We start from the raw sequence: 144179 nt of genomic DNA, 5'->3' as shown, positions 1-144179 counted from the left end.
AGATTTGATCAAACTGGATTTTTAGGAATACACTGGAATTAAATTAAAAAGGTGAAATTGATCATACCCGCGTGTTTATTTAAATTTACTACGTATTTATATTTATAAGAATTTTCTAGGAAATTTATGAAATTATAATTATTAACATTCAAATTGTGTGGCATGAGAATAATTTGCTTTTACTTTATAATTAAACATGTCGGAATTTATATGGTATTATATGATGAAAGTTTTGATATTATACTGATTTCTTGAATGGTTGAGAATAACGTACATATTGTGAATTTGACAGTTTTATACCGATCCCGGGAATTTTAGGAAAATTGTGGAAAAGCTATTGCGAATCATATGTTGAAAAAAAATGAGATCATTTTATCTTTTTTATTATGTAAATTGTAATATATGATTTAAGAACCCTGATGGACCAAGTGTGATGAAAGCTCGATACCATACCTAGTGAGATTACTAGTGCAGTCACACTATTGTGGAAGTATAGGTGGTGAAAAGTTGATTTGGCTTGAGAAGGGTTGTGTACCGTCCTGGGTCCGGACTAGGATGTGGTAGGCAAATTGTACTTGCAGACGTGTTACTTGACTTAGCTTGGTAGTAGGTCAGCCAAGACTAAGCCCAATCTTTGGACCACACAACCTATCATGGGGGTTAAACATGTCCTTAGTCCAAAAAGAGAAGTTCTTCTACGCATATTTGTGAATTTATGTAAATGGGGCTATTATTGTGTCGGAATTATTATTTGAAGGAAAATGAGTATTTTTAATTATATAGGTGTGAGTTACAGCTTTATATATGCAGTTTTATTTAAAGTTAAATTAATGGAGGTTTTCTGCTCACACTAAAACTTATGTTAGCCACACATTGATAATAATCTATTCTGTCTCACCCCAATAATCATTTCACATTTCAGGAAATACAGGAAATCAAGCTTAGTGAGCTTCAGGGCTAGGTTTAGATAGTATAGTTAGAGTAAGTGTTTGTAAAATACTCAATTAAGTATGTTTCTATATCTTTTGGGTTGTAATATTATTATTTGGAGATACCTATATGTTTGTGATGGTTTAGTACTCTAGTATAGTATTTGAGGTTTATTTTGTTTTCTTTGCTTGTTTTAAATTGAGTTTTGGAAATGCGTACCTTGGACCCCATTGAGATCCGGGTCATTACAATTGTGGTATTAGAGATTATATTATCAAAATATATTATTTATTTTTCGGGTCGCTACGGTTGTGGTATCAGAGGCTAGGTTAATAGGTTCTATAGACTTTAGGGATGATCATTACCAGAGTATAGGTATGAATTATGATGAGAGTAGAAATGGGTAGACTAAGTATTATAAGGTTGATCAGGTATAGGAAATTGGAATTTTAGACTTTTGTCTTACAGTCTAGAAGCAGAAATCCATTGACGGCTTTCTGTGATTTTTCTGAAGCAGTCGACGGTTTCAGAAAAGCCACAGCAAACCACTGACAGTTTTTTTTTGGGGCAGTGAGACTGAAATGTACAATTTGAACTTGAACGTTAAGTTGATTTATTTGTGGGAAGAAGTCCCTAAAGGAAAGTCTATGTAATCTTATATAGAGTGTTGAGTACTTTATAAATTCCTAGTGAAATATTTGTGCCGATCATGTTACGGCATTAGGATTTTAAATTAGTTGTTTGTCTTATCATCAGGATGGATCCCAGAGATAAGAACGTGGATGCTAGAGGAAGTAATATTTTGGGGGGCTTTCAATGAAGAAGGTAGTGATTTTACTTCATTGCTACCTGGGCTAAACCAGCGGATTATGGCAGAGATTAGGCGTAATTCTTGGGGATAGAACTGCCCGCCCCCTGACCAGGGTTGCACTATCGAGCAATTCACCCGCATGAACCCCCCAACTTTTACGAGAGGAGCTGATCCAATTATTACGAAGGACTAGATCTAGGATATGGAGGAGTTATTGGCAAGTCTTTGCTACGTAGATGAGCAAAAGGTTATGTATGTTGTTTTTAAAATGACTAGAGAGGCCAAACATTGGTGGATTTCCGCGAAGTTACTCAAAGAACAAAAGCTAAAACTAGCAACCCTGACATAGAACCGTTTTAAGGAAATCTTCTATGATCGATACTTTCCCTCTTCCACTGGAGATGTCAAGGTGGAGTTTACCAATTTAACCTTGGGGAACTTGACCATTCGGCAATATGCGGCCAAGTTTATTGAGTTGTCTCAATTTTCCCCGAATATGGTTCCGGATGAATCTAAGAAGGCTCAGAGATTTGAGAAAGGTTTGAGTCTAAAGATCTACGAGCAGGTGGTGGCATTTCTGTTGACCCTATGGGTTATACCCTATTTTTATTTTGAAAAATACTCTAGTATTTGATGTCTGTCAAGTTTGTGTGCAGGTTCATTATAACAAGATCATTTGATGGCACGTGAAAACTTGAAGACCGAAGACCCTGAAGAACTTTCTCTTATTTTAATTTATATTATTTAGGTATGTAATAGTAATTTAGGGAACATTGTATGTAATAATTAATGTCTTACCTGCATGGTAGGATGGATAAGCTCAAGACCATAGATGGTCCTTAAGGAACACCCTTCGGTTGACCGACACCGGATTTTTTCGGTGTTCTCAAACTAAAAAGGACCTATGAACTCAGGACACTCACTTATGCATATATATATATATATATATATATATATATATATATATATATATATGAATGGTCATTTGAATAGGGTGTTTGCATGCTTAAAGAGAACTTAAATGCTTTAAATAGGTACTTTCAGTCAACTGTACTTCCATGTATAAATACGCTTGGTCGACCGAACCAGGACCAGGTCAATAGTTTGAACATAGTCCGGTCAACCGAACTGATATAGTTCATTTATGCCCGGTCGACTGAACTCCCTTTGAGTCAACTTGTTGACCACTTGGTCGACCGAGCCTAAAATGAACTCCAACCGTCTGGTCGATCGACGGTCATCGGGAGATGTCCCAACGGTTTGGTCGACCGAACCATCTAGTTCAAATCTTCCTGATCGACCGAACTGCTTTGTTTGGAAAAATTGCCTTTTACGGTCGACCGAGACCATAGTTCATTTTTCTTTTGGTCGACTAAACCTTGAAAAATTGCCCTCGACACATGTGTCCGGTCGACCGAGTCCCCAATTCATTTTTGTCTTGGTCAACCGAACCATATGAACTTGGGTCGACCGAAAATTTTTTAGTCGACCGAAGCTCTCAGGTTGGACTTAATTTTTACTGTGGTTAATATTTTTAAACAGGATTAATTTGGTTAAAATATATTAAAACTTTCCTAATAATTCCATATGTGTCCTTAACGGTTATATTTTAGGGGTTGTCTATATATACCCCCTCATTTGGAATAATTAGCATGAGATTAGCAAATATAATTAGTCAACATCCTCTCAATCTCAAAAAGCCTATATTTCATATTCAAGCTTTAAACTCCCACTCTTACTCATTCATATTGCAAATAACTCTTTGTAAGAGTATTCTTGTGCTTATCTCACCAAGCTTAAACTCTCTCATAGTTGTTCTATTTGAGATTTATATTTCATAGAGAGTAAACTGCAAGTTCTCCTAGGGGGCTTCGTAAATAAGCCTTCCGTAGGAAAACTTCTTTGAGCTTCTGAGTTTTACATTCTCATTGCAATACTCAAGAGTTCATATTGTGTTTTGGTTGCAAAAATATTATACATCATTTTCAAAAATATCTCTTGTACGTATCTTTGAGAAATCTATTTTGAGATATTTTCTTAAGTGCTAAAAGATCTTTGTTGCTACACCTTTTGATTGAGATTATCTTTTTATTACAAAGATCAGATAAATATTTTGCAAACCATTTTTAAATATCTTTTGTGGTTTATATTGAGAAATATTATTTGTTGAGATATTTGAAGTGTGCTTGTAATCTTTGTTAGTGCATTGTGATTGAAATATTATTTTGACACAAAGATCCTATCATTTATACTCTCACGCACTGATTGCTATATTTGCATAAATATTTGAGAGTAAACACTTAGACTACACCGAGCTTATCATATCCTATCTTTTGGTAGTGCATTAGTTATATTGTGCGTATTGGATACATATTTGCTTTACATGAAAAACAATCACTGTACCATTTGATTGTATTTCAAATCTATTGTATTTCTAGGCACAAGCCTGAAGAGGGAGACTAGCCCTTTCAAATAGTCTCGGACTGGCTTAGACCCAGTAAGGAAAGCTAGGTGCCCCATCCTAGTAAGGCGTGTTGGTTGAGGTCAGCCCCTTAATTGACCTGGTTGTAAATGTTGAGGTCAAACTTGTGCCAATTGACCTAATTGTTTAGGTGCCGCTCCACCCATTAAGTAAGCCTATAGTGGTAATCCTTGTGCTTGTTAGCCAAGGCGGGGACGTAGACAATTTGGCTAAACCTCGATAACATTTCTGGGTGTCGTCTCCTTTATTGCTTTATTGTGCATGCTTGGTAACATTTATTATAGTTTAAATTCCATTGTATATTTACATTGATTTATTTTACATGCACTAGATTGACCTTAGGCTTGTGTACTATTGTTGTTAGTGGATTGACCTAAGGCAATAAATTTTAAATACCAATTCACCCCCCCCCCCATCTTGGGATTGCACCAAAGCCAACAATTTCAAATTCAGAACATCTTAGAGTTTGTGGATAGAGCAACAGTATTGTAGAAAGGCCTACAAAAAAGTACAAAGGTACTGAACCAGGAAAAAGAGGCCCATGCCTCCAGGTTTTCAGGGTGGTACAAATCAAGGTGCATGGAAGGGAAATAGAGATAACGTGGGCCAGAGGCGAGTATTGGGGAATCAAGCCTATCAAGGTAAGTGATCATACCCTCCTCATTCCAGATGTTATAAGAGGCATTGGGGGGGATTTTAGGTAGGGGCGGTTATTTGTTATCGATGTGGTAGACTCGGCCATATTTTACGAGACTATCGTGTGCTGCTGAATCATGTACCCACTCCTAGTCAATTTTGAGAAAACAATCAGGCACCTCGAGGCAACCAACAGAGGAACACCGCCCAGGCGCCTGTTTATTCCCTTACTCTGGGAGAGGTAGAAAATGCTGGCAACGTGGTGACAAGTAACATTTGTATATTTTTGAAGCAAGCAATAGTCTTATTTAATTCTGGAACAATTTATTCATTTATATCTCTGGAGTATATTAAAATGTGTGGGGTAGGAACTCAACCATTAGATGCTGACTTATCTATAGTCACACCGACGGGAACCTTAGTGGTATGTAGAAAAGTACTTAAGGACTACCCAATTTGTATTCAAGGAAAAATGCTACCAGCTAGTTTAGTAGTGTTTGACATGCATGGACTTGATCTGATTCTAGGGATGGACTAGTTAGCCTCCAGTTATGCTAGTATAGACTGTTACAAGAAAAAGGTAGTGTTCATACCTCCTAGAGAGTAGGAGTACAAATTTGTTGGGTCATGCGTGTGCTCCTCACCACAAATACTGTAAGTTATTCAAGTAAAAAAGGCTACTCTTGGATGGATGCCAGGGGTACCTAGCATATGTGATAGAAGCACCAAAGGAGGAACTACAGCTTGAGGATGTCCCAATAGTGTGGGAATTCTCGGATGTGTTTCGAAGGATCTACCTGAGTTGCCTTTCTGATCATGAAGTAGAATTCGCTATTGATCTACTTCCAAGAACGGCGTCAATCTCTAAGGCTCGATACAGAATGACTCTAGCAGAATTGAAATAAAGGAACAGTTACAAGAGTTATTGGATAAAGGATTCATCAAGCCTAGTGTGTCACCCTGGGTTGCACCAGTTTTATTTGTTAAAAATAAAGACGGATCAATGAGGATGTGTATCAATTATCGAGAAATAAACAAGGTGACAATTAAGAATAAGTATCCACTTCCTTGTATAGATGATTTTTTTAACCAACTCTAGAGAACACAGGTCTACTCTAAGATCAATCTCCGATCAGGGTATCATCAGGTGAAAATCAAATCAGAGGATGTACCAAAGATTGCATTCAGAACTAGGTATGGCCATTATAAATTCCTAGTTATGCCATTCAAACTGAGTAATGCTCCGTCTGCATTTATGGACCTTATGAATAGGGTTTTTCATAAATATCTGGATCAGTTTTTGGTGGTTTTTATTGATGAAATTCTAGTATATTCGAAGAGTCTTGAAGAGCATGAGAATCATTTGAGGTTGGTACTCTAAGTGCTAAAGGAAAGGAAGTTTTATGCCAAATTCAAGAAATGTGAGTTTTGGCTGGAAAAAGTTACATTCCTAGGACATGTGGTATCCAAGGGTGGTATTTCTATGGACCCAAGTAAGATAGAGGCAGTAGTGGACTGGGCGAGACCGAAGAATGTTCATGAGATCAGGAATTTCTTAGGTCTGGCAAGGTATTATCATCGATTCGTGAAAGGGTTTTCTAAATTATCAGGTCATTTGACGAGATTGACAAGAAATAATGTGAAGTATGAGTGGACTGATGAATGTAAGCAAAAATTCCAGGAATTAAAACAGCGACTCATCACTATGCCAGTACTAACAATTCCTTCAGGAGTAGGCAATTTTGTGATTTACAGTGATGCATCTCGGAAAGGGCTTAAGTGCGTATTGATGCAACGGGGGAAGGTTATTGCATATACTTCTTGGAAACTCAAGGAGTATGAGAAAAATCATCCCATGCATGATTTGGAATTGGTGGCAGTGGTATTTGCGTTGAAAATCTGGAGACACTTATGTATGGTTAAAGGTGCAAGCTTTTTACAGATCATAAAAGCCTCAAGTACTTCTTCATGCAAAAGGAACTAAACATGATATAAAGAAGATGGCTAGAACTAATAAATGATTATGATTGTACCATCAACTACCACCTGGGGAAAACCAATGTGGTAGCAGATGCATTAAGTCGAAAGTCATTCAATGCATCAGTTTTAGCAGTGGTAACTCAACGTCAAATCAGGATGGATCTGAAAAGATTTGGTGTGGAAATAGTGGAAGGGAACCATTAGGCTTTCATTGCTAACCTTGTAATCCAACCAACCTTGCTGGAAAAGATTAAGGCCACACAAATGAAAGATGCAGAGTTGGTAAAGATTGTGAGTAAGGTACATAGTGGGTTGAGGGCAAATTTTAACATCTCAGATGATGGGGTTTTAAGGTTTCACACTCGATTATGTGTACCCAATGATGCTGAGATTAAAAGAACCATTCTGGAAGAGGCTCATCACTCTCTTTATATAGTCCATTCAGGGAGCACCAAAATATATCAAGGATTGCAGGATCCTCCTGGCGGAACAACATGAAGAGAGAAATTGCCCGATTCGTGGAGTAGTGCCTTACATGTCAGCAAGTGAAGTCTGAATATCAGAGACTAGCAGGGTCATTGCAACTGCTCCACGTTCCTGAGTGTGAGTGGGAGCACATTTCCATAGATTTTGTAGCAAGGTTACCATCAGCACAACATAGGAAAAATGCCATTTGAGTAATTGTCAATCGTCTAAAATAAACTTCCCATTTTGTTCCAATCAAGGTTAGCTACTCCATGAATAGACTAGTAGAGTTGTAAGTTTAGGAAATAGTTAGACTACACGGTGTACCAGTGTCCATCATATCATATCGGGACCCACAGTTCACCTCCTAGTTTTGGAAAAGCTTGAAGAAAGCCTTGGGATCACACCTTACGTTTTTCACAAAATTTCATCCCCATATTAATGGACAATCCAGGAGGACGATTTAGTTATTGGAGGATATGTTGCGGGCATGTGTGCTTGATTTCAGAGGAAGTTGGATTCAGTATCTTCCATAAATTAGGGTCATTAATAAACTTGGGACAGGTCCGCTATGTTGGTGGTTACCGGTTCTTTCTTAAGATGGGTGATCATTTCAGAAATTCTAGAGGTTTTGATAAGTGTTGGTTAGCAAATTTTGAGGACCAATTTTTTATAAGGAGAGGACGATGTAGCGATATATATTAAGATACTCCCTGAGGAAGTATCCTTTTTCAATTGAAAACAAACCCTCTCCCCATCCGTCTCCTATTCTCTCTCTCTCTCTCTCTCTCTCTCTCTCTCTCTCTCTCTCTCTCTCTCTCTCTCTCTCTCTCTCCCCCCCCCCCTCTCTCTTAATTTCTCCTCAATCTCTCTACCAAATTAAAAAACGAACATCATTTATGGGTCCTAGGTCCACTCCTCAACATTTTAACCGAAGAGCTTTCATTGTTTGGACATCGTAGGCACCACTCCAAGGTTAAGGTAAGGGTAATATATTATGTCAAGCTCAATTTTAAAATATGTCCGATTTAAATTGATTGTTTTTATTTTAATTATTTCAAAATTCCTGGGTTAAATTAAACAACAGGGATTTGATCAAATCGAGTTTTTGGGAATATATTTGAATTAAATTAAACTGTGGGTATTTGATCAAATCATATTTTTGGGAATATACTGGAATTAAATTAAATAGGTGAAATTGATCATACTCGCATTTTTATTTAAATTTACTACGTATTTATATTTATTAGAATTTCCTAGGAAATTTATGAAATTATAATTATTAACATTCAATGTGTGTGGCATGCGAATGATTTATTTTTATTTGATAATTAAACTTGTTGGAATTTGTATGGTATTATACGATAAAGTTGTGATATTATATTGATTTCCTGAATGGTTGATGAAATTAGGAATAGCTTCCCAAGAGAGGGGGTGAATTGGTTTTTAAAAAATTCTTTTTAGTTCTTTCTAAAGTCCTTAACTTCTTTTAATATTTAACCAATTCTTTTACTTGTTTATCTATTTTGTCAATCAAACAAGAACTAAGTAAACATTCAATCGTCAACCACAACACTTATTACTTAACCAAACAAGTAATCAACTTTTCAACCAAACCAATCAATTTACCATGATGATCAAACCAAACAATCATAAGAATTCTCAGCTTGTGTGTAGCCCTGTTGTTAATATGAATTTGAACCAAACCCTGTATATATGAATTTGTTCCTTCAATATAATATTCAATGCATCATCCTATCACTTTTTTCGAATATTCAGAATCCAAATAAACTCTCAGTTAATTTATCTTTGGGTGTTTAACCAAGTAACGTGCTCCCGTATGGTTTCCGCAAAGAATGGTTCAACTGACGTACTCCCTTTTGGTTTCCGCAATCCAGATCAAAATTAAACCTTAAGTTTGTTTGATTTCCAAATATACACAGTTTATATGATTTTCAAATTTAAACCATCCACGCAATTTAAATACGCACTAAAAATAAAGAATAGGGAAAGAGAGAGTGAGATGGAGATTTTTACGAGGTTCAGCTTCAACACAGCCTACGTCCTTGCCTTTGGCAACACCACCAAAGGATTCACTAAACATGCTCCGTTGACAGGTGGAACAAACCTTTACAACACTCCTTTGTTAAGGATACAGCTCGCCTTCTCCAAACGATATCCCCTCGTCCGGTCACTCCTTAACTAAGTTAGAGCCCACCTCTCTAAGCAATATCCCCTTGCTTAGCCAACGATCCAAACAATCCTTGGAACGTCAAAGAACTACAAGAAACAAGATATAATATGAGTACAAATATACTCTCACAAAGAGCAAGTTAGTACAAGTTTAGCACTATAAACTTCAATGTAAAATATCAATAGGAAATAGAATGAAGCTCAAGTGTAGAATTCACCAATATCCTTTTTAGATGAGGATTAGCAGTAGGAATTCAGAAGAGGAAGGATTAGTACTTCAAAATATCTCAAAAAAAGAGTTTTTCAATGAGTCAACAAGAGAACTTGTAAGAATAAGAGTGCTTTCAGCTTTTTCAAACAGATTTTTCAATTATTGGTGTGTTTTTTATTTGCAAAACCATGTATTTATAGGCTTTCAAAAGTTTCCTTATTGCTAAAGTTTCTTTAGATAATTTTCTAAGTTTTTAGAAAGTTTCAAGCACAAGAAACTAATGTTTAAAAAATAGATTTTGAAAATTTTCTGCCCGTTAACAGTGTTCAGATGACTGAACTTTCGGGTTCAGTCGTCTGAGGTGGTTTTGCCTAAAAAAAAAAATTCAACAAAAAATCTTCAGATGACTGAACTTAATCTTCGGTCGTCTAAAGTTATTCTTCAGACGTCTAAAGTTACACTTCAGTCATATGAAGTGGTTCTGTGTGCTGTTCAGTCAGCTGAAGTGCCTCCCGTGAACAGTGTTCGGTTGGTTGACAGTTGTGACCCCGCTTCGGTATTTTGGCCATAACTTTTTTTGTATAGCTCCAAATCATGTTGAACACTTTTTAAAATAAAGAGTTTTTGATAGTAAAAATACACCTCAATGCAGATGTATAAAAACTGACAGCATTTGGAAAAAACTCTTTTTTTGTTTTTTTTCATTCCAAAGATGATTCTAACCTTTTTAAAATAATTTTTAACCTTATAAAAATATTTTCCAAGTATGTTAAAAGGTATCTAGGTCCAAGAAGTTAACCTAAGAGTTTCAAAATATTTCAAATGATATTTTAAACATTAAAGCACTTACATGAGACTTCTAAGACATTAACATTCTAAACGCTCAAGTCTTCATGCTTGCTTTGGCCTTTTCTTGGTCTTCAAGCTTTAATATTCTTTGAGCTCTCTAACTTTTTTTTTCTTTGGCTCTTTTGACTTTAAACATTCCTTGGCTTTCAAAAAATCATGCATGACCTCATATTCTTCAAGGTTTAATATATCATCTTTAAATCCATGCTTTGACTCATTTAAGCTTCATTTGATCCTTGTGAGCATTTTGACCTTACTTTCTCATATATGAGCCCTGAAATAACATTAATCACACAAATATGTTAAATTCCACTTGTTAGTTAGCATCAAAACAAGATAATAAGATTTTAAGTCATGTAAGGCCAACAATCTACCCTTTTTTGATGATGACAAACAAAGAGCAAAAATTTGAGTAAGCCTTAAAAAGGCTCCCCCTTTCAATAAGCTTCATCTTAATAAAATCAATATTAATTTCATCAATCATGCTCATCACTTTCTTTTGGTTTTACAAGCTTTTTCAATCAATATTAAATACTTAAATACTTCTTTTGAATAGATATAATGTTCATGCTCAATTATGCCCAATTTTTGCTTCACAACTTCTCCCCCTTTTGAAATCAATCAAAAAGAAAAGAAATGATTTAAATTCAAATACAAATCATTTTAAGCATATCAATAACCATGTATTCCAAACATATGTACACACTTAAGTTATTGTTTTTCAATATAGCATGGGTAGTGTGTAGCTCATAGCATTTATTCAAGATACCAAATGAAATTAATTTGATGGTTTTTTTATTTTACCAATTTAAAATTTAAAATTTAATTCGTAATATCAATTGATTAATGATTCATGACACTCCCCCTGAATTCAATACATTTAGTTTTGTTATTAATTTTGCTTTTATCATCCCATGTAAAATATTGAATCATATCATGTATCAAATATCAATATCATGCTAAGATCATCAATGTCACATCATGCTCATAGACATAATATTGCTCATAAATAATTTGACTTTGTGATACCAAGTGAGCTTTTAGATTTGATATCTATTGAAATTTTTAACATGTAAAATCAAAAATACTTTATAGATACCAAAGCTTAATATCACATAATGTATAGTTCATGGATACCAATATAACTACTATATCTTTCATAGCTCATAGATAAAGAGCAGTATGTTTATCCATGTGATTCATTTAAAATCATGCACGTTCAAGAATTATCCTTATATCAAAAATTTATGCTTAAGCTCAATAATCTCATTCTCAATTTTCAACATAGTGAGTCATACTTTTCAATATAAATCAAGTCAAGTTAATTAATACACATGTAGCATATAGCATATCAATACATCACATGTAGGCAAGTAAACATGTAGCATGTAACATCAAGGCTCTTATATAATAAGCTCGGATTTGATATTTTCTTTATATTTTCTTAAGTTAAGCCTAGTAAAAAGTCATCCTATGATTTTGGCCAACAATGTCATTTTCTATTTTATATATGTGTGAAGTCATTATTTCATTTCTGGTACCCATATTTTCTTGGGTTCGGAGGATTTTTCAAGGGAGGTTTCTTTTTTTTTCCATACTTGTTTGGTTTTAACACCTTTCCTCTTAAACGGACATTCAAACTTTATATGCCTCTTTTTCTTGCATTGATAGCATATGGTGTTTGTGTAGGCATTAGAAGATGTGCAAGTATAGTCTTTGGATTCTTTCGAGAAATATCTTATGTAAAAATTCTTTTTCTTTTTATTTTCAATTCCATTGAAACCAATGCCTTCTTTATTTAGAGACATTCTTTGTAAGCCAATCATCTTATCAAGGTTTTCCTTTCCTTTTGTGAAGTTGTAAATAATTTTATCCTTATCTTTGATTTGATTCTTGAGATCATTTAACTCTATGTCTTTCTTGTTATCAACCTTCTTTAATGATTTCTCTAATTCTAGAGATAATTTTCTGATTCTATCCTCTAATTCAGAAATATACATATCTTTCTCATATACGGTACATGATAAGGAACGAAGGTCTTCTATCATTTGGTCATTCTTGCTTTCTAGTTTCTCAATTTTCAAGTTGTTTTCTTTTTCAACAAGATTTTTGGATTCTATTTCTTTCATTGTTAATTCATACTTATGTTCTAATTGCTTGAGTTTTGAGTCTTTATCTATTCCAGCAATATTCTTTAGGAATTCTAACTCTTTCGTTAAACTTTCATTCTTATTCTTCAATGAGGTTTTTTGTTTATTTGCTTTCATCAGCATATTATGTACTTTGAATAGATCATTTTGAAGTTCATCATAAGATGGCAAACCCTCATCACTTGATTCATCACTATGAGAATTATTTAAAGATTTAGTTAAGGAGCTTTCTTCGTTATCCCATGCCATAAAGCACATGTAAGCAACCTCTTCGTCACTTATTTCATTCTCCGAACTACTTGTACTATCCCAAGTAGTGGCTTTCATGGCCTTCTTGTTTTTCTTTTTAGACTGTTTCTTTAATAGTGGACTCCGGTTTTAAATGTCCAACTTTATTGCAATTTTAGCACTTAGGAGTTTTATTCTTTGATTTCTTTTTGTTGATATCTTTTTCTTCTGATTTGGAGTCTTAATTTCTTCTTTTTAATTTGTTTCTCCTTCTTAGTATCCTTGCTAGCTTTTTAGATATGAAGGCTTTTTCATCTTCATCCATTTCACTACTTGAGTTTTCTTTTAAGGCTTTAAAGGCTATTGTTTCTTGGGCTTTGGTTTTCCCACTCTTTTCATTCATTTCCCTTTCGTATATGATAAGAGAACCTACAAGCTCATCTAAGGAAGTGGTTTTTATATTTCTTCCTTCCGTTATAGCGGTGGCTTTTGGTTCCCATTTAGGTGGCAGCCCTCTAAGAATTTTCCTTATCATCTCATAAGTAGTGCAGGTTTTTCCTAGTGCATTTAGGGAATTGATTATGTGAGTGAACCTAGTAAACATATTTGTAATTGATTCATCCGGGTTCATCTTAAAGGCTTCATACTCACTTGTGAGTATATCAACCCTATTATCCCTAACATCCGTTGTTCCTTCATAAGTAACTTCTAGCTTTCTAGCTGATTTACAAGCCATTACTCAATTAAATTCATTAGCATCCAAGGCACAATATAAAGCATTTATAGCACTTGAATTTGTTTGGAGCATTTTATAATCTTAATCGGTCATATCTTTCTTCTGGGATTTGTTTTCCATCTACTATCTTAGTGGGAATTTGATCTCCGTCTATAACAACTTCCCATAGTTTCCAATTCATCGTTTGGAGATAGATTTGCATTCTATTTTCCCAAAAAGTGTAGTTCAAATAACAAAAGATAGGAGGCCTAGTTGAAGATTGTCCCTCTCCAAAGGGAGTTACGCCTAAGTTAGCCATTAAGATCTTTTTACAACTACTGGTTAGGATTTGTTATAATCCTGCTTTGATACCAATTGAAATTAGGAATAGCTTTCCAAGAGGGGCGGTGAATTAGCTTTTAAAATTTTCTTTTTAGTTCTTTCTAAAGTCCTTAGCTTCTTTTAATATTTAACCAATTCTTTTACTTGTTTATCTATTTTTTCAATCAAACAAGAACTAAGTAAACAATCAATCTTCAACCACAACACTTACTGATTAACCAAACAAGTAATCAACTTTTCAACCAAACCAATCAATTTACCATGATGATCAAACCAAACAATCATAAGAATTCTCAGCTTGTGTGTAGCCCTGTTGTTAATATGAATTTGAACCAAACCTTGTATATATGGATTTCTACCTTCAATATAATATTCAATGCATCATCCAATCACTCTTTCTAAATATTCAGAATCCAAATAAACTCTCAATTAATTTATCTTTGGGTGTTTAACCAAGTAACGTACTCCCTTTCGGTTTCTGCAACCCAGATCAAAATTCAACCTTAAGTTTGTTTGATTTCCAAATATACGCAGTTTATATGATTTTCAAATTTAAACCATCCACGCAATTAAAATATGCACTGAAAATAAAGAATAGGGAAAGAGAGAGTGAGATGGAGATTTTTACGAGGTTCGGCTTCAACATAGCCTATGTCTTCGCCTTTGGCAAAACCACCAAAGGATTCGCTAAACCTATATCGTTGACGGGTGGAACAAACCTTTACAACACTCCTTTGTTAAGGCTAGAGTCTGCCTTCTCCAAACGATATCCCCTCATCCGGTCTCTCCTTAACTAGGCTAAAGCCTGCCTCTCTAAGCAATATCCCCTTGCTTAGCCAACGATCCAAACAATCTTTGGAACGTCAAAGAACTACAAGAAACAAGATATAATATGCGTACAAATATACTCTCACAAAGAACAAGTTAGTACAAGTTCAGCACTATAAACTTCAATGTAAAATAATAATATGAAATAGAATGAAGCTCAAGTGTAGAATTCACTAATATCCTTTTTAGATGAGGATTAACAGTAGGAACTCAGAAGAGGAAGGATTAGCACTTCAAAATATCTTAGCAAAAGAGTTTTTCAATGAGTAAACAAGAGAACTTGTAAGAACAAGAGTGCTTTCAGCTTTTTCAAACAGATTTTTCAATTCTTGGTGTTTTTTTGATTTGCAAAACCATGTATTTATAGGCTTTCAAAAGTTTCCTTGTTGCTAAAGTTTCCTTAGATAATTTCCCAAGTTTTTAGAAAGTTTGGAGCACAAGAAACTAATGTTTAAAAAATAAATTTTGAAAATTTTCTACCCGTTAACAGTGTTCAGATGACTGAATTTCGGGTTTAGTCATCTGAGGTGGTTCTGCCTTAAAAAAAAATTTGGCAAAAAATCTTCAGATGACTGAACTTAATATTCAGTCATCTGAAGTTATTCTTCAGGCATCTGAAGTTACACTTTAGTCATCTGAAGTGGTTCTGTGTGCTGTTCATTCAGCTGAAGTGTCTCCTGTGAACAGTGTTTGGTTGGCTGACAATTGTGACCTCGCTTCGATATTTTGGCCATAACTTTTTTTTTTTATTACTCCAAATTAGGTTTTCTTGGTGTCAAAAGAAATATAAGAGAAAATCCTATAATTTTCATGTTGAACACTTTTTTAAAATAAAGAGTTTTTGATAGAAAAAAGTCACCTCAATGCAGATGTATAAAAACTGACAACATTTGGAAAAAACTTTTTTTTGGTGTTTTTCATTCCAAAAATGATTCTAACCCTTTTAAAATAATTTTTAACCTTATAAAAATATTTTCCAAGTATGTTAAAAGGTATCTAGGTCTAATAAGTTAACCTAAGAGTTTCAAAATATTTCAAACAATATTTTAAACATTAAAGCACTTACATGAAACTTCTAAGACATTAACATTCTAAACGCTCACGTCTTCATGCTTGTGTTGGCCCTTTCTTGGTCTTCAAACTTTAATATTCTTTGAGCTCTCTCACTTTGCTTTTATTTGGCTCTTTTGACTTTAAACATTCCTTGACTTTCAACAAATCATGCATGACCTCATATTCTTCAAGGTTTAATATATCATCTTTAAATCCATGTTTTGACTCATTTAAGCTTCATTTGATCCTTGTGAGCACTTTGACCTTACTTTCTCATACGTGAGCCCTAAAATAACATTAATCACACCAATATGTTAAATTCCACTTTTTTGTTAGCGTCAAAACAAGATAACAAGATTTTAAGCCTTGTAAGGCCAACAGTTGAGAATAACGTGCATATTGTGAATTTGACGGTTTCATACCGATCCTGGGTATTTTGGGAAAATTGTGGAAAAACTATTGCGAATCATATGTTGAAAAAAATAAGATCATTTTATCTATTTTATTATATAAATTGCAGCATATGGTTTAAGAACCCTAATGGACCAGGGGCGATGAAAAATTGGTAGTGTAGCTAATGAGATTACCTGTGCAACCAAACTATTGTGGAAGTGTAGGCGATGAAAAGTCGATTTGGCTTGAGAAGGGTTGTGTACCCTCCTGGATCCAGACCAGGATGCGGTAGGCAAATCGTACTTGTAGACGTGTTACTTGACTTAGCTTGGTGGTAGGCCAGCTAAGACTAAGTCCAATCTTCAAACTGCACAACCCTTCATGGGGGTTAAACATGTCATTAGTCCAAAACGGGGATTTCTTTTATGCATATGTGTGGATCTATGTAAATGGGGCTATTATTGAGTCGAAATTATTATCTGAAGGAAAATGTGTATTTTTAATTATATAGGTGTGAGTTACAGTTTTATAAATGCAGTATTATTTAAAGTTAAATTAATGGAGGTTTTCTACTCACATTAAAACTCATGTTAGCCACACACTGATAATAATCTATCCATCTTACTGAGAAGTGTCTCACCTCAATAATTATTTCATATTTCAGGAAACATAAGAAATCAAGCTTAGCAAGCTTCAGGGCGGCGTTTAGATAGTATAGTTAGAGTAAGTGTTTGTAAAATACTGAATTAAGTATGTTTCTATATCTTTTAGGTTGTAATATTGTTATTTGGAGATACCTATATGTTTGTGATGGTTTAGTACCCCTGGACCCCATTGGGATCCGAGTCATTACAATTGTGGTATCTGAGATTATATTATCAATATATACAATTTATTTTTCAGGTTGCTACAAATTCTGTCTAACCATTTGCAACAAGTTTTTGAAAATTGAAAATCATATAAAAAAAGGGAGTGGGCATTTAAGGCTACCCTTGTGCCAATTTTAAGGGAGTTTCTTTTTCTAGAAGATCTCCGACGTAAAGAAGCTCACCATTCCCTTCCCTAAAAAATCGAAAAAGGAAACCTCTCTCTCTCTCTCTCTCTCTCTCTCTCTCTCTCTCTCTCTCTCTCTCTCTCTCTCTCTCTCTCTCTCACTCACTCACTCACTCACTCACACACACACACACACACAATGAGAAGCGTCATCCTCCATTAAATTACAAACCCAAGTGGAAATTGAGGAATCAAAAGAAGATAAATAAAGAATATTAGAATTGAAAGAAGGTAGAAGCAAAAGGCTACATGGAGGAGCAAGTAAGTGTTGACTTGTCGAGGTTGATCCCTATTTTGATGCTGAAAAGCACAAGGTTCTTATGTGTGTTTTTAAGTGCTTGAGCTGGTCTACATTTCAACCTACACATAAGGGACGGAAAATGGAAGCCATGAAGGACTTAAAGACCATCACTTTTTGGCATATTCCATTTAAGATTGAAGAGCAAAGAAGAAAGAAGACATATTTATTTCATTTTTAAATTGCATTTAGTTTAGGACTATTTGTATTAATGCATTACATGCATAGTGTGGATGGTTGAACAAAATAACCATAGATTAACCGTAGGGAATCAAACAGGAGCATAGACAAACCTTAGGGCACATAAACTCTAATAAAAAATCCTTTTCATAAAAGCTAAAATCCAACAAGGGTTTTTGGAATAAGTTTAAGGTAAAAAATAAGGGCAGAATCTTAAGTGTTCGAAGATCTCGGTTGATTGACCTTTGCTAGTTCATACTAGCTCAGTCGACCGATCATGCCTTAGGCCAAAAGTCACCCCACACACGTTATAATTCCTTCAATCGACCGACCATGGTCTTTTGGCCAGTTTACACCGACTCAGTCGGCTAATCATCAAGACAGTTGACTAAACCACGAAGGGTTGGGAAATCACCATAGTTCTGTCGACCGGTCTCTTGCTCAATCGACTAAACCAAGTGGAAAATTCAAATTTTTCCCTAGCTCAGTCGACTAACGCCTTTGTCAGTCGCTTGACCCTCTTTGGTTGCCCAATTTTTCAGCCCTAAAATGTATTTAATTTTTATTAAATAATTTTAATATTTCCCTATGTGTCCCTAATGGTTATATTTTTAGAAATTCTATAAATAGCCCTTTCTAAACCATAATTACAAGAAGATTAGCTTAGAAATTCTCTCAAATATTTTTGGGCAATTTTTTTTTCTACTCCTAGATATACAAGCATATCTTTTATTCTCTTTCTCATATTTCTCTGCAAAATCATCTTAGAATAAGAGCATTAATTCTCATTCTTCATTTGCAAAGCTATTGCACTTGAAGATTGATTGAATATACATTATTGTGAGCATTTCTAATTAGCTTATAGTCTCACTCATTCTTCTATTGTTGAAAATCATTTTTTAAAGTAAGCTTGAGTTCTTCCCAGGTTATTTGATTAATAAATACTTTTTGGGAAAACTCTTTTTCAGCTTGTGAATCTTTGCACATTCTATTGCAATATTTAAAAAGCTTATTGTGTGCTTTATTGCAAAAATATTTTTGCAAAGCTAACCTCCATTGTCTCCTGCACCTTAGTGTTGAAAAATATCTTTGGAGATATTATTTGAATCTTAAATCTTTGAAATACATTTAGTGAATATTACATATTTCATTGAGAGATCATTTTCTTTATCATCTTTCACATTATTTCATAAAAATAATTTTTGAGAGATATCACATAAACTATACTGAGCATAAACTTCCATCATATTAAAGTGCATTTTAGAGCTTCAATTTGTACATCCCCACTTGATTTGAGAAGCATTTATTTGTACAAATTATTTGATATCTTTGTATTCCAGGATTGGCCTAAGGAGGGAGACTCGCCCTGTAAGGAGTTTCAGTTTGGCTTGAACCTAGTTAGGTAAGCTAGGATTTGCACCTTCCTATAAAGAGTGCATAGTATGGCTTAGCCTGGTAATTGAGTTGAGGTGTCTCCGCCTCGTAAAGAGAATTGGTTATGGCTCAACCTTGTAATTGAGTTAGAGAGTCTCCGCCCCATAAGGAGAGTTTAAGTAAAGTCGCTCCGCCGAGTTAAAGTGAGCACTTAGTGAATCTTTGGGTTACTGACCTAAGGCAAGGACGTAGGCAGGATTGGCCGAACCTTGATAACAAATATTGTCTCTTTTTCTTTCCCTATGCTATTTAATTTCCTCACATGTCTGTTTATTTATTGTGATTGATTATTTTTCATACATGCTTTATATATTTCTTGTAACACCTCGAAAATTCTGGCTTTTTTTCAATTTATTTAATAAACTCTAATATTACAAACTGTAAACAAAGTCAAGTCGGACCCAAAAGGGGGTTACCGAGGATATACTTGTCATAAATACATTCTAACTACACAGTGAAAAACATAACACACCAAAACTTTATATACAATACCAGAGTGCTAGAGTCTCTAAAACATACATACAAACTTCCCAAAAATCTATCAGAAATCTCAAGGATTTTCGAACATAACTTCAGACCCCAAAATAAACACATACCCTATATTCCTGAAACTACACCTCCACTATCTTGGAGCTCGCTCCGTATGGCTACCTGGATAACTTGAAATGTTTAAGATTCCTGGGGTGAGACACCTCTTAGTAAGATGGAATAAGTTATACCAGTGTGTGGCAGATGAGTTTTACACAAATAACATAACTATTAATTTAAACTGTAACTAAGATAACAATTTAATGTTTGTACGTATCATAACTTACAGCCATGCCATTTAAAATACATATTTTCTATTTGAATATACTTCTAGTCATAACTCATAGTTTCTATTCTTGTAAATCTATGTATATATATATATAACTGTGAAAATTTTCTTGGATGGATAACTGTAATCATGAATTAACCCTGCATGATCAGGTTGTACAGCTCGTGGGCTGGACTTAACCATGGCTAGCCTACTAGGTTAAGTCAAACTATAACTCTTCTATAGTACTATTGGCCTACTCAACCTAATTCGGACTTCCAATTAGCTCCTCTACTCTTCATTGAGGCACAATCGAGTGCCATCGCTACACTCTATCTGAGATGTGTGGTTGCACTATCTATACTATATTAGCTACAGTACCGTACTATATGCTCTGTTCTGGTCCACCAGGGTTCTAAACTGTATAATACTATTTCTATATATTATTGTTTTATCATGATTCTATAATAACAATAATATCATGATTCTGTAATAAATGTAATATCATGGTTCTGTAAAAGCTATAAAATTATGTATTAAAATTATGTACTAAATCTAGTGTTTCTCATGCCACACAATTTGAATAATGCTCATAATTCTATATTCCGTATGGGTAAACTATATTTTACTACTGTATGGAAAAATTACATTTCTGCTGTATGAAGATAATATATCATCTGTAGGGTTTTTCATGCAACCCAAATTTCTGAATTTTCCTAAATATGCATGTCATTTGAAAAATCATAAATTTCCATGCCCATAATTTCATATCATGTAATATATAAAAATTATATACTGATATCTCATAATCTTATACTATACTTTAACCGATAAAATTGCTAAAATTAATTGGCATAACTTATTCCCCTTACCTGATTTCTTGAGGGAACACTCATAGGGATCTCAAATCAGTGCATGCAATGGTCACACGAATGTATTCCACAAATCCTAACTTTATCAGTTCAACCCCAGAATGCCTAACATCCTAACATTCCCAAGTCCACACAAATCAAATAATTAATTAATCTTAATAACAACTCCCTTACCCTAGTTTTGGAGTGGTGTCTGGGATTCTCAAAACCCAAATATGCCCCTGTTAAATTGGCGAGAGTTGCCACTAGGCCTTGGATACGGAGTTTGATCGTCAATTTGGGGTTTTTGGAGTGAGAAAATGAGGAGAGGGATAAAAAGATAGAGAGAGAGAGAGAGAGAAAGAGAGAGAGAGAGAGAGAGAGAGAGAGAGAGAGAGAGAGAGAGAGAGAGAGAGAGAGAGAGAGAGAATTTCAAAATTTTCTTAAAAAAAATGACTTGCAGCCTATATATAGTGTTCTGTCCCAGAGCAAAACCGTCAATGGTTTTCTTGGGGGTCTATGAAACCGTCGACGGTTTGGTTTTTAACTAAACTGTTATTAACTTTTTTACCTTTTACCCAACCGCAGTAATTCAAAACCGTCGATGATTTTCTGAGCTCCCACAAAACTGTTGACGGTTTGCTCTTTACCAAACCAAATTCCTCTTTTCCATAACTATTTTATCAATATTATTTCTCGGGTCTCTACATTTCTGGGATTTGAGATTGTGTTGAAAAGACCTTAGGTTGTGTAATACTGCTTGCGGTTTCAAATTGATCACACATAACCTAGGAAGAATTTTTAAATACCCATTTCAACCCCCCCTCTTGGGAATACACCATTCCTATCAATTCGTTTCAGAGGCTCATTGCAAAAATTTTAACCGCTTATGTTATAGATCACAATGGCTCAAATTGGTGTATCCCCATTTTGTGAGGGACTATCTTGTTACAAGCCTCCATTGTTTTGGGGTGTGGATTACACCACCTGTAAATAAGATTAAGCATATTTATAAAATCAATGGACTGGAGGGTTTGGCCAGTGATTGATAAAGGAATTTGCATGCCAATGAATGAACATGATATTAGATTAATGCATGCAAATTCAATTGCCATGGAATTATTATATTGCGCTTTAGATTCTTATATCTTTCATGAAATTATGGCATGTAAATGTGCGAACGAAATTTGGGAGGAGCTAGAGAGGAGATATAGAGAATCTGAAGAGAAGGAGATCAGTACTCCAGTTGGTTCAACTACAAATAATCAAAAGAAAGCAACTTGCTGCTTAACTTCATTAGTCAATAAAGAGGTACATGTATCTTAGTCTCCTTCATTGTATGCTTCATATGATGATTCCTACGATATATTATGTGATGAATCATCTGTTGAATTTAGTGATAATACTATTAATAATTCATGCAATGATTCGTGTGATAATTTTAATGATAAATCTTGTGTTGAATCTTATAATGAATTTATTGATGAAAGCATGCCATGGCACAAAGAACTAGAAAGCGCTTTATTTAATATGCATAAGTTTCTAGTTAGGATATCTAAGAAGAAAATATTTTTGAAAAATGAGAATAAAAGGATAGCTAAACAATTAAAAGAATTAAAGGAATATCATGCTATCCTTGAAAAGAAAAAGATTAAGAAGGTCTTGAAAATCGTCTGCCAGGAGAGAAAATTTGAAGATTATTCTGAAATGATTTTCAGACCTACTAGTGAAAAAGATAACCCAAATGAATCCTTAGGAATTAAAAGAAATGGATATTTCAAGAAGGATTTGGGTTCATATTTTAAATCTTATTGTCATAAAAAAAATTTTGCCTCACCGAGCAAAAATAGAAGAACTAAACATAATCCTTCACACATACACACACACACACACACAAACAAATATATATATATATATATATATATATATATATATATATATATATATGCTTATTCTATAAAAAGAAATGGCACATGCGGCTTACTTGTTTATTTAGAAGTGTCAGAGGTTTAGATAAAGAGATGATATGGGTAATCATGAAAGCAAACCTCTTAAGACTTGAGGAAGAGTGGGATCAAATAGGAATGAAATAATAGTTTTAAGTTCTTCCTTAGTTCCTAGGTTTAGGTGTGGTGATGACTAAAAGGCTGGGAAGTAGTTTGTGCTTAAAATATCAAATCTTAGTATATGCATTCACTATATAATATTATTATACTAAGAACCGTTAGAGAACCAGCCAATGTGAAAATTCAAGTAATGTATCCAATCTCATCACCTAACGTATAAATATATAATGATTGGATAAAATATGAATATATTGGCCATAGCATGCGATCTTTGAAGTGTTTTGGCATGAATAATGCAACTGCTTGAGCGAGATGTCAGTCTCCACCTAATCCACAATATTCCTCTGATTGGTTCAAATTAAAGGTTGTGAGCATAACTAGCTAAATATCTTAAACCTATATTTCTGAGATATAAACCATAAATCATTATCTTGAATAATTTCTCAGAAGCATGGTAAGTTAAATCCACTTCTAAATAGACAAAGGTATCTTTACCTGGTAAATAATTCTGAATGCTTAACTCATGCTCAAATATGAATATCTTAAGTTAAGCATATTTTTGTCCATTACAAGAGCCTGGGCGTTAGGGATTCAATCTTGCTATATATCATTATATACACTAAGCTCACTTTTGAACGTAAAATCCTTGATCAAAATTTTAGTCGTCACTCTATACTTAAGCATTGTTGATCATAAATTCCTAATTTTTAAAGTGCATATTAAAAATCATCCTTCTTGATCAAATTAGGGGTTTCTTCCAAGGGAGTTGAGTTAAATAAAAATTATTCTCTTTGAGCTTTAAATGCAAAATTTTCCTATTTTCGATTTAGGCAATTTTCTCCTTCATAGGAAATCTTTGCCATTTCACGATCACATTCAGCAAAGACTCTACCTATCCCTTGGTTCGTATCCTTGTTCCATTTTGTGATCAGATTCAAAGGATACCCTCAAACTGTGGTAGATTTGTAATAACCAAAGTGCATTGTTCAATAAAGTCCATATATTCCTAATTGCTCTTTGCCCAATCTATTTGGACATATTTGCTAGCACGAAAATATTCTAAATATTGTCCACTTTTTCTCACTTCTGAATACTCTTATAAACTTAATAGAATAATCCATAAGAGTATTTATCCTTTACTTCTCTCACAAGCTCTCAAATTTTAAATCAAATCCTTTAGAGCTTCATATTTTTATACTGTAGTTGAATGGCTAAGATGGTTGCACTAGGTTTTAATTTAGATGACAGTTCAAAGTTTAAAGAAACCTATGCACGAGCAGTTAAATCTGAAAGCCACTCGAAATTGAGCCTCTCACAAATTGAAATTCATAAGAAAAGAGGCAAATGTAGGCTTATGACCCTGAAGAAGTATTTCTTGTGACTTTTTGGTCCTCTAAGCCAAGGTGTGTAAAGTCAAGTTTAAACCATTGAAAATCTAAAGCACTTGGCTAAGAAATTAAAAGAAGAAAAAGGCATATAATTGTGATGAGTGATAGTACATAACTTAGGGGGAGCATTATCTTCATAGTTCTACAAATTAAATGCTCTCATAATCTCTTTTTATGCCCATATGCCCATATAAGTACAACACTACGGCACATTATCCATAATTCAATAAATGGTTAAATTTCTTTGATGGATAGTTTTTTACCTTTTCCTAGCACAAACTATTATTGAGCTATACTGAATATCTTGAGTTGATTGTTTACTGAAATGCATGCTTGTTTTGAATGCCACATGCATAGCTAATGTAGTGATGAGAATTGCATGCTGGTAGATATTTTAGGTTGTTGCCTGCTTGAAATGAACCATGTGCTAAATACAACCTAATTTTAGGTACAGGTTTTATGGAAAAATGTCCAATTTACAGATGGCATGCTGTTGAAATTTCATTAAAATTTTCCCAAAATAAAACCATGTACTAAGATGATTATGATAAAATAAATGTTAAAATATTTTTAAAATGATGAGTGAAAGTTAAATGAATATTAAATTTCATCCTCACATAATCATCACATATTCAGGGGAGCTAAGCTCCATCCCTATAAAGAGAACATAAAGGACTCATATGTATCACACATATTTAGCTTTTTGAATAGTGAGGCTCTTCTGAAAAACCCTAAACATCACATCTTGCGCTAAAGTTCTATGAATTGGTATAGATTGTTCTTGGTTATGAACATTGTTGCATGCCTTAATACGTATTATCTTATGCATTTTTGGCCTATAGGGATGACTGTACTGATCAAAATATAGTTGATAAATAATCAGTATGGTTGGTTCAAAAGATTTAACATGATGGCTTATACTACTAAGCATAGTGAAATTAGTCTTTAACTAGTATAAGCAGTTTATTTTATCTAAGCTAGCATTCAAATCTAAAGGGGGAGCTTTCATAAAATCCTATTTCTTATGCTCACCCAACTTTGGCTTAGTCTTAAGGCTTACTATGTTGACATTTTGAGTCTGATCCTTGTTTTGATGCTGACAAAGCACAAGTATCTTATGTGTGCATTTAGTATGTGAACAAGTCTACATGTCTGCACAGATATAAGATACAAGAGAAATGGAAGCCAAGACAGATCTTCAAGCCTACATATAACTTGGCGCATTCCATGAAGAGAAGAGCAAAAGAAGAAGACATTTATTTCTTATTGTATTGCATTTAATATTTATCATTTGGTCTGTAATAATGCATACATCATGCATGATATGTTGAATGCTCGAAAAGGGCATAGACTGACCATAGGGACCGAACGTCGGTCGACCGACACTAGGTTTTTTGCCTTAGATAGACCATAGGTTCCCACACATTGTGCACAAAGTCCCCAATATCACTCTTCATATCAGGGGTTTTATTTTTGGTTAAAATGGACTTAATTGAAAATGCTGAGTGTGTTCGGGCGACCGAACTCATTGGGTTTAAAATGCTTTGGGCAACCAAACCCTAGACAGGTCAAAAGTTTGACTTGGTTCGGGCGACCAAACCAAATTGAACTGATCTCCCTCGGGCGACCGAACCTCTGTCAGTGTACTTTTCACTTTCCCCGGGCGCCTGAACTCTGTGTTCAAAATGGCCTTGGACGACCGAACTTGTAAGTTCGATTAACCAAACTTTGCACCGACCACCCGAACCGCGCGCCAAAACTTTCTGACTTTGGTTCAACCAACCGAACCTAGACTCGGGCAACTGAACTCTTTAAAATGACTTTTTTGGCTGAGTCTCTTCGGGCAACCAAACCTTGGGTTGGGCACCCGAATCACGCGGGTTAAATTATTTTTACCAAGGTTATTTTTAATTAAACATCATTAATATTTTTCTAAAATGACCTTCGTGTCCCTAACGGTCATAATTTTCAGAAAATCTATATATAACCCCTCATTTGCTTTGATTAGTAACTTTGATTAACATAAATTTTCTCTCTAATCTTGGTTAATCAAAGTAAAGTTCCCCAAAATGCCTTTTATTGTTTAAATCACTCTTTTTGGGCAAAATATTTTTATACAAATCTCTCCTACTCTATTTTATGCATTTTATTTCAAAAACATCTTTGAGGAGAGCTTTTTATTTGCACATATTCTCACCAAGTATCAAATTTTTGAAAAACATTTTTGAGAATATTGTTTAGGGTTTCTCCCGGTCATTTCTTCGATAAATATTTTTGGGAGAAAAATTATTTATTGCACAAATTGTTTTGAGCTTAAAACTCCTAGTTTCTCAAAATATTATTTATTTGCAAAATATTTATAGGAGAACATAATACTCATATTTTCACACATTCTATTTGTGCACTGATTATTTAGATTAGCACCCTTACTCGACTGAGCATTATTGCATATCATATTATAGTGCATTTATTTGAGCTTAAACGTGAACATCTCTACTTGTATTTCAGAACATATTTCATGTACAAAAATGATTTTTATGTAACGGTTGGGTTCAGTCCATTAATTGAACTAGGGAGTCTCAGCCCCGTAAATGAGATCGGTTCAGTTCAGCCCAAAATTGAACTGGGGAGTCTCAACCCCGTAAATGAGACTAGTTCGGCTCAGCCTAGTAATTGAGCTAGAATTTTTCTCGCCTCGTAAGGAAAAGATGTAAACGGCTTTTGCTCTGCCCGGTTAAGTGAGCATGTTTAGTGGAATCCTTGGGAGGTATGCCCAAGGGTGGGATGTAGGCTAGTTTGGCCAAAGCTCGATAACATATCCGGTGTCGCTCTCTCTATCTTATATAAATTCCTGCACTTTAATTTTATCATGTGTATGAATGTTAATTTAATGTCAAAATTATTTACATGCACACATTTGATTTAAATAAAATACTGCACACGTGTATGTCTGCTTTTATTGTTAAACTCGTTTTACATACACGTATATATGTTGAATGGGATATGAACTGTGGTGAATCGGCGAAGTGTTTTAAATTACCTGAATAGTTTTAAATGTCCAATTCCCCCCCCCCCCCCCCTTATTGGGATCACACCAATTACAACACTATGGGATAAGTGTTTCAAAGCATAGTAACTTTTATTCTGCCCACAGAAAATTTCAAGTTCATAACATCTAATAACATCTAAGCTCGTATTCAAATTCATAGGGGGAGTTCTTGAACTTACATTTCTATCATGTTGTGCTCACCCATTCGTAGGCTTAGATGTGCATTGAATTCATTATGTCTTGTGCTTAAATTTCGAGGATCCTATTAAAAATCTTAATTTGAAATATGTTAAGCCACATTCATCTGTTTTGCCATATGATCTTGTTTTAATCTTCTAATATATCCTTAGGATCTATATAGTAGTGTTTTTTTTTTCGGGTCATATTTTGTTTCTGTGCTTAAATGACTACTAGAAAAATTTAGCTTGCATAATCTTTAAAGTTTCTTTTTCAGTAAGCATCATCCCTGGTACTTTTTGAAAACATCAAAGGGGGAACATTTTTTTAATGTTTTATGGCAAAAAATATTTTCAAAACTAGAAGTCATTATCTCTTGCCTTATTTTTATATATATATATATATATATATATATATATTTTAATGCATAATTTGTTTGATGATTACACATTAAAATGCATACGAACTAGTTAGACTGAATTCATACTCAAACCTACTGTTTGCTATCATATGCCACTTGTTCTGAACTTTATTTTTGCGGATCTTATGTATTGTTTGAACTGCAATGGTTTGAGGATAATTCTGATATAACCATGTTTGTCATGTCATTTTAATCTTCTAATGACCAGTTATACTGTTTTGTATGCTTAATGGCTATAAGTTTCAAACAACTATAAAATATTTATGCCCAACTTTTATATTAAAAATGGGGGGTTCTCTTAAGCTAATTTTATTTTAAATGATCAAAATTGATTTTAGACTTAGCCTAACCCTTTTTGTTAATGCCAAAAGGGGGAGAATTTTATGACCAAAATGATAGAAGGGGAAAATTTTTAAATAGAGTAAATATTTTTAATGGAGTAAACATCTAAGCTATAAGCATCTGTGCTTTCAATGTCAAATCTAAATGCATGATTTATTTAAAATGTTTTTTGTCTTTTGATATGCCTGAGCCATATTGCTTATTTTTAAGATTATGCATATTGTTAGGAGGAGCTTTTTTAGGCTTAACCCATTTTGCTCTTATGTTTTTGTCATCATCAAAAAGGGGGAGATTGTTGAATTTTTGAATCTGATCCACATTTTTATGCTGAAAAAGCACAAGGTTCGTATGTGTTTTTAAGTGCTTAAGCAAGTCTACATTTCAGAACACACATAAGGGACAAAAAATGGAATCCATGAAGGACGTAAAGACCATCTCTTTTTGGCGTATTCCATTTAAGATTGAAGAGCAAAGAAGAAAGAAGACATATTTATTTCATTTGTAAATTGCATTTAGTTTAGGACAATCTGTAATAATGCATTTCATGAATGGTGTGGATGGATGCTCAGAATAACCATAGACTAACCGTAAGGAATCAAACAGGACCATAGACAGACCTTAGGGCACATAAACTTTAATCAAAAATAATTTTCATAAAAGTTAAAATCCAACAAGGATTTTTGGAAAAACTTTAAGGTCAAAAATTAGGGCAAAATCTTAAGTGTTCAAAGACCTCAATCGACCGACCTTTGCTAGTTCAAACTAGCTCAGTCGACCGACCATGCCTATTCCAAAAATCAAAAGCATTTCAAAGCTCAGTCGACTGGCCCACACACGTTGTAATTCCCTCAGTCGACCAACCATGGTCTTTTGGCCAGTTTACACCGGCTCAACCAACCAGTCACCAGGACAGTCAATCGAACCACGAAGGGTTGGGAAATCACCATAGTTCAATCGACCGGGATCTTTCTCAGTCAACCGAACAAAGTGGCAAATTCAAATTTTTCCCTAACTCAGTCAATCGATGCCTTCATCAGTCGACCGTCCCTCTTGGGTTGCCTAATTTTTCAGCGCTAAAGCATGTTTAATTTTAATTAAATAATTTTAATATTTCCCTCCGTGTCCCTAACGGTTAGATTTATTGGAAATTCTATAAATAGCCCTTTCTAAAGCATAATTACAAGGAGACTAGATTAGAAATTCTCTCAAATATTTTTGGGCAATTATTTTTCTACTCCCACATATACAAGCATATCTTTCATTCTCTTTCACATATTTCTTTGCAAAATCATCTTAGAAAGAGAGCATTAATTCTCATTCTTCATTTGCAAAGTTATTGCACTTGAAGATTGATTGAATATACATTATTGTGGGCATTTCTAATTAGCTTATTCTCTCACTCATTCTTCTATTGTTGAAAATCATTTTTTTAAGTAAGCTTGAGTTCTTCCCAGGTGATTTGATTGATAAATACTTTTTATGAAAACTCTTTTTAGCTTGTGAATCATTATACATTCTATTGCAAATTCAAAAAGCTTATTTTGTGCTTTATTGCAAAAATATTTTTGTGAAGCTAACCTCCATTATCTCCTACACTTTATTGTTGAAAAATATCTTTGGAGATATTATTTGAATCTTAGATATTTGAAATACACTTAGTGAATATTATATATTTGATTTAGAGATCATTTTCTTTATCATCTCTCACATTATTTCATAAAATAATTTTTGAGAGATATCACATAAACTCTATTGAGCATAAACTCCCATCATGCTAGAGTGCATTTTAGAGCTTCAATATGTACATCCCTGCTTGATTTAAGAAGCATTTATTTGTACAAAAATTATTTGATATCTTTGTATTCTAGGCATGGCCTGAAAAGGGAGACTTGCCCTGTAAGGTGTCCCAATTTGGCTTGAACTTGGTTAGGTAAGTTAGGATTTGCACCATCCTGTAAAGTGTGCATAGTTTGGCTCAGCCGGATAATTGAGTTGAGACGTCTCTGCCTCGTAAGGAGAATTGGTTATGGCTCAGCCCCGTGATTGAGCTGGCGAATCTCCACCCCATAAGGAGAGTGTAAGTGGCATCACTTTGCCCATTTAAAGTGAGCACTTAGTGAATCCTTGGGTTTCTGACCTAAGGCAGGGTTGGTCGAACCTCAATAACAAATATTGTCTCTTTCTTTTTCCCTATGCTATTTAATTTCCACACATGTATGTTTATTTATTGTGATTGATTATTTTTCATACATGCTTTATATATTTCTACGATTTGACATTGTGTAGAAAAGACCCTAGGTTGTGTAATACTAACTGCGGTTTCAAATTGATCACACATAACCTAGGAATAATTTTTAATTACACAATTCACCCCCCCCCCCCCTCCCTCTTGGGGATACACCATTCCTATAAGCAAGAAGGTTATAGCATGGCTGACTTTGGGAGAACGAATTAAAAAATAAAGATTGCAGGTGAGAAGAACAAAGATTAGGAGACAAAGTCGAAAAAATAGGGGATTAGGAAAATTTGGGTTCAGAAGAGTAAGAATTCATTTTTTCCATATTAATATCCTTTTATGTGATTCAAAAATAAATATTAAATTGCACCATAGTGAGTTAAGTGCATGAGCTAAAGTAGGTTCTAGTTTGATTGAAATTTGAATTATGAATTATGAATTATGGATTGTTGAATGGAAACATGGTAGGCATCTAGTGTATTAATGAAATCAAAGAGCAAATGTTGGAAACCTGGTTTGAAATTGTTGATAATGCATTTGAAATCGCAAGGTCTTTAATCAAAATAATGCATAGTTGATGCAAAATTAATACATGAGTTAGACTAATGAAGTGGGTAAATATTGTCATATATTAAAAGCTCAAAAGTGTGGAAGATTGGATTAAGCTCTAAAGAAGGAAATTATAGGAGTGATGAAAGAGAAACAGAATGCAAGAATGAAAAGAGAGAGAGAGAGAGAGAGAGAGAGAGAGAGAGAGAGAGAGAGAGAGAGAGAGAGAGAGAGAGAGAGAGAGATGGGAGTGAGAGAGTATGAGAACATACTGAATTTTAGAGAAACTAGAGAGAGTGAAATTTAGAGAGAAAGTAGAGGGAGGAAAGAGAAGGGCAAAACAGAGAGAGAGAAAGTGTAGTGACCCAGAGAAATTATAATATTTAAATCATAAAAGAAGGGGGAAAAGGGAAAAGGAAAACAGAGCCTCGTTGACGAATTCAGGGGGTTCGTCGACGAGAGAGCATGAGGGGCTGGTCGACGAGGGAGCATTTCGTCGATGAGAAAATACTGAGAGGATTTTTTAGATATCTCTGAATTTCATCAATGAGGGAAGAGGTCATCGACGAATTGCCTCTTGACCTCGTCGATGAGGTGACGTGGCTCGTCGATGAAGGCCAGTGTATAAATAGGCCAAATCTTCATTTTTGGTCGAAAACTCACGCATAACTTTCATTTTCTATCTCCTCTTTGGTTTCCCATCCTTCTCTCATGATTTCTTGGTCTATTTGCTGCTAGATTGATGATCTGAAGCCACCACGACACTCCTGCAGAAGTTCTCTGCATATCTGCTGGAGTGGATCGTCAGTGGGACGAGTTTGAAATTCATCCCAAACTCAGGGTAAGGCTTTTACTCGATATTTGGCTTTCCCTGTAGTTGTAGAAAACATGGTACATGTAGAAATACTAAAGTTTAATTCTGAAAAATGTTGTTTTTAGGGTGTTGAATGGGGAACCTTACAGGTGCAAGATTAGCTGTTTGAGGGGCTTTTTTAGGAATCAGGTAAGGGGAAAAATTAAGCTAGATTCTTTTATGTAAAATAAGTATAATTTTATAACATTTGATTTCAGGGAAATATATGTTTATATATATATATATATATATATATATATATATATATGATTATGCATTATGTTGGAAATACTGCTGAAAATAATGATATGTTCTGAATATACGTAATACCCATTTTGTGTGGCATGAGTAGAATTTATGATGAATTACTGTTTTTTTGGAAATATGATAATGATGTGGATTTTTATAATGAAAAATCGGCATACGGGCCGAGAATTTTATACATGTTTTGCCGGCGTACGAGACGGGCTATGGATACGTTTTGCCGGTGTACAAGCTGAGCTATAGATATATTTTTCCGGTGTACAGGACAAGCTATGGATATGATTTGCCAGCGTACGAGCCGAGCTATGGATATGATTTGCCAGCATACAAGCCAAGCTATGGTAAAATATGAAATGTTGGCGTACGGGCCGATGATTTTCATGATATATATATATATATATATATATATATATATGAAAAAAAAATATGATAATATTGATTTGGTAATTAATGGTATGAAATATCCATGTATCACAGTTTGATTATATGCTATATGTTATCAAAACATGGTTGGCTTGGTTTAGGCTAGCACTTGCACGGTACCGCTGCTATGTGTTCGTGATCATCACAATATTGTGTTAACGCTGCTGTACGGAGTAGCGTGAGGATGAATAGTCGATGTGGTTTTAAGAAGTGTGAGCGCCCCTGGTGTATGGACCAGGTCTGGTAGACCCATCAAACTTACAGACTGTACTTTTGACTTGGCAGTGGTCGGCCAACCAATGTCAGGTCCGGCCTTCAGGCCACACAACCCAGTCATGTGGGGGTAATACATGACAACAACCAGCTAACCTACCAAGATTTTTTTCATATTATTATTATATGAGATGAACTATACTATGAAAATCCAGTATGTTCTGCCATGTTATGATTATACATGTTTTCCCAGAAATGATACACATATATTTACTTGATATACTTATATATGCTTTTATGTATAACACAGATAAACTCATGTTGTCACACACTAGTATTAGTTTATTTCCCTTACTAAGAGGTGTCTCACCCCAAATTACATGATCATTTCAAAAGCCCCTGATAGGAGAACAGATAAAGCTCCGCTGAGGTAGTTACAGCTGGTTTGCCCTTTCTAAAAGGTAAGTGTTTTGGTAGGGTCAGATGGATTTTGTGAAAAGGTTCCCCTAGGTTTCTTTTGGGTTGTGTATTATGAATATATAGATACAATGGATGTAGTAACTTTGGTACTGTGATGAGTGATGATGGGTATATGATATTTTAAGATTTTATGTTTCCTACTGCTTATGCTTCCATACTATACTTCTGATGTATCCCTGTACCCACGGGTTCAGGTTGATTATGATCTGCTGAGCTTGTCATGTTGGTTTTATTATATCATGGAAAAAAAAAATATGTGGAAATTAAACATGTCGTTATAGTTTTGTATCAGAGCTTAGGTTGTTAGGTTCTGTAGACTTTTGAATGCAGCGGAAACGATACTAGAGTATAAGAAAATGATTTTTGGTGTTGCCCTACAATCTATAGGAAGAACTTTCATGGTGGTTTCTGTATTTTTCCTGGGGTGATGATTTCAGGAAAATCATAATAAACTATTCTCGGGTTATGTTCCTAAAATGTAGGACTAGGGTAAGAAATAAGCTGAGATTGTTGAGATAAGAGGCTAAGTTAAGTGGGTCAATTATAAAGATAGGATTACTGAGTTGCATTTATTTTTTTTAGGATGGATCCAAGAGGAGGTAGTGCCCATGCGAGCAGTAGTGATGGGGCAGGGCTCTCAGGTGCAGGTGGGACTAACTCTGATGCAATACTACGCAGCGTAACTCAGTAGGTTATGGTTAAGATCGCTAGGAATTCTAGAAAGCGGGGAGGTCCATCTACAGGCCATAGGTGCACAATAGAGAAGTTTACAAATATGAATCCTCTAGCATTTTTGGGAGGAGTTGATCCGGTAGCCACCGAAAACTAAATGTGGGAGACTAAGAAAGTCTTGGCCATGTTGTAGTGTATCGAAGAACAAAGGGTCCTCTTCACCACCTATAAACTGGCAGGGGAAGCCAAGAGGTGGTGGACTTCTGTGGGGCTTCTGGAGTAGCGGGGGACTACGCCAATAGCCATGACTTGGGATCGGTTTAAGGAATTGTTCTTCGATAGATATTTTTCAGCTACTGTCAGGGAGGCTAAAGTGGAAGAGTTCCTTAGTTTGAAGTAGGGGCAGTTATCAGTCCAGCAGTATGCGACACATTTTATTGAGCTCTCTCACTTCGCTCTGTATATTGTCCCTGATGAGGTGAAGAAGGTGAGGCAATTTGAAAGAGGATTGAGGCAGAGTATATTTAAGCAGGTGGTAGTGCTACGGATCCTGGATTTTGCTAAGCTAGTCGATAGAGCAGCCTTGGCAAAGGTTGGTGAGCATCTAGATGCAGAGGAGTAGGGACAGAGGAAGAAATCTGTATCTTTGGGCTACCAGCAAGGTCCTAGATAGAATCAGTGGAGAAAAGGAAACCATGGTAGAGGACGGAGGCAGGAGACTAGAGGATGTGAGGTTCAGGCAGTATAGGGTCTTCCTGTCTATCAGACTTGTGGAAGGAGACACTGGGGAGAGTGTCGAACAGGTGGAGTGGTCTGCTATCGCTGCGATAGACTGGGGCATATGGTGCGAGACTATCCTACACCACCAGATTCAGCTCCTGCTCCTAAGCCGTACCGGGGAAGTTACTAGGTGCCATATGGGGGCCAGCAGAAGAATATGGCTCCAACCAAAGTGTTTGCTCTGACGCCGAGTCATGCTGAGACAACCAGTGACATGGTGACAGGTATGGTTGGCATGCTTTTTTTAAAAGTTATGGCATTGTTTGATTCAGGAGCCACACACTCGTTTGTGTCTTTGTAGTGCACTATGCTATGTGGGGTAGAAACACAATTGTTAGATACTGAACTGTTGGTATTTACATCGACTGGGTCAGCAGTGAGATGTAGTAGAGTGCTACGGAGTTGTTTAGTTGATATTTAGGGGAAAATCTTGTCTGTCAATTTAATAATGCTGGATATGCACAGGTTCAATGTGATTTTCGGTATGGAGTGGCTAGTAGCTAATTTTTCTTGCATAAAGTGCCATTCACGGGAAGTGATATTCAGACCTCCTGGACAAGTAGAATTGAAGTTCATAGGGTTGCGAGTACAATCCCCGCCTCAACTAGTTTCAGCTATCCAGTTCAGGAGACTACTGCTGAGTGGTTGTCAGGGGTTTGTGGCAGTTGTGAAGGAGATATCAGAGAATGAATTGAAACTCGCTAGTACACCTGTAGTAAAGGAGTTCACAGATGTTTTTCCAGAAGAGTTACTAGGCTTGCCACCTAATCATAAGGTAGATTTTCCTATTGATCTGCTTCCAGGTACAACGTCAATTTCTAAAGTACCTTACCGTATGGCTCCAACTGAGTTGGTAGAATTGAAGAATCAGCTGCAATATTTTCTAGATAAAGTATTTATACGGGCTAGTGTATCTCTATGGGGAGCTCCAGTTCTATTTGTGAAGAAAAAAGACAGGTCTATGAGAATGTGAATAGATCATAGAGAAATTAATAAAGTGACGATCAAGAACAAATATCTTCTACCCCGTATAGATGATTTGTTTGACCAGCTCTAAGGTACAAAGGTGTATTCGAAGATTGACCTCAGATTTGACTATCATCAGGTAAAAGTGAAAGCAGAAGATGTCTCGAAGACGGCCTTCAGGACCAGGTACTGGCATTACGAGTTCCTTGTTATACCATTTGGTTTGACAAATGCTCCTACTATATTTATGGATTTGATGAATTGGATTTTTCATCCATATTTAGATCAGTTTGTTGTCTTTTTTATTAATGATGTACTGGTATATTCAAGGAGCTATGAGGAGCATGAGACACACTTGAGGCAAGCTTTGCAAACGCTCAGGGAGAAAAAGTTATATGCCAAATTCAGTAAATGTGATTTTTGGCTTGAGAAGGTTGTGTTTTTGGGGCATGTTATTTCTGGAGATGGTATTTCTATGGATCCTAGTAAAATTGAGGTGGTAGTGAATTGGGGTAGACTAAGGAATATCCAGGAGATCATAAGTTTCTTGGGGTTAGTTGGGTATTACCGTCGTTTTGTTGAGGGATTCCCAGCACTATCAGGGCCTCTGACACGACTGACTAGGAAGAATGTCAGATTTGAGTGAGATGACAACTATGAGCAAAGTTTTCAAGAATTGAAGCAGAGGGTAGTCACAACACCAGTATTAATCATCCCGTCAGGGGGTGAGGGTTATGTCATTTACAGTGATGCGTCCCTAAAACGACTTAGCTGTGTATTAATGTAACATGGAAGGGTGGTGGCATATGCTTCCAGACAGTTGAAAGAGTATGAGAAGAACTACCCTACTCATGATCTTGAATTGGCAGCAGTAGTATACGCATTGAAGATTTTGAGGCATTACCTGTATGGTGAGCAGTGTGAGATCTTCTCCGACCATAAGAGTTTAAAGTACTTTTTCACTCAGGATGAATTGAATATGAGGCAAAGAAGGTGGTTGGAGCTAATTAAAGATTTCGATTGTATAATCAATTACCACCCAGGGAAAGTAAATGTGGTAGCTGATGCATTGAGCAGAAAGTCTAGGGAACCAGCGTTGGCGGCTATAGGGATCCAGTATTAAATCATGATGGATCTGGAGAGACTCATTGTAGAGTTGGTTGAGAATGACTCTTAGGTATGTATTGTCAGTTTAGTAGTGCAACCTACTCTACAGGAAAGGATTAAAATTGCTCAAAAGGAAGATTCAGAACTAGCAAAGGAGATGGTCAGAGTGCAGAGTGGTCAGGGGGAGGAATTCAGTATTGCAGATGACTGAACTTTGCGGTTCCCTTCCAGATTATGCATTCCTATTGATACTAAGATCAGGAAGACTATTTTAGAGGAGGCCCATAGATCTTTTTATACAGTTCATCCTGGTAGTACGAAGATGTATAGGGATCTGCGAGAGTCGTACTGGTGGAGTGGTATGAAGAAAGAGATTGTCGAGTATGTAGCCTAGTGTTTGATGTGCCAGCAGGTAAAAGTTGAGCACCAGAGGCCGACAAGTTATTTATCCTAGAGTAGAAGTGGGATAATATATCCATGGACTTTGTGTCAGGACTGCTGATGGCATTGCACAGCCATAACATCATCTGGGTGATTGATGACCATTTGACTAAAACCACTCATTTCTTACCTATTAAGATCATCTACTCCCTCAATCGTTTGGTAGAGATATATATTCAGGAAATAATTCGTTCTCATTGGGTGCCGATATCTATTGTGTCGAATCGAGACCCATGCTTTACATCATGATTTTGGAGGAGTTTGCAGGAAGCACTAGGGTCTCAATTGTCTTTTAACACGGCATTCCATCCTTAGTCGAACGGACAGACTGAGAGGATGATACAGATATTGGAAGATATGCTCCGAGCATGCGTATTAAATTTTGGGGGTAGTTGGACTCAGTTCATACCGCTGGTGGAATTTGCGTATAATAATAGTTATCAGACCAGCATTGGCATGGCATCATTTGAGGCTCTATATGGTAGGAGATGTCATTCTCCTTTATTTTGGGATGAAGTGGGTGAGCGGCGAGTTATTTGACCGAAGCTTGTTCAACAAGCGCGTGATAAGGTTCGGTTTATCAGAGACAAAATTAGTGTAGTTCAGAGCCGACAGAAGAGTTATGCTGATAATCACCATAGGAATTTGGTATTGGAATTTGGAATTTGATGTTGGTGATCATGTATTTCTAAAAATAACTCCTTTAAAATGGGTTATACGATTTGGAAAGAAAGGTAAACTCAGCCCTAGGTTCATTAGTCTGCTTGAGATTCTAGAGAAAGTGGGACCGGTTGCCTACAGGTTAGCTTTACGGCCTGTTTTATCCAAGATACACAACGTATTCCACGTATCTATGCTAAGGAGGTACGTCCCAGACCCTTCTTATGTAATTAGTTATGGAGAATTAGAGTTTCTTGACTCACTAGTGTATGAGGAGGTACTAGTACAGCTTCTGGATAGGAAAGTACAAGAGTTACGTAGCAAGAAGATTCCTCTGGTGAAAGTTTTGTGGAGGAATCATACGTTGAAAGAGGCTTCTTTTGAGTCCGAGGAGCAAATGAAGCAGAAATATCCGCAATTATTTCAATAAGCTTAAGTAGTTAGGTAATATTTCTTTTGCAGGTATATGTAATAGTTTAGTTAGTAAGTAGCATTTTAGTTTTGGGGGAATTTTCTTTTGTATATGCAATCTCCCAAGACTCCGAAAATAACCACGGTATTCCTCTGCCATAAGTGAGGGTAAGTAATAAAATAAGTAGACCCTTTTTCTTTTAAAGGATGATGAATTACATGAATAGTAAATTTCGAGGACAAAATTTTATAAGGAGGGGAGAATATAGTGACCCAAAGAAATTATAATATTTAAATAATAAAAGAAGGGGAAAAGGGAAAAGGAAAACAGAGTCTCGTCGACGAATTCAGGGGGTTCGTCGACGAGAGAGCATGAGGGGCTCGTCGACGAGAAAATACCGAGAGGATGTTTTGGGCGTCTCTGAATTTCATCGATGAGGGAAGAGTTCATCGACAAATTGCCTCTTGACCTCGTTGACGAGGTTATGTAGCTCGTCGATGAAGGCTAGTGTATAAATAGGTCAAATCTTCATTTTTGGCTAAAAACTCACACACAACTTTCATTTTCTCTCTCCTCTTTGGTTTCCCATCCTTCTCTCGTGATTTCTAGGTCCGTTTGCCGCCGAATCGATGATTTGAAGCCACCACGACACTCTTGGGGAAGTTCTCTGCATATTTTCTGGAGTGGATCATCAGTGGGACGAGTTTGAAATTCATCCCAAACTCATGGTAAGGTTTTTACTCGATATTTGGCTTTCCCTGTAGTTGTAGAAAACATAGTATGCATAGAAATACTAAAATTTAATTCTGGGAAATGTTGTTTCAGGGTGTTGAACGGGGAACCTTGCGAGTGCAGGACTAGCTGTTTCAAGGGCTTTCTCAGGAATCAGGTAAGGGGATAAACTAAACTAGATTCTTTTATGAAAAATAAGTATACTTTTATAACACTTGATTTCAGGGAAATATATTTTTATATATAATATGATTATGCATTATGTTGGAAATACTGCTGAAAATAATGATATGTTCTAGGAATATGATAATGATGTGGATTTTTATAATGGAAAACCGGCGTATGGGCCGAGAATTTTATACATGTTTTGTCGACGTACGGGTCAAGCTATGGATATATTTTGCCGGCGTACGAGTTGAGCAATGGATATGGTTTGCCGGCATACAGGTCGAGCTATGGATATTATTTTCTGGCGTACGAGCCGAGCTATGGTAAAATTTGAAATGCCGACATACGGGCTAATGATTTTCATGATATATATATATATATATATATATATATATATGCAAAACGATATGATGATATTGATTTGGTAATTAATGGTATGAAATATCCATGTATCACAGTTTGATTATATGCTATATGTTATCATAACCTAGTTGGCTTGGTTTAGGCAAGCACTTGCACAGTACCGCTACTATGTGTTCGTGATCATCACGATATTGTGTTAACGACGTTGTATGGAGTAGCATGAGGATAGACAGTCGATGTGGTTTTAAGAAGTGTGAGCACCCCTTATATAAGGACTAGGTCCGGCAGACCCATCAGACTTACATACTGTACTTTTAATTTGGCAGTGGTCGGCCAACCATTGTCAAGTCCCGCTTTCAGGCCACATAACCTGGTCATGTGGGGGTAATACATGACAACAGCCAGCTAATCTACCAGGTTTGTTTTCATATTATTATTATATGAGATGAACTATACTATGAAAATCCAGTATGTTTTGCCATGTTATGATTATACATGTTTTCCCAGAAATGATACACACATATTTACTTGATATGTTTATAAATGCTTTTATGTATAACACGGATAAACTTATGTTGTCACACACTAGTATTAGTTTATTTCCCTTACTGATAGGTGTCTCACCCCAAATTACATGATCATTTCAGGAGCCCCTGATATGAAAGCTGATAAAGCTCCACTGAGGTAGTTACAGGTGGTTTGCCCTTTCTGAAGGGTAAATGTTTTGGTAGGGTCAGATGGATTTTGTGAAAAGTGACCCTAGGTTTCTTTTGGGTTGTGTATTATGAATATATAGATACAATGAATGTAGTAACTCTGGTACTATGATGAGTGATGATGGGTATATGATATTTTATGATTTTATGTTTCCTGTTGCTTAGGCTTTCGTACTATACTTCTGATGCATCCCTATACCCACAGGTCCAGGTTGATTATGATCTGCTGAGCTTGTCATGTTGGTTTTATTATATTATGGAAGAAAAATATGTGGAAATTAAGTAGGTCATTACAGAAAGGGTGGTTGGAAAAAATATAGAGAATAGAGAGATTAGAAAGAGAAGAATAGAGAGAGAGAGAGAGGAGTGGCCAACAAAATAAAAGAAATGAAAGAAAATGGAGAGAAGGAAGAGATCAAGTGAGAGAAAGAGAGAGAAGAAATAATGTGTGAAAGAGAAAATAGCAATATATATATATATATATAGTTATCAGTGCTCCGGCGAGCTCCAAAAGCAACGAACAATAGTGGCGGAAAGAGTGGTAGACATAATTGGTCAAGTTCCATGGTGGCAATGGCTGTTTATGAAACCACCCCACCCCTAAGTTAGCATGCATATTAAGGAAATGAGAGATACACAAGTTTGCAACACCCAGTGCATGTCATATCTTTGTTCAATTGATTTCTTTTTTTTTAAAATTCTGTCCATTCTCTTGGATCAAGTTAACTTGGGCTAATTCGATCTAACGTGGGTTAGCCCAACTTACCAAGCTGACATGGTTTAACCTAGGTTAACCTTGTTTGACTTAGATTGATCTGTTTGACTTTTAAAAAAATGCACAAAATTAATTTAATATGACAACTATGCATTGCAAAACATAGTCAATTTCATAAAGTCCAAGCCAATGAAAGATATCACTAGTTATATTTGTTGTTAGACTCTAAAATTATTTGAAAGCTCCCCCTAAATTTATACAAACTATGAAATATCTAGGAAACTTCTCTACTATGCATGAGACCTAATTCACGTCTAATTTGTATGAACCTATCTGCTGGAAGTGGTTTAGTGATGATGTCCGTCCACTGTTCATTAGTGCATACAAACTCAAAAGCCACATCCCCTTTCTGCACATGATCATGAAGAAAGTGATGTCTAATTTTTTTGACTCTATGGGTCATTCCTTGTTCTGATTATGACAAATACTATAGTATTTAATGTCTATCCAGTTTGTATGCAGGCTTATATTAGCAAACCAATTGATGGCACATGAAGTAAAACATGAAGACCCCAATATATTCATTAATTGTATTAATATATTTTGGGTCTGTAATAATTTCGTTTCAAATGGGTTTGTAATAATCACTGCATATCATGCATATAGGATCTGTAAGCTCAAAAATATCGTAGATTGACCATAGGGACCGAATGACCTTAGGGCACCTTTGGTCTACCGATGCCAGGTTTTTGGGCATACTTCAAAAGACCCTAGGTTCCTACACATTGTGCACAAAGTCCCCATTCACATTCACAATCAGGGGATCAACTTAAAATGAAATTGAACATAATAGGCCTAATTATGAGAGGTCAGGCGACCGAATCCCAAGTGTGCAAAACACCTCGGGCGCCCAAACTGCTAGAAAGTTAGCAGTTTAACGAAGCTTCGGGCGACCGAAACAAAAATGACCCTATTGCCCTTGGGCGACCGAACCCTTAGAAGGCTACTTTTCACCAACTCGGGTTATCGAACTTTTCAGTTCAAAATAGGCCTCGGGCAACCGAATCCCTCAAGTTGGTTAGCTGAATGGATCTTCGGGCACCTGAACCGCACACCAAAACTTTCTAACTTTAGTTCAGCCAAACTAGTCTAGACTCGGGCATCCGAACTTCGAAAAAGCATTTTTTTTGGTTGAGTCTGTTCGGGCGACCGAACCTTGAGTTGGGCACCCGAATCACATGAGATAAATTAATTTTTACTGAAGTTAAAAATAGTTAAACAAGGCTAATTTTGTTAAATTGTTTTAACAAATTTAAGAATGCCCTATGTGTCCCCTAACGGTTATAATTTTGCCATTCTCTATATATAGGGGCTCATTTGCAAAATTAAGAAGAGATTAGCCAAAATCATTAACAAAAATCTTCTCTATCTCAAAATCTCATTTTGCCCAAAATACTCTCAAATATTCATTCCCTTGATACATCTTGATATTGTGAGAGTTTATTGATTGTTCTTGTGTTTATTAGATAGTGCTAATACTCCCATTTGTTCGGTTGATTGTTTGATATTATTTTGGGGAGTTAAGCAAGACTTTTCCCACAGATTTTTATTTGATAAATCTAGTGTTGGGAAAAACTCATTAGCTTAAGGATCTTTACATTGTCATTGCAAAGATTTCTATTGCTTGATTTTGTTGTGCAAATTATTTTTAATAAGCTATTATTTTTTCAAACAACTGTTGAGCCTACTTCCTTGAATAAAATATTTTGAGTTGCTTTGAATATTTGCAGCATCTTTGAAACCCTGATTTATTATTAAGATTTGATATATACTGTTTCAAAGAAATAGCTTGATTAGAACACTCTTCAGTATATTAGTGATAATACCTTGTTGAGTGTTGCTTGCACAAAGATACACATCACTGAGCTTACAATTTCCTATATTGTTGATGTGTGGTTGATTGAGTATACTATGTGTATTGTAGTACATACCTGCTTGTGTAAGAAGCGTAATTCTGTGTACAAAATTTATACACATTTGTTATACTCTAGGCGTGGGCCTGAAGATGGAGACTAGCCCTGTGGAATAGTCCCAGACTGGCTTAGACCCAATTAGGAAAGTTAGGTATGCCATCCTGGTAAAGCGTGTTGGTTGAGGTCAATCCCGTGAATTGACCTAGTTGTAACTGGTGTTGCTCCACCTATTAAGTAAGCATTAGTGGAATCCTTAGGCTTGCGAGTTAGAGGCGGGGACATAGGCACAGTTGGCCAAACCCTGATAACATATTGTGTGTGCACTATTTATATTTTCGCAATTTATATTTCTACACGTGTATGTTATATTGTGAATGTTGCGCATGATTTAATTTATGCATGTTATATCATTATCTGCGCAATTGGTGTATAATTAGAAATTCCCTAGGTTGCGTTATATGACTATCTAGTTTTACCTAGGAAGTAATTTTTAAAATTCCAATTCACCTCCCCCCCCCCCCCCCTCTTGGGAATACACCAAAGCTAACAATTGGTATCAGAGTTTCCTTGCAGTAGACTTAAAAATTTTCGCAAAAGATCGCAATGACTCGCATTGGTGTATCCCCATTTGGAGAGGGATGGTCAGTCACTAGTCCTCCGGTGTTTTGTGGTGTAAATTACACCCATTGGAAAATTAGAATGAGCATATTTTCAAAATCTATGGACTAGAGTGTATGGCTTGTGACTGCTAAGGGAAGATGTGCACAAATAAATGAAAATGATTGTGATATGATTAATTTTGATGCCATGGATTTATTGTAGTGTGCTTTAGATATTGATATTCTTCATGATATTAGGGCATGTAGTAGTGCATAGGAGATCTAGGTTGAGCTGGAAAAGAGATATGGAGTGACCCAGGAAAAAGAGATTGCCACTCTAGAAGCTCTAAGATTAGATGATCTGGTAGTGGCGAATCATGAGCTAGTAATCAACGAGAAGGTATATGATTCACCTTCTGTTTCAATTTTTTATGCAATTGATGATTCTTATGTTGATTGTTGCAAAATATCATGTGGAGAATCATTTGTGGATCTTTGTGAAAATACTGCTATTATTGCATGCAATGATTCATGTGAAAATTATTGTGTTAATTCATTTGATGAATCATTTGATATTCCTTATGATAATCCTATTGACAAAGCATGCAATGATTCATGTAATAATTATCATATATCTTATGATGAATCATATATTGAATTTACTCTTGAAAGCATGCCTTCCTCCGTAGAACTAGAAAAGACCTTATTTAAAATGCACAAACTTCTAGTTAGGGTGTCTAATCAGAAGACATTCTAGAAAAAGGAAAACAAAAGGTTGGCTAAACAGCTAGGAGATTTAAAATAATATCATGCCATCCTAGAAAAGAGAAAAATTAGGAAGGTCCTGAAAATCACTTGTTTAGAAGGAAAAATGGAAAATGATTTTGAATCAACACCCAAGGTTGCAAGTGAGAAGATTAGTTCAATTAAACCCTTAGGAGTCAAAAGAAATAAATTTTTCAAAAAGGGTTCAAAGAAATTTAATAAATCCCATAAGCCTCCTTATGCCTCATCAAGCAAAAAGAGTTTAAATAAGCATAATTCACTTATATACGAAATATGCTTACTTCATGAAAGAAAAGGGCATGTGTGGTTTAACTGCCTACTTAGAAGTGTCAGAGGTTTAGAAAAGGAAATGAAATGGATGATCAACAAGGCAAACCTTGTAGGATCTAAGGAAGATTGGATTCCAATAGAAATTTTATAAATACTTTAATTCTTCCCTTAGTTCCTAGGTTTAGGGGTTGTAATCATTGTAGGCTTAGGAAGTGGTTTGTGCTTAAAATGAAAATTCTTAGTATATGTATTCACTATGCACTTTTTCCATACTAAGAATCATAATATTAGCAAGCTAAGTAAAAAATTAGATAAATTCCACTTCCAAATGGACTAGGCATCTTCATTAGGTAAATATTTCCAAATGCTTAACCCATGCTTAAATATAATACCTTAAGTTAAGCCAGTGTTGTCCATTGCACATAATTGAGCTTTAGGGAATTCGTCTTGCCTTATATCATTTTACCCTAAACTCATCAATTAAAATTAAGTCATCACTCTAGGTATAAGCACCAATGATAATAAATTTCATATCTATCAAATGCTCGTAAAAAGTCATCCTCCTTGTAATCAAAATTAGAGGCATCCACCAGGGGAGTGTTCCTTTTTAAGTTTAGATTGTAAATCCTTTAATCTTGGTTCACTTCTTCCATAGGAAATCATTTCCATATCGCAATCACATCAGGTAAAGATTCATCCTCTCATTGATTCATATCCTTGCTCCAAATATGTGATCATATCTGAAGGATAATTTCCAATCACCAAAGAGCAAGGTTCAAAAATTCATATACTCCTAGTTGCTCTTTGTCTAAATGGTTTGGACATATTCACTATCATAAAACTATTTTAATAATGTCCTACCTCTCGTAAATACTCTTCGGAACTAAATGATAATTTAATTGTTAAGAGTATTTACTCATTTTAGCTCCTAAGCTCTCAAGTTAAAATCAAATCTATTAGAGCTTCATGTACTTAGAGATGAATTGAATGGCTAAGTTGGTTGCACTAGGTCTAAATCTAGATGAATGCATAAAATTCAAGTAGACCTATGTATGTGCATTTTTAAATTGAAAGCCATTCTAACTTGTGCCTCTCACACGATAATATTGGCTTAGCTTACTTAAAGAAATATCTATTGTGATTTTTTTGGTCCTCTAAGCCTATTCATCCAAAGCCAAGCATATATTATCAAAAATCTTAAAACACTTGGCTAAATAACTATAAAATGAAAAAGGCATAAAATGAGTTAAGTGCATAACTGAGGGGGAGCTTCTGTCCTTCATATCTATATAAATAAAAATGCTCTCATACTCTTTTATCATTTATGTAGTTATGCCTATATGTGCATAGCATTGCAGCACTATCCCTGATTTAATAAATTGTTAAAATTTCTTTGATGGATAGTCTATGTATTTTTCTTGCACGAACTTCTATTGAGCTATATTGAATATCTTGAGTTAATTATACTACCTGATTGCATGCTTGTTATTGAAAGCCTCCTACATGGCAGATACAGTTGATGTGTATTGCATACTGGTAGTGGGTATAGGTTCTCGTGTGCCTTGAACTGAATTATAAATTGCCTATTTGAACCTATCAGGTATAGGTTTTATGGGAAACGTCCAATTTACAGACGGCATGCTGCCGAAATTTCGGTGAATTTTTCCCAAAATAAAACCTTGCACAAAGATGATTATGATAAAATAAACATTAAAAATTTTTTGAAATGATGAGTGAAAACTTAAATAGAAATATCAAACTTTCATCCTTGCATAATCATCACATATTTAGAGGAGCTCAACTCCATCCCTAGAGAAAGAAAATAATGATCTCATATGCATCAATTCACCTTTTGAATATCGAAGCTCTTCAGGAAACCCTAAACTTCATATCATGTGCTAATGGTCTATGAATATATATGGATTGGTTTAGGTTATGAGTATCATTTCATGTCTTAGTATATCTTTTCTGATGTATGTGTAATACATAGGGATAGCTATACTGGTTGCATAGAAGAGTAAATTAATCTTTACCAGTATATTTATTTCAAGAGATTTAAAATGATGGCTTATACTACTAAGCATATTGAAAATGGTCTTTAATTGGTATAAGTAGCTTATTGCATCTAAGTTAGAACTCAAATTGATAGGGGGAAGCATCTTAAATTAAAATCCTATCTTATTACGCTCACTAATATTTTTGGCTTAGATCAGTTTGTTATTCATTGTGGCATGTAATTAAATAAAATTTTTTTTTATTGAAAATCATAATCTGAAGCATGTTGATTTGCCACAGTCATTTGATTTGTCATATGATATTACATGTGATTGTTAAATTTTTAGGATCGTTATGGTTGTGATTTTCTGGTTATTTTTAGTATGTGCTTAATTGACAAACCAAAAAATTTGTGTTTGCTTGTTTTAAATTATAGCTTCTTTTTCAACAAACAACCCTCAATACGTTAAGCTAACATCATAAGAGGGATATATATTTGTATATATATATATACATATATATTTCATGTTTAACTATGTTTTTCATGTCATTTAAATTTTTTTAATAACCAGTTATATAGTTTGTGTGCTTAACTGTTAAACCTGTCATTGTTTTATACTCTATGAATTTGTTTGTAATATGAAATGCATGACTATCATATCTCTTGCATGTTGATAATTATATTTATGTTTTGAGAATACGAAACTATTTGAGTTGATTGTTGTGGATATATTGTAAATTTAAAACTTAATCAGGTCATTTCTATACAGGTATTTTTGGGAAAATGCTCTATTTTCAAATGGCATGTTGCCAAAATTTCAAAAAATTTCCCAATCTTATCGTGTATTTAAATGATTCATACTCAAATGCCTTACTTACATGTTTTATATCTATAACCCTTTTTACTGTTGCCAAAAGGGGGAGAAGAGGCAAAATTTGGGTAATTGAAAATTTGAAAAATGTTTGCATTGACAAATCTTTAATATTATGCATATTGCCAGGGGGAGCCTTTCAATGCTATACCCACTTTTTGCATAGTATATTTTTCATCATCAAAAAGGGGGAGATTGTTGACCCTATGGGTCATTCCCTGTTTTGATTATGACAAATACTCTAGTATTGGGTCATTCCCTGTTTTGATTATGACAAATACTCTAGTATTTAATGTCTATCTAGTTTTTGTGCAGATTTATATTAGCAAACCAATTGATGGAACATGAAGTAAAGCATGAAGACCCTGACATATTCATTAATTGTTTTAATATATTTTGGGTCTGTAATAATTTCATTTCAAATGGTTTTGTAATAATCACTACATATCATGCATATAGGATCCATAAGCTCAGAAATGTCATAGATTGACCATAAGGACCGAATGGTCTTAGGGCATCTTCGGTTGACCAACGTCAGGCTTTTGAGCATACTTGAAAAGACCCTAGGTTCCTACACATTGTGCATAAAGTCCTCATCCACATTAACAATCAGAGGATCAACTTAAAATGAAATTGAACATAATAGGCATAATTGCGAGAGGTCGGGCGACTGAACCCCAAGTGTTCAAAACCCCTCGGGCGCCTGAACTATTGGAAAGTTAGCAGTTTGACCAAGCTTTGGGCGACTAAACTTAAAATGACCCTATCACCCTTGGGCGACTGAACCCTTAGAAGGCTACTTTTCACCAACTCAGGCTACTGAACTTTTCAATTCAAAATAGGCCTCCCGTGACCGAATCCCTCAGGTCGGTTAGCAGAAAGGATCTTCGGGCACCCGAACCACACACCAAAACTTTTTGACTTTGGTTCAACCAACTGAGCCTAGACTCAGGCATCCGAACTTCGAAAAAGCACTTTTTTGGTTGAGTTTGTTCGGGCAACCAAACTTTGAGTCGGGCACTCGAATCACATGGGTTAAATTAATTTTTACTGAAGTTAAAAATAGTTAAACAGGGTTAGTTTTGTTAAAATTTTTTAACAAATTTAAGAATGCCCTATGTGTCCCCCAACGGTTATAATTTTGTCATTTTCTATATATAAGGGGCTCATTTGCAAAATTAAGAGAAGATTAGCCAAAATCATTAGCAAAAATCTTCTCTATCTCAAAATTTCATTTTACCCAAAATACTCTCAAATATTCATTCCCTTGATACATCTTGATATTGTGAGAGTTTATTGATTGTTCTTGTGTTTATTAGATAGTGCTAATACTCCCATTTGTTCGGTTGATTGTTTGATATTATTTTGGGGAGTTAAGCAAGACTTTTCCCACAGATTTTTATTTGATAAATCTAGTGTTGGGAAAAACTCATTAGCTTAAGGATCTTTACATTGTCATTGCAAAGATTTCTATTGCTTGATTTTGTTGTGCAAATTATTTTTAATAAGCTATTATTTTTTCAAACAACTGTTAAGCCTACTTCCTTGAATAAAATATTTTGAGTTGCTTTGAATATTTGCAGCATCTTTGAAACCCTGATTTATTATTAAGATTTGATATATACTGTTTCAAAGAAATAGCTTGATTAGAACACTCTTCAGTATATTAGTGATAATACCTTGTTGAGTGTTGCTTGCACAAAGATACACATCACTGAGCTTACAATTTCCTATATTGTTGATGTGTGGTTGATTGAGTATACTATGTGTATTGTAGTACATACCTGCTTGTGTAAGAAGCGTAATTCTGTTTACAAAATTTATACACATTTGTTGTATTCCAAGCGTGGGCCTGAAGATGGAGACTAGCCCTGTGGAATAGTCCCAGACTGGCTTAGACCCGATTAGGAAAGTTAAGTATGTCATCCAAGTAAGGCGTGTTAATTGAGGTTAGCCTTGTGAATTGACCTAGTTGTAATTGGTGTCACTCCACCCATTAAGTAAGCATTAGTGGAATCCTCGGGCTTACGAACTAGAGGTGGGGACATAGGCACAGTTGGCTGAACCCCGATAACATATCGTGTGTGCACTATTTATATTTTCACAATTTATATTTCTGCGCGTGTATGTTATATTATGAATGTTGCGTATGATTTAATTTACGCACGTTATATCATTATCTGCGCAATTGGTGTATAATTAGAAAGTCCCAAGGTTACGTTATATGGCTATCTAGTTTTACCTAGAAAGTAATTTTTAATATTCCAATTCACCCCCTCCCCTCTTGGGAATACACCAAAGCTAACAAATTTCATTGTATTTTGTTCGTGATTTTTAGAGATGTTGATTGCACTAGTATCATCACATTTAATCGGTACTATATCATAATGCAATCCAAAATCCATAAGTTGTTCCTTCATATAAAGAGTTTGAGCACAACAACTTTCAACCGCAATATATTCTGCTTCGGCTATGGATAAGGCAACTGAGTTTTGTTTCTTGGAGAACCAAAAAATGAGAGAATGTCCTAAATAGTGACAAGTGCCGCTGGTACTCTTTCTATCAACCTTACTATTGGCCAAGTTAGCAACAGTATAATTTACAATCTCAAAGGTAGTATGCTTAGGGTATCATAGTCCTAACTCTATTGTTCCAACTAGATACCTAAGGATTCGTTCAACTGCTATTAGATTAGACTCCTTAGGAGCAGCCTGAAACCTGGCACATAATCACGCACTAAACATAATATCAGGCCTACTAGAAGTGAGATATAGAAGACTCTCAATCATGCCACGGTACAATTTCACTTCAACAGGGATCCCTTGCTCATCTTTATCAAGTTTAATAGAAAAGCTCACAGAAGTACCAAGAATTTTACAATCTTCCATATTAAATTTCTTTAGCAAGTCCTTGACATATTTAGATTGGCATATGAAAGTTCCATATTTACCTTGTTTAATTTGCAGCCCTAAGAAGAAACTAAACTCACACATCATGCTTATTTCAAATTCACTTTGCATGCATTTAGCAAACTCATTACACAACTCATCATTGGTTGCTCCAAAAATGATATCGTCAACATAAATTTAAACTAGGAGCATATCATCATTTTTGGATTTGATGAAGAGTGTAGTGTCAATTTTGCCACGGGTAAACCCATTTTCTAATAGAAAACCACTAAGCCTCTCGTACCAATCTCTAGGAGCTTGTTTCATTCCATACAATGCCTTAGACAACTAGTAAACATGATCTGGATATTTTTTATTTTCAAAATCGGGTGGTTGTTCTACATAAACTTCCTCATTAATATAGTCGTTTAAAAAAGTGCTTTTAACATCCATTTGAAGAAATTTAAAATTTTTAAAAGCGGCATAAGCAAATAGCATATGAATGGCTTCCAACCTGGCAACATGAGCATATGTCTCATCAAAATCTATCCCCTCTTCCTGATTATAACCTTGGGTAACTAGTCTAGCCTTATTCCTAGTTACTACCCCATTCTCATCTTTCTTATTTCTATATTCCCATTTAGTTCCAATAATGGTATGATCATTAGGCCTAAGAACTAGGGTCCACACTCTGCTTTTTTCAAATTGATTAAGTTGTTCTTACATGGACATCACCCAAGACTCATCTTTTATAGCTTCTTTAATACTTTTAGGTTCCTCTTGGGATAAGAAAGCAGAATGACTCACTAGGTTCTTCAAGGAAGATCTTGTGGCTACACCACGAGATGGTTCACCTATGATTTGATCTACAAGATGGTTCCTAATAAATTTCCAATCTCTAGGCAACTCCTGAACTTCATTTTCGTTGTCATTATCTTTAGATGATCTATCATTTACTTCTGAATTTTCACTTACATTGTTTTCAATAGATAGCTTGTCTAAGCATTTTCTAATGTCAATATCATCTTTCCTAGAAAATGGATTAGATTCATCAAACACAACATGGATAAATTCAATGATAGTCAATGTTCTTTTATTGAAAACCCTATATGTTTTACTATAAAGAGTATAACCTAGGAAAATGCCTTCGTCGGATTTAGAATCAAATTCCCCTAGATGTTCATTATCCCTAAACACAAAGCATTTACAACCAAAAACATGAAAATAGGAAATATTAGGTTTATGGTTGTTCCACAATTCATAATGGGTTTTATTAAGTGACGGTCTAATCAACACCCTATTCATGACATAACAAGTAGTATTTATGGCCTCGACCCAAAAATATTTAGGTAAGTTATTTTCATTCAACATAGTTCTACCCATTTCTTGTAATGACTTATTCTTTCTTTCTACCACACCATTTTGTTGAGGGGGTCCTAGGTGCAGAAAAGTTATGTGATATGCCCTCTAGGTCACAATAATTTTATATGCCTTCATTTTTAAATTTAGTGCCTCTATCACTTCTTATATGGGTTATCTTATAGCCTTTTTCATTTTGAATTCTCCTACAAAACTTGGTAAACTGTTCGCATGATTCATTTTTATGTGAAAGAAATAACACCCATGTGAACCTAAAAAGTCATCAACAATGACAAAAGCATATGATTTACCACCAAGACATTGCACATAATTAGGACCAAACAAATCCAAGTGAAGCATTTCAAGTGGTCTAATGGTAGATATAAATTTCTTTTTCTTAAAACTTGATTTTGTTTGCTTACCCATTTGACATGCATCACAAATTTTTATCTTTTACAAATGATGTTTTAGGCAAGCCTTTTACTAAATCTTTTCTTACTAGTTTTGACAATAAGTCCATGCTAGCGTGTCCTAAGCGTCTATGTCATAACTAACTAGCTTCATTTATTGCAGAAAAACAAGTTACTTGCTGTGAAGCTAAATTATCAAAAGTGGTAGTGTATACATTTTCATGACGTTTTGCAGTAAAAAGCACTTTATTATCTAATTTACTTTAAACTATGCATTTATCATTTTCAAATGATATCTTATATCTTTTATCCCACAGTTGACTTATGCTTAATAAGTTATGCTTTAACCCATCAACTAATAAAACATTATCAATAATCAGGGAAGGATCCTTACCAACCTTACCTAAAACGATGATGCATCCCTTTGCATTGTCGCAAAATGTCACATACCCTCCATCCTTAGGAATGATTGACGCAAATTTAGCCTTGTCGCCGGTCTTGTGCTGTGAGCACCCGCTATCTAGGTACCACCTGTCCTTGGAGGAGGAGAATCTCAAACACACCTCATCACCATGTGCCATCAAGCACATATTCGCAACCTCTGAGTCGCTGTGGTCTGAGTCTGAGTCACTGTTGCTCAATTTATCCCATGAAGTGCCTGCCTTCATGGCTTTCTTCTTTTTCTTAGCCTCCTTTTTCAGTAGTGGGCAGTCTGGCTTGATATGCCTGACTTTGTTGCAATTGTAACACATGGAAGCATTTTATTTTTCTTTTCTTTTACAGGACTCTCCTTTCTCAAATGTAGACTCCCTATATCTTTTGTATGGCTTTCTATTCTTCCTAAAGAATTTGCTAAATTTTCTAGTTAGCATGGCCATTTCATCCTCAGAATCAGGTTCGCTGCATTCACTAGATGTGTTAGTGGAGGTTGCAATGCAGTTACCTTTTTCACCCTATTATGTTCATTGAGTCTCTGATTTATGGCTAATTCATAGGTAATCAGGGAGCTTATCAATTCATCTAGAGTCATGGTCTTAAGGTCTCTACCCTCATAAATGGTCGTAGCCTTAGCTTCCCAAACAGAAGGCAAGCCTCTAAGGATCTTCCTAATCATCTCATATGTGGGATAGGTTTTACCTAATGCATGCAGTGAGTTTATAATGTGTGTGAATCTAGTGTAAATGTTCTGAATGGACTCACCTACATTCATCCTAAATGCCTCATATTCACTAGTCAGCATATCTATCCTACTATTTTTCACATCCCTAATACATTCATATGTGACTTCTAACTTATTCTAGATTTCTTTTGCAGTAGCACATGCCATTATTCTATTAAACTCATTCACATCAAGACTACAATACAGAATGTTCATAGCGGTGGCATTCAAACTAATAGCTTTCATATCTTCATCATCATATTCTTCCTTAGTTTTAGGAACTCTAGTTGTACCCTCTATTTTCATAGGAACATAATTTCCCTTAGAGACGATCCTTCATACCTTCCAATATGTATTTTGAAGGTAGATACGCATCCTCTATTTCCAGAAGGTGTAATTAACACCATTGAAAATCGGAGGTTGTGTGGAAGATGGTCCCTCAGGGAAAGGGATCATGGAGCTATGAGCCATATAAGATCTTTTGCAAAATAAATGTTAGTCTATGTTACGTGGCTCTGATACCAATTGTTAACTTTACCATAATCCCAAGAGGGGGGTGAATTGGTAGTTTTGAAAATAAATGCCCTAAGTCAGTATCCTAACAAAAGTATTTTCAAAATCCTAAATTCAATCTAGTGCAAGTAAAATAAATCAATTGTAATATGTAGCATAAAATAAAAAGTGCAATTTAATCAACTAAGCATGCACAAAAAATAGTAAGGAAATAAGTGACACCAAGAAATGTTATCGAGGTTCTGCAAATTGTCTACGTCCCCGCCTTGGCTAACAAACACAAGGATTACCACTATAATGCTCACTTAAATAGGTGGAGTGGCACATAAACAACCAGGTCAATTAGCACAGGTCCTACCTCAACATTTACACTCAATCCTTATCAAGCTAGATTACCGCCCCCTTAGGCCACGCGTAGAATACAACAGTATGTTCACAATAAAGAGATTGGTACAGTGATTAGGCTTTCATGTAAAGCAAATATGTACCCAATATAATCAATCACATACACCACCAAATGATATAATGAAGTAAGCTCAATGTGGTCTAAAATGTCTACTCTCAAATATTTATGCAAGTGTTGTAATCAGTGCATAAGAGTGCAAATAATTTGATCTTTGTGTCAACTCAATATTTTCAATCACAATGCTCAAACAAAGATACTTGTCACGCTTCAGATATCTCAACAAATGATTTTTCTCAAAATATAAGCCTCAAGAGATATATATAGATTTTGTTTGCAAAAATAGTGTGATCTTTGTGTTCAAAAGATAATTCTAATCAAAAATATTGCAACAAAGATCTTTAGAACATAAGCAAATATCTCTCCAAGAATTTTTCTCAAAATGAAACACACGAGATATTTGAAAATGATATGAAGATATTTTTAGCAACCAAAATTGAAAGAGAACTCCTTAAGATATTGCAATAATAGTGCAATACTCAGAAGCTCAAGTAAAGTCTTCTTAGGAAAGACTTATTGATAAAGTCTCCTAAGATAACTTAAGGTCTTACTCTCAAACAAAATAATTTCAATCAATCACAAATTTGAGAGAGCAAATCTATAAGACAAGAACACTCAATTCACACTTACAAACGAATTTTTGGAAATATGGCAAGGTAAGTATGAGTGTAGGATGTTGGGAAGTGAGTAAGAGAGATTTTGGAATTTAGAGAATTTTCACTAATCAAGTTTGCTAATCTGATGCTCATCCTTTCAGATGAGGGGGTATATATAGACTACCCCTTGATTATAGTTGTCCAGGACACATAGGGGATTATTAATTTTGTTTTAAAATATTTTAACCCAATTAACCTTATTTAAATATTTTAATCACAGTAAAAATAATAGGGCAACCTGAGAGCACTGGTCGACCGAAGGTGAGGTTCGGTTGACCAAGTGTCCAAGTTCGGTCGACCGGGTAAAATTTGAACTGGAAGTTTAGTCGACCAGGCTAGGTTTGCCGAAGGCGATGTTACATTTTCGCGCAGTTCGGTCGACCGTGTAGATTTGTATTAAGTGGTTCAATTTTCCGGGCGGTTGGCCAAACCCACATGGGAACTCAGTCAACCAGGTGGTTGGCTTAAGCAGTAGGTGCGGTCGATCGTATGGTCAAATGTTTGACCTGGAGGTAGTTCAGTCGATCGGGTGACTTGAACTGGACAGGGTTCAATCGACCGTGAAATGGTCAAACTGTTGACCCGGTGACCCATTCGGTTGACCGACAGATTTATACTTGTAAAGTACGGTTGACCGAACATGCATCTTTAATGCATTTCGATTCTATTTCCTTATGCAATCACCCTATCCATATAAGCATATATGTTTGTGCATGTATGAGTGTCCTAGGGTCATTCTAGGTCTTTTTCGTTTGACCTTACCTATCATATCATACAAATGATGCATAGGTTTACTACAACCCAGATCCTATTTACCATTACAGACCCATAATGAATAATGAATTAAAATACAACACAAATAAAGTCTTCAGGGCCTTCAACTTCTACTTCTTGTGCCATCATTTTGATTCGCCAATTGTATACCTGCACATATCCTCAGACAACTATCAAATACAACAAGTATTTGTCATTATCAAAACCGAGCGTGACCTATAAGGTTAACATCATATTAGTTTATTGTTGAGCAAAAATTATTTTAAAGCTAATATCCTAAGTTCTACTATTATTATTTGAAATATTTTTTTGGGAGAAAAATTATATTAGGATTAAATCTTTGAAGTGCTTATCATATACATTATTTTCAAAGATAACAAAATCATTTTGAGAAATACCCATACTCACATTGAGCTTCCTTTCATATCATACATGAGGGCATTGTGCTTATCGTTGTACACATCTGCTTTTTAGAAGCACCTTGGTTGTACGAAAAATATTTTATTTGAATATCGTTTTATTCCTGACGTGTGGTCGAAAGAGAGAGACTAGCCCTGTGAATAGTCCCGAATTGCTCTGACTCGGTTAGGAGAGCACTGAACTGGTTAAGACCTGGCTAGGAGAACTAGGTGCACCATCCTGTAAGGTGATGTAATCGATGTCACTCCACCCCTTAAGCGAGCAATAGTTGAATCCTCTTACTTGTTAGCTTGAGGTGGGGATGTAGGCAGTATTGGCCGAACCCCGATATCATATTTAGTGTCAGCTTTATTTATCAGCAATTTATTTTCCGCACCTGTATGATATTTTTCATTACTCTTGTTGCGACTTCCTAGAGCGTGGGTGCCCCGAGGGTTGCGAAATAAAAATTATATGTTTAATTTTCGGGAAAGATAGGAATGGAGTCGTCACAAACCTTTTAGTGTGGTTAGAACACTTGATTACTACCCAATTAAGGGTAGAATCAATCTACGTTACCAAAGCAGGGATTCAGAGTTCGGTTACGCAATGGCAAGGTATGAGCACCCCCTACGCGCTCATTCTTACAAATGATACCTAATGAATCAAAAATTATCCCACCAATTAAATTTAATAAATCTTTAAAATTACTCCCTTTCGTGAATTTTTGAAATACACATGCAAAGAATTTAATCAAAAAAATATACATTATATATATATTCCTTCAGAAATGAGGTACGGGGAGCTTGAAAAACTCATACCCTTTTGTTACAATCATAGGGAATGGAAAATCAAGAAAATAATTTAAACAACACACTCCCGGGGTTTTTGAAATTCTTATAGAATTTTCTAAGTAGGAAAAATAATATTCCGAGAAGTCTTTTTTTTTTGGATTTTATTTTGAATAAAAAAGAGTGCCAAAAATGATCTTCAACTTCGAAAATATTTTTCTTGATTTTTCTTACATTTTTTTTAATTTTCTTTTTTTTATTTTTATTTTTTTTGAATTTTGAAATAACAAAAATACAATTAAGGAAAAATCATGAAAATCAAGTTCAAAAAATATTTTTAGATTTTGTTCTAAGTTTTTTTGAATTTTTTTGCATTTTTAAATTTTTTCCTAATTTTCTCTTTTTATGGTTTTTTTTTTCCTCAAAATTTCAACTAACTAATATGATATGAACAATAAATAAAGAAAATAACATAATATTAATACTATATATCCTAACACATAAATATTATATATCATAATAGTCAAAACCTCAATGATAAAGCCCAAGTATTAACAATCAATCAAACCCTAATAATATATCCTAGTATGGAAATAATTAAACCCAAGGAATTATATACAATATATCAACAATGGAAATAAGATATGGAAGCAATTCAAGCTACAAACTTATTATGCAAATATATATAAAGACAATATGGAATCATTCAATACTTAGGAAACGTATCAATACTAAGGCAAACAATACAATAAAAATGATAAATATACTAACAATAAATTAAATGGTAAATATGCAAATAAACACACAAGGCAATAACAACGATATATATGCAAACTATATAATAACTAATAAATGACAATAATAATAATAGTACTCTAATAATATAATAATAATATAATAATATTACTAATAATACTATACAAACAATGCAATACCGATACTAATACAATCAATATACTAATAATACTAATAATCAACAATATAATAACATTACTAATAATAATACACAAACAATATAATACTAATGCTAGTAAAATCAATATAATAATACTAATACAATTAATATAATGATAATAACAATAATATCCAAACAATTTACTTATAATAATATATAAATAATAATAATATTACTAATAATAACATACAAATAATAATAACAATATGATCAACATATAAAAGAAAACAAAAAAAAAAACAAACAAACAAACTTATCACAATATCAATCGTTAAACATACACAATGAATATTAATCCCTGGAATGACAAGATTACACAACCACATGAATATTAATAAATAAATAAATAACCCCTTCAATTAACAATTTTAATATATATATATATATATATATATATAACAAGGATAAAACGAAGAAAATTTTAACATTTAAGACATAAGGTGAGTGTGTGCATGTGAGAGTAGAGGAGACTCACCGTGGGGGTACCGCCGGAGCTCAGAAATTGGTACAAGATTGCAAACGATCAATCACGAACACTCGACATCAAAACAACATCATCATCAAACCACAAATAGTGATAGAGTGTTAGCAACAGCAGCATAATAAAAACAGGGTATAACTAACTTCACGTAAGCAAATCATCATGAAAACACACAACTTCCTGCCGAGGGTACATGTATTCGTCCATAATGTTAGCAAGAAATTCTCCTTCGTCTGTTGTGGCTGGTAAGGATGCTATGAACAGCTCACGGCTATCTGTTGGCTCCGTCAGTAATTGCCTCCTTCTCCATTCTGCTGTGTGTGCATGGACAGTGAGTTGGTGCCTAGAGGCTGCCAGAGCTGGTATGGGTGCTTGGTGTGGTTCGTGCAGTAGTATAGGAGGCTTCCTGGGGAAAGATGGTGGTCGGTGATGGTCATGTGAGGCTGAGGGAGAGGGTGGAGAGAGTCGTTTGTGGGGTTTGACAGAGATGGAGAATGAAGGAGAGGGAGATGAAGCCTGTTGTGTGGCCGTGGCTGGGCGTGCAGCTGGGTTTGCTACGGCTGGGTAGGAGAGACCATGGAGAATGAGGGAGGAAGAGGGAAGAGAGGGTTGCGAGATAGATGAGAGATGGTGGGTGGCAGCTAGGTGCATGAAAGAGAGGGAGAGTAGATATGACTTAGGTTTTTTTTTAGAATGGTCTTCCCCCCAAAACAGACGTGCCTTCCTTCTTGTCTTCCTTCCTATTTATAAAAATAAAATAAAATAAAAAATCTCAAAACAAAACAAAACAAAAAACAAAAAAACAAAAAAAACAAACCCTAAATATCTAAAACCCTAAACTCCCACTCTTTTTTCTTTTTTATTATTTTTTATTTTGTTTTTATTTTCATGCCAACATAAAGCCCAAAAATAAAAAAAATAAAAGTCAATCTAAAAATTCCAGGACTCAATCAAAATTTCAAAAAATGAAAGATTCAACCTAAAATATTTTGACTCAATTTAAAAATATAGGGACTTTAAAAATAAAAGATTCAAATTTGAAAAATGTTGGGAATCAATTTAAAATACAAAGGACTCAATTTAAGAATAGGGACTCAATTTAAAAATGACCAGGACTCGATTTAAAGATAAGGACACAATTTAAAATTTCAGGACTCATTTTAAAACGCTCGAGATATAAATCCAGCTTTTAAGTACACCGGGTTTTCTCACGAAGGTCTGGTTAAAATTGGGGTGTCTACAACTCTAATTATACTATTTATATGCATTGAATGATTGGTAATACTGAGATTGATTTATGTGTTTAAATATTTGCTCAGTAGTTTATATAAGCAGACCCTAAGTTGTGGTATATTGTTGTTGGATTAGTTACACTTAGGAAGAAATTTTTTAATACCTAATTCACTCCCCCCCCCCCCCCTCCTCTTGGGAATACACCAATCCCAATATATTATGAAGTTAGGATTCTAAGATTATGTTGTTCTATTTTCAAGACGGGCCTTGGGAATGATAATACAAATGCTAGTGAGGGTAATGGAGCAAGTCCTTCCAGTAGTGGCAGCAGTGATTCTAATGCAGTCCTGCGCAGTGTTGCTCAGCAGGTTATGGCTAAGATAGCACAGAGTTCTAGGGAGTAGGGATGCCCGTCAGTGGACCAAGGCTGCACTATAGAGTAGTTCACTAGGATGAATCCTCCGACCTTTTCAAGGAGTGCAAACCCGATTATGGATGAGAACTGGGTCCAAGAGATTGAGAAGATACTGATAGTGTTGCACTGCACTGATGAACAGAGAGTTATGTATGCCACATTCAGACTGATGGAGGAGACTAAGTGTTGGTGGTCTGCTGTGAGACTTCTGGAGGAGCAGAGACCAGTACCTATAGCTATACCTGGAGCTAGTTTAAAAAGATGTTTTTCGATCGATATTTCCCTACCACCACTAAAGAAGCTAAAGTGGAAGAGTTCTTGAATCTGACCTAGGGGCACCTGATAGTTCATTAGTACACAGTAAAGTTTGTTGAGTTTTCCTGCTTTTCCTCGTACATAGTCCCAGATGAGGCGAAGAAGACAAGAAAATTTGAAAGAGACTTGAAGTAAGAAATTTATGAGCAGGTGGTAGTTTTGAAGGTGCGGGATTTTGCAAAATTGGTAGATAGGGCCGTCATAGTGAAGATGAGAATGCAGAGGGGTGTCGAGGTACATAGTCAGAGGAAGAGACCCACGCCTCCTAGATTTCAGGTAGTACTAGTCGGGGCCCGTGGAGAAGAGGTAGATACAACGGGGGATAGAGACAGGAGATGGGAAGTCGTGGGTTTCAGGGTGAGCAAACTTATCCTATTTGCCCTAGATGTGGCAGGAGGCACATGAGAGAGTGCGAAGCGGGGAAGAATGTCTGCAACTAGTATGGTAGATCAGGTCACTTAGCACGAGAATTTTGTGTGTAGCTGAGCAACGCTCCTACCCTTAGACAATTTCAGGGGAACAATCAGGCACTCTGAGGTGGCCAACAAAGGAATACCGTGCAGGCACGAGTTTACACACTAGCACCAGGAGATGTTGAGGCAAAAAGTGATGTGGTGACAAGTATTATTACTATGCTTTCAATTAAAGCTATTGTTTTATTTGATACAGAGGCCACACACTCTTTTGTATCTATGGGATATATCAAGTTATGTAGGGTAGAAACTCATTTTCTAGACACCGAATTATCAATAGCCACACCGCCAGGATCATTAATGAGATGTCAAAGGGTACTTAAAGGGTATCTAGTGGATATTCAGGGGAGAGTGCTACTAGCTAATCTCGTAGTGTTAGACATGTATGGATTCAATATAATATTGGGAATGGACTAGTTAGCCGCCAACTATGCCAACATCGACTGTCATCAAAAAAGAGGTGGTATTCAGACCCCCTGGTGAGAAGGAGTTCAGATTTGTGGGGTCTCACGTGCATTCCTCACCACAGCTAGTACTAGCTATTCAAGCAAGGAGGCTACTCCTGGAAGAATGTCAGGGGTACATAGCTTGGGTGAAGGAAATGTCAGAGAAAGAATTGAAACCCACCAATATTCCAGTAGTGAAGGAATTTTCATATGTCTTTCCAGAGGAGCTACCTGGATTACCTCCTGACTGTGAGATTGAATTTTCTGTTGATTTGCTTCCAGGGACGGCATTGATTTCTGAAGCTCCCTACATAATGGTTCCAGTAGAATTGAAAGAACTAAAAGATCAATTGCAAGAATTATTAAATAAGGAATTTATCAGACCTAGTGTATCGCCCTAGGGAGCACTAGTTCTATTTGTAAATAAGAAAGACGGGTCGATGAGGATGTGGATTAACTATAAAGAGACAAATAAAGTGACAGTTAAGAACAAGTATCCTCTTCCTCGTATTGATGACTTGTTCGATCAGCTCCAGGGAAGATGGGTCTATTCTAAGATTGATCTTCACTCTGGGTACCATCAAGTGAGAATCAAAACAGAGGATGTTTCCAAGAAAGCGTTCCGAACTCGATATGGCCACTATGAATTTTTGGTAATGCCATTCGGACTGATGATTGCTCCTGTTGTATTTATGGACATGATGAATAGAGTTTTCCATCAATACTTGGATCAGTTTGTAGTGGTTTTCATTGATGATATACTGGTCTATTTAGGGAATCCTGAAGAGCATGAGACACATTTGAGGCTGGTACTTTAGATACTTAGAGAAAGGGAACTTTATGCCAAATTTAAGAAGTGTAAATTATGGTTAGAATGAGTTACTTTTCTCGAGCATGTGGTATCCAAGGATGGTATCTTTTTAGACCCAAGCAAGATAGAGGTAGTAGTGGACTAGGCGAGACCAAGGAATGTTCGGGAGATTAGAAGTTTCTTGGGACTAATGGGATATTATCGCCGATTCGTAGAAGGATTTTCTAGGCTATCAGAGCCTCTATCACGGCTAACAAGAAAGAATGCTAAGTTTGAATGGAATGACGATTGTGAGCAAAGCTTTCAAGAATTGAAGCAATGGCTCATCACTACACCAGTTTTGACTATTCCATCAGGAGATGGTGAATTTTTAATCTACAGTGATGCGTCTCTGAAGGGGCTCGAATGCGTGCTAATGCAACAATGCAAAGTTGTAGCCTATGCTTCTCGTCAACTTAAAGAGTGTGAGAAGAATTACCCTATGCATGATTTAGAGTTAGCTACAGTCGTGTACGCATTAAAGATCTGGCGACACTATTTGTATAGTGGAAGGTGTGAAATATTCATAGATCATAAGAGTTTGAAATATTTCTTCACGTGGAAGGAGTTGAATATGAGGCAGAGGAGGTGGATGGAATTGATTAAAGATTACGATTGTACCATCAGTTACCACCCAGGAAAGGCTAATGTGGTCGAAAATGCACTGAGCCATAAATCAAGGTGCGCATCCATAGTAGTAATAGTAACTATACCTTAGATCAAAATGGATTTAGAAAGAATTAGTGTAGAGTTGGTAAAGGGTATTCATCGAGCATTAATTGCTTATCTGGTACATCAGCCGACTTTACTTGAGAAAATTAAGATTGCATAGATGCAAGACGTAGAATTAGTAAAGATCGGAGATAGAGTGCAGAGCGGACAGGGAGCTGATTTTAATATTTCAAATGATGGAACTCTGAGGTTTCATAGTAGGTTGTGTGTATCTGATGACGTTGGAATTAAAAAGACTATTTGGAAGAGACACATTGTTCTCTGTATACAGTACATCCAGGAAGTACAAAAATGTAAAGGGATTTGCGGATATCCTTCTTGTGGAGCAATATGAAGAGAGAAAAAACTGAATATGTAGAGCAGTGTTTGACCTGCCAACAGGTGAAGGCTAAACATCAGAGACCGGCGGGATCATTGCAACCACTTCACATCCCTGAATGGAAGTGGGAGCATATTTCTATGGACTTTGTATCAAGGTTAGCGCTGACACTTCATTGGCAAGACACCATCTAGGTAGTCATTGATAGATTGACAAAGACTACCCATTTTCTTCCCATCAGAGTTAACTACTCCCTAGGTAGATTGGCATAACTGTATATATAGGAGATAGTCAGATTGCATGCCTGTGTCCATCATTTCTAACCCGAATCCATGTTTCACGTCTCAGTTCTGGAAAAGCTAACAAAGAGCTTTGGGATCCCAATTGGATTTTAGCATAACCTTTCATCCTCAAACCGATGGACAAATAGAGAGGACTATACAAATATTGGAAGATATGTTACGTGCATGTGTGTTAGATTTTGGAGGCAATTGGATGCAGTACCTTCCACTAGTGGAATTCGCTTACAATAACAACTACAAGGCCAGTATTGGGATGGCCCTATATGAGGCATTCTATGGTCGGAGATGTCAATCTCTGTTATATTGGGATGAAACTGGAGAGAAGCAAATATTAGGGCCTAGTATGGTACAGTGAGTTTCTGAGAAAATCAAAAGCTTATCTAGGAAAGAATTAGAACAGCTCAGAGCTAACAGAAAAGTTATGCAGATACCTATCAACAAGCGCTAGAATTTGAGGTAGGTGATAATGTGTTCTTGAAAATTGAACTAATGAAAGGGGTAATAAGATTTGGGAAGAAGAGTAAGTTTAGCCCTAGGCATATTGGGTCATTTGAGATATTGGAAAGAGTTGACCCAGTTGCCTATAGGTTAGCATTACCCCTAACGTTATCCAGAATCCACAATGTATTTCATGTGTCCATGTTGAAGAAATACATCCCAGATCAATCTCATATAATAAGTTATGAGGTACTTGAGATTGGTGGGACCTTATCTTATGATAAGATGCCCGTACAGATCTTAGATCATAAAGAGCAGGAATTACGCACCAAGAAAATCCCATTGGTGAAAGTAGTCTGAAGAAATCATGTAGTTGAAGAAGTTTCATGGGAGTTAGAGGAGCAAATGCTTCAAAAGTACCCACATTTATTTAGTGGGACCTAGCATTAGCTAGGGAAAGGTAATGATTCAGGTAAGGAATCATGTATGTAAGTAGATTTTTTTGCAGGTTAATTAGTTGAAGGTAATAGTTTTTTGTTTTTGTTTGTTTTAGGAGAGTTTTGATTTAGTTATTATAATCTCCTAGAACCGTATATGTAACCACGGCATTCCTTTGCCATAAGTGAGGGTAATTAATAAATTTTCAATGATTTTCCTCAAGATTGGTACTATGAATAGATGACAAATTTCGATGATGAAATTTTTATAAGGAAAGGAGAATATAGTGACCCTAAAAATAGGAATAATAATAAAATACAGGAAAAGAAGAAATTTGGTTTGGTGTAGACCAAACCGTCAACGGTTTGCTAGGGAAGTAGAAAATCGTCGACGGTTTTGTTATTATCGCGGCACAGTTAAGGGTAAAACGGTGAAAAGTTTTGGTTAAAAGCCAAATCGTCAATGGTTTCAGGAAAACCGTCGACAGTTTTATCTAGCAGTGGCTAATATGTAAGGTCCTACAGTAAAGTTTTCTTAAGAAAAATCAAAAAAGCTATCTTTCTCTCTCCAAGGGTTGCGGCTCTCACTCGTATCTTGGATTTCTCGCCTAATTTCAGCCTGTATCAGCCGATAAACATGATTTCGAGATCCCAACGGCGATTCTCTGCAATTTAACCAAAGTAATTTTGTGAATCGGGCATTTCACCACTCCAGGCATAGTATTGGATTCCCTACAGGCATAGTTCCAGGAAACAGGTAAGAGGATAGATTATGTCAGCACTTTTCAAAAAGTTCACCATTTAAAATACAGTATTTAATTCAAAAATTATGTATATGAATTATCTGGATATTCAAATTTATGGAAATAGATTTAATATTATGTCTCAGAAAATATAACCTTTCCAGACAGATAACATATTATGGAATAGCACTCACTTGTGTGGCATGAGCATAAATATATTACTGCAGATATTAACATGTTAGGTTATTTTGTGGTTACACAGAACAAGCATGTTTTTTTATAACAAATTTTTAGAAAATCTATAAACAATATGAAACTTATGATATTTTCAGTATATTATGATAATTCAATCCGCCCAGATGTCGTGATATTTCAATTGACCCAAATGTCATGATATTTTAGTCGGCCCAGATGCCATGATAATTTAGCTAGCCCAGATGTTGTGATATTTCATCTGACCCAGATGTTGTAATAATTCAGCCGGCCTAGATGCCGTGATATTTCAGCTAACCTAGATGCCATGATATTTTAGCTGGCCCAGATGCTGTGACTAAATATATTTATAATAGTTTATTCATAAACATATTATGACAGATTTTACACAGAACCATGAAACAGTTATATTACGGTCATTTATGAAATGTACGATATGATAGCTAAACCCGGATGGCTTAATTTAGTTTCAGAGCACAATACCGTAACTATCAGTTCATATTAGTGTCACCACACATCTTAGATAGAGTGTTGGTGTATGGATAGTTGATTAAGCCTAGTGTAGTAGTGTGCCCCCCTGGTAGTCCGGACCAGGCTGGGCAAGCCAATCGTACTTATATACAAGTCAATTTTCACTTAGCGTGGTAGGCTAACCATTGTTAGGTCAAGCCTAGGGGCTACACAACCCAATCATATGGAGGTAATACATTATATTAGCTATCCATCCACCCTGAGAATGATTTCAGTATTATACAGATATAGCAGACAATTTATATGCATACAGAATTTCAACATTATACAGATATAGCAGACAATTTATATGCATACAAAATTTGAGTATTATATAGATATAGCTGACAATTTATATGCATACATAATTTCAGTATTATACAGATATAGCAAACAATTTATATGCATACAGAATTTCTGTATTATACAGATATAGCAGAAAATTTACATGCATACATAATTTCAGTATTATACAGAAATTTATTATGACATAGTATGTCTATGTTGAAACATGAATTCTTCATATTTATACAGAACAAATTTACTTGATTTATCAGATGCAGTTAATTATGTACAGTATATGTTTATAACACAAAAGAACTCATGTGTCACACACTGATGCTAATATATTCCACTTACTAAGAGGTGTCTCACCCCAGAATTCAAACATTTCAAGAAACCCAAACAGATGAACGAAGCGAGCTTTGAGATAGAGAAGGTTTTAGTACTGTCCTAGCTGCAGGATAAGTGTTTGAGTTGGAAGAGGGATTTTGTGTGAGTCCCTAGAATATTTCTATGGATTTTTAGGGATGTATATATATAATTATGAAGTTAGTAGGACTTTGGTATTGTGTATAAGGTTCAGGTATATCATGTTTTCCGTTGCATAGTTGATAAGCATTTATGAACAGGTATATCCCCAGTACCCCACTTTGGGTTTAAGTTGACTTTGTTTACAGTTTGTGGTATCATAGTTTATTAAGTAAAATGGAAAAAAAATAATAATAAAAAAAATATAGCCAAAATTTTTAGGGTGTTACAGTCCTAACTTCAATCCTCATCATTTTAATCGGAGCAGATTCGTGGTTTGGGAATCTTAGGCACCACTCCAAGGATTAGGTAAGGGGAATAAATTATGTCAATTGTTTTAGAATATACAATCGGTTAAAATATAGTATATGATATGATAGTTTTACGTAGAAATATGACATGACAGATTTATACTAAGTTATGAATGTATACAGAGAATGTGGTTTTACACTGATCTATGAAAATACTGAGAATACTATGGAATTGTGAAAATGAGACCATGCTACTATTTTTATTATGAAAATTGCAATATAACGTTGGTAGGATATAAGGAGGTCGTTATATTGTTATAATATAATATCATATAATTGCATTATATGTTGTTGAGAACTCTGATGAACTAAATATGTAAGGAAACACGGTACCGTAGCTACAGACAAGATATAACAAACAAAATATGTTAGTGCAACCACATTGTACTGCGAAGTGTTGGTAATAGAAGTCAATTTGGCCTGTAAAGAGTTGTTGACCGCCGTTGAAGTCCAGAATAAGCTAACGAGTTTTGTTTTGACTTAACCTGGTGATAGGGCAGCCATGGTTAAGTCCAGCCTTCAAGTCACACAACCCAATCATGTGGGGTTATTACATGATGATTAAGTGATTGTCTACTCAAGGAGGTTCTTCATGAACATATACGTTGTTTTATGTACACAGAGAAATTTATTGAGCTAAAGCTTGTTTTGAGAAAAGTGTGTTTTTGAAAAATATATGTATATATATACGCGTGAGTATAGTTTTATATATGATTTCTCAATTAAAGTTAATGATGTAATGGATGTGTTTTTGATACACTAAAATTCATGTTGCCACACACTGATAATAATTTATTCCTTCTTACTAAGAGGTGTCTCACCCTAATAATATTTCAACATTTCCGGATCTCGAGGGGATTGAGCTTAGTGTTATAGTACAGGGCATAGATAGTATTATTTAAAGTAAGTGCCAGTGAGAACTGATACATATATAGTGATGTTTTGTACACCTTGGGTTGTCATATGGTATTTGGAGAGTTACTTATGTACTTATGATGGGGTTAGAACTCTGGTATTGTTTTTGGGATTTTATGTATATGATTTCGTAGCTTGGCTTTAAATGAATTATAGATAGGTAAACCCTGTACCCTCCTTTGGGTATGGGTCGTACAGTTTTGGTATAAAAGATTTATGCATAGAGAATAGCACTCTGGGCCCCACTGAATTTGGGGTGCTACCATTGTGGTATCAGATTTTTTCAAATAAAAAAAAATTGTAGAATTTTCAGGTCATTACACTAGCTTCCATTACTTGTTCCCTTTTGTGTGTTCTGGATTAAAGGCCCGTTCACATACTGAATACACACATAAGTAACTTGTGCTTTGTCAACATCAAAATAGGGATTGGACTCAAGAAGTCAACAGTTGTCATGTACTCTGCTTCTGTAGTAGACAAAGTAATGGTAGACTGTAAGGTAGACCTCCAACTCACTGGACCATTAGCAAATGTAAATACATATCCAATAGTTGATCAACATTTATCCAGATCACCTACAAAATCAGAATCCACATATCTAACAATACGTTTATCAATAGTATTATTTTTCTCAAATACTATACCAATATCAATAGTACTCATAATGTATCGTAGGTAAAATCCATTTCATTGCTTGCCAATGTCCTTTACCTGGATCATGCATATACCTGCTCACCATACTAAAAGCTTGAGAAATATCAGGTCTTGTACAAACCATTGCATTCATCAGACTACCAACTACACTTGCATAAGGAACCTATGACATATACTTACGTTCCTCGTCTGAATTAGGAGATTAAGATGCACTAAGTTTGAAGTGAGAAGCAAGAGGAGTGCTAACTGGTTTTGACTACTTAGACATGCCAAAAAATTGTACTACCTTCTTCAAATACTATTTCTGAGACAAACTAACTCTTCCTTTCATTTGGTCTCTGCATATCTCCATGTCAAGTATCTTCTTTGCTTCACCAAGATCTTTCATCTCAAACTCTTGACTTAACTGACTTTTCAACTTGTTGATTTCTTCCCTATTCTTTGAAGCTATCAACATATCATCAACTTACAAGAGTAAATATATAAAAGATCCATTTTGTAGTCTGCAAAAATAAACAAAATGATCATGTTTATTTCTAATGTACTTGTGACCCATCATAAACTGATAAAATCGTTTATACCACTATCTTAGAGACTATTTTAAAACATACAAAGATTTACCCAGTTTACACACCCAATTTTCTTTTCCAGCAACCATAAATTTATCTGGTTAAGTCATATAGATTTCCTCTTCCAAATCAACATTTAAAAATATAGTTTTTACATCGAGTTGAACTAGTTCAAGATCAAATTGTGCTACCAAAGCCGAAAAAATCGAATGGAAGAATGTTTAACAATTGGAGAAAATACCTCATTATAATCAATGTCTTCCTTCTATGTGTAGCCCTTAGCTACCAATCTAACTTTGAAGCGAACATTATTTGCATATGGAAATCCTTCTTTGTTTATATAAACTCATTTGTAACCAATTGTTTTCTTACTCTTGGGCAGCTGAGCTAACTCCCAAGTCTGATTCTGATGAAGAGACTGCATTTCTTCATTCATCGCTCTTTTCCACTTGTCTGATTCAGAGTTCCTCATTGCTTCTTTGAAAGTGCAAGGAACATCATCACGTGCAACTAGAAGTGCATAGGCCACCATATCAGTATACCGAGCAAGTTTCTAATTTCTAGTCTTGGCCTCTGAGAAACAATTGATTCTTGTTGCTGTGAAGATTCTCGGAATGATTGAAATCTCCTCTTCATGTACACTATTCTCTACTGTAACTGAAGAGTTACATCGTGTAGTCTCATTTTTCATTAGGTTTCCAAAAATTGTCTCAACCTCCACCTGTTGTTGAGTACCACTTGTCTTTTCTTCAATTGGTGACTCCTTGCGTATTATTTTCTTCATCATCACAAGTTCATCAAAAGTCACATCCCTGCTTAAAATCTTTTTTTTTTTTCTCCTTAGACACCAAAGACAGTATCCTTTGACTCCTACACTAATCCCCAAGAATATTGTTTTTTTGGCTCTTGGATCCAACTTAGATTCTTTAACATGATAATAAGTCATAGTACAAATACATGTAAAGAATCATAATCACTAGTAGATTTTCTAGACCATACCTCATAGGGTATTTTTTCCCCTATTGCAGATGTCGGTAGATGGTTGATGAGATGACACGCATATCTAATAGCCTCAGCCTAAAACCTTTTGTCCAACCCAGCATTAGATAACATACATCGAACTTTCTCTAACAAAGTCTAATTCATGCGTTCTGCCACCCCATTCTGTTGTGGTGCATCTCTAACTGTGAAGTGTCGAGCAATGCCTTCATCCTAACATACCTTCATAAACGGGTCACTGGTGTATTCACCACCATTATCTGATCTAAGCAGTTTAAACTTTCTACCAATTTGAGTTTCAACTAATTTTTCCACTTAAGAAAAATATCACACTTTATTTTTATGCTTCATAGAATATACCCAAACTCTTCTGAAAAAATCATTAACAAAAGTGACAAAATAATGCATACCACCCAATGAAGCAATTTTAGTAAGTCCTCATACATCTGTGTAGATGTGGTCTAAAATACCTTCAGTCTGGTGGATTGTAGTGCCAAATTTCACTCTAGCCTGTTTTCCCAAAATACAATGCTCACAAAATTCAAGTTTACATACCTTAATACCCTTTAACAAGCCTCGCTTAGCCAATTATTGTAAAGATTTTTCTCCTGCATGTGCCAATCACATATGTCATAACCTAGTTGTATCTAGACATGCATTTTTCTCAGAAACAATAGTTGCTGAGCCAATAACTGCACTACCTTGTAAATAATACAAGTTATTTTTCCTTATTCCTTTCATGACCACCATCACATCTGATTTAATCTTTAAGGTTTCATCTTTCAAAGTGATAGTGAACCCTTTAGATTCTAAGGCACCCAATGAAATCAAATTTTTATTTAGATTTGGAACATACCTAGCATCAGTCAAGGTTTAATAGTTCCATCTTGACATTTCAACTGTATTGATCCTATTCCAGTTGTTTTACAAGTATTATCATTTCCCATAAAAATAACCCCTCCATCTAATTCTTCAAAATTAGAAAATCATTCCTTATTAGGACACATGTGATAGGAACAACCAGAATCCAAAATCCACTCACCAAAATAATGTGACGAAGATGTTCCTACAAGAGAAAAATCTGACTCACTTCCATCATAATTGGCCATATTGGCATTAGAATGTGCTTTGCTCTTATTCTAATATTGAATTTAGGGCATTCTTTCTTCCAATGCCCTTTTTCATGACAAAAGGTGCATTCATCTTTAGTAGGTCTCCCATGAGACTCGCTTCTCCTTCCAAGCTTACGACTTTGAGAAAGTCCCCTTATTGTTAGTGCTTCTCCTGTTTCCTTATGGACCATCTGATCCTTCTTTTTGTATTGAGTATTAATCAATGCATTACAAACAGCATCAAAAGTAACTTTATCTTTCCCATACAATAAAGTGGTGGTCAGATGTTCATAATCATCAGGGAGAGAATTTAGTAACAATAAGGATTTATCCTCGTCTTTCACCTTTTCATCCAAATTTAACAAATCAGTCAAACTTTTATTAAAGGCATTTATGTGGTCATTTATCGAAATACCTGGTTGATACTAGAAGCAAAACAATTTCTTTTTCAAATAGAGTTAATTTTATAAACTCTTGGTCATAAATGTATCTTCCAATGTCTTCCACAATTTCTTTGCAGATGTCTCCTTAATAACACAATATTTCTTATTTTTAGCATGACACAAACGAATTGTACCACATGCCTGACGATTGATCTTTTCCCAATCTTTGTCACCCATATTCACTGGTTTATCATCCAAAGCAATGTCTAATTCTTGCTGATACAGGTTGTCCATCACCTCACATTGTCACATACCAAAACTATTAGTACTATCAAATTTCTCCAACTCAAACCGAACATTAGCTATCATCTTTGACAATGATGTCAAAGCTATTAAGGTTGGAGTTCGTGTGGACAGATTTTTTCTACTACTGCATGCATAGTTTGTGTCATTTTCTATATATTCAATAGCAAACAACAAAGCAAAAGGCCTAGGATGTATAGTACCGCACCAACTATGTGTACTCTATATCTCCTATGAAATTTCACTTTCATCAGGCCAATCTCTAAGGAGCGACTGAGCCGGAATGGTCTCTGAGCACTCGCTTAGATAAAGTCATTCTCAAGCATCAAATATGGAATCAAGGATCCTAACAGAGAAATACCTCTGTATCGACACTATTCAACCTAGCTCTAATACCAATTGTTGTGTCGAGCACCCCACTTGTGCCAAACACCAATACTACAACTAATGCTATTGAATATATAAAAACTAAAGTAATGTAGAAACTAATAATAAAATACAGAAATAAAGAACAAAACAAGATTTTACTAGGTTTGGTACAGAATTACCTATGTCCTCGGGTGTCGATGATCAATCCACTACTTCCAAAAAAACTACAATTTTGAGGTGTAATTACAAATGGAGAGGTAAGCAAAATTTTCTCAACCTCCACCTATTGTTGAGTACCATTGGTCTTTTTTTCAATTGGTGACTCCTTGTGTATTATTTTTTTCATCATCACAAGTTCAACAAAGGTCACATCCCTACTTAAAATCTTTTTTTTTTTTTTTTTGTCTCTAGACACCAAAGATGATATCCTTTGACTCCTGCACTAATCCCCAAGAATATTGCTTTCTTAGCTCTTAGATCTAACTTAGATTATTTAACATGATAATAAGTCATAGTACCAAATACATGTAAAGAATCATAATCACTAGCAAGCTTTCCAAACCGTACCTCATAGGGTGTTTTTCGCCTATTGCAAATGACGTTAGACTATTGATGAGATGACACACATATCTAATAGCCTCAACCCAAAACCTTTTATCTAACCCAGCATTAAACAACATACATCAAACTTTCTCTAGCAAAGCCCAATTCATGCGCTCTTCCACCCCATTTTGTTGTGATGTATCTCTAACTGTGAAGTGTTGAGCAATACCTTCATCCTGACATACCTTCGTAAACTGGTCACTCGTGTATTCCAGTTTTTGTTTGTCCCACATCGGTGGGAAGGTTGTTTGAAGTTTTTTGTTTGTCCCACATTGGTGGGAAATATTTTTTGAACTTGAAGTTGAAACTATATAAAGAGCTCACCTCTCCATTTGTAATTACACCTCAAAGTTATACTTTGTCTAGAAGTAGCGAATTGATCGTCGATGCCCGAGGACGTAGGTAATTTTGTATCGAACCTTGTAAATTCTTGTCTTGTTCTTTATTTCTATCTTTTATTATTAGTTTCTACATTGCTTTAGTTTTTATATATTCAATAGCATTAGTTGTAGTATTGGTGTTTGGCACAAATGGGGTGCCCTGCACAACAGGATCTTCACTGAATATAGTTTTCCGAGGAACCCACCAAGAAATTGTTGTTCATGCTTCAACATGTTGAAAGAATGATCTTGAATGAACTATGATCATGTCATGTTAAAGAATGTGGCTAAAGGTGGGTGGCCATCAATTTTTTAACTAATTTTTTCCTATAAAACCTTACATATTAAGTCACCAATTGTTAGTCTTTTAAGCTTTTTAATTAGCTTATTTCTTTCGACGACCCAAATTTTACTTGGGTATAAGGCCCCTAGTAATGTCATACAAGCATTCAAGTAAAGGCAAAAATGAAAGCTAAAAAAAAAATTGATTAGGCAAGAAAAATCCAAATGCGCCCAAAACAATAGAATGCAAAAGCTATGAAAGGAATGTCAAATTGAAAAAAGGCAATCCAAGAACAAGATTTCAACAATATGTTAACCCAAACTACATTAGGATGTGATCCTTTATAGGGTACATAGGCAACTTGTTTTTTAACAAGTTTGGTTCAAACTTCATTGCTATCAAATGTACAAATTTTCAATGACAACACTAGGGGGAAAAGGGGTGAACCACTGGTTTTTGAGCCAGAATTTTCATCATTTCATTTTACCTAACCCCGGCCTACTTTCATCTTATGTCCAGAAGTTCACCTCAAAGTTATGAATCTTAAAATGATATGTGAAAAAGTTTGCTCAAAGATGACAAGAATGAAAAGAAAAGGATACTGAAAAAAAAAATGAAGCTTGCTAGGTAGAAAATATGTAAGGCATCATATGCAAAAGTTAGAGCATGCAAAGTGGAATATCAATTAAGCTCCTTATTAAGTAACAAATCAAATTTTGGTGTTTATTACAAAAATATCCATCAAGGGTTTTGTGAGGGCAACCAATGATAGTGATCCTTGGTCCTTTAAACCCTCATACACATTTTGAGCTGAATATATCCCTTCTTTCATGACCCTGAGATTAGCTTATTTTATATGTTATAAAAGCTCATTTTGATCAAAGATTGACTGCTTATAGTGTATAGTCTTAGTCTCTAAACTATGCATGCACTATCATCTTCTTACCACCACACTGAATCATGTAAACTTACCTTCACAAACAAAAGCATCATTGGCTTCAAAAAAAAAAAAAAATCATCATCCTTTGCATGTTTAACATCATCCTTTGCATGTTTAACATCATCCAACTTCATTTCTAGAAAAAAAAAAAGATTTTTTTTTTCAAAAGAAAATTTTTTTGTCAAAAACTTTGGGGCTTCCCTGATTTTCCCATCTCCATAAGAAACACCATTGTAGCCTTGTATTAGCATTTTACATCATTTTGGCCTCGTGCTATCATTTTCATATGCCAAGGGTCCCATTCCCTTATTATCACTTTTGTCTCCTCATTTTTCATTACAACCTTGTCTTGTCAATCCTATACTTTACATGTTGCAGCTTCAAACCATCCTACATGTTGCAGCTTCATGTGATCTCGCATTGCTATAGTAATATTCCATCAACTTTGTACCAACATTTTATGTCTTCCAGTCATCTATCTAGATATGGTAGGTAGTACAATTTGGCTGTTGTACTCTTTTTCCCCATCACACAGATATGGTAGGAGGTTCAATCTAGTCACTATGTTTTATTTTTGGGCAAAGATAGTGGGCAATTCGATCCAACCACTACAACTTTCTCTAATCTCCTTTATACTAAGATGGTGACTAAAAATGTCGCCACCACATGCCTTCCTTATGCAAATATGGCAATTGTACTTGTCACCATTGCATCCCTTTCTTATGCATAGATGGTAGTTGGAACACTACCACAACACCTTCATCTTTCCCATACGCAAAGATAGTAACTATACATGTCACCACTCCATCCTTTCCTTATGGAGAGATGGTAACTAGACATGCCTATATCCCTTTCTTGTGCATAAATGGTGATTGGACACACTAACACAACACCTTCCTCTTTTCTATACATAAAGATGGTAATTGGACACGTTGTCACTACATCTCTTGCGTAGATTTGGTAACTGGACACGTTGTCACTACATCCTTTTTTTGTGCATAGATGGCAGTTGGATACACTGCATAAGAACTTGTTATTTCAATTATTATAATTGATTGGTAGCATTTTTCCTTACTTGAGAGACTCAAAAAGTGATACAACTTTTACATTTTTAGAGTGTCTACAAGGTAAGGAGAAGAAAAACTTGAGTTTTTCTTGATCTTTCTACATCTTTAAAATCAATGTGGATTATGGTCCTTTGAAAAATGAATTTTCAATAAAATTTTATGTTGCTTTTGATCTACCAATCTTAGCCATTCATTGGCATTCTCATTTGCTAGCAAAATATATCCATTTGGTAAAGTCTTTTATTAATGCATTTGTTGAAGCCATCTTAAGGTGATGAAAATTGTGGTTATTCAATAGTTTCCACCCTCTTAATGATCTTATATGTTGCTAATTGTTGATCTCTCATTATCTTGGATAGAAACTCATATTTTGTGACCCCATTATAGATATAGTAGAAGATTTATTAAACTTTATTTTCATGGTTTTTTCTCTATTTTGAAAGGTTTTTTGTTATGAAAAATTGATAGTCTCTTGTAAATCATCGCATTTAGATTCCAAATGAGAGTATATTATCTACTAATCTAGACATGGTTGGGGGCAAGCTTTTGCTTCTGATTTAGTGCCGCTCGAGGGGATTTAAGGGCTTGTCCCCAAGTCTGGAGTGCTGACTTACCAAAGAAATATATTATTCACTTAGATTTACTTGCGACGCATGACCAGAAATTTAATAACACTTACCAAACAAATTTATAAATAATATTTTTTTAAAAAAAATAAACACACACACACACACCTACTAGCAAAACTGTTGAAAAAAAAAATGGATAAGCTCGGCAGAAAGAGTTGTTTTATATTACCCAGTCCCAAGAAAACAAACTCTCATTAATAGTCAATATTCTGCCCCTGCCTTGGTAGGAATTGATACGTCAAAGTATCAAACGGCATCTGTATTAATGAAGACAGCAAATTATACCCTCCGTCTTAAGAGTCTTTATTCTAAGCTGACACCAAACTTGTATATAAAGAGCTGCACCACCACCCACCTTTCCCTTCATTATGGAACTGTTACAGAATATATATATATATGTGGTTCAACCTCAGGAGCTAGCCGTCTTGCTACTCCACCCATTACTCACCCTCATCACTCACTTCATCATTTGGCTCGTAACCATGGCTCATATGATGGATGCACTGCAGATCCTGGCTCGGCCTGCAGGTCAAGATTATAGCAGAAGAGATCAAGAGAGTATGTGTTAGAAGCCATGGCGGTATCTCTCCTGAGCTTATTCTTTTATGTTTCTTCCTTTTGTACTTGAACTCCACAAAGGCCGCTCGAGTTTTCTTGACCTTGCAAGTCCGAGGTTGGCTGGTGGCAACGAGCGACTCTCAACGTTCTTCAAGACACTCCGAGTGCAAAACTCTTGTTTTGAGTTCACGAAAGCTCTTTTCTGACTTCCTTGTTAATCTATGCTACGGGTCTCGAAGACCTGGCCTATGTTTTTTATAGAACTTTTATAGAATAAAATGAAGATGGTTTTTTAGCTTTGACCATGCTTAAAACATAAGATTAGAAGAAACTTATGTTGTTTCGACTCCTGATAACAAAAAAAAAAGTGCTGCATGATGGTAGTTTCTCTTTTGTATATATGCATTTTGTTGCATCTATGTATTTGTGTATAATTTGCAGCAATGAAGAAAATGTATTTGTTACTTGAAAATTATTAATAATAATGATAATAATTCTATCTTTTAACCATGAAGTAGGACAAAGTAGGTAGTATATTTTTTATAGACGGCCGTGCAAAAGAGGGTCGATGTTATTTGCTGTGAAGCAAATGATAACTAGAGAGTTCCAACTTCATGGAGAATCATCATGTGTTCAATGTAATTTCTTTCTCAACCCTGTTTCTTTTTGTTCCTACTCCTACCTTTCAAGCTTTCACTTCATCTCATCATCAAGCAAGCTTATTGAAGGAAGGGACAATTAATTGTTGAATGTTATATTGTGGAAGGCTTGATAAAATTAAGTGCTATGTATTGAATAATGTTTGTGTACAGGATAATGAGTGCAGCTTCAAATCTGTGAATTAAATTTAATTGACTATAACTGAATTTGAGAGTGAATAAGATATAATAAGATATGAACTTCTGCACAAATTGGGAAGTGAATTAGAGATGGGATGGTATGTGCTTCTGTCGTGTGGGGTTTGAGCTGGGAAATCATTGAATTTGATGGGATGGTATGTGTTTATGTTGTGCGAGGTTTGAGCTGGGAAACATCATAGTTTAATGGGGGAAAATCTCGCTTGTCCAGTTTGGCAAACAGCCAATGTTTGTTTGGAAGCTTCTTTAAAGCCAGGGGAGATCCTGACCTTTTGAAAAAAGAAAGTAGTTTTCAGAATTTCCACAGGTGCATGCTTCTACTTGTATTGGAAGAAGATATATTGGTGCACAGGATGAACATTATACTAAATACCAAGGTAAATCCTAAAGTTCAGGTTGAAGCCTGAGAGAGAGAGAGAGAGAGAGAGAGAGAGAGAGAGAGAGAGAGAGAGATTACAATATACTAGGAAATTGCCAAAATTTAGTTTTATTAACCCCACAATAGCAATGATCCTCGTGGAACTATTCCTCAAAGAGCAGGGCACCCCAGTTGTAGCCCACAGGGTTAGTCTGGCCTATAAATAGGCTGGGATACAAACAGTGAACACACTGAGAATAGTAGTGATATTTACAAAACCATGGCCTCCTTCCCAAAAGGAAATCCAGCTTACCCTGCCCAGCCGTTGCCAGCAGCACTTTGCCAAAATGGTTTTAGCAAAACCACAGCTTCTACACCCACCAAATATCTCAGTTCAAGGTATAGACAAAATAGCAAACCATCCTTGGCCAAAGCAATCAGATGATTCCATATGGTTTCTTCATTTCTTCTCAACTATTTTCCTTCGAGTAATTCAAGATTCAAGCTGCAAGTACTAATACTTTAATTGTCCCCTGACTGTTAGCAGTCAAAATTGTAGGGCTATCGCTTTTCCAGCATACAGCGCTGATGAAGAAAGACCCTGCATCCTCCTCAGCCTCTTCAATATCAGGAGAACCAAATCTATGCCAAGACACAGGTTTGGAGATTGCCTACAAGTGAATACCAAAAGTTACAGTTTCAAGGTTGAATGCATGAACATGAGCTATAGGGTAGTGTTACCTTATGGTAGACAAATACTTCATTGGTTTCACTGCCGCAAGCAATGTACTCGCTGTTTACTGTGAGACCCACGAAGTTCTTCTCATTTGTGTGGCCTCTAAAAGTCCGAACCTGAGAACATCAAGCATATGAAAAGACAATTTAAACACCACTAGAGAGAGTGATGCACATGGCAATAAACATGGGCTGGACGACAAAGACGATTAAACCAAAGACCAAAAGAGAGGATCCAGCAGTGCCTCAATTAGTAACTCCTACTTCATGAAAAATTTGCGCTTTAATCAAAATTACCGCACTTTAAAATAAGCAATGAGGATCCTACACGCCAAGAACAATGGCAAGCTAAATCCAACTCAATCAGACCCAAGGAAACTTAAAGCTGAATACTTAAATCCAAAATTTATTCAGGCTTGAATTGAAAATTTCTAGCTTAAGGTTGGACTGGGCTCAAATAGAGACGTCACATGAACTGGCCAACAGGAATCTAAATTATATATTTGTATGCTAATGACAATAGTAGTACACTGTAAAAAATTTTGCTCTTAAAACGATTTTCCAATGATCCCTTCACACTAGTTTTAGTTGCTTTCAATATATAACAATTAGCTCATGTTTGGATTATAATTTTAGTTGCTTTCACTATATAACAAATAGCTAATGTTTGTGATAATCCTTATAATCTTCATGTCTGAGAGAGAGAGAGAGAGAGAGAGAGAGAGAGAGAGAGAGAGAGAGAGAGAGATTTCCCCATTTCCAAATCGAGCACGGTTTTGAATAACAGTAGTCTTTTATAAAAACATGCTCTAAGCTATAGCTATTATATGGAACACTCTTTGAATAGGCACTGGATAATAGAAAACAACTGCTCTGGTAGAGCTGAGTGTAAAGCTTTGAGGGATGGCTGTTAGCATATGAAGAAAATGATGCTTCAAAAATCCATACAGAAGACAACTATAAGGTGGTCATTGCGGTCTTACTGGCATATTCAAGGTGCTTAAGTTATGATCTATGTATCATGATGTTAGAAAATTGATCTTTCAATTTGACTCTTAAAATTTTCTCATTTTTTCAGAGATGAATAAGGCAGCCCCCTGCTTAGCCAACTTCTCCGTTATCAGTATAGCAGTACTGTTTTCCCTCCTGTTTGGTCTGGGATGTATGATGATATGTCTAGAGTGTACACCTAGGTATGTGTTTTTTTCCTAATTAAAAGGCTTCTTTCACCCAAAAGAAATCCAAAAGTTGGTCTAGAAACCTTTACACAGTTTCACAACTCAAATAATTTTTGTAATATTTGCATAAATCCTTTAATTCCCTAAACTTCAGCAAGGGCATTCAAGGGGTTCCAAATTGTTATATATTTTTGCAACCTACCATTTTTCATGATTAGACAAATTTAAATTCACAATTCTGTTTTCTATTTACTTGCCTTTAGAGTTCCAGCTGCTATTTTTTTTTTTCCAGAAAACCATATATCTAGTAGGCATGAAAAACCATCAGACAGTTCATTTGGGATTTTGATGTCAAGCAGTGTCAAGAATATGACAAGTGAAATAAACAACTTCAAAAACATATATTACTCACTGGCAAATTTTCCTTGACGTCCCATAACCGCAATGTGCTGTCTGTAGACGCAGATGCAAGTTCATCATTGGACAAGAATTTCACATATGAAACAGCCTTTCGGTGTCCACTGAATGAGTGGATTGGATTGCTGAAGCTTCTTAGATCGTAATAATGGATGTGATGGTCTGCAGAACCAACCTGAAAAATGCCAGTAGTGTTCATATTCTATGGCTCCATTTGCTTCATCAAGAAACGAAATCAAGAAAATAAGCATGTGCATGACATAGCACCAGACTTTATATCATTATGGCCATAATGACAGTGGCCAACATTATTCCAAATCAATACTCCATAACTTGAGCTTTTGAGGTATTCTAGTGCCTTCACGCCATAAATACAATTAAGAAAGAATTTTTCAATATCACTTTTCCCAACCATTGAACTAGCTTCAAAGTGGATTTTCATATACATGCATACAAGCACTCAGGTATATATGAAGACATCTCAGTCTTAATATGTATCTTAGACTCCAAAAATGGACTCCAGGGCCATATATTTGTCATGTTCATCAACAATGACTACAATATCAGCTAACATAGTCATATATTTAATCCCACCCAGATTACCTCTTTCAGAAGACAGTGGTCTCCACACCCCCTGTTCTATTCTTTAAGTTCCCTGAATTTGGAGTCATGTTGATTTCAATTTCAAATTTATACTCACGAAATTGTTCCATAAAGCAAGATCCAAACATGCATGGAAGCACACTCTGCAGAGTGTGGAAGGCACACTCAAGTGACCTTGAAATACGTGATCCTAATGAGTCGTATGATGCATTTCACAAGGCAGATGACTACACAACAATAACTTTTGAGAGACTACATGAGAATTAAGAATTGATATTTAACCGGCTTGACTTCACAAGTATAACAGTGAATGTCATTCAATGTAAATGCAATGGGAGAATACCGCAATGTGGAAACTCGATCCAGGATTATACTTGACACAACATATATTCGCTTTCATGTCGATATTAAGAATACTGGTTGCCTGCTTCGTGCACCAAACCTTGACCTGATTAGTACACAAAAGAAACAAAACATGATTAAAGCCCACTGCTAGATTCTGCAGAGGTTCAGAAATGTATAAATCATTAAACATTCCTACTCGAGTGGAAAAAACAAAATACAAATGTAGTCTAAATTTTTTCTTATATGTATCAACATAATCGTCCTAAATTATTCTAATTAATTATATTTATAAGCAGCCCACTCGACGGCTCTACATGTTCTAATGCATTAAGAAAAGGTGATATGACCAACCCAACCCTCCAAATATGGAAGCATGGGATCACTTTGATTTTCTGGATGTACAACTCCCCTATCCAAAACATCTCTATAAACCACCCTGCATAAGTGATTATAGTGTTTATAATAAGTGGCAATTAATATAAAGGAACTCAAAGAAGAATATATGCCTAGAGATTTGATAGGGTTTTCAAAAACAAAAAAATAATGTGATAGAAATCCAAAATGGGAAGTATGCTAAGGGGTGTCAACAGGAAATATTGGCTTTGACCAAAGGTGGGTATAAATTAGTGGTAACTAGCATTTTTTTTCTTTTTTTCCTTTTTTTGAATGGGTAATTAGTTTATGAATAATCAGAAGAGACAAGTACAAATTTCCAATCATGATCTGTTTCCTTGAAGATAGTCAACCCCGACCCTCACCCAAAAATATCCATTATTACACCTTTTTTGTTGTATTTGCTCCACCATGACCCTACATAATCAAATGCCACAGCTTAGATATAGCTGCATCGGGTCATCAACTGATTAATATATGAACACTAAACAATGTTGCTTCCTTCACTACTGTCATACACCACGACAAAAGCCTAAAGATTAGTTAATCCAATAAGGAAGACTTAATATAAGGTCAATTGCAGGGTACCTTACAATCATCACTGCCAGATACAAGCATTGAGGAATCTGTGGGTGAAAAATCAACACTCCAAGCACGTTTTTCATGCTCTTCATATTCCATCACACTCTGCATGTCAAATTGTTCCATTAACATGCACAAATAACAATGAGAAATATTGTCACAAGCTATAACCACAAAAGGGCAATATAACTATTTTTAAATGAAAAGAAAAACAGATGTTATGATTAACTAAAAAAAATGTAAGACCCGACGCAAGCCTCACACACCATTGGGGGTATGGAGAGGCCAAGATGTAGGCAGTCTCACCTCCATGATTTGAACCTTTGTCCTTACCATTGAGTCAAAGCTCGCTTTCGTAATTTTATGAGTAATATAAATAAATAAATACATATAAATACACACACACATATATAGATATATATATGTAAATACCTGCTGTGTAGTGACATCCCAGACAGTGACTATTCCCTCGTAATCACTACTAGCTATATGGTTCTTAATATGCTTGTTCCAACTCAAGCAACTGAGTTTGGAACGTGTGGGCATATCCACAACAGGACAGTGCGCATTTGCAGGTTCATTCACCACCTGAGAAGAAATAGAATAGCCAGTGATCAACAAACCAGCTTAGGAAAAAAAAAACTCAATACACAAATAATATGCAGATCAAACTTTAAAATCTATTGCAAAAACCAAGTTCATCAAGAAAAATGTAAATAATTCTTTCAATGAGATAAGTGTTTTTGTGTGTGTGCGCACGCGCACGTGTGGGGGGGGTTACATAGCCCAACGGCAAGAGCTCATCCACTCAGTGTAGTGGCAGAGGATCAAGCCCTGGAACCAGTCTGCAGAAACCAGGCAACACTGCCTTTTATCCTTACAAGAGTAAGATGGGAAGGGAGGAGGGGCTTGTGCACTAGTTTGACCTGTATTAAAAACACACATCCCCTTTATGAAGACACAAGCATTATAATCCCTACAGGACATCAAGAATGTTCTTTGTAAATGCATAACAAACTTTTTTTCTTTTTCTTTTTTTGTAACAAAATGCAGAAAAAACTTTAATAGCAATGAATCCTTTATGATAGACTTGCATGAGTAACTCGTAGTAGTCAAAGACACAAAGCACACTCAGGCACAAAGGCACCTGGAGCTTAGGATCGAGGTGCAAAGTGAAGGCACGCATTTGTCAAAGCTCCAAGTAAAATGTCCTACATAATGGATTCTTGATTTGTAAACAGATTAGACTAATATTGGAATTTTAAAATACCAAAATATTCAATACTCGGGCATAATGAATAATATATTACAAATTTTCAATAATATCCAATGTTCATGCCATGAATCCCACAAAATAAAAGCATTCCAGAGAACAGCACTCAGATTTCATGCCAGAAATTCCAGCTAACAGAAGCAGAAATGCTAAGAAAAAGCAGCAGAGCAGAGATTCTGATCAAAGGCAGGTGAAGAGAACATCAAGAAGGGGCTCAGAGCAGGTCTAACTGAGAGCAGAAGAAGAAGAACCATCAAAATTTGGTGGTGGTGGTGGTGGTGGTGGCGGGGTGATTCACAGCTCAGACTGAGTGCAGCAGGGCAGAAAATTTCAAGAAAAAGTGGCAGAAGTTCAAACAAAAAAAGAAAAAAAAAAACAGTCAAAGAAAACAAAAACATCAAAAAAGAGGGTCATAGCTCTGATTTTGGGCAGGGCAGGGCAGGCCAGAGGAAGAAGAAGAAAAAGAAGAAGACTGAGAGCAGCAGAGCAGAAAAAACACTGGTTTTGGTTGACCAAGAAGAAGAAGAAAAAGAAGAGGAAAAGAATGAGTTGGCCTTTGATCGCAGATCTCCCTGTTTCGTGGAATACTGATAAAAAAAATCAGAAGATGTTGACTTCCAGAGAGTTAAAAGACATTAGATGCAAAATAAATAAGATATTTTTCAGTGTTTTTCACCATTTTTTTAAATAATCATTCACACCTCGCTGCACCTCTTGAAAATTAAGTCACCTCGACCCCTATGTGTCACAAGCCTCATTGCCCCAGTGCGCCTCACGCCTAGGTATATCTTTGAATACTATGTGCATGCCTCAATCAGACCAACATACACACACAAACACACACACACATGTAAACCATTTTCAAAGAATTTGAAAAGGAAGAAGATAATCCAGACGAGATTGTAGCAATTTTTTTCACAAGTTTCCAACCCCAGGCTTGCAGCTGTAACCAACTTTGCCGAACAGGTTTTTTTTTATTTTTCTTTTTTCAAGTTAGAACCATTACAGTTTCTTAGAAAAATAAAATTAAAATTCCATACCTAAGCACACTCAGGCCAAACTGCTTTCTTTCCTTCAAAAAGGTAAAAACCATTACAATTATGGACAATAACAGAAAGCACCAAAATCTAAGCACATTCACTGGCTTACAGCCATAACACATACTACTAAAACCAAAGGCAAAAGAACACCAGATTATCAAAGCACAAGAAACACCAGAATGTTGAGAGCTTACCAATGAGAAGTCAAAAACTTTGATGCGTCGTGAAACTCCAGCAGTAGCAAACAACTCATCATCACAATCAAATTCTATGCTGCAATAAGACATTTGCAATTCTACAAGTTTCAGAAGCTTTGATTTTAAAAAGAACTCAGAAATAGGGAAGTAGAGGCTGTGGAAATCCATAAACTGAAAGAACATCTATTTAATATTTAACCTGGTGAACAACCATAATAATCTGAAAGAAACTAAGCTTAATCATGATCCAAGTACAAACCAAAAAGAAAAACTAACTAAACAAAAAGACTGAAATCTACACACCCAATTTTGATGTAGATGCCAGGGTAGTGGTCCACCCTCCGATCAGTCAAACTAAAGGTGTTACTACACCATAAATCATCATCCATAACAATACAAGTTTCAAGCGAAAACACATCAATAATATCACTACAATTACAGAATACCGAACATGCAATGATCTCTCACCATGAGCAGACATCAAATTTCCTTGAACCTTAAAAAACATCACTCATAACCTAGTAGAAGATTTCTTCCATTCAAAATTTTCATTAGCCATATATGCTATCACCTATAACTTAAGTAGCTGAGCAAACACACACATACACAGCCCTGTAACAAAAAAGAAGTTACTTTAGCGCTCTTGTAACTCAGCTGGAAGAGTTAATAATTGGCAATGAAAATTAAAATCAATATACAAACTTATTAAAATGAAATGCAAATGGAAAAACATATGATTCATGCTTCTCCATAAACTGTTTCTGCAGTTGAACCAGCCAATCCCAGAATTACCAAAATAATCAAGATAGATGGTCAGTTTGTCAGGTCACAGTCACTGTTCTGAACAACAATATTGATGCGTGAAATTAGAACCTCCAACTAGGCAAGGCATTAGCCTCAAGTGCTTGATCCTCATGCTCCCTCATTTTCTTACATAAAAATTAAGATTCATAAGCTCTACCCTGGTAAATGAAACTTACGAATGAAATATCAAAGTACTAATGATATTCCTGATACTATATACCAAGTGGCATTTTTTCAGACGCCACGGTGGGGGAGGGAGCTTTTGGATTGTTGTGGTGGTGGTGGAATCCCAGCCAGTGAAGCAAGTATATCAGAAAAGGTGAGTGGCAGGTCAAAAGTTGCAAGCATTCTTCTCTAAGTAATAAGATACGAATTCTAAAACTACCCTCAACTGGCACAAAACTCAACTCATCCAACACTGCTTGCCAAGCTGGAGCATGGATAACCTATGCCTACTTGGACGACAGAGAAACCAAACTCCCCAAGAAACTTCAAATCACAACCTCGACCACAAAAAACAAACAAGAGAAAAATATCAAGGTACCCATTCAGTCCATAATAGCCAATCATGTCAAAGTATCAAAGCTATAGGAAAAGGATCTGATATTAGAAACAATATTACTGAACAACGCTCCAAAACAACAGAAATACTCTAAGGCCTCCACAAACTAAAGGACAACAAAAAAACAGCAAATATGAGACATAAAATCAGAAGCAGATCATCACTTACCTCTTGTTATATCATTCATATTCAATCCCACAATTAACAAAAATGCTAGTCAATCCAAATTCAGCACCCAGAAAGCATTGACAGGCCAAGGCATGCGAGCCACATGTAATCTGCTTTTTGCACACTGAAAAAATTTACTACCAGCATACAATGCCCTTAAACATGGAAAATCAGAACTAAAGATAACAACCGTTATGCTTGTCCTCACACAAAGGAAAAAAAATCATGGAGACGTGCAGTCAGAACAGAAGAGAAGAAAGGCTCTCAGTCAAAGCTGCAAACCACCCCCCCCCCCCCCCCCCCCCCCCCCCCCCCGCAAAAATTTTTTTTTTCTTTTGCTGTGTTTTTTTTTTTTTTTTTGGCAACCTGGGGTGGAGGGGGTGGTGGTGTAACAACCCAAATAAAAATGAAATTTGAATAATTAAGAGAGAGAGAAATAGAAACAGAAACAGGTCATAGACTTCGTCGCGTTCGTCGACGACATTGCATTTAGGGAATAAAAATGATTTCAAGAGATTGCCTGGATTTGTCGACGAGTGCAGAAGAAAATTCGTCGACGAGAAAATACCGAGGGGGATTTTTGCTGCTCTGAATTTCGTCGACAAATATAGGGTCTCATTGATGAATTTAATGAAGGACTCGTCGACGAGGTGACGTGTCTCGTCGACAAATCTGGCCCTATATATATCAAAAATCCGATTTTTATCTCCATTTTTAAGCCATCTTCGCCCTCTCTCTCTCTCCCCTTCGGCTCTCTCTCTCTCTCTCTCTCTCTCTCATCATTTTTGGGCCAGATATACGTCAGATCGACAATCCGAAGTCACCACGACGCTCCTGGCAAAGTTCTCTACGAGTTTGCCGAAGCGGATTGTTGGGAAAACGAAATTGGAAATCATCCCTGAGTTGAGGTAAGGCTTTTTAAGTCAAATTTGGTCTTATGATAGTTATAAGAAATTATGTACGCATGAAAATACTAAAATTTAATACTGAGAGTTTCAAGTTTCAGGGTATTGATCAGGAAATCCTACAGGGCCAAGTTAGGATATTTTAGGGGCTTTCTCAATAGTCAGGTAAGGGAATAAACTAAAACAGTTACTTTCCATACAAATTATTATTAATTATGAGTAAATCTATTTTCAGAAAAGTATATGTTATACTTGTTTATTACGAATGAAAAATACGATTGGGAAAATACTGCTATGATGATTAAAATGTATATGTATATATGAGATGCCAGAAAACCACGATTTTAGACTGAAGTATGACTTTCAACAGCACATGTGTGGCATGAATATTATTTTACGTGAAATGTATTATGATATGAATAATTTTACGAGCAAAGCATGTTTTCGGGTATTATGAAAAGATGAATTATGTTGTGATGATTTTGATGAATGTATGATAAATGATTTATTTTCAGAATGTATATACCTGAAACGATTCTGGCGCGAGGCCATGTATTTATGTTATCGGCACGAGGCCGTATTTATGATATCGGCACGAGGCCGTATTTACGTATGATTTTGGCACGAGGCCGTATTTATGATTCCGGCGCGAGGCCGTATTTATGAAAATGATCGGCACGAGGCCGCTATTATATCATGTATTATATGTTATCAGAACCCGAATGTTAGTTTAGTTCAGTTTAGGGGCTCGGTACCGTAACTTATAGATCAGATGTTTATGATCAGATTAGTGCTAACCACCCCACGAGAGAGTGGGAGATAGATAGTCGATGTGGCTTTCAGTAGAGTGTGGACGTCCACCTGACAGTCTGAATCAGGGTGTGGCGAGCCCATCGTACTTACAAACATATTTGACTTGGCAGTGGTCGGTCAGCCATTGTCGGGTCCCGCCTTCGGGCTACACAACCCGTCATGGGGGGTAATACATGACACCAGCTAGTTATTCATCCTCGGTATATTTTCAGTACTACAGTTATAATAAATGTTTTATGTATGTTACGATTTATTAATAAATATGAAATTATATGATTATCTAGTATGATATGATGAATGTTTACAGAGTTATGAAATGTACTGTATACGTATAAGTACTTTAAATATTCATGTTGTCATACAGCTGTATTTAGTTTATTTTCCCTTATTGAGAAGTGTCTCACCCCCAAATTATAAATGATTTTCAGGAAACCCAGAGGGACCGACAGGTCAGGGCCGCCGTTGAGTGGGTTTAGCTTCCCTACTAGAAGGGTAAGCGTTGGACTAGGATCAGGAGATTTTTGTTGTACGATCCTAGTAATATTTTGACTTTTTGAAAAATTGTAAATAAATACAGTATTTTGGGAATGTAAATAACTCTGGTATTATGTTTCATGGTTGAATGATTAAGATTTTATTAGGTTTCCGCTGTGATTGACAGGTGTCCCCATTACCCACGGGTTCGGGTTGACTTTTCCATTTATTATGTTATATTTCTTATTTAGAAAATTGAGCTCGCTACAGGTGGTGTGGAATTTCTGCTCCTTTGCAATTTCTTCTCTACTAAGTCTTCTTCTTCTGCTCCACTGCTCAGTGTCCTCTCTTTGATGTTCTCTCACCCCTGCCTTTCATTTTTCTTTTTATTTTTTTGCTTTTTTATTTGGAAACTGAGCTGTTTTTTTTTTTTCCACCTCAGCATTTCATTTTCTTGGCATTTCTGCTTCTGTTATCTGGAATTTCTGCCATCTTAGTCAAAGCAGCACTGCTGCTGCAGTTACTTTTTTTTTTTTTTTTTTGGTTTCCTGCTGCTTATTTCTGCTTCTATTTTGTGGAACTTACAACATGAATATTGCATACTTACAAATTTAATGTTATAGTATCCAGTTTTTTTTTCTAGTATTGAATAATTTGATATCTTAAAATTCAAATTTAGTGCTAATGTGTTTACAACCAAGAATCCATTATATGAGGTATTTCACAGACAACCTTGATAAATGTGCACCTCACGACCTTAATGTTGTGCCTAGGCTCCAAGTACCCTTTGTGCCTCGGTGCACCTTGCACCTTGGACTATTTTGGTTAAGTGGATAGGTTAACCCAATTTGGTTGTTACTCAAAAGTGTTTCCTGGCATGTGGCCATTTTTGGTCGTGTACCCACTGATTTTGGACAAGGTTTGTCCAATGCGCAGTTTGCACATTTGGTTGTAATATTGTTTCGATATAGGAAAATCTCAAGTAGTTTACTTAGGGAGTGGATGTAGGTCAAGTTGACCAAACTACTATAAACCTTGGTGGTGTTGTGATTGTTTTATTCCCTGGGTGAATATTTTCTTTGCTTCTGCAGTTTACAATTGTTTTATAGTTTGTTTTTACCCAATTGTAAAGTGGATCCATTTGGCATCCATGGTGAGGACCGGACTTGCCAAAGGTCAGTCAACCAATAGACCCCCTCTATTTGCTCGCACAAACTATTCCGAAAGCCTATGTGCAATCAATTGATGTAAACATATGAAGGATTATTATAAATGGTCCTCATGTTCCTGTTAAGATTGTAAGTGGTGTGTTTGTTATAAAACCTGAACATGAATGGGATGATCTAGATGATAGGACCATAGAAAAATCCAACTAAATACTAATGTTGTCAATGCTTTATAACTTATACCGTGCTCTTGACCCTAATGAGTTTAATCGTGTGTTGCATACGACTTGACTAAAGAAATTTGGGACAAAATAGAAGTAATGCATGAAGGGACTAACCAAGTTAGGGAAACTAAATAAATCTTCCGATGCGTGATTATGAGATTTTCTGCATGAAAGAAAATCAATCTATTTCAAATATGTATACTTGTGTTACAGATATTACCAACCCAATGAAAGGATTGAATAAGTGTTTTACTAATGGTAAGTTAGTTAAAAAGATTTTCAGGTCCCTATCAAAGAAAAGGGAAGCTAAAATAGTTGCAATATCAGAAGCCAAGAATCTCAACAACCTGCTGTTAGACGAGCTGATAGGCTCGCTCATCACTCACAAGATGACAATGAACAATAACTATAAGACTACACAAAAGAAGAAAGTAATGACATTTAAATCTAAGCGTGTTTGAAATGAATGGACTAGGTTTCAAACCAACTAAAAGGCAAAAGAAAGGAAATTTTTGTAATAAAAGGGACACTTTTTTAAAACAAAAAAATAAAAAAAAAATTTTATTTTCAAAATATGTTGAAACTTTCTAGATTCTCAAAGATAAAGTTCATCTATACATTAATCCTTATAAACCCAACAAAGCATGGTACAAAAATCAAAAGTTATAATCTATCTTTGTAGACAAAGCTAGGCAAGAAGAGCAAATGCTACCTCAACAGTGCTTGTTCAAGACATATAGCACGAGACAAGGCCAAGTTCTCATCCGTCTGACCTAAGGAATTTGGATGTCACCTTCGGTGACAACTAACAACAATAAAAGAAAGGTAATAGGTGAAGGTATAATTTGGTTAGGCACCCAACACCTCAGTTGAAAATGTATTGCTAGTTGATGATTTTCTCCTAAGTCAATCCCATGACAAAGGTAAATCAGTCACATTTCTAAATCTCAGCATGTAGTTAAAAATTCCGACGATAGCACTTTATTTACTGCTCCAAGAGATGAAAATGTGTATACTCTTGGTTTTGACTTTGCAAGTGATGATAAATGGTTTAGTTTCGCTACATGATGAATGCTGGTTATGGCATAAAATGCTTGGTTGTGTCAATTTTAATTCACAAGCAAATGTTTCCAAAAAAGATCTCGTTAAAGGATCACCATGTTTTGATATAAATAAACATATCTTTAGTGCAGCATGCATGAAGCGAAAACAAACTAAATCCTAAATCTTCTTTTAAATCTAAAAGTGTGATTTTTCAAGCAAATCTCTTCAACTCTTCCATTTAGATCTTTTTGGCCCATGCAAACCAATATTCTTGGTGGAAAACTTTATACCCTTTGTTATAGTTGATTATTCGTGCGCTTTGCTTGGACTATTTTTATATTATCACATGATAGAAACATATTATAAATTCTCTTCATTTTGCCAAAAAAGATCCAAAACAAGTTGAACTTATGTGTTGTATCATTATATAGTGATCATGAAAAAAGATTTTGAAAGTAATGACTTTTTGACTTTTTGTGCAAGCTACGGCATTTGTCACAACTTTTCTGCCCTAGAGCTCAACAACAGAATGGTGTTGTTGAAAGCAGCATCATGCATGCCTATGACCACTTGTTTCATTTACATCGGATAGGTAACCATCATGTAAATAGTAGTATAAGTTTTGTTCTTTGAGTAGGATAATACTTAGTAAGAAAAGAAGAGGATAACTCAGTCATTTTGGCATCTCCTAGTGCCAGGCTAAAATAGGATAGAAAACTCTTTAGGGGAGGGTGAAAGTTCATCAATCATTGTCTAATTCACTAGCTTTTGTACACTAAAACCTACTTTCCTCCCTTGCTAAACACACCTTGCTTACAAAGGTGTGAACGATGAATTACGTCACTTTACGGTTTACCACATGACTCTTGTTTGCTTTCGTGATTGCATTTTGCTTCCATTTACTTTGTGCTCAATGGTTGTGAATTTGTTTATGTGGTGAAACCCAATTTACTTTCGGCTCACTAGTTAATATAGTGTGCCATAACTAGTGCCACACAGCGCTTCACAAGGTGTGAAGTGCTCGGCCCGTGACAGTTGATATCAAAGCTTGGTTAATTTCTTAGTGATTTGGTTACCTTTGGATTTTGTATACGAGGCACTGATAAGAGAACCATGTCGTGTGCATTAATATCGAGAAGATGCACTTGAGGTGCACACTGAGACAATGAACAATGTTGCTACACAGACGGCTCAATTTTTGAAACGTGTTAATTTATTGGAGGGATCACATAAATAGCAACATGGTTCCAGCAAGGAATTGTCAAAAGCTTTATATGGTGTTGTGGAAGCATTAAAACACTATATGGGTGAGCTTATTCCTAATGTCAACCTCATGGTCCTGCTCTCTGAAAAATTTCAATTCTACGAGGGTAGCATGTAAAAGAACAAGGGTGCTAGAACCCAAAGCATATGGCACCTGTCATGCAAGGAGTTGGAAAACTTCTTACTTGACATGGACCAATACTTTCGCACAATGTCAACCAACTCGGAGGAAGAAAAAGTATCCATGTCAATAATGTACTTAAGTGGTAACGCTAAGCTATTGTAGCATACAAAATATTGGTGATGCCCTTCGGATTGACAAATGCGCCAACAACTTTTTGCACACTAATGAATAGGTGTTTCATGACTACCTCAACAAGCTTGGCATGGTATAACTAGATGTCATTTTGTCTATAGTTCTACTCTAGAGGAACATAAAGAACATACATAGAAGGCATTCAACAAGTGGAAGAACAACCTTTATGCAAAGAAAGAGAAGTGTTTTTTTGCTTATAGAAGTATCAAATTCCTTAGTCATCTGGTTGAACAAGGTCATATCCAAATGGATATGGAGAAGGTGGAAGCTATTCAAGATTGCAAGATCCTAACGACAGTCAAGGAGTTGCATTCGCTTGGACTTGCCAATTACTATTGCAAGTTTGTGGAGGGGTACTCGAGAAGGACTGCCTCATCAACTGGATTGATAAAGAAAGGTCATAGGTGGAATTAGAACTAGACGAACCTAACAACTTAAAGGAAGCCATTATGTGGGACTCACTACTTGCTCTTCAGAATATCATGAAATCAAGTACAAACAAATGCATCAGACCATGCCCAAGGCAAAATCTTGTTAAAAAAGATAGGCATGCTATTGCATATTAGTGTCCTATTCTTAGTGAAGTTAAGCGGAAGTACACAGCTCAAGAGAAGGAGATACTAACAGGGATTCATTGTCTGTGTGTGGCGGCATTACCTACTTGGATCTAAGTTTGTGGGGGAAAAAAAAAAAAAAAGAACTCAAATGCCAATCAATTCTTTACGCCACCTAAGTGAACCCCCCCCCCCCCCCCCCCACGGCTGGCTCATTGGTAAGATTTCCTAATAGAGTTTGATTTCTCTTTCAAGCACAAGGTAAGGCAGATGAATCCAACTACAAAAGTAGTGAGCAAGAAGGCCAAGTATGTAGCCTTCAACTAATTACACACTTGATGGTCAGTAATGTTACCACAACAATGTGGAAACATATGAAGGAGAACCTTGTCAAAGATTTAGTTGCCCAAAACCTTGTGAGGTTGGTGGAAAAAGGCAAAGCGCACCAATTCTGGTTAGAGGAGGGATTATTGCTAACACGTGGTAACTAGCTCTTGAAAAATATTGTTGCAAGAGTGCCATGACACCATGTGCATAGGTCACACATGTGTGATAAGGTGATTGAGTAACCCCAAACTATCTCACAAAATACAAAATCAAGCACAAGAAGATTGCAAGGCTATTGGAGCCTGTTCAAGTACCAACAAGACTGGGGGATAGTGTCTCACTTGACGTCATCACCAACCAGCTCAAAGTTGGGGGCACAGACTCTATACTTGTAGTTATAGACATGTTTTCGAAGTATAGTACTTCCATACCATCACCGAAGTATTGTTCCATAAAGGAAACAGCGCACTTGTCTTTCAAACATGTTGTGAAGCATAGGGGTATTCCCCAAGGCAGCATCAATGACTAAGACACAAGACTCAAGGAACTTCTGGACAAAGGAGACAACACACTTGTTCTTCAAACATGTTGTGAAGTATAAGGGTGTTCCCAAAGCCGCCATTAGTGATCAAGGCACAAGATTCATAGGAAACTTCCAAATAGTTTATTTTTTTCAAAATCCTCGATTGACAGCTTGACATTTCTTCAAGCTACCACCCACAAATAGATGGAGAGATAGAGAGATTCAACAGGATACTAAAGGAGTACTTGCGTCATTTCGTCACCACCAACCAAAAGAATAGGTTCAACTACTCAATGTGACTCAATTTTGTTTCAATGCCCAAAAAAGTTCAACAACCAATACGAGTCCTTTTGAGCTTGTAAGTTGTGACATGCCAATAGCCATGCCTCATACAATGGACAAGCCACAAAAAGGAAAGAGTCCAAGAGCATACATCTTCACTAAATAATGGAAATAGAACATGGAGATAGTGCAAGCATACCTAGAAAGCTTTGAATCAAAGAAGTGGACTTATCAAAGGAAAGACCGTTGCTACACTGAGCAGGGCACCACTTAAGAAATTCCAAGGCAACCCAACAGACGAAAAGTAAAATACATTCTTACAAACAAAGAGTTCACATCATCAAGGAAGACGCAACACAAGTTCTTAATGAAGTGGGAGTCTGGGAGATGAAGAAATCAACTAGATGTCTGCAGAAAACAAGGAACTATTTGTGGACAAAGTTGAAGTGTACTTAGCATCAAAGTCTACAAGGATGTCAATTGAATACGTGAGGAAGAATGTCACAAGCCACGCTTGTTCAGGAGATTATGCTTTCCTGCTGCATGTTTCTAGTGCATGGGATGGTAACCAAAGTGTTGATAGTAGTGTAAGTTTTATTCTTTTAGTAGGACAATGCCTAAGTCAAAAAGGGAAGTATGACTCCTCGGTCATTTTGATGTTTCCTAATGTCAAAGCTAGAAGATCATACAAAGCACTTTAAGAGAGGGTGAGTGTTCATCAATTGCGTAACTCACAAGCTTTTCTAAACATGTTTAACCTACTTGCCTGCCTTAGTACACACATTGCCTACAGAGGTGGGAATAAATAATTGCATTGCTTTCCAATTTCCCGTGTGATTATTGCTTGCTTTCATGATTGCTTATTGCTTCCGCTTATTTTGTATTCAACTGTTGTGAATTTGTTTGTGTGGTGAAATTGTGATTTACTTTCAACTAGCTAGTTAAGCTAACGTGTTACAACTAGTGTCGGACAGCCCTTCACAAGGTGTGAAGTGTTCGACCAGTGATAATTGCACATGAGCAGGTGAACAGCACCCACATCATGACCATGAGCAAGCACGTGCTTCTCATGCACTGCACATGCGTCACATGCATTGCATGTGCGTGGCACACATCTGCTTTATTTTATTTTTTTCTTTTGAAGAAATGCTTTTTATTTGGAAGAGAACATTTAGTTATGTACAAAAAAAATACCCAAAATTCAAACTAAATTTCGGCAAGGCTAGAAAAATTCAAGAAGAAAGCCCGTAATAGGTAGAAAATTTCTTGATTTTCAAGCAACAATTTAAGACCTGCACTATACCCTTCTAAAGTATCATAGGAGGAAAAAGGCTGGTATCCTCTTATTAGATCAACCATCAACAAGGTTGTACAGTTAGGGATACTTTTAACAATCAAGACTCAATGATGCAAACCATCCAAGACTCAATGATGCAAAACCATCCAACAACTTGAATCCTCAATTCCAATCCCCAAAACTAATGCATAAAATCCTATTTATAGGCCTACAATGCTTTGAAGATAAGGATACTAACTTAAAAAACTTGAAAAGGTTAAATTCTAGTTTCCTAAATAAACAAAAATTACTAGGAAACCTAAATAAACTAAAATATTGGTTCCTTAAATAATAAAGCCCTAAAATCTTGCTCCCAAAACAATAGTATCCTACAATCTTGAAAATATGACCCCAATAAAAATACCTTAAATAAAACACACGAAAATACAACAAAATAAGAAAAGTAAAAATAACTCTTATACTGTGTGCTGCATCATCCTTCCCCAATGAGAAAGAATTCAACCTCAAATTTTAAAAAATTTGAAGGATGAAGAATAAAGATCATGAGTAAGCTTGACGGAGACCAAGCAATTTGTTTACTTCAAAACAACACAAGTGTAAGGTGGAAAAGCCCATGGAGATGTAGCTGGCAAGCTTACTTGGAATTATGAATTCAACCAGTTCAAGATCAGGATTAGAATGCAATAGTTCTTTAATCTCAACAATAGCTTCCTCAACTACCTCAACAGATTGGGGCTTGGGCTCTCAATATAGTTGTTCTATAATTTCAATAGTCCCTCCTCAACCACCTATTCTTGCTAGACTAACTCTTCTGATCTTTTGATCCCAACAGTAGCTTCCTCAACTACCTCAGTAGGTTGAGGCTCGGGCTCTCAATATAGTTTCTACAATTTCAATAGTCGATTCCTTTAGTACCTCTTCTTGCTGGACAACCTCTTCTGTAGTGGCTGGAAAGGAAGGCTTGTCTTCTAATTCACAGTAATTAGGATTAGTGATAGATATAAGAGAGCAGAGCATAGAGTCAAGCCAGCACATTCTAGAATTGAGCATTTCCAAAGGCCATGTTAAAGATTTTCTTTTGTTTTTTCTGTTCTTCCCTTTTTTCTATGGAATATTCACTCCGGTTTGGCTGAATCAGTTCAGTTCCGTCTGGTTTGACTGAACCAATTTAGTTCAGTTTGCTTGAACCTGTTCAGTCCAGTTAAAGTGAACCAGTTTTAAAGTTGCTCCTTTGAACGAAGTCAGACCAAGGTAGGGTTCCAGCTACTTCACTTTGCTTCGCCTATGCGGATCTGGTGATGGGCAAAGTCGAAACAAATGGAGAAATTTCTGGGACATTCCTTCATTTTCTCAAGCCTCTGCAGATCTGGAAGCAGTGTGAAATCATGATGATTGGAAGCAACTGATGATGGCAGAACTTCCAGGACATTGCAGTGGTTCCCGATCAGCTGCTGAGATGAATGCAAGGACTTAAATATTCTGGATTTCAGATCAGAGGAGATACGGACTGATGTTCCAACCTTTGTGAGAATAGGGCTTTGCAGAGCATATCTATATACACATGTATAGCAAGTTTCAATCTCTACTTTTACTCCAGGAGAATTTTCATTTTTTTGGTAATTTTTGCTGTTGTGAAAGATGGATGAGTGGATATGGTGGAGGCAGAGGTGGAGGCCATTTTTCAAGTCAATTTAAGTTGAACTCACAAGCCCCACAAGTAATAACTCACAGAAAACACTACCAAATACCAACAGCCATGGCGATTTGAGTTGAAATTGCAAACCCTGTCAATTAACACTGACAGCCATGTCCGCTCGAAGTTTGCTCTGACACCACTTGATTTAGGACCAACGCCTAACAACTTTATTACTTGAACTCTCAATTCCAATCCCCAAAACTAATATAAGAGCCTAGTTATAGGCTTACAATGCTTTGAGATAAGAAAGCTAACTCAACAAACCTAAATGAACTGAAATACCAGTTTCCCAAATAAAGTAAATTTACTAGGAAACCTAAATAAACTAAAATACTAGTTCCTTAAATAATAAAGCCCTAAAATAAAAATAAATTAAATTAAATTGAAAAAAAAAAAGACAGCCTAGTGCACAAAGCTCCCGCGTATGCGGGGTCCAAGGAAGGGGCAGACCACAATGGGTCTATAGTACGCAACCTTACCTTACATTTTTGCAAGAGACTGTTTCCACGCCTCAAACCCGTGACCTCCAAGTCATACGGCGACAACCTTACTGTTGCGCCTAAGCTCCCCTTCAATAAAACCCTAAAATATTTTCCTAAATTATAATATCAAAGAATCTTAAGATATGATTCTCAATAAAATACCCTAAAAAAACGAAAATATAATAAAATTAGAAAAGTAAAAATAACTCTTGCTTGTGCTGCATCACTAAGTCAATAGATATGCCTTTTACATCCCATGTAAGGGGCGTGGTTTGTTTCTTTCTTTCTCATAATTTTTATGCGGCTATGTTTCCTCATTTTTCCATGGTCAGTCAATATTGGCATCTGTATATGCAATCTTCCTATGATTAAATGTCGTACAATATAACAATGCTTCTTAACTTAAATATTCTACAACAATCTTTTCAACAGATTTTTTAAATTTATTAATCCCTTTTTAACCATTTTTTCCCGTAATTGTAATAGAAGAAAATAAAATCAAGAGATTAGTGGCATGGTCTTTCTGGTTCAAACCCAATTCCCAATTCTTGAAGCCAGACAGAATATTCTCCTAGAAGAATATGCTCAATTTTGAATAAAGGAATACAACTTTTCTCATGAAGTAGAAGACATAAGCACATTTTTATTAGCCATCAATGACTATTTGAGCAACATCCTTTTTATAAGAAATGATAGACAAAGAAACTGGCACTTCCAAAATTTACATACTCATTTGTGAACCAGCATAATGTATGTAGCTTTAGAGGGGCAAATTACAATCCTGTGTATATGACAAATAAAAGGTGTGAAGAAACTGGCTTAAAAGGGAAAATTAGCAAAGTAAGGAATGAATATAATTAATCGAGCAGTAAATAATTAATTAACCAAGCTTTTCAGGTTTTTGTTTTGTAGGTAATCCTAGTGGCATTTTCCAACCAAATGAATCATGGAATTTCCAACTAAGTGAATTCAACAATCCATGTTATGGATCACAAGTCAAACGTTCTACAATAGAGTAAATATTTTATGCATGACTTGTTCCTTCAGCATTATAGAACACCAAATTCATAGCCCCATATTTCTGAGCCAAACTGTATGTTACAGATGCAAAAAATAAATGCAATAAAATCAACTAACCTTGACACAATATTGGCCGAGTGGAAAAGATCTGCCTGCCTAAGTTCAGCAATGACCCTTAAGCGACTGTTTCATATGAACCAATAAAATGCAGATAAACAGGAACACCCCAAAAAAGGAAAACTGAAGAGCAGCGATGTAGCTTAGCTCTAGAAATTTTTCTAAGGAACTACGGACTAACAACCATACCTATATTGTGTGAAGGTGGTCAGCACAGATTGAAAATCTGCAAGACCTGCATTATAACCTTCTCTGTGTACTGCATGGATATCCGTTTTGTCCTGATGATGTAATTGGTTTGCCGACTGGCGTCGCTTTTGCAGGTAACATTCTTGCAGATCATTGAACTGCAGCCAAAACGGAAATGAGAACAAACAAGAATGAGATATTAAATATAGAAGTTTGTGAGAATCAGTTTCCCAGCCAAGCAAACAAACAACAGTGCTTCACAGAATTCTAATCCATCCATAGCAGCAATATGGAATTTGACCCATTTACCCAACAGAAATCACAAGTTTTCTCACAAGTAGTCTAAAGGTGCCCCAAGAAAAATTGATTTGTGTACCAAACAAGAATCCACATAGCCAACCCAAAGTAGTTCGGATAGCCTTTATCGAGCAAAGTATTCCAAAGTACAGTAAGCAACAGTCAACCGTAAAGCTAGAGAGAGAGAGAGAGAACTAATTTCTGACAAGACTATGGAGGTAACAATGATTTTTTCTTTTCGTGTAAATTGTGGTGTAAGATTGATTAGTTGATTCTGTTCACAAATCGAAATCCTCGACATATCAGGACAATCAGTATCTGCATTATTTTTTATAAAAAACTATAAATGGCCAAGTTTCAACCAATGAAACTTGGTAAACACCAACCTGGGCATGGATCCTTTTTTTCCTTGCAATGGCTAGACTCGATTGATTAACGTGCTGCGAGTCCAACCCACTCATAGCATCCTTTCTTTGGAGCCCATTAGAGCTTACTTGAGCCTTTCCATCCAATTTCTTGTTCTGAAAACCTCCAGCAGCCAATCCTCCTTGTGCATTGCAAGAACCAGACAGAAGACCACTACTGTTCTTATCAACTGGAGAAGGCCATGTTTTGATTGCTGTAGGATCCTCCACATGCATCCGCAATTTCACTGAGTACCTCTCCCTTGTTCGATATAAGTCTATTCTATGCCTCTCTACAGAATTTATGTCCTCTTTGATATACTGAAGATCAGTTTGCATCTGCAAAAGAAACAGAAACCCATAACTATAACTATCAATCTACAAAATTGTTGCAATTAAGATAATATCATCTGAAAACCATCAGGAAATGTACAAGAACACAATGTAAGAACACATAGCAACCAATTCGACAAGTCAATGCCAGAACATCTATTTTTAAGGCATAAATTAGGGGCATTGTGGGTGAGAAGAGGAAACTCTCATATGCCACCAGAACCAAAATCCCTCAAGTTACATATATATATGACAAAACAGCATGCTAAGTCCAGATCAGTTGGTCCAAACAAATAACAAATAAACAATAAAGAAATCAGAAAAATATGATTGCTGTGTCAATTTATACACAAAAGAAGAAAAAACCTCATTCAGCTCTTCAGCCTTTTGCTTCCTCAGACAATGCAAGAAATCCATCAGAACTTGCATATTTCTCTCAGATTCTTCTTGCTCCATTTTTCTCTTCTTCTCTACAAGGAGCTCTAACAGAGTGTCTATTTCCATGACTGACACTTCATAGCCCTGTCTTATTATCAGAAGAAAATATCACATTTAAAATTTTTTGAATAAAACAAAATCTTAAGATACTACAAGAGTTTATGCATTAATGAATGTGGTTACCACTGCAATCAAAAAAATTAATTTATGATAACAACATTAAACTTAGAACACTAGTGATTATTGAATTCAGTTTGAACTAATTAGAATTTACAAATTAGGGTAAAATGCCCATAGCTCCTTAAGCCAATACTTGCATTAATTCTTGATAACACAAAGGTGTATTACTCGTTGTTTAAATGTTCTATTAAATATGAAACACACATAAAATACAACAAAATAAACCTTCTTTAACGATAAAATGAACAGCATTTTTTGCTAAATCAAAGTTGCAACATGTCTTGCAAGCATACCTCCTACCAAAATTAATCATCTAAATATCGCCAAATCTACAAATTCAATGCTAGAAGCATAATATTTTCTCTTCAATTCCCTTACACACAAACTAAATTCTCAGTGAGAATGTATATATTCAAAATTCCAATTGTAAAATACATGGAGTATGATGGTATGGGTGGACAGCAACCAAAACTAAATTATATGAATGGATGTCAACACCTTGTAGACCCTTGCATCATTCAACATTATACATGCATACATGCATATGTGCAAGAAAATAAATAAATAAATAAATAAAAACCCAAAGCATGCAACCCATATTGACATTATTAAATTCATTATAGTCCATGAAAAAACAGCGCAAGCAGCAAAGTAGTGTACAAGACTTGGTTAAGGAAATAAAAGACGATAACGCTGGCAGTGAAAAGCGTCATTCCATGAGAAATTTTCTGAAATCTAGTGAGTAAATGATTCATCTAAAAGCATAAGCCCCTTGAAGAAATTTGATCAATGTGTTCTTAGTTAAATAAGCAGATAGGCCACAGGAAATAACAGGCTCTGCAAAAACACTCCATAATTCATTTAAAGATCACAGTTAACCTGCAAATATTAGAATCAGTCAGACAGGAAGCAAGAATAAACTATATTTCAAGATGACAAGCCATATAATACTAAAATATATGGATATTATAGTCCCAAAGTAAAATCAATGAATATTATTATACCCAACCCATCCCCATGTATGTCAGTAAAATTAACAGATATAATTTTTAGAAACCTAGTGAGTAAATGTTTCATCCAGAAGCATAAGCCCCTAGAATGCATTTGATCAATGTGGTTTTAGTTAAATAAGAAGATGAACCACAGGAAATAACAAGTTCTGTAAAACAATTTCCTTCATAGTTCATTTCATAATTAACTTGTAAATATTAGAATCATACAGACAAGAAGCAAGGATGAACTATGTGTCAATAGGACAGGCCATGTATTTAGTAAAATTAACATGTATTATTGCACCCTAACCATCCCCACCCCAAACCACAAAAATAAATAAATAAATAAGCAACAAACTACAACTTCCACAAAACATTGTGGTTTGAAAACTGACCTGTTGTAATGCCTGACGAAAATGTTCAACAGGGGACACGCTTCTTGATGTTTGGCGGGCAGAAGTCTTCCTCAATAGCTACAAATGAGGTACAGGGAAACTGTATAACACTAAGCTGCATTTGAAGTAGAATATTTAAAGAAAAATAAATCACATTTTAATTGGATTGCTAAACTACAGGAATATTTCAGGATTTTATTTTAACATGTTACAAATCATGACTTTAAGAGTATAAACCATGTCCTATTAGTTTGAACTGATGAATGACATTTGAACAGATGCCAAGTAAATGATAATTACAGCTTAAAAAGTGTAAAGTAAAGAACTTTACAGGTTAATAAAACAATATTTTAAAAGGCTGGCTCACCTCAAGAAAAGGCATGACCAAAACACCTCAAGGCTCAATCTAAAATGCTAAACCCTAAAAAGGCATGCCTTTTTCAATCTTCATAGTTGAGGCAATGCATTTTAGGTGTGTGAGATCTCAAATTAGATTTGGCTATGAAATTCTAACCACATGTTTATATGAAAAAATACCCAATATAAGTTGATCTCTAAAACTCTCTGTTAGATGTTATATAAATCTTTTAGTATTATTATTATTGAGTGTGTTAGTATGTTAATTAGTGAGAGTTAGTAAGGGCATTATTGTCATTAGAATGTATTCAAATTTGTATTACAAATAGAGGGAGAGACCAATCTTCAAGTTAGGCATTAATTTTTAATCAAATCCTCCCATGGTATCAGAGCATGATTCTATCTAAACCCTAGTTCCCTCAGCAGTTGCCAGGAAACACTATTCCTGAGTTTGTTCTTCCCTAATCCACCTCCATCCCATATTAAATCACAAAACCAACCATATACCCATAATCAGACCGTCCCGATGACCCACCCCACAAAATCCCATCGCCGGAGAGCCCCCCACGCGCTGGCATATGAAAGCAGTTCTGGCCACTTTTTTTTTTTTTTCTTTTTCCATGCTCCAATTCCTTTTTAGACTACATTATCAAGCTGTTAAGCAAGTTTTTTGCTCAAAAATTCAACCTTTTTCGACAATGCACTGGCGGTATTCCGTTAATTTCTGTTTAGGGTTTGTGAAGGCTTCCTTGTGAGATTTTTGGAGCTGTGGCAGCATTCGTGTGTTCAGTTGTGAGGCTGTGGCAGTGCTATATCCATGGGTGAGTTGCTCACCTTGTCCGTGGTTGCGTCGGTGCTTCGCATGGTTTGTGACTGTTCTGAATCCTGACTGTTCTTCTTGTTTTTGGTGTGGTTGCTGTTTGTGAGTGCTGTGGCAGCACTATATCCACCAGTGAGTTGTTCACCTCATCTGTCGTTGTGTCAGTGCTTCACATAGTTCGTGATTGTCCCAATTAGTTTTGATTGTTCTTCTTGGTTTTTGTGTGTTTGCTGATTTGTGAGTGTTGAGATGGAATCTATGAATCCTAAAAACTTGTTTTCTACATTGCTACAGCAAATACCAACTCAAAAGTTGGATAGAAAGAACTATGTTCAATGGTCTAAAGCTGTTCAGATTTATTTAGCAAGATTAGGGAAATTTGACCGCTTGCTCCAATCTGAGTCTTTTGATGAGCAGAGAAAAGACATGTGGGTTCAGAAAGATGACTTGATTGTTTCCCTCTTATGGAATTCGATGGAACCACAAATTGCACGGATGTGTATGCATCCAGATACGTGCAAGGAGATTTGGGATTATGTCAAACTTCTTTACTCCAGTAACATTGCACGTACGTATGATTTATCCCAAGAGTACTTTCAGTTACAACAAGGAGATAGGAGCATTGCAGATTATTTTGGAGAGATGAAGCGAATTCATGAGGAGCTTAACGTCGTGCAACCTATAACTGCTGACATTTGTCAGATGCAAAAGCAAAGGGAGCAGATGACAGTTCTTCGTGTTCTAGCAGGCTTGAGACCTGATTTTGAGGCAGTTCGGTCCCAAATACATAGTAATGTTGACCTGCCATCATTTGCTGATGTTTATTCTCATGTCCTTCGTGCTTCCTTTAGCACGCATTCTCCTGTTCTTGCATCTGGCTCTAAGAGAACAGCCTTTGCAACATAGAGTGTTTCTAGTTCTCTACCAAACAACCGCAAAAGTTATCACAGTGGTTCAAGTAGTCATACTGGTAGAGACAGACGAGGAAGAGGTACTTCTCGCAAGTGCACTCATTGTGGACGAAGCAATCATAGTATTGGGCAGTATTGGGATCTTCACGGCAGACCTTCACGTGTTGCCAATGCAACCACCATGGACTTCACACCTTTGGGGGCAGCCAACGCAGCCACCACTAACTCCTCACCTTTGGGGTTGAGTTGGGGGAAACATAGTGTCTCAATGTTAAAGGAAGAACATTCCAAGTTCCAACAATATCAAGCGTCACAACAAGCGTCTCTTCCCATTGCATCTCTTGCCCAATCAAGTAAATACACAATATGCCTGTCATCCAGTACTTCCCATCATCCTAGTCCTTCGGTCATAGACTCTACTACTACTGATCATATCACAAGTATACCTAGTTTTTTCTCCACTCTTCAATATCCTACAAATTTACCTTGTGTTACTCTCGCTGATGGATCCACTACTGTGGTCAAGGGAATTGGGACTATAAATCCCATTTCTTCTATTTCTCCTTCTTCGATTTTATATTTTCCCAAATTTCCTTTCAATCTTATGTCTATTAGCAAAATTACTAAATCTATGAATTGTTCAGTGACATTCTTCCCTGATTTGTGGTTATTCAGGATTTGAAGACGAGGAAGATGATTGGCTGAAGGCATGAAGTTGGTGGACTCTATCATTTTGAGCCACTATCTCCTTCTACCGCCTACACTACTACTACCACACCTTTCCAACTTCATTGTCGCTTGGGTCATACTTCATTGGAAAAGTTAAAATGTCTTGTTCCTAGTTTGAGTTATATGTCTAGTCTCGATTGTAAGTCTTGTCAGTTGGGAAAGCACCATCGTGTTTCTTTCGCTTCCTGGGTCAATAAATGGGATGCAAGCCCTTTTATGTTAGTTCATTCAAATGTATGGGGTCCAAGTAGGGCCGTGTCCAAGTTGGGTTGCCGGTACTTTGTAACTTTTGTGGATGATTATTCAAGAATGGCTTGGTTATATTTAATAAAAGATCGTTCTAAGTTATTTCATGTATTTTGTGCCTTTTGTTCTGAAATAAAGACTCAATTTGATTTTCTTGTTCAAATACTTCAAAGTGATAATGCTAAAGAGTTTTTAAGTGCACAATTCACTACTTATATGACTCAATTTGGTATTGTTTATCAATCATCATGTGCTTATACTCCTCAACAAAATGGGGTTGCAGAGCAAAAAAATTGACAGCTTCTTGAAATCACTTGCACTTTACTTTATCAAATGCATGTACCTAAAGTGTTTTGGAGTGATGTTGTACTTACTGCTTGTTATTTGATCAACAAAATGTCATCCTCTGTTCTTAGTGGTAAAATTCCCTACTCCATTCTCTTTCCTAATTCACCTTTATTTTCTCTTCCTCCTCATATATATGGGTGTGTGTGTCCTTTGTTCATCAACTAACTCCTGGGGTAGATAAGTTGGATCCTCGTGCTATAAAATGTGTCTTTCTAGGCTACTCATATATTCAAAAGGTTTCGATGTTACCTTCTTTGAGTCTACACCTTAATAAACCCAGTCACTAAGCGCTTTTGAGCTCAATGAGTCTCTTTCTTTGCCTAATCTTCCAGATTCTACGTTGCTGTCCTTGCCCAACCAACCATCTAAGTCTCCATGTAGTTCGAGTCCTTCTCATCACCTTGATCATCCTAATTTGCATGTGTGTTCACGACAGCAGCTCCAAGGAAGAGAATTCCCTCTAGGTTCTACTACCACGCCTTTGGTTTCCTCGTCTGACGATCATACTTCCCATGATGTTGATCCTCCTATTGCTGCTCGAAAAGGTAAATGCACATGCACTCAACATCCCATTTCCAACTATGTTTCTTACGACTCCTTATCACCCTCCTATTATTGTTTTGTCACTGCTCTGTCATCTACTACCCTTCCTAAATCTGTTTCAGAAGCCTTAGCTCATTCTAGGTGAAGGGATTCTATGGTTGAAGAGATGAATGCTTTATATGACAATGGTACTTGGGACTTGGCACCTCTTCTCAAAGGTGCACCTGGGAGAGGTCTTTTATATCGTGATCAAGGTCACACTTATGTCCATGGAAATATTTAGATGCAGATTGGGCTAGATCGCCTTCCAATCGAAGATCCACCACCAGGTACTGTATCTTGGTTGGTTGTAATTTTGTTTTTTGGAAAAGTAAGAAACAAACTATGGTGGCAAGGTCAAGTGCTAAATCAAAGTATAGATCTATGACTCACACTACCTATGAACTCGTCTGGTTGAAGAACATATTGGAAGAATTGGGTTTTCTGCATTCTCAACCTATGAAGTTGATGTGTGATAATCAAGCTACTCTTCATATTGCCTCCAACCCAATCTTTCATGAGTAGACAAAGCAAATTGAAGTTGATTACCACTCTATTTGGGAGAAACTTGTGCAAAAGCTCATTACAACCACTTATGTGAAGTCATACATGCAGCTTGCTGATTTGTTTACCAAAGCGTTAGGGGGTGCTCGTATGAGATTCATTTGTAACAAGTTAGAAGCTTATGACATTTATGCTCCAACTTGAGGGAGAGTGTTAGAGGTTATATATGTCTTTTAGTATTATTCTTATTGATTGTGTTAGTATGTTAATTAGTGAGAGTCAGTAAGGGTATTATTGACATTAGAATGTATTTAAATTTGTATTATAAATAGACGGAGAGACCTATCTTCAAGTTAGGTCATTCATTTTCACTCAAATCTTAACACTCTCAATCCCCCAACCTTTCCAAAATAATTGACAGTTGCATGATGAAAATAATTTGAACTTTGCAATGCTATATCTCTTGGCATGATTTGCTTAAGAATTCAAGCTAGTATATTTTTTTGAATGGCCAACAAGTAGTTTATAAATATGTTTAATTTTTTAAATTTCTCGCCATAATTTTCTCGATTTTTTTTTAAAAATACATTTAATTTATTTACATATTTTTATTTGAAAATTAAATTTCTCAAAAGGCTTACGCCTTCCTTAAGGTTTATATTTTTATTAGACAAATAAATTTCTCAAAAGGCGTACACCTTCCTCAAGGCTTACATCTTGCCTCATAAGGGTTAAACTTTGTGCTAATCTATAAACCAGTTACATTTGGCACAAGAAACTCCTCTTGGATAATTTTCATGCATCTCTTGATATGTAACTCCTCTTGGATAATTTTCATGCATCTCCGGATATGAAACTCAATCACCTTTGCCTTCTGAGTTTTGAAAAACTTCACAATTTACTGGTCGCTTTACCATTATATTTAAATTTTTAAATAATTAAAAACGTTCAACAACCCATCCTCTAACAAGAGTTACATCACCATCTATTGAAGAACTAGAAAGTCAATTAATATCCCAATCATTTGGTACAAGTCAAAATCCAATTCATGCTAAGATTACATGCCACATATAGAAATCACATCATGCAACAACTGGCTCCGAGAAGCAGAAGGCATTTCTTTTATCAATCATCATTGCCTCAAAGACATTAGAGAGATTAATACATTTGGTTACAGCAATGAGATAACCACAGGATCGTTTCGTATAGTTAAAAAATAAAAATCAAAAATAAAAATCAAAAAACTAAAAACTAGCAACTTGTTTAATATTTTCAAAACCAAAACAAGTTCAGAACACCATTGGATACACGTTCATTTTTATCCTTGAATTGAATAACAACTAAAAAATATGGTTAAAATAATAAAATTAGAAAACATCATAATTAAAAAGAATTACAATAAAAATAGAAATTATAATTATTTTAAAAAATTTTATAGATATTTTACTTTAATTGTATTTAAATTCATATGGTCATTTTATTCTAATTTCAATTTAAAAATGTGTATAGGATGATTTGATCCACAAGTGAATTATATATATATGCATATTATAACAAAGAAGAGATTTCATTGATGGAAAAAGAATTTACAAAAAGGAATACATTTCTCCCATCAAAAATTTTGAAAAATCCAAAACAAATAAACCAATAAAACAAATAAAAATGTAAAAAAACTAGAGCAAAAGAGCCTCCACCGTCGACTCGTCACTGAGCCTCCGAAAAGCTAGCTCCCTTGAAGCATCCAAACCAACACATCATACAGAGGCCAAGTATTGAATCTTCTCCCAGACTAGCTACCAATTCAATTGTCTCCCTAAAAAAATTTGTGTATTACTCAAACCATAATCCCCACAACACTGAGAAAATGCCGCCTTTCCAAAGTGCAGCCCTCTCCTAAAAAGTGAATTCTATATATTAGGGCAAAAGCCACCCACCTCCCTTGAGGTTTGGCAAAAAGACAAATACCTCCCCTGACATTTCAAAAATGCCATAGACCTCCTTTGAGGTTTCAAAAATGTCATAGACCTTCCCTGAGGTTTTCCAAAAAGACACAGACCTCCCCTAAACAAACTTGTCTTTTTGCAAAATATAAGAGAAGGTTTGGAACTTTTTGACAAACCTCAAGGGAAATCTCTGAGAATTTTAAAACCTCAAGGGAGGTCTTTGAAATTTTTGAAACCTAAGGGGAAGTCATTGCCTTTTTTTCCAAACCTCAGGGGAGGTTAGTGTCTTTGGCCCTAGATATTAAAATACTGTGGCAACTTTTGGCAACAAGTTGCCACATCAATTGAAAACCATAAAATCTAATGATGGAGGATCGCTTGTAGACAATTATAGGCGATTATTTTGCTTGAAAATTTAAAAATTAGGGATTTTGTTTTAAATTAGTAAATCTAGATATTTTGAAGTTTCATTGATTTAGGGTATTTTGTGCATTTTAATTGTTTATTCTAGTTGTAATCTTGGGTTTGTAGGTACACTCGTGCATCCCTCTCTATCTTCTCCTTCTCCCTTGTTCTTCCTCCTCCTTTCTTCTTCTTTCTTCTCCTTCTGTCACTCTCTTTATCTACTTCTAATTCTGCTTTGTTTCAGATCTTCCTGTTCTGCTTTCTCTCGTCTTTCTATTATGTACTGTTGTATCTCCCTTATTTCTCCTGTTCTCTCTTCTTTTCTTTCTAATTCTTTCATTTAATTCTCCTTCTCTCTATTTCTCTTACATCAATTTGGCATCAGGTCCATTTTGATTCAAATACACACTCTTCCATTGTTGTAAACTCTTCCACAAACCAAAACAACAATCATAGTCTCATTGTTGCCACCATTGTTTCATATCAGATTAGAGAAATTTTACAATTACAAAGGCATTTGAAGCCCTCATAAACGCATCTTCACTATTCCTTGTCCTGCAACTTCTAGCCAAAATTACAGTTGTGTCACTCATTTTTCTTAGACCACTTTGCGGGAATATTTTCATGGCACCACCATCACCATCAAAGACGAAGACCACCCCCTAAAGTTTAACCACCAGAGGCCCCACGCACTAGGGGTGTGCATAATTCGGTGAAAACTGAATTAACCGAAATAACCTACCAAATTCGGTCGAAACGGTTTGATTAATTTTTAATTCGGTTTGGTTCAGTTTTATATTTCGGTAAATTCGGTTATTCGGTTTGGTTATGGGGAAATTGCATTTCGGCTAACCAATTTAACCGAATTATATAATTAATCAATAATTAAATATAAATTATATAATTTATAATTTGGAAATTAGGGTTCCACAACTTCTTCGAGTCTTCTACACCACTCCACATGGGCCACACTCGGCATTCGGCAGGGCAAACTAGGCACTCCACTAAGTCCCTCACTCCCTCCACCCTCCAGCCAATTTAGCGTCCAGCAACTCCAGTCTCCAGCCATCCTAATTCCTGATTCAACAATCCTCCACACCAATCACCGACCAAGCAGCCTCCGCCCTTCAAGAGTTTGAATCGCCTCCACTCCACAGATTCAACGATCCCAAACTTCTCGTTCCACACTTTGGCTTTGGGAATTGGGGTTCCCAACTTCCCAACTTCCCATTCAGCCAGCAACGACTTTCGAGCCATCCAGCAACAAGCGACAAGCTTCCATCACTCCATCGACTCTTCGAGAATCAAGACTTCAAGCCTCTAGAGTCCAACCATCGCCAATCGCCATGTCGTTGCCCTAGCCCTCGCCGTAAGCCCCTGATCGTTGCCCTAGCCCTTGCTGTGGCCATTGCCTAAGCACCTCTCAGACTCAAAGTCTCAAGTTGTTAAAATTATTAAGTTGAACTTTGAAAGCACACAATCATTTTTTTTTTCCCCCATAATTAATTATAATTTGATTCGATTAATTCAGTTCAGCCGAGTAAGGTTCGGGTAAGGGGGTATTTCAGTCGGTTCGGTTAGAATGAAGAGTTAACCGAAAAAATTCTATTAATTTGGTTAATTGGATGAACCGGCTGATTGCACACCCCTACCACGCACCACTTGAAATTATCCAAGCCAAGCCCCTTTGAAGTCGTACATTTTCTGGAGCTATTTTGACAAACCGCCTCCACCAACAGATTCGCAACCTTTTAGTTTGTCATGAGCCAAAATACTATTGCAGCATTGCCACACAACCACCACCAACTGTATACGTGCCCCCACACAGCGGCAACACATGTGTAAGAAACTGGCAGGGTCTTCAGCATCTTCCATAATAGTGAGAAATTGAGTTTAATCACGAAATTTGGGGTTCTTCACGATGTTTTGACTTGGCTTTGAGGTCTTTTGACCTACACTATAGGATCTTGGACTGTCAAACCATTTAGATTGAGGCTCAGACCCCAGCTACAATATTTTGAGATTTACTGCCAAAAATGGATTTTCTTTTGCGATATTTTGACAATGATCTAAAGAAGTTCAACTGTGAGTGTTTGATACACATCTTTTGGAAGAAAATTCAGCACTTTAGCACCCAAGGCAGGTTTTATTTCGAAATTCTTTGGAGTACCAAAGAGAAAAGTCAGAAACACTGCTTGAAAATTAAAGAAATTTGAATTGGAGCCAGTGTTTTAATATTTGCTAAGATATGAATTTTAGAAATGTTACATAGGCTTCCATGCCTGTCTTCTGGATTTCAATTGTAATTTTTATTAGAGAATTCATAGATTGGCTGTTTCATCTTGATTTTTATTTTGAATGCAGTGAGATATTAGGAAAAAAATGACAAGATTTGCATCTTATAAGCTTGTGGAAAATACGGCTGAATGGTAGATAGAATACAATACTACAGAAAACAAGAAAGTAAATTCAGACCTCCTTTTGGTTTAGAATGAAAAGTTTGTTATTTTTCATAATTTTTCCCAAACTGTTATGATGAGATAATCTTTCATTTCTAGAGAAGAAAGAGTTCTTATTTTTGGCAATATGAGCTTAGTTCTTATTTTGGGAAATATGAGCTTCCAATCTCAAAAGGAGCCTATCAAAGATGAGAAAAATCTTTTTGTGGACTACACATGATCATAGAAAAGAGGAAATTGCAAGTGAACCTGAATTTATTGTTTTCATGGATTATTAAATTTGAAATGAAAGCTCCACTGATTGTGTGGATGTAGACCACATGATGCCATACTTGAACAGCAAGCAAATGCAATGGAACAAAATGTTCAAGCTATAGAAGGGCTAAAGAGCAAGAAGAAAAGTGCCATGTTAAAATTGGGAATTCAATTCCAAGCAAGAGTTCTTTTTGAGGATGAAATTGGGGAATCTTGCGCTAAATTTGTGACAGATAGGTCCCAGGCCCCAAAGCCTTGAATCATCTTCCACCCGTAATAATTCTCCACCTATCAACTTCACTGGGATTGTGAATCTTGAGGAGAATTTTCAATAATTTGTTGTTGATATTTGCATGTCAATTGAAAAGGGGCAATGTGAAGATACAAGTTGAATGGCTTGGGGAATTCGTGGATATACATTCCCCGCTCTTTTCGTGCCACTGTAAAACTCCAAGTCAAGTTTTCTCTAAAAAGGAGAGTTTGATGGAGGATCGTTTACGAATAGTTCAAGGCACTCATATTTCGTTTGAAGATTTTTTTAAAATTACATATTTGTTTTAAATTAGTAAACCTAGATATATTAGAAGTTTAGTTAATTTGGCGGTATTTTGTTCATTTTAAGTTTTCTGGTGTTATTTTGTAACTGCTTATTTAGTTGTAACGTTGGATGTTTATGTACGTCGTTACTGAGTTGTATGAAAGAGTCATCAATTTAAATTCTGAATTCCTGCACTGGTCCCTCTCTCTCTCTTGTGCACCCCTCTCCCTCTTCTCCTTCTTCCATCTTTTTCCTTCTTCTTCCTCCTTCATTCTCTTTCTCCTTCTGTTACTCTCTCTGTTATGCTTCAATTTCTGATCTTCCTGTTCCACTTTGTCCCTCTGTCTATCCTGTCCCTGTTCTGTCCTGCTGTCTATCCCTTCTTCTCTTCTTTTCTTTCTATTATCCCCTTTAATTATCCCCTTTCTTTGTTTCTCCAACTGTCCTACATCATCTGGTCTTCTGTTTTTGCCACAATTAGTTGAAAACCAACAACACAGAAACAGAAAACCAGCAACGGAAACAAACACGTTATCATCACCTGTACTGCTACAAAGAAAACATGGTGTCCCCAAGCCACAAGTCTCCTTACTTTGCAAGGGTAGGGGGAGGGTTGTCACAATGTATGCAGCCTTATCTCTACTTTTTAAGCAGAGAGGCTGTTTCCTTGGGACTCGAACTGGTGACCAACCAGTCACAAAGGAGCAACCTTACCATTGATCCAAGGCCTGCCCTCAGTACTGCAACAAAGATAGAAAACAAAAAACAATGATTTCAAGCAACCCCTAATAATGACGAGTTTGTCTACTTTGTTTTTTTCCTTTTTTTGATAAGAAAAATACATTAATAAAGAACAAACAATGTACAATGATGGGAGAATGAGATGTCCTCCTAAAAGCGAAAGGAAGACTGTTACAATAAATTGACAATAAAGCATTCCTCCAAATGGTCCACAGGATAGCAAACACCACACAATATCATAAAGCTCTTCCCTTCTTGCTTTTGCCAAAACCCCACTATCTCACAAGCAAGAAATCACAAGGCCACAACCCAAGGAGCTACTCAAGTTTCAAAAAAGAAGAAAATAAAGCACCCCATATATGGTTTGCCAACTGAGCATGAAGGCAAAGGTGTGTGTTCATTTCATCGGACTCAAGGCACATCATCTAGATATCATGATTGAGAGATGTAGGGTCTTCTAATCTGAAACAAATCGTGCATATTAATTCTATTGAGAGACAAATTTTGAATAGTATTCCAATGAGGTAGCTCCAAAAGAAAAGATTGGGGAAAGGAGTTCTTAAGAGGTCAAGGGAAAAAGATTTAGAAGGAAAAAGACGTAAGGTATCACCCTCCTAAACCTTCTCATCCCCATATCAAAAAGGAATAAGTACACTCATCAAACTCTCTTTCAATGCAATCCCCAAAAAAATAGAATCCCAAGAAAGAGAGAACCCAAACCACCCCTCCACCCCCCAAAAAAAAAAAATAAATAAATAAAAGGAAGAAGAAGAAGAAAAGAAAGAGCCAGGTGCATTGTGAAGAGTAGAAAGCTTAAACAAACAAGTCACCGTCATCACCAACAATTGCTCACAACCCAAACATCCCCCCAAACTGAACAATGTTATCATTACTAACCCTAAAACAGGTGAGAGGAAAGAACAAACAAGTAGCCTAGAAAACAAACTTTCAAGGGCTTGCATGAGAAACAATTCCACTTCCTCTAGTATACCACCCATTCTGATGAAGCCCATGCATAGTTTTATTAACCTTGTGCCATAGGAATTAACCGCTATTTACCAACTAGAGAGATGATTTTAGAAACCACATTACCAATGAAAGTCACACATCCACCTCTCTAGAGCCCTTGCAACTCTTGGACCCTCTCAAAAGCGATAGGAAGTAAATGGGAATGATGGAGAGGAAGCACTAATGGCTAGTGTACAATTCCCAAGAGGTAAGTGCGCTGTCTTCTACCCCTCTAAGCTCCTACCTACCCTCTCAGAGTCTCAATCACAAGGTCCTAGAAAGCCACATAATTAGGATTTCATTTGCCTCCAAGAAGGAAACTGAAATAGGAAAGCAGCCAATCTAAAAAAAATACAGCCCGCCAGGTGCTGAGGCCTTTAACCCCTCTAAATACCTGCCACCCAAATTAATGCCAAACCCATTCTTGAACAAATTGATCTTTAATCCCAAATCTTTTCAAAATTTTTCAACAAATAGCCTTTCAGATTTCTTTTATAGATTACAAAAAATCATTAACATCTAAACAAAAGTACAGTAGATGGAGGATAAGACATCCTTCACAAAACAGCTAATTACAATAACACTGCCCTCCAATCCCTTCGAAGATCAGATAGCAATATCCCCACAAAGATTCCAAAGAACGTGCTCTAAAAGAAGCAAAAAAATTAACTCTATCCCAGAACAAAGAAGAAGAAATCAACCAACCTTTGAATATCCTCGAATTCCTCTCAAGCCACAGCATCCAAGTAATTGCATTCACTGCACAAACCATAAACCCTTCCTCTTTTTGCAAAGCCATCTACACTTCACCAAAACAGGAGAAAACAGCACTGTAAAGCTTTCTCGCCACCCAGCAAGAAAGAAAATTGTGCGCATTAGTCTCATTGTACTCACAGCCCAACAGACACCTATCTACACTGAGAGCCTTGTAGGGCCTCCTTACTTGTATCATAAATCATTCATACTAATCCTGTTGACAGATAGGGTCCAAACAAAAGCCTCAACCCTTAAAAGGAACCTTAGCCTTCCAAAAAACATGATACAAACAAAAGGACAAGGAGTTCCAGGTTTCGACGGATAAAAGAAAGGAAGAAAAAAAGGAACACAAAGGATCTCCCAAACCAGACCCAAGCATCTCCCCTATTTGAGGCACGAAAGAATCCAACACGCTCGGTAAAGAAGTAAGATCATCAATTTTTTTTTCACTAAGACTCCTAAGTGGAAGTCCCATGGTTTTAAAAAATGATAATGGTACATGTAACAGTAAAGGTCTCGGAGTAATGGTTGCAGTCATCACAGACATTATGTAACAGATAACAAACACTGCATCTGCAAACTCCTCTTTTGTGTTATCAAACTTGTTAAAACAATAGAGATTCACATGTTTTGATCCTGGAATCCTACATCTAATGCTTTGAATGGTTTTTAGTAAATTGTAGTCAATTTAATTAGAATTATACTACAAGTACTGGATGTCATCTTGGTTGTGTCAGTTGCTATTGGCAAAAAGAAGCATGCACTTGCTACATTTAACTACTTCATTGGTTATAACTGAAGTTTAAAATAAGAAATCTAAATATGGAGTACCATCTTTTGTACTTTTTTAGTCTTTAAAGGAATTTTTGTATCTAAAAATAAAATATAGAATGTTCATATATCAAACAAGAACAAAATGGAAGAACTTTGAATATGAAAAATATGAGAGAAAAAGCATGGTTTATTTGAATAAAGTGGATGCTAAATGTCAAAGAAAATAACCCAAAAATGAATTTATTTATTAAAAAAAATTACTAAATAAAACAACTTAAAATTGAGTTTCTGAGTTTCAATAATAAAGTGGAAAAGGGGGGAAATGCAAAAAAACAAAAAACTCAAAAGCCCATTCTAGTCATTAGTGTAACTGGCTGGTAACAGCCCATGTCAACCACTACTGTGGTGAATCAGAGGACCTCCAAGATATCACCTTGTAACGATCTCAGAAGTCATTGGTACAGTTAAGTAATGGCCACTACGCACCGATTTTTAGAACTATGGAGAGCCCCCTTCTAAAAATAAAAATGTTGTAATTTGGATCATCAAAATACAAGGCCCCAAAGGCTCCAACAAAGTCTATCCATCCAAATGTCTTACCAAAAACAAATTCTATTGCCATTACTCACTTTAAAGTGAGTGAGAAAAAAGAATATCAAGAAACTGAAATGAGCTCACAAGGATTCACATGAGAAACATTGCCACTTGATCCAGCATCCCACCCATGTCAACGCATTCCATACTTTTAATAACCTAATATGCCATAGGGAGCCTCTAAGGGGAATCTCCATAACTAGTTTCTTAGATACCATGTTTCCAAGCCCCAAAGACCCCTCAAACTTAGATCTTCTAACCACATCCCAACTAACAAGATGATCCCTCTAAATCTCACCACAACTAGCCCACAAGAAATATATCATCCTCCTCTCCAAAACCCTTACCACACTTAACGTAACTCTACAAACTGATAAAAATGTTAGAAACAAAAGTGCTAATGAGAGTAATACAAAACCCTAGTGACCAAATAAGCCCACTTCCATCCTTCTAACCTCTTTTTCATTCTATCAACCATAGGATCCCGAAAAGCAGCAGATATAGGGTTGATTGAAGGCCTAGATACAATAAAGGCCAAGTCAAAGAAGCACAACCAGCCATAGCCTTGAAGCCCTCTATATTGCTCGCCAAGATCTAAATTAATGCCAACCACCCCAATCTCGGCCATTTTGATCTTCAACCCCCAAACCTTCTCAAAATTATTAACAAAATGAGAGCTTTTCGAAATTTTCCCAACATTATCCTCCAAAAAATATATATATTGTGTCATCTGCAAACAGAAGATGGGACAACTCCACCTCCTCCCTGCCCACCGATAATCTTCTAATCACCCTCAAGCCCAAGGTGAGTGAGTTTGCAAAAACATTCTACTCAAAACATCACCACTCCATTAAATAAAAATAAAGACAATGGATCCCCTTGCGTAAGCACTCGAGAAGCCCTAAACCACTCTCAAGGTTGTACACAATGACAACAAATTGGTCAAGCTCAAGTAGGGATGTAAATGGATTCATTTTGGCGGGTATGCCACCCATGAAGGGCATAGTTGGGATGATTCATTATCCAAGGCAAATTCAAGGCAATCAGTGAGAAATACATCCTCCCATCCTCAACACCACTACGTGTCACAGACATGGAGGTCTTAGTGGCCAAAAGGAATCACCCTTACCAAGATCTACCTAAAGTGTCATGGAGTCATACCCATACAGCGACAAGACTACGCAAAGTCCAACCTAGTCGTACCCATCCTCATTCAAGGAAACACTCAGGTGTCTGATCTAGACATCAAGTCTTACAGCACAAAAGCCCTTAAACCAACCTAAGTCATCAATAAGGAACCCAAACTTGAACAGTTAGAGATATAAACTCACACTCCACCAGTACTGAGGGTAACTTTCATCCCCACAGTACAATCAGAGTCTAATATGACACCACCCAAGGGTGTAGCAAACAAGCAAGAAGAGTGAACACCCCAAACCTCCAAGTTGAGAGTACCACACAGTCTCATTCTTAAATGGATCGTCCATGGGGCTCCTAATCCCACACGAAAGCCCAAGACATTCCTCGAGGATGTCAAGAGCTCACCCCTAAGTGTTCCTCAGAGTGCTCACTTAGCACTCAATAGGATATCAAGGGAAGTAGGTTGCTCACCTGATGTTTCCCCGAAAGTCATATCTACGAAGTATTCTCATCCACATAAGAGCAGCCACCAAGGATATAACGATTATATGTCTTAGGTTCGAGAAAACCGCCATCAATACTATCCAAACCAACCACAACATCACAATGACATACGAGAACCATCCCCATGACATCTGCATAGTAACATCCAGGTTAACAAACCTTCCCTCCAAGTCAAATTCACACACCAAAACCATGTGTTAGGGTTGCAAAAGTCTAAGACCTTGACATTTTCCCCCACTCCATCTTATCAACATCCTCATTGATGAACATACACGATCTAACTTCCAATAACACTCCCAAAACCCCAAAACAAAAGGTTTCAGACCAATCACAATTCAAAGCTCTTCAAAATAGACCAAACTTGTCTTTGATCCCATAGTAGATTTTATCTCAATTGGATTCGACGGCGCTTGTGGGGCACATCTTAGAACACAAGGTCTTTGTTCCAACATAAACCAAAACCAGACACCACTTCCTCTGAGTACCATACTCTGATCTTTGATTCTGCCCAAGACTTTCAACATCCAAGGTCACAACTCAACGAAAACCATCACCCAATCAACATACTACCATTTCCAAAGATAAACACTCTCCCAAAACTCGAGCTCACAAATCCTTGATATAGATACGTATCCTTGATACAGATACGTATTATAGCCTTACCTCTTAAAACTCAAATTGGTTCCTCCCAAGGAGCAAGTTAGACAAAAGTCCCATACCAGTCAAAATTCCGCTTGTAACCCAATTTTGATATTCTGCATGGTACCATCATCTGACAAATGATACAACTCTCTTCTCGTAGTAGGAGCTAGGAGGGTTATGTTTTGAAACTGCTAACCACAAATCAAAACTAAGACTTCTTTGTTTCTCAAAGCCTATAAGGATCCAACCAAATACAAACTCAAGGTTCCATACCAGCCTTACACTTCCAAGGATAGATCCTATCTCGGAGGTTCTCCAAGTTTGACCATCAAACCACTTTGTAGTTAACCCAAAAAGTAAGCATCAAAGCTCAAAACCAACATGCCATTTCCAAAATCAATTCTCACCCAGGAGTCTAACAAAACACAACTCCAAAGATGAGTCCACACACTAAAGTCTCTTCCATACAATCGATCTCAAAACCATAGGGTTACCATGTCCAACAAACAACCAAGCTCAAAACTAACAAACCATTTCAAAGGCAATCCCCACCCTAGGAGTCTCTTGAGACATAACTCCAAAGATTAGTCCATACCCGCCACAAAGGCACAAGGAATATTCATCTTAGTTCCCCTCAATCGACCCTTGTCCCTTCTCATTGTCCCTTCTCAAGGGTACAGGGTAACTTTCACAAGATATACAATGAAGGTCAAAATTAACTTCATTTACCACAATAGGTCACATGACAAAAGGGGAGCACAAGACAACAACCTACTCAAAGATAACTTGCTCATTCCCTCACTAAATGTCACAAGCCGAATTCGCACAATTGAGTTGATGCCAACAGTATCAATCTCATTTTCATTCAAGATCAAGAGATCCGCTCTCATACCAACTATCACAGATAGATCTCAATGACCAAAAGGAATCACCCTTGCCAAGATCTACCCAAAGTGTCAAGAAGTCGCACTCATACGGCGGCAAGACTACACCAAGTCTAGCCCAATCGTACTTATCCTCATCCGGGGAAACACTCATGTGTCTTACAGCACAAAGGCCCTTGGACCAACTAAGGTCATCACTGAGGAACCCAAACTTGGAGGGTAAGAAAGATAAACTCATATTCCACCAATACTGAAGGTAACTCTCATCCCCATAATACAACCGGGTCTAAGATGACACCGTCCAACAGTGTAGTCGACAACTAAGAAGGGTTGACACCCAAACCTCCGAGCTAAGAGTATTGCACGATCTCAGTCTCAAATGGATTGTCCATGGGGCTCCCATCCCACACAGAAGCACAAGAAACCCCTTGGGGATATCAAGAGCCCGCCCCTGAGTACTCCTCAAGGTGCTCCCATAGTACCCGATAGGATACCGAGGGAGGTAGGCTGCTCACCTAGTGTTCTCCCAAAAGGTATGTCTCCAAAGTATTCTCATTCACATACGAGTAAACACCAAGGATCTAATGATCATATGTCTTAGGTTCAAGCACACCACCATCAGCACTATTCGAACCAACCACAACATTGAGTAACATATCAGAACCATCCCCAAGACATTCACATATTTGAGTCCAGGTTAACCGACCTTCTCTCCAAGTCAAATTCATACACCAAAACCATGTGTCAGGGTCACAAAACTCTAAAACCCAAACACTATGCTTAATTGAAACCTCCACAAATCTACCCCAAATATAAATGAATAGACAAAACAAATATATGCATGCGAGTGTGTCTATGTGTGTCTATGCATGGACAAACATAGCCTCGTCATTCAATTGTTCATAGCTTTCTAATATATTATTTTCATTTTATTTTATATTATTCTACAAGTAAAATGAGGCTTATAAACAATATAATTATATTTAAGTAAGATAAGCTATTTTGTTTTAATAATATACAACTACATAACTATTATTTTTATTTTTCAAAATTTTGTATGTTTTTTTTTTTGTAGGTGGGCAAATTTGGATCCCAATGGGAGGCAAATTCCCTAATAAGGCGAGGATGGAAACATATATAATGCTCCAAGGTGGATTTGGGGCAATAAGTGGCGCGGAATTGGGTTATGTCCCTCCAGGTCCAAACCCAACCTATTTACAAACTCTAAGCTCGAGCAACCTCTCGTCCACTTCCTACACACAGCCCCAAAGCCTTTTCTAATCATCACTTTATCCAAAATCCTCATTTCAACATATTGTAAGCTTTCTCAAAGTCCATCTTAAAGAATAAACCATTCCTACGCCTCCGTCTCACATACTTAACCACCTTATTAGCCACCAATACAACATCTAAAATTTGTCTGCCTTTAATAAATGTATCCCCCAAAACCTCCCACAAACTCTTACAGAATTTTATAAAGCCTAGTGACCAAACTAATAGGCCTGAAGTCCCTCACCCTCAGAGATAGCTCCTTCTTCAGAAATATAGCTAAAACGTTAGAATTGCACTATTTTCCACCACCCCATTATGATGAAATTCCTTCAAAAACTTCTAAATGTCCTCCAGCAAAACCTCCCAACCCTCCTAAAAAAACCATCAAGATCACGAGCCTTCTTCAAGCTCATCACATACGTCATTTTTTTGAATTGCTTCAACTTCAAAAGGCCTCAGCCACTAAGCTAAGCTCATCCAGTGGGACTCTCAATAAAAGCCCTCCAACATCAATCTATATCAGTCCTCTGTATATAGATGCTTGTGGAAACTTGTAATCTATCTCCCATCAAAGTATGACCCCTCAAAAATCTACTTGAATCTAATTCCAACTCCTTGATAAAACCTTTCCTCTTTCTACTAGCTACATTATGAAAAAAAAAAACTCAAATTACAATACCCTTGCCTAATCCACTTCATCCCTGATTTCTGGCACCAATTCATGTCCTCCCACCTCCAAATCATTACAAAGAGTAGCCACTCTACCCTATCCTCATCATCTAACAAGCCACACTCATCCAACTTATACAAACCAACCGTTTGAGAAAAATTATTGTCTTATGATTCTTACTTTCTTTGGCATTCCCAATAACTTTTTTTATTCCCAGGCTTCAGTTTTGGACCTAACACTCCCCTACTAGTCCCTCACACACTCCTAGAACAAGGAGTGTGTCAATCACATGTTCTCAAATATAAAAGGGGTGGGACCCCACTGCACTGGTTTAGAATCAAAAACCACAAGGCAATGATCAGAAGCATGCCTAACAAGGATCTCCTATATTACATGTGGACAAAACATTTGTACGCATATTGGTGAATAGGAAATTAGGAATATATCAATACAAGAAGCATGTCTATCTCTAGAAGCCATCCAAGTAAAACAACCATTGCTTACAAGAATGTCCCTGAGCCAAAGTTATGTATAAAGAAGTCAAACTGCCTTGTTTTGCTAGAGACCACCCTCGAACCCGCTACTCTTTCCCTTTAGCCAAGGATAACGTTGACCACCCCCCCCCCCCCCTTAAAAAAAAACTATCGTGACTACAAAGATAAAAAAAAACCAACTTATCAAAAAAATAATCCCCCCAAGGAAGAGAATTTGGACGACAAAGTGGCATAAAGCACCACTCCATTAACCCTTAACTCTAGCAAAATAAGCGCTAAACAATCCTTAATGGAAGCTAACCTCGTGTCTGGCACCACAATGCCAAACCGTCCAGTATCATTGCTCTCTATTGATGTAAATCATCTAGAGGCGTTTGCTCTCACTTGTAACATAACAAAGTGGCTGGGGTCTTAGGGGCCCTAAACGTCTTCACCCATGGACTCAATGTTTTTAAGAAAGGAAATAAGCGCAGCTCCCTCAACAGCCATCCTAACTCCTCTAAAAAGAGATGAAGAAAAGGTGATGGCTGGTGCTCTGTATAATGCAACAATCATCTTCCTTTTTTCTCCTTGACACCATGATAGTCATTGGCTTGCTGTTCTTGTGTTTTTTCTAGCTATTTCTGGCGTGATGATGCTTTAATGATGTTGTGTACTTTTGTGAGTGGTTACCCAATTATTTTTATCAATTTCTTTTTCTTTATTGATGTTTGATCACCCAACTATGTCGAATGCATTGAAGAACTCATGGGTAACCTATTGACCTTCAATCCAACACATTAATCAATCTTTGTCTATATTGTGACAAAAATTGAAAATCAAATTGTATGATTTTCAATTATTGTGTCAGCTTGCTGCTAAAATACTAGACCTGCAGTATTTGCCAATGTGGATTAAATCATTCTATACACAATTTTTAATAAAAATATAAGTAAAATGACCATCTTAATTTAAAACATAATTAAACTAAAATATTTGTAAATTTTCAAGAAAAAAAAATTAAAAATAATAAATGTTATAACAAAAATTTTTGTTTTGCAATTGTCATATACCATAGGATTGTTCTTGGAGCACTAATCATAATTAATTAAAATGATTATAATTAAGATGTATTTTATTATAATATTTGCTAGCTTGTATTATTTTATAGTTTCATTATTTTAATCATATTTTTAAATTTATTAAATTCAAAGACAAAAAAGAGCATGTGTTCCATAAGGATTTTAGTTTGTTTTACTTTTGAAAATATTAACCAAGGTTCCTAGTGTTGGGTCTCTAGTTCCTTTCCACAACTTTTTCACAGTCACACCCAATGGCTAAATTAATTGATTTGTGTTGGGTTCATTAATAAAACTTATAAACCATGCACAAGAACATTGCTAAATTTCTTCAAAACATATAAACTCAATTATCAATTTTTCTCCAAAATTTCCACTCAATTGTGTGAATGATGCACAACCATGTCAATGAGAAAAATGTATGAGAAAAAAACCAATTTGGATTATAGATCTCCAATCTTTCAGCAATAACCTCCCATCAATTAGGCCCAATCACTAGGGCTGCAAACGAACCAAACTCCTCTAGGTGACTCAAGAGCTTGGCTTAGTAGGAGATCATTCACGCTCATTTATTGTATACATGAGCAATTCCCAAGCCCAATTATGAAGCTCGTCTAATAAACAAGCAAAACTAAAACATGAACAAGCTCGGCTCATTTTGTAGCTCGGTTACAGGCTAAGTTGGGCTTGAAATAGGCTTGGAATAGGCACAACTCATTAAATAAGGATCAATAAACTTCAGTGAGTTAAAAAGTAGGGAGTAGTGGGCTTAATTAGCTCAAACTCTACAACCTAAACTTAATGATAATGTCATTGACCAAGGCCAATAGGCTAGCTTGGTGGGCGCAAAAAAACCCAGGGCAGTATTAGTAAAAGCCTAGTTTCACCTTTTACCTAACAAAATCCTCTTCGCCTCTTGTGATGAGAGGATTCAAAACAACAAAAATATTTGTGAGCATCTCAGCTTAGGTTGATAAGGGCTCGTCAATTCATTCATTTTTATAAATGTACAAAAATATATTCAAACTCAGTTTGAGCTCGGCTCAATCTTGAGCTCAATTAAAAATTTAATAAACAAGCTTAAGAATGGTAAGCCCGGATCGATATCATTTGCAGCCCCCCCAATCCATAATCTCCCTTGGGAACATTTAAAACCTTTAGGTTCAAATTTTTTTTTTCCTTTTCCTCAGTTTCGCCGGGCGACCACACACAACTTCATATAAAAGCAACGTCAATATAAGCAACCAGAGAAATGATCGCTAAAGGAAGCAAAACACAAAGAAATTAACCAACCTTGTCCAAGACAAAATTAGGGAAGACTTGATTGTTGGTGAGGTAATAGCCACAGCAAGGGCAATCGCTCTTGTTCTGAAGGTGAGTGATGATGCACATGTAGCAGAAGCTGTGGCCACAGGACGTGAGGAAGGCGTCTTTGATAATCTGCATGCATATCGGGCACAAGAAGTCCCTGTCGAGCTCAGAAACTTCTGAGACGGCCATCTCGGCAGCCGCCGCCGACGCTGCAGCGACTGCGTCGGCAACCTCCGCCATAGCCAAGGAAGAAGGGGTCCGGACTTCCTGCTTCCCCGACGGGACTAGCGCCCCCGTCGAGACCTCCTCCATCCCTCTCTCTCTCTCTCTCTAGAATTGAGCTGGAGTGCCGTCGAAGTTGCAGGGTAGAGAAAATGGGGGGAATGGATGTGGAGTTTTTGTGATGCTTAGCCAACTACGAGGATTAACACAAACCACGCGATCATCTTCTGGTTGCTTGCTGCCCCTTCCAGCTGCAGTTGTTTATGAAAACCACCATAGGCCCGGGCGCACGGCACGGGGTATTGTTCTCTTTTAATATGAAAATATATTTATTTTTTGAATAAAATATATTAAGTTCCCTACCACATAAAAACGGAAACCCTCCCAGTTACAAAATGCCGCTTATGCCCCCTTACAACCCCACTCAAAACCATCTCCCTTCTTTCTCCAATGCTTTTCCCCCTGAAAGAACAGTCCCATCTCCCCCCTTCGCCGCCACTACGCCGCTGCCGATTCTCCTCAATCGCCTCTCCCCTACGCTACTGCACCGTAGCAGTCGCCCTCTTTTGCCGGAAAACCAACGACAGCCAAGAAGTCGTTCCTCTCCATCTCCAGCACTCCTCAACGCCACTCTGACTCTCCTCTTTGGCGTTCTTCGTGTCGATCTGCTGCGCAAAATAGCCACCCCCTTTCTTGCTCAAAAAAAAAATAGTGGCAACCAAGGAGTTCATTCCATCTTCCTTCCATCTCCACCATTAGTAGCGACAATAGCCAACCCTCTCTACCTTCAACACTCCTCAGCCACCTCTCCGCCATTCCTATCATCCAGTCCGCCTCTACGTGTAACAACCACCCCTATTTGCTTTTCTCTGTAGATTTGCAAGTTTGAGGATACCTGTGGAACCAGGAGCAAGTGTCTCGACCGTGAGTTTTTTACAGATGATAAAAAACGACGGTGTAATATACATAGAAGTGTGTCAAGTAACTTTTCAAAAGTCAGTTATTTCCTTAAATCGATCCATGGAAAATTGGATCCCGTTGAAAATAATGATCAGCAGAGTCCGTGTGCGTCGCTCCGTTAACACCAACATTAACTGAAACCATCTATCCAAAAGAAAGTTTTGATTTGATTTGATTGAACATTTGAAAAGATTGTTACATCATTCTCACTGATTAAACTATAAAATAAAATATAAATTTTTATTTGTAAGTTAAACAAATATATATAAAATTAATAATTTTTAATAGTAATAATACTACTTTTTCACCATTTTCAAATTTCATGAAATGAGTTTTCTTAAAAGATGGATTAATGTATTTCAATCAAAAATATAGAACGATTGTCAAGATTATAAAATGATATCGGTCTGATAAGTCTTGGAGTGTCTTAGGAGCATTAATAACTTTTTATTAATTTCAAATGGTAAAATAATTATAAGTCCAAGAATATACGATTTTCAGTCTTTACTGTACTTCTAAAACCTTTAAAAAACACCCTACTAGCTTAAATTCATATTAATTCTCAGCAAATCCCCTTATTTCAATTTCCCAAAGTTTTGATAACAAAAACTTCGGCAACTTGTTATTCTACAAGGTGTTGCGAGATTGTAAGCTCTTAGGTCAACTGTTGCTGCTATGCGCAAAACCCTGTCAAAATTTAAAAAAAAAAAAAATTAAGAATGTCAAAAATGTATATATATGGTGGGAAAACTTATTTAAGCACCACATTTTCATCACTTCCTGGTTATTATTTACATGTGGAAATATTAGCTCTTCAAGATTGGTGGCATGAGGCCAACTTTTGGAAAGTTAGTTCTTACCTAAAACCGACTTTCCAAAGTTGGTTCTGTTGACTTTACTGTAATCTCAAAAGGGGAAGTAAATTGGATATTTAAAAGTTTTCTTTCTTAGGTCAACTAACCAGCAGCAGTATTTCACAACACACATGGTCAATTTAGAACATATATGAAATAAGAAGATAAATACAACTGTAATTAATTTGCTCCAAGTAAATCAAACAAGCTTGCACAGTATAGTAAAGCGAGTAAAGTAAAGATGACACCAGATGTGTTATCGAGATTCGAAAAATGTGCCTATGTCCCTACCTCTAACTCGCAAGCCCGAGGATTCCACTAAGGCTCACTTCACTGGTGGAACGACACCAAATACAATGTCAAGTCAAATTCCCAAGGCTAACCTCAACCTTTACAACCAATCCTTGACGAGTTAGATTAACGTCCCCTCAGACCACGCTTGGAATACAACAAATAATCAACACAATTTCGTGTACAATTTCAATGTTTCTAACACAAGCAGATTTGTACAATATTACGATTTAAAATATATGCACTCACAGATGACAAGAACTAATGCTCAAGTGAGATTTGCTAAAACACTATTTCAGCTCTCAATAACAATGTAAATATGTGTGTATACGTGAGAGTAGTTACCTTTGATTCAAGACAAATAAAATCAGTATGTTATTAAAGGAACTTTGAATCTCAAAGAGAAAATCTCAACACAATATTTTTCAAGTATAAGCACAAATGACATTAGGTTTCAAGCTTGCTCAAAAGTATTTTTATTGAAAATGCAAGCAAGCTTTCGAATCTGGCAATAAAGATGCCAAGACTCAAAAGCTAACAAGAGTTCTTCTCAAAAAGATATTTATCAGTCAAATATTTTGAGAAAAACCCTAACTTTACTCTCCAAGAAAAATATCAATCAATACACGAAAATGAGAGTAATATGCTTCAAGAATGAATCTATGTAGGCAAACAGCAAATGAAAATCAAACTCCCTCTAACTTGCAATTAGTTTGTAAGAAAGGAGTAAGCAAATACTACTCTCTAGTTTTAAAAAGATTTTTCAAGTAAGAATATGAGAGAGCATGAAATATAGGCTCGAAGATATGAAGTATATGCAATGGGAGTTCAAGAAAAATCAGAGAGAATTTTTTGTCTAATTATATTGCTAATCGTGTGCTGTTCTAGACAAATGAGGGGTATATATAGAATTCCCTTAATTTTAGACCATTGGGGACACGAAGGGAATTTCTAAAAAGTTTAATTAATAATTAACCCCTATTTAGAGCCAATTACCGCAGTTAAAAATATGGCAACCCAAGAGTTTCGGTCGCCCGGTCCTTAAGGTCGGTCGCCCGAATAGACACAATCAGAAAAGTTCACTTTCTAACTTCGGGTGCCCAAGGGAAAGTTCGGGTGGCTGGGACAAGGCAATTTTCCAAACGCTCGAGGTTTGGTCACTCGGTTATCAGTTCGTTCTGCTGAACTACGTACTTTGGTCGCTCGGTGTATTTTTAAACTTAGAGTTCGGGTGCTCAAGAAAGGTAAAAAGTGACAGTTCATATGTTCGGGCGACCGTAAACAGTGTGTTCATTTTAAGTTCGGTTGCCTAGGCTTGGTCAACTGTTGACCTTTTTACCTATTCGGTCGATTGAGACGTTTTTAACATCCTAAGTTTGGTCAACCGAAGCCCTTTCAAAATAAACAATAGGTCCTTTTTTTGCTTAAATTCCACCCCTATTTGCATAGATATGACTTGTGAGTTAAAAGAGATTTTCTAAGTGATATTAAGGGACCTAATAGTCATTCTATGGTCATTTGAACATTTAGTACTATCATGCATGTGATGTAGATATTATAGACCATAATTATATTACAGACCAAAAATAAAATGTAAACATTAAATACAAATGAAAACACTTTGGTCTTCATTTCCCTTGAATCTGCACATGCCACCATAGGATGTAAGACTTTTCCATTTCATGCAAGAATGAACCTACACACAAACTCAGGGCATAGGTAAGATACAGAGATATTTGTCATTATCAAAACGGGATATGACCTATAAGGTCAATAGGTTTTATTCCCATGTATGCATACACCAATTCACATAAACTAAAATCGACAATCTAAAAAATCGGTTTTGATTGCACGCAACTGTGCACCCTTACGTAAAATTAACTTTTAAAAAGTATGTTTTGGTGGCTCTTTTATTTTACATTACATATGTCACGCCCCGAACCTGGAAATGGGCCCTAGGGTGTGATTTAGTAACCCAACATGTCCCTGTATCATACATTCATCCATGATGTTATACAATATAAGGGTCCAACCTCGTAGAGTTCACATATACCCTATACACAATCACATACACAATATACACAACAAAATTATTCAACCTATTACATTCATAACACTATACCAGAGTCTATACAAAACTAGGATCTAGACCCATAATACAAAAGTACCCCTAAGCACCTACATAACCCAAAAAAGACAACCCGGCCAAAGATCAGTACTTACACAAGTACTTAGACAATGCTAACCAACAACCACACTCTTGAAATGCTAGGACGCTAGTGTCGGCTACTTGAAGGACCTGAAAAACATTTGCATGATAGGGGTGAGACACTTCCCAGTAAGGGAGAATCAGGTTATATTAGTGTGTGGACACATGAGTGTTATTTCAACAGTAAAACATAAACATTTTACAATTCCAATATTTTCATAATACAATTCTAGTATATCTCACAAAACCTGATCAATCTATCCAGTGTCGTCATACTCTTCGGCCTAAGTTGGCTGCATTACAGGGCGCCCCCAGTAACTTGGCATAGTATAGCTTCCACGGCGTTGTATCGGCGCTAACATAATGAACCCACACCCTTCGGTGATCAACCGATATAAAAAGTGATGTAGACACCCCATTTTTACCCAGGCCCAATATGTTTATTACTATTATTATTATTATTATTTTATTATTATTAGTAGTATTTTTATTATTTCATTTATCCTTATTATTATTATTATTATTAATTAGTATTATTATTATGTTTATTATTATTATTATTATTATTTTTCATTAGTATTATTATTATTACTTTTATTTTTATTTTTACTTCTATTTTTGTTGTTTATTATTATTATTATTTATTATTTTCATTATTATTATTATTATTTTTAATTATTATTATTATTATTATTATTAGTATTTTTATCTTTAGGATTACTATTATTATTATTATTATTATTATTATTATTATTATTATTATTATTATTATTATTATTATTATTTATTTTCATTATTATTTAATGTATTAGGGTTTTAGAAAAAGCCTTTAAAAAGGCTTGGAGCACGGCTGTGGAATTGGGGGGGGGGGGGGGGGCACTGCGAACGCAGAAGGCACTGCGCACACACACAAGCAGCATGCTAAAAGAAAAAACCCTGTCTTGTTCTACCCCCTCTTCGTCTTCCCGGAGAACACGACCCACTCCTTTCATCTCCATCTCGCCGGCGAACCGTTCTCCTCCTCTCCAGAAACTCCAGCAACAGCACCATCCACGCCACACCCAGCTCAGGCCAGCTTCCCGCCGGCCACTCACAGCCCCATCTCTGTCGCCGTGTCTGCAACTGCTGCCGCTGCAACCATCCGAGACCTACGCAGCAGCAGCGGCAATTTGTTCCAGCCACCGAGCCACCACCGTAGCTCTTCTCCAGCAGCAGTTCCTGCAAGCACCACTCCGGCAAGCCTCCAACGAGACACCAGCCGAGCATCTCTGCTCTGCTGCACAGCAACCCGAACCACCCAATCCTCTCTGCTCTAGATTTCCGACCATCATCCTCTCAGTCCCGGCTGTACCCCCCTCCTCTGTAAGTACCCGCTGCTGTCTCCTGTACACGCACACCACACACACCAGCACACACAATCTGTATATGTATATATATTACGTTGTTGTTATTATTACTCTAATACTTGTATGTTATTATTATTATTATTATTATTATTATTATTATTATTATTATTATTATAGATTGTGGTATATTTAATTGCCCTTGTTTTTTTTTTTTATACGTATATATCTCACATCAATTTGTTTCTTTTGCAGGATTTTTCTTCCTTTTGTAGCAACATTTATTTAAGTTATATATAAATTATATAGATTTGATATCAATTTGCCTTTTATGGCAGAATTTTTCTTCTTTCTAATTTTAGGAAATCCATATTATTTCTGTGTTAGTGTTTAGGGTTTAGGCCATATTCATTGTTGTGTGTGTTTTAGTGTGTCTTGGTTATTATTGTATTTATTTTACGTTGAATAATTGTAAATTCATGGTTGTGTATTGTTTTTGGTTGCCATATTGAATAGGTACACATTAATTTTGACGATAACTTGTTTCCATAAGTTTAATTATTTTCTTACCCTTTTCATTGGTTTCCATACGTTAATTTTAAGTTCGATTTGTTTCTTTAATTAATTGTTGGCATATGTGTGTTGCATATCTTTGACAGCGTGTTAATATTAAGCTAAAAATCCTATCAGTAAAATATGTATATTATTAGTTAACAATATTTATTATTATGACTGTTAATATTATTCTTATTACTATTATCGTTATTTATTATTATTATTGTTATCATTAAGGTATTTTTTATTATTATTGTTAATATTAGTATTATTATCACTATTGTTTATTCTTATCATTATTAATATTGTTATCACTATTTTTAGTATATTGTTATTGCCTTATATGTTTATTTGTATATTTATATTATTTTGAATGCACATTCCTTTTTTGTATAGTTTGTATATTTGTATTATTATCGTGATTGCCTTATATAATTATTTACATATTCATGCACATTCTATTGTATGTTAGCTTACATATTTTCATATTATTATTGTGTTTCAATTTTAGGTTTTTCTATGTTTCCATATTGTATAGTTTACATTTTACTTGTAGGATTGATTTGTTTCTTTAATTATTTCCATATTGTATATATTTATATATATTGTTAGGTTGTTATATTATTGTCGTATTGTTATATTGTTATTGTTGTAGCGAATATTCCTATAGTGTATATTGTTATATTGTTACATGGTGTATATGAGTATAATGTTATATTAAGTATGTTGTTATATTTAGTATCCTTAGATTACACGTTCATATTAAGAATATTGACATATTTTAGTATTATATTAAGTTTAGTATTTTTTTCTATATTATTATTATTATTATATTTTGTATTATTAGTGTATACACACACACACACACACACATATATATATATATATATATATATATATAAATGTATTTTAGTATTCTAATATATATGGTATTATTTTGTTTTAGTATCTTTAATATCTTCATATATATAGTATATGGTATTTTATTGCTTATTATATGTATTGTGGTAGTTTAATATCTTAGTTTTTTTATCCTATTATCATGTATTGAAATCTCCTATGGAATTTTGGTAAATATTTTGAATTATTTATGAAAATCTATAAATTTTGAAAATAAATCTGGGAGCTATTTTTGTAAATTATTTTCGATCCCTATGATTTTATTGCGGGGGTATGAGCCTTCGGGTATCACGTACCCTAAGTTCTGAGGGAATATATATGTACATATTATATTTATTTTATTTACTGTTTTATTTATTTATTTATTTTTCACATGTATTTATAAATTCATAAAAAGGAGTAATTTAAAAACTTATTAGATTAACTTAGGGATAATTTCAAATTAATTAGGCACCGTTCGTAAGAACGGGCGCGTAGGGGGTGCTCGTACCTTCCCCTCGCGTAACCGAACTCCCGACCCTAACTCTGGTAATGTAGACCGATTCTACCCCTAACGGGGTAGTAATCATGTGTTCTAACCGCATTAAACGTTAGTGGCGACTCCGACATTCCATGTTTTTCTATGAAAATATTAAAATGATTTTAATTTCGCTGCCCGGGGCACACGCGCTCCCGGGACGCCGCGACAAGTGATATTTCACACTCTCCACCTACGATTTTATTCTGACCCGCCTCCACATCTTAGCTTTTAGAGGATAGGTCGGCACACTTCGATTATCCTCGGCATTTGGGCTGATTCCGACTCGGCATTTTCACAAAACCCGGAACAATTTGGAACTCCTGTTCCTATATCTCATTTCAACAACTCACAACCTAGGTAGTTAGCCGACACGCTTTTTCATAAAACACACCATTCAATTTATCAGCTTATTCCACACTTATTTGGGTATACAAATAATCTTATAACAGATAATTCGAAAATACATTTTAACATAATCAAAGGTACGATCATCTCTATATTACCATTTAACCAAATATACAATTTTCCAACAGAAACGGAGACAATATCCAAAACCCCCAATTTTCCCAAAAATTGTAACCCAAAAATCCTATAATTTTACCCAATAGATTTTCCCAAATAAGTAACCAAAATATTCGTATAATCGTAAACCATAGTTTTACCGATGCAGATTACAAAATCACTGATGTAAACAGAATCCCCTTATCTTTTCCCAAAAATCGAAACACAAATTTAATCGGTCTAAAATAATGACACGGGATCCCCAAAACCTAAAAACCGAAGAACCGTACTTCAATATAATCCCAACCACTACAGATCCACCGAACCGAAAATGAATTCAGACCCTTACCTCGATTTTGGAATAAAACCCGAAATTCCTCAAAACGAAGATCTAATCCACTATAACTGTAGAGATTCTCCTCCCAATCCATGTAGCGATGTTGGATCGTTGATTCGGGTAATAGATGGCCAGAAACCTTAGAGAGAAAAAGAGAGAGAGAAAGAGAGAGAGAGAGAGAGTCTCCTTCGAATTCTAGAGAGAGAGAGAGAGAGAGGATTTTTGATTTCTTAGCAACTAAGCAAGTGAATAAGATATTTATAAACCTTTGACCCAGTCAGACTCATCGATGAAGTGGAGCGCTAGTCGACGAGCAGAAGAAGGGCGTTCGCCGACGATAGCGTGGCCTCGTTGACGAGCCTAAGATTTTAGAATTCCCCAAATCTCTCGGTACTCACTCGTCGATGAACCTTTGAAAGGACTTCGTCGACGAGAGAAGGAGCCTCATCGATGAGCCCTACTGTTTTTCTCCTTTTTAATTTCCTTCCCCTTTTCTCATTTATTAAATCCAAAAATTCTCGGGTCGGGTCCTTACAACCTCCCCTCCTTACAAAAATTTTGTCATCAAAATTTGCAATCTCTCACTCGTTAACTTATCAATATAACCAATACACACCTGACTCTAGGAAGAGCCGACGGCCACCCACATAGCAGCCCCATCCCAAATACATTATATACCCTCACTTATGGTGGAGGAATACCGTGGTTACATACACAGTGTCTCGGGAGCTCACAATATCACAAAACTCTCCCAGAGACTAACCACACATCACTCTAAATAATAGATACATCACATACTTACCCAAATCGTTCCTATAAACATCACTCCTAAGAATAGTTCTGGATATTTTTGACGTATTTCCGTCTTTAATTCCCAAGAAGCTTCCTTAATCGCATGATTCTGCTATAGCACTTTCACTAACAGTATCTCCTTGGTACGCAGCTTCTAAACATTCTGGTCCAAAATCTGAACGGGTATCTCCTCATATGCCAAAGCATCTCCAATCTCTAAAGATTCATAACTAATCACATGTTACAGATCTGGCACGTACCTCCTCATCATAGATACGTGGAACACATCGTGGATCCGAAAAAGCACTAGGCGTAGTGTAATTCTGTAGGCTACCGGACCCACTCACTCCAGTACCTCGAATGGTTCGATACACCGCGAGCTCAACTTGCTCTTCTTCCCGAATCTCATCACTTCTTTCATCGGAGTGTTTCTCAGAAATATCCTACCCCCCACCTCAAATTCCAATTCTCGACAGTGCATATCTGTGTAACTCTTTTTGCTAACTCTGAGCTGATTTTATTCTATCACTGATCAAACTAACCTTCTCAGAAGCCTGTTATACGAGTTCGGGACCCAATACCTACAATTCACCAACCTCATCCTAGTACAGAGGAGACTGACATCTCCGACCATACAATGCTTTGAACGGTTCCATCCCGATACTAGGTTGAAAGCTATTGCTATAGGCGAACTTCACTAACGATAGAAACTGAATCCAACTACCATCGAAGTCTAAAACACAAGCTCATAACATATCCTCCAAGATTTGAATCATCCTCTCTGACTATCCATTGGTCTGGGGGTGGAACACTGTACTGAAAGTAAGCTTCGTCCCCAGTGCCTCTTGTAAGCTCTTCCATAATCGAGAAGTAAATCTTGGGTCTCGATCTGAAACAATGGACATCGGTACCACGTGTATTCTGACTATCTCCTGCATGTATAGGCCTGCTAGTCTACCCAAAGGGTAATAACCTTCATCGGCACAAAGTGAGCAAATTTAGTCAACCTGTCCACGATCACTCAGATTGCGTTCTGCCTGTAAACTGCTGGTGGCAACCTAGTGACAAAGTCCATGGAGATATGCTTCCACTTCCACTCCAGCATACTCAATGGCTGTAATGACACGTCAGACATTACTCCACAAACCGAGCAATCTCCCTTTTCATGCCACTCCACCAGAATGATTCCCGTAAATCCGGATACATCTTCTTGCTACCCGAATGTACCGTATACAAGGAACAATGCGCCTCCTCCAGGATCGTCCTCCTTATTCCTTTGTCGTTTGGAACACACGGTCTATTTCCAAACATCAACACACCTCCCTCAAAAATGTTAAAATATGCAGCCAATCCCTACTGCACTTTCTCTACAACCTCCACTAATTTCGCATCATTAGCTTGGATGGTTTTAATCCTCTCAAATAACGTCGGTTAGATCACCAAGCTAGCAATAAAAGCCTGGTGATTATCATCCACCAATTCCACGCCAAGACTCTCTAAATCCCGTCTGATATGATGCTGACCTACTACTGTAGATACTGACACGTGCTTTGACTTCCAACTTAACGCATCAGCCACCACATTAGCTTTCCCCAGATGATAGCTAATGGTGCAATTGTAGTCCTTAATCAGTTCAAGTCACTTTTTCTACCTCATGTTTAACTCTTTTTGTGTGAAAAAGTATTTGAGGCTCTTGTGGTTCATGAAGATCTCACACTGTTCATCATACAAGTAGTGTCTCCAAATCTTCAACGCATATACTACTACCACCAACTCCAAATCATGCGTGGGGTAATTCTTCTCGTACTCCTTGAGTTGCCGAAAAGCATAAGCAATTACTTTCCCCTGTTGTATCAACACACATCCCAGACCCTTCAAAGAGGCGTCGTTATACATCACAAAACCACCGTCCCCAGATGGGATGGTCGAAACAAGAGCAGTGACCAATCGATGTTTCAACTCTTGGAAACTCTGCTCATAATAATCCATCCAAAAAAATTTCACATCCTTCCTCGTTAACCATGTTAGAGGGCCAAAGAATTTAAAGAATCTCGCCACGAACCTCCAGTAGTACGTAACTAGTCTTAGGAAACTCCAAACTTCCTGCACACTCTTCGGTTTCACCCAATCAACCATTACGTCAATCTTGGCTGGATAAACTGAGATACCACCTCCTGACACGACATGGCCTAGAAATGTGACCTACTTCAACCAGAACTCACATTTCTTCAGTTTAGCGTACAACTTCCTTTCCCACAGTACTTGAAGCACTAACCTCAGATGGTTTTAATGCTCTTTCGAACTCCTAGAATATACCAGAATATCATCAATGAATACCACTATGAACTGATCCAAGTATTCATGGAAAACCCTATTCATTAGGTCCATAAATACCATCGAAGCATTAGTCAACCCAAATGGCATGACCAGAAACTCGTAGTGACCATATCTGGTTCGAAAAGTAATCTTCGCAACATCCTCAATCTTAACTTTCACCTAATGTTACCCTGACCGTAAATCGATCTTTGAGAAGACATGCGTTCCCTGCAGCTGGTCAAACAGATCATCTATATAGGGCAACGGGTATCGGTTCTTCACTGTTACCTTGTTAATCTCACAGTAATCAATACACATTCTCATTAACTTGTCCTTCTTCTTCACGAATAATACTGGAGCTCCTAGGGCAAAATACTAGGTCTGATAAAGCCGTTATCCAGTAGTTCTTGTAACTGCTCCTTTAACTCTTTAAGTTTAGCTGAAGCCATCCAATATGGAGCTTTAGAAATCGGTGCCTTACTTGGCAGCAATTCAATAGCGAACTCCACCTTATGATTAGGAGGTAAACCATGTAGGTCTTTCTGGAATACATTCGGAAATTCATTAACCACTCTGATATCTTTGAGCTTCTGATCATCCTGAGGTAGTTCCTTCACACAAGTTAGGTACCCTTGACACCTATCCAAGAGTAACCTTCCTTCCCATATTTCCGACAAAATCTGTGGCATCGAACGCACACACGATCCTACAAACTCATACTCCTATTCCCCAGGAGGTTTGAACACCACCACTTTTCTACGACAATCAATCACAGCAAAACTGGAGGATAACCAATCCATCCCTAATATAACATCAAAATCGATCATATCATACACTACCAAATTCACCGGTAGTGACCTTCCCTGAATTACCATCGGGCAGTTCCCTAACATCTTCTTACAGATTATCACACTTCCAGATGGTGTAGCCACAGACAACCCTTCATCCATCACTTGGGTTTCAGCCCCACACAGTTTCACAAAGTTGGCAAATATAAAGGAGTGGGTTGCCCCTGAATTGAATAAGAAGACGACTTTATTTGAAAACAGTAACATGGTACTTGTCACCATGTTTCCAGTATGCTTTGCATCAGCTGGAGTAAGCGAGTACACTCTCGCCTGAGCTGTGTTTAACTAAAAGTTTCTCCAAGGTACCTGATTCTTTCCCCGGTTCTAACTCGATGCAGGTGTATCGTTCATCTATGTACAACAATCTCGGATCATGTGGCCTAATTTGCCACGATGGTAACAGTTACCCCCAAATGGTTGGCATTCTCTATCATGCCATCTGTTACACTTGGTACAACACTCGTGAGGTCGATTCCCCTGTGGACCCCACGGTTCCATACCCTAGCAATTACCCAAACCGTAGTTCCTCTTCTTCCACCGCCCCTGACAAGAACCAGTCTGAGAATCAAAAGGCATTGACCTCTTCGTCTAATCCTTTACCACCTAATCCTCCAAGAGACCAGCCTCAACCACCGCGACTTTATCCACCAGAACAAAAAACTCCTGAATCTGCAGCATTCCCACCAGCCTACGGATATCTTTCCTCAGACCCTTCTCGAATCTTCGAGTCTTCTCGTACTCATTTGAGATCAGACACAGTGCAAAGTGAGACAACTCGATGTATCTAATTGCGTAACTCTACATTTTCAACGTCCCCTGGATCACACTCGAGAATTCGTTTGCCTTTGCAACACGGGTGGAAGCCGTGAGTATCTTTCAAGGAATACCTCCTTAAAACGGCCCCACGACATCCCTGATGAATCGACTCTCTGCTTCTCAAGTAGACTCACAGTCATCCACCACCTCTCAACTTCTCCTACTAGATGGAACGTAGCATAAAGAACTTTCTACTCGTTGGTGTAGTGTAGAACTTTCAATATCTTTTCTGTCTTTTGCACCCAATTCTCCGCCACAATCGGGTCAGATCCTCTTGTAAACATTGGAGGATGCATGTGGGTGAACTTCTCAATAGTGCAACTTACAGCCATAGGCGGATGCTCCTGTCCACTAACACTTCGCCCAATCTCTCGCATGATCTGTCTAGTCAAACCCCGAGGCACGGAAGGAGACCCTTCAATCGCAGTCCCCTCTGAGCTACAATCCCAGTTGCTATCCTTAGGTTCCATTCTGAAAAATAGGATAGGAATAGATTAGCATTCCTATATCATAACATAATTAACACAATCATTGTAGAATAATCATGTTAACTTCTAGACTCTTAGGTCTAGGTCTGCCCCCCCACACAAACATGAAACCAACAATGGTTTGCTGTGGTTTTACTAAAATCGTCATTCCAAGAAAAATACAAAACACTGTCAATGAATCCCTATCTAACTACAAGACAACCCTCGACCTACTCTACCCATTCCTTACATTCCTATACACTGATATGTTCACCTAATCAAGGCTAATCAAGTCTACAAGACCTAACAACCTGGTTAACTCTGATACCAAGCTGTCACACCCCGAACCCGAAAATGGGCCCTAGGGTGTGATTTAGTAACCTAATCCGTCCCTGTATCATACAATCATCCATGATATTATACAATATAAGGGTCCAACCCCGTAGAGTTCACGTATACCCTATAAACAATCACATACACAATATACGCAGTGGAATTATTCAACCTATTACATTCATAACACCATACCAGAGTCTATACAAAACTAGGATCTAGACCCATAATACAAAAGTACCCCTGAGCACCTACATAACCCAAAAAAGACAACCCGGCCAAAGATCAGTACTTACACAAGTACTTAGACAATGCTAACCAACAACCACACTCTTGAAATGCTAGGACGCTAGTGTCGGCTACTTGAAGGACCTGAAAAACATTTGCATGATAGGGGTGAGACACTTCCCAGTAAGGGAGAATCAGGTTATATTAGTGTGTGGACACATGAGTGTTATTTCAATAGTAAAACATAAACATTTTACAATTCCAATATTTTCATAATACAATTCCAGTATATCTCACAAAACTTGATCAATCTATCCAGTGTCGTCACACTTTTCGGCCTAAGCCGGCCGCATCACACGGCGCCCCCGGTAACTTGGCATAGCATAAGCTTCCATGACGTTGTACCGACGCAAACATGGTGAACCCACATCCTTTGGTGATTAACCGGTATAGAAAGTGATATTTCACACTCTCCGCCTATGGTATTATTCTGACCCGACTCCACATCTCAGCCTTCGGGGATAAGTTGGCGTGCTTATATTATCCTCAGCATTCGGGCTAATTCCAACTCAGCATTTTCACAAAACCTATAACAATTTGGAACTCCCATTCCTATATCTCATTTCAACAACTCACAACCTACGGTAGTTAACCGGCATGCTTTTTCACAAAACACATCATTCAATATATTAGCTCATTCCACACTTATTTGGGTGTACAAATAATCTTATAACAGATAATTTGAAAAATACAGTTTAACATAATCAAAGGTATGTTCATCTCTATATTACCATTTAACCAAATATACAATTTTCCAAAAGAAACGGGAATGATACCCGAAACCCCCAATTTTTCCAAAAATTGTAACCCAAAAATTCCATAATTTTACCCAATAGATTTTCCCAAATAAGTAACCAAAACATTCATATAATCGTAAACCACAGTTTTACCAATTTAAATTACAAAATAACTAATATAAACAAAAACCCCTTACCTTTTCTCGAAACTGAAACACAAACTTAATTGGTCCAAAACAATGATACGGGATCCCAAAAATCTAAAAACTGAAGAACCATACTTCAATATAATCCCAACCACTATAAGTCTACCAAACCAAAAATGAATTCAGACCCTTACCTCAATTTTGGAACAAAACTTGAAAATCCTCAAATTGAAGATTTGATTTGCTATAACTGTAGAGATTCTCCTCCTGATCCACGTAGCAACGTCGGATCATTGATTTGAGTAATAGACGACTTGAAACCTTAGAGAGAGAGAGAGTCTTCTTCAAATTCTAGAGAGAGAGAGAGAGAGAGGGAGGGAGGATTTTTGATTTCTTAGCAACTAAGAAAGTGAATAGGATATTTATAAACCTTTGACCCGACCAAACTCTTCGACGAAGTGGAGTGCTCGTCGATGAAGAGAAGAAAGGCGTTCGTTGATGACAGCGTGGCCTTGTTGATGAGCCTAAGATTGCAAAATTCCTAAAATATCTTGGTACTCACTCGTCGATGAACCTCTGAATTTCATCACCGATCTGTAGAAGGGACTTCGTCGATGAGAGAAGGAGCCTCGTTGATGAGCCCTGCTGTTTTTATCCTTCTTAACTTCCTTCCTTTTTTCTTATTTATTAAATCCAAAAATTCTGGTGTTGGGTCCTTACAGCATAGAAGTTCATTTTCATCATGATCAATTGACGTTGTACCCAGGCAACCAAAGTAAACTTACTAAGACAAAATAACTCTTCATTGATTGCACGAACATTCGAAGATTGTTACATCATTCTTTGTTTTCTTTCTCACTAGTTTAACTATAAAAAAGATGGATCTTTTATTCGTAAGTTTGGAAAAATGTGTCAAATCAACATTTGTTAATCCAACAAAGGGGTGATAGTTTCTAGTTGTTGCTAACAATAGATACTACTTCTCCACAACTTTTCAAGTTTCATGAAATGAGTTTTCTTAAAAGAGAGACTAATTTAATCCAACCAAAAAAAATAACCAAAAAAAATTATCTATTGAGTCTTATAATATTACTTTACATAAATATATATATATATATATATATATATATATATATATATATATGTCAAGGCTATGAAATGTTGATGTTGATCTAACAAGTCTTGGAGTGCCTTTGGAGCATTAATAATTTCTTGCTAATGTCAAATGGACTTTTGAAAAGATTATAAGCCCAAGGGTACATGATTTTCAGTCTTTCCAACACTTTTGAAATCTTTAAAAAAACTTTACCAGATTGAATTCATATCAACTCCAAGTAAATCCCCTTATTTTAATTTCCTAAAGTTTTGATGACGAACACTTTGGAAACACATTATTTTGCAAGGTGTTGCGAGATTGTGAGCTCCTAGGCTAATTGTTGGTACTGCACCCAAATGTAGAGACCCAAAGAATTATAGTAATTAAATAATAAAAGAAGGAGAGAAAAAGGAAATTTTCTTAAGGAATTTCAGCAGGGTCTCGTTGACGAGTGAAGAAGTGTTTGTCGACGAGCAGGATTCTTAGGCTTGTCGACGAGGACATGCATCTCATCGATGAGAAGTTACCAAGAGGACTGTTTTAGATTTTGAAACTCATCGACAAGGAGAAGGTGTTTGTCGACGAGCACCCTTCATTGACTCGTTGATGAGGAGATGTGACTTGTCGACAAGGCCATGCGGACAAAATTTCTATATAAGCTCAAGAACTCATTTTTCTGCGAAATTTTTTTATAGAAACCCTCACTCTCTCTCTCTCTCTCTCTCTCCCCCCTACGACTCCCTCTCCTTCTCTCTTCGATTTTGGCTCCGTATTTCGTCAGTTCGATGATCCGAAGTAGTCAAGTTACTCCTTGGAAGATTCTCTACAAATTTGCTGGAGTGATTCGTCGGTTAGGCCAACTTGGGCACTATCCCAAAGTTTGGGTAAGTTGATTATTTTAATATTTATTAAGGTATTTGGTATTTTTGGCTTAAGGAAAGGTATTAGATGGGTTACACTAACATTTTGTGAAGGGAAATGGAATTTCATGGTGTTGAGTTGGGGAACACACGGGTATAATTTTGGAGTAATTTGTGGGCTTTTCCATAAGTCAGGTAAGGGGATAAACTAAATCAGTATTTTCATGAAATTATTTATTAATTTTTAGTTTTTATAGAATTGAGTTTGAAAATACTGCTATTAACATGAAAATGATTTTAATACAGATCAGCAGTGAATATGATTTTGTGTAGATTTTTTGAGTAGAACAATAATCAATTTTGTGTGGTATGAGTATGAAATTATAAGATTTTATGTAATATCAGAATATTATGATTTCAGAATCAGCATGTTATTACTGTTTTCAAGAAGATATTAAAAATGATACGAGAATTATGTTTAAAGTATGGTATTTAATAGTACAAAAATTTCAAACTATGTATGTTAAAATATATATGCCGGCGTAAGGGCCGTGATTTTACATGATATAATATGTCGGTGTAAGGTCCATGGTTTTACATGATATGCTATGTCGGCGTAAGGGCCGTGGTTATATATGATATGCTATGCCGACGTAAGGGCCATGGTTTTACATGTTATATTATACCGGCATAAGGGTCATGATTTAAAAAAATATAATATGTCGGCGTAAGGGCCGTAGTTTACATGATATGGTTTATGAAAATATTATCATGAAAGATATTATTATAACACATCTATGTATCATTATTTGAAATTTACTATATGTTATCAGAACCCGGATGACTTGGTTTAGGTTTTCACGAAGCACAGTACCGTAGTTACATGATCACGATCATGTATATGTTAGTGCTACCACATGTCGTAAGGGACTGTGGGAGATTAGCAGTCGATGTGGTTTTATGGTGGTGCAGGTGTCCCTCTGGCATCTGGACCAGGAGGGGCAAACCCATCGTACTTACACACTTATGTTGATCTAGCGTGGTCGACCGGCCATTGCTAGGTCCTGCCTTCTTGCCATACAACCTAGTCATGTGGGGGTAAAACATGACACCAGTCAGCTATCCATCCAGGGTGTTATTTCATGTACAGTTCTATATGATGATTTCATGTATAGAAACTCAATATGTTATACCATGTTATGATAAATTATGTTTTATCCAGATATGATATAGACAGTTTTACCAAGTATGATTTATTTATTGTTATATGTATAACACGAATATACTCATGTTTCCACACACTGATATTAGTTTATTTCCCTTACTGAGAGGTGTCTCACCCCAACTATATAAACATTTCAGGAGACCCAGATAGAAGAGCGGATATAGCTCCACAGCGTTAGAGGTCGACTGTCCATCAGAAGGGTAAGTCGTTATGCTAGGGTCTGAAGTGTTTTTGGGTTATGACCCTAGGGCGCTTTTTGGTCTTTTGGGGATATGTATATGTATATGACATGTTTGGTAGAACTCTGGTATTGTATTGGTTGGATGATTGATATGTACATGATTTTACATTTTCTGCTGCTTAGGTATCAGATATGTATTTCATGTATATCCTTGGTACCCATGGGTCCAGGTTGATTTTGTTTTATCAACTGAACAGGATATCGCAATTATTATATTAAATGTTATTTTTAAAATAATTGGTAAAATAAGCAGGTCTTTACAGTTTGGTATCAAAGCCTAGGTTGTTAGGTTCTGTAAACTTCAGAGTGCAGCGGAAACGATACTAGAGTTAGGGAAAAGATTTAAGGTTTTGTTCTGCAACTTAGAGATAGGACTTCCATGGTGGTTTCTGTGTCTTTTCTGGGGTGATAATTTCAAGAAAGTCATAGAAAACTATTATTGGGTTGTGTTTCTACAGCGTAGGACTAGATCTTAAAATAAGATAAGGATGTCAAGATAGGGTCCTTGAGCCATGTTTATTGTCTTTTTAGGATTGACCTTGGAGGAGGTAGTGCCCATGCGAGTCGTAGTGATGGTGCATGGACCTCGAGTGTAGGTGGGGCTGATTCTAATACGGTATTGTACAGTGTGGCTTAGCAGGTTATGACTGAGATCGCTAGGAGCTCCAAAGAGCAGGGAGGCCTGTCTGCAAGCCATGGGTGCACGATAAAGAAATTTACCAAGATGAATCCTCTGACATTTTCAGAAGGAGTTGATTCTGTAGCCACCGAGAATTGGATGAAGGAGATCGAGAAAGTTTGGGCAGTATTGCAGTGTATGGAGGAGCAAAGGGTCCTCTTCAGCACTTATAAACTGATAGGGGAGGCTGAGAGGTGGTGGACTGCTGTAAAACTTTTGGAGCAATAGAGGACGGTGTCGATAGTTATGACATGGGACCGATTTAAAGAATTATTTTTTGACAGATATTTCCCAGCCACTATAAGGGAAGTTAAAGTGGAAGAATTCCTAAATCTGAAGCAGGGATAGTAGTCAGTCCTGCAGTATGCGGCGAGGTTCATAGAGTTGTCTCGCTTCGCTCCATATATTGTTCCTGATCAAGTAAATAAAGTAAGGCTGTTTGAAAGAGGATTGAAGCATGGAATATACAAGCAGGTAGTAGTGTTGAAGATATATGATTTTGTTGAGTTGGTCAACAGAGCAACGTTGGCTGAGGCGAGTGAATGAATGGATGCGGAGGAATAGGGATAGAAGAAGAGATCTACGCCTTCAGGCTTCCAGCAAGGATCTAGGCAGGGTCCGTGAAGGAGAGGAAACTATGGCCAAGGATAGAGGTAGGAAACAGGAGGTCATGAGCTTTAGGTGGTGTAGAATTTTCTTGTCTGTCAGACTTGTGGAAAGAGACACTTGG

The 144179-nt window shown here is 36.3% G+C and overlaps 1 protein-coding gene across 2 annotated transcripts; it reads right to left on the bottom strand.

Annotated features, from left to right (window-relative positions):
- Positions 1–78053: 78053 nt before the first annotated feature.
- LOC131148755 (E3 ubiquitin-protein ligase COP1) lies at positions 78054–125092 on the bottom strand. Of its 2 annotated transcripts, none has more exons than XM_058098664.1 (13): positions 123896–125092; positions 101969–102046; positions 100330–100485; positions 99613–99969; positions 98930–99087; positions 98741–98806; positions 84701–84779; positions 82626–82781; positions 82200–82298; positions 81217–81321; positions 80266–80445; positions 78682–78792; positions 78054–78611 (listed from the first exon to the last, which is right to left on the bottom strand). In XM_058098664.1, exons 1-13 carry the CDS (start codon positions 124223–124225, stop codon positions 78441–78443), a joined length of 2046 nt encoding a protein of 681 aa, XP_057954647.1. In that variant the 5' UTR covers positions 124226–125092; the 3' UTR covers positions 78054–78440. The 2 variants fall into 2 exon arrangements, with proteins under 2 accessions (XP_057954647.1, XP_057954648.1); XM_058098665.1 differs by having other exon boundaries at positions 78054–78582; positions 123896–124966.
- Positions 125093–144179: the final 19087 nt, after the last annotated feature.

Source organism: Malania oleifera, chromosome 2 (assembly GCF_029873635.1).
Source record: "Malania oleifera isolate guangnan ecotype guangnan chromosome 2, ASM2987363v1, whole genome shotgun sequence".
Lineage (NCBI taxonomy): Eukaryota > Viridiplantae > Streptophyta > Magnoliopsida > Santalales > Ximeniaceae > Malania > Malania oleifera.
Note: the sequence above shows the minus strand (reverse complement) of the source record. Positions and strands in the feature narration are given on the sequence as shown.

Bases quoted from the DNA above. Each gene is read 5' to 3' on its own strand.
- LOC131148755 (XM_058098664.1), bottom strand. From the start codon at position 124,225: ATGGAGGAGGTCTCGACGGGGGCGCTAGTCCCGTCGGGGAAGCAGGAA. The intron at 99,970-100,329 runs GTTTTTTCTTCT...TTTCTTTTGCAG, and splicing joins AGGCTGAAGAGCTGAATGAG to ATGCAAACTGATCTTCAGTA. The intron at 84,780-98,740 runs GTTAGTTGATTT...GTCTTATTGCAG, and splicing joins TCGGCCAATATTGTGTCAAG to CATAGAATTTGATTGTGATG.